We start from the raw sequence: 121003 nt of genomic DNA, 5'->3' as shown, positions 1-121003 counted from the left end.
ACCACGAAGGTTTCCCTCAACGGTCACGAGACGAGCTGCCTGTTGGACTCCGGGAGCACGGAAAGTTTCGTCCACCCCGCCACGGTAAGACGCTGCGCACTTCCCGTTTATCCGGTTAAACAAAGAATCGCTCTGGCCTCCGGTTCGCACTCGGTCCCGATCACAGGGTGCTGCATAGCGGACCTCACGGTCCAGTGGAGGATGTTTAAAAATTATAAGCTCTTCGTCCTTCCCCACCTCTGCGCGGCAGCACTCCTAGATTTAGTTAGATTTCCAGTGCAACCTCCAGAGCTTAACTTTCAAATTCGGCGGCCCTATGCCCCCCCCCCCCCCCCCCTTACTGTCTGCAGCCTTGCGTCCCTCAAGGTCGATCCCCCATCCTTGTTTGCAAACCTCACCCCGGATTGCAAACCCGTCGCCACCAGGAGCAGACGGTACAGTACCCTTGACCGGACCTTCATCAGGTCCGAAGTCCAAAAGCTTCTGAAGGAGGGGGTCATCGAGGCTAGCAACAGCCCCTGGCGAGCACAAGTGCTGGTGGTTAAGACCGGGGAAAAAAATTGTTTGGTCATAGACTACAGTCAGACCATCAACCGATTTACGCAGCTGGACGCGTATCCTCTCCCACGTATCTCCGACCTGGTTAACAATATCGCGCAGTACAAGGTTTTTTCTACGGTTGACCTTAAGTCCGCCTACCACCAGCTCCCCATCCGCGTGAGTGACCGAAAGTACACTGCGTTCGAAGCGGATGGGCGACTCTACCACTTTTTAAGGGTTCCTTTCGGTGTCACGAATGGGGTCTCGGTCTTCCAAAGGGAGATGGACTGAATGGTTGACCAACACGGTTTACGGACAACCTTCCCGTATCTCGACAATGTCACCATCTGTGGCCACGACCAGCAGGACCACGAGGCCAACCTCTGCAAATTCCTCCGTACCGCAAAACTCCTTAACCTGACCTACAATAAGGATAAGTGCGTGCTTAGCACCAACCGTCTAGCCATCCTCGGCTATGTAGTGCGTAACGGAGTGATAGGCCCCGACCCCGAACGCATGCGGCTCCTGATGGAGCTTCCCCTCCCCAACTCCCTCAAAGCCCTCAAGCGCTGTTTGGGCTTCTTTGCATATTACGCACAGTGGGTCCCCAATTACGCAGACAAAGCCCGTCCACTCATCCAGTCCACCACGTTCCCCCTGTCGATGGAGGCCCGCCAGGCCTTTAGCCGCATCAAAGCAGACATTGCAAAGGCCACGATGCGCGCTTTCGACGAGTCCCTCCCCTTTCAGGTCGAGAGCGACACGTCTGATGTTGCTCTGGCGGCCACCCTCAACCATGCGGGCAGACCCGTGGCCTTTTTCACCCGGACCCTCCACGCTTCCGAAATCCGACATTGCTCGGTCGAGAAGGAAGCACAGGCCTTAGTTGAAGCTGTGCGACATTGGAGGCACTATCTGGCCGGCAGGAGGTTTACCCTCCTCACAGACCAACGGTCAATAGCTTTCATGTTCGATAATGCACAGAGGGGCAAGATAAAGAACAATAAAATCTTGCGGTGGAGGATCGAGTTGTCCACGTACAACTACGACATCTTGTATCGTCCTGGGAAGCTAAATGAGCCTCCTGATGACCTGTCCTGCGGCACCTGTGCCAACGCACAAGTGGACCACCTCAAACCCTCCACGTGGACCTCTGCCAACCGGGGGTCGCCCGCTTTTTTCCATTTCATGAAGACCCGCAACCTGCCCTACTCCATCGAGGAGGTCAGGACAGTCACTAGGGAATGCCACATCTGCGTGGAGTGCAAGCCGCACTTCTACCATTCTGAACGAGCGCACCTGATAAAGGCTGCCACCCCTTTGAACGTCTCAGTATGGACTTCAAGGGCCCCCTCCCCTCCAACAACCTTAACATGTACTTCCTCAACGTGATTGACGAGTACTCCCGCTTCCCATTCACCATCCCCTGCCCCGACATGACCACTACTACCATTATCAAAGCCCTGCATACCATCTTCTCCCTGTTTGGTTACCCCGCATACATTCATAGCGATAGGGGTCCTCCTTTATGAGAGACGAGCTGCGTCAATTCGTGCTCAGCAGGGGCATCGCCTCCAGCAGGTCGACCAGTTTGAACCCCCGGGGTAACGGGTAGGTGTGAGGGAGAACGTTACGGTCTGGAAGACCGTCCTGCTGGCCCTACGGTCCAGAAATCTCCCTATCTCCCACTGGCAAGAGGTCCTCCCAGACGCCCTCCACTCCATCCGGTCACTTCTCTGTACCACCACTAACCAAACGTCTCACGAACGTCTTCTTGTTTTTCCCAGGAAGTCTTCCTCAGGGACCCCGCTCCCGACCTGGCTGGCTACCCCCGGGCCCATTCTGCTCCGGAAACACGTGCGGGTGCACAAGTCGGACCCGTTGGTCGAAAGAGTCCAGCTACTCCACGCAAACCCGCAATACGCGTATGTGGAGTATCCCGACGGCCGACAGGACACGGTCTCCCTCCGGGACCTGGCACCCGCCGGATCTCGGCCACACCCACCAGCACCAGCCACACCCCCCCCCCCCCCCCCCCCCCCCACGACACCCACTGCCCCCAGCAACGACGCACCCACAGCTCAGCGAACAGGGACCCCTTCCCCCGGCCTGGCCCCCGCTAACTCCAACTAGGGGTACGGACACAGAAGCAAGAGCATCGCTCCCGGAGTCACGGACGACCACCGCTCCGATGTCACCGGCACCACTACGCAGGTCAAGCAGGACATCGAGGGCACCCACTCGACTGATTGAATCAATGTGACCCACGGGTGGACTTCTGGCTGCGGATGGACTCTTGTGATTTTTTGTTTTTTAACTGTTCACCCATCCCCCCCCCCCCCCCCCCCCCCCCCAATTATTGCACACTGTACATAGTTATTGTTCTGTTCTCCTCTTGAATATTAGTTATGGGTCAGTGGGCAGCCATCGATGCAATGGCACGGCGTAAACATCTCTAGTCATACTACCTGTCTCACGTACTCACGGGACACCACCCCCCCCCCCCCCCCCCCCCCCCCCGGCTTCCTTTTCAACAAGGGGTGAATGTGGTAGTATGACTAGGGGGATTACAGTATCTTCAAAGGTGAGCTGCCATTGGTGCAGAGGACTCGCTGCCCACTGGCCCAGCCGATTGGCTGAGAGGTAGGTAGCTCCGCCTACAGGGCGGGATATAAGAACCCGTGTTCCACGGCAGTCGGGCATTTCTTCTGTACGTCTGCTGCCGGGCACACATCTTGTGAATTAAAGCCTATTGTTTGGATCGCATTTTCGCCTCGTGTCCAATTGATGGTGCATCAATGAGCAGATGCTTTTATATAACAGCTTTAATGTAGTGGTTGGGGTTGGGGGGGGGGGGGGGGGGGTCAGTTGTAATTTTAACTCTATCTTCCCAACGAAACCAGGGAGGGGAGAAATTAAAATGGCTGGGTTATTTACTTGACACAATGCTGCCCTGCTCACACCATCCACCAGTGGGGTCTGATTACTTTGTTGGGCCTCAACTGCTATTTTACTATTGACTTTGGCAAGGAACTTTAATCTTTCCGCCAGGTAAAGTTAAAAAAATGAAATGAAAATCACTTATTGTCATAAGTAGGCTTCAAATGAAGTTACTGTGAAAAGCCCCTAGTCGCCACATTCTGGCGCCTGTTCGGGAAGGCTGTTACGGGAATCGAACCGTGCTGCTGGCCTGCCTTGATCTGCTTTCAAAGCCAACGATTTAGCCACGAGAAGAAGATCGGGAATCAGTAGAGTTATGTTCAGTTAATATTTTTTAACTTTCCTTATAGGGTCCAGGAGGAGTAGGAATGTTCCTCTATGAATGCACAAGACGTTAAGGTCTTAACCTCCCTGAACTCTGGCCCTTTCCTCCTATAAGAATCTTCTGGAATGCCATCTTTCACACTGCAGGGTGGGCCACGTGATTACGTACGGGCTGGTGACCACTTCCTACCCACTTCCCTCACAGTCAGGCTACGATGGGCCTAGAGCATTTACACTGAGGCCTAGTTAATATAGCGGGAGCCTGTTTCCTATTGCAGCGGATGAGCTACTACCCACTCAACCAAAGCCTGCTTGGATGTGGGTTTTGTTTTGAATCTCGAAGCTATGATGGAAACAAAGTTAAATTTGGGCAATAACATGTCAGGCAACATAACCTGAATACATGAAATAAAATTCAAAAGGCCTTGCTTGACCGTGGTACCCATTAGATGGGAAATAGTAAATTGAAAGGAATTCCTGCAACATTTATTTTCTCCTTTGAAAGCCAGCCATCACAAGATAGCCAATCCTAATAAGATCAACTGCCTCTTAACCCCTTTTACCCCTATCTTATCAACAGAGCTGTCGACACACACAAGCATGGATACTGCCACAGAAGATGTTCTGGTAAATGAGCTTCTTTAACAAGCTAAAACAATCCTGCGCCAAATGATTCTATCGTCATAGAAGTTGCTTTCGCAGATCATTGCATCATTGTTCGGGTGTTGCTCCTGAATCCATACAGAGTCAACTCTTTCTAAAGACTTTAGACGCTTTCTAAAGACAAAGATGTAGTTTGTCTTTTGACAGTTAATACTGCGGTTGACGTTCTAATGAAAGGATACTGTAGCATCTCTTTTTACATTAATGAGATTACTTAGTAAGATATGTACAAGGTTTTGTGCTGGGTTGTCTCATATTACTCATGTAGGCTCCCAATGTGTGGCAAAGTCATCTTTAATTCAGACGCAGGTAATTTTACTTTCCCGGACGAAGATGCTGCGTGGATCCAGGAGAAAGTGTAAAAAGGCAACAAAGTTAGAAGAGAGCAGGCTGATGGAGAACGGAGTCACCGATGAAAACCAAATGAGTCCCACCGTGCGAGGGCAGAGACAGGGTACTGCAGACTCCGGGGTCCCTCTTCCTCCTCCTCCTCCTCCTCCTCCTCCCCCACGCCTCAGGCCGAGACTGATATTTCACACGCAGCTGGCTCACGGCAGCTCCACCGGCAGGATTGAAGGCTTCACCAATGTTAAGGAGCTGTATGCCAAAATCGCAGAGGTCTTTGAGATCCCACCAACAGAGGTGCGTACGTACAGTCGGGAGAGCAAGCTGGCCTTTTCTGGTACTCTTTATCAGCTGTGGATTAATCTCTTTGCTTCAATACTGAAATACTGTGCCTGTCGGAACTAAATTCCTTTTTGTGCATAATGTCCAACACTGCTCCAAAAGGTTTTAATGAGGGGTGATTTCTGGGGCCTGGTCATTGTGTGCTAGTTAGATTTCAGACCAAGCAGTGGATATTATGGTAGATATTTATGAATGTTTCACATAGATTTTGAAGTCTGTTTTATTTATATTTTTTACACTTGATAATACATTGCCTAGAACTCTGCTGGCAGCACTCAATGTCTGATATTTCCTTCTCCATGGTTTCAGTGGAGGGGTTGCCACGGTTAAAAGTAAACAGAAATGCCGAATGAGCACGTTGGCCTTGGAATTCCTATTTTGGTGCCGGTGGAGGCGGCGTCCAAATTATGTTCCCTCTGCCCGAATGGCGAGGCTTCAGTCGGCCTAATATTAGGCTTTGGGCCTCATTTCCATGATGTGGGACAGCTACCCCTTACTCACAGAGCTGGCTTGAAAATTGAGCTGCGGTCAGGCCCTCGCAAGCAGAGGCATGGGAGTGTGGGCGGGGAATGGGGGGTGGTGGCAGGGGCAGGGAATGAATCATGAAGGGTGCTGGTGGGCACCTTGACAGCTGGAGCAGAGGTGGATGATGTACTTTTAATGTGGCATTGGGAGGTTCACTCCTGGTCCTCCCAGTTCCATATTCACGTGAGCATTTTGTAAAATGTACCTTGTTAGTTGAGGCCTGGTTTGCTTGAGGGCATATAACCAGCGCTAGTTGATTCAGGATAAACAATCATGCAGTGAGAACCTAAAACAGGCATTAGGCCCTTATTTTCATGTACAAACCTGTTTCAGTCATGAACATTGATCACCAATATTCTTTTTTTCAATATGCACTTCCAGTTCATAATGGAGATACACTTCCTGGCTGCCATATTGGAGACAATTAACACCCAAAAATGGCACTGCATGGCTGATGGTGATAATCCACTAATAATGGCAATAATAGTCTCTATGCTTGTGCACTATTTTGCTTCTGATAGAAACCATGGGCTGGATGCTGCTTGATGAGACTCCCAGCACTCGCTGCATCTGCCACCTCATCCCTGGTCTAATTCAGTACAGCAGGCTTGAATCTCCACCCAATCCCGGGGAAGAGGGTGTCCCTCCTCTCCTCAACAGCATCCAGCATATGTTCAATGTCAGCATCCAGGTACCTTGGTGCCGGTCTTCGTGCAGCCATCTTCTTGGCTGGAGTGACAGTCTGTGCTGAGTGGAACATTTAAAAGCTGCTCCAGCTGGTCAGGCTCTGAAGGCGAATCCCAACCCCAGCGAATCAGATGCTTGGGAGGCGGGACTCGGGCGGGCTGTATGTGGGCTGCACGTTGGCCCATTTGCATGACATGAATTGCTTGCAGTTACTGTGATTCACCACTGGCAGCAGCACTTGTGGGCGGTACGGTAGTGGTTTCACAGCTCCAGGATCCCGGGTTCGATTCCCGACATGGATCACTGTCTGTCTGGAGTCTGCAGGTTCTCCCTGTGTCTGCGTGGGTTTCCTCCGGGCGCTCTGGTTTCCTCCCACATGTCCCAAAAGGCAGGCGGTTAGGTAATTTGGACAATCTGAATTCTCCCTCTGTGTACCCAAACAGGTGCCGGAGTGTGGCGTAACTTCATTGCAGTGTTAATGTAAGCCTACCTGTGACAATAAAGATTATTTTAAAGATTACTTTACTTAGGGCGAGATTCTCTGTCCTCGTTACACTCTCGCTCGAGCAAAACGAGGCCGGTGAATAGTGGGAGAGTCCAAAACGAGACTCGCGCCAGGCTCCAAACAGTTTGTGATGCAATCGGCCCGCTCCCGTAGGCAAAATCGTGGTGAGAAACCACTTATCACCATTTAAGCCCCATTTCCATGCAATTAAGGGGATCCACCCCTTATCCAACGGCTTCCAGTCATTCAGTGGCCTCCCCAGCAAGTGCCGATTAATACTCCTCCTTAAATATGTGAACCTGGTGGAAGGGCTTCTGCAGGGAGCCGAGGTGGTGGGTAGTCATCTTTGCTCTCAGGCAAAGAGGCCGGGGTGCTGGGCTTGCCGCCCCAGTGCTCGGCAGGGGATGGGTGACCCCCCCCCTGCTTGGAGTGGGGGTGGGGGGCCACCCTCTGCAGGGGTGGGCCAGCATGCGAAGGGGGAGAGGGGGTGGTGCTGGAGGGCAACCGCGCATGGCACCACCATGCCATCACCTGGATCGTGTGCACCCATTCGGGGGGCAAACCTTGCCCGCCCGTCTGCCCCACCGACCACCCATTACTCCCAACGACTGCCAAGGCCTCTGGCTGTGCGGCTGGAGGCGAATAGGGAATTGGCAATTGTGGTTAAGTGAGCACTTCACACAACAACGCAAGTGGATTCCTGTGGGTGGGTGGACCATGTAACATGTGGGAGTCAATGCCTAGCATCCCAATCAGACCGCGATGCCTGGGCACTGTGCCTGAACACTGCGGGAGGCAAAGCCACACATGCAGCAGGCAATATCCGAACACCCAAGGGATGGGACACAGCTCCCGGGACATGTCCATGGCCGGAGGGTGGGTGAGTGCAATGGGGAGCGGACCAGCGCCCGGTCCAGGTGACGTTATGTGCGTGTGTCTGGGATTCAGGGTCTTGGGTCCAGTGAGGGGGCCTGCTGTGGACTGGAGTGTGAGGACAGGGCGCTCTGGGTGTGGTGGAGGTGGGGAATGGTGCCGACGTCGTGCTCCAGGCTCTCCACTGCGGTCGCCACCCTAGCAGTGTTAGTCTCGGTGCCACGTATTGCCAGCGACATTTCCTGCGCCCGTAGCCTCTGGTCTCCACCAGTCAGCTACGGACCTGTTGGAGTGTCGCTGACATCTCCCTCTGAATGACCCGGCCGCACCTTAATGTTCGCATCAGCTCCCAGTAACCCACTTCCACAGTCTCAGCATCAGGCTGGGACCCAGCTGGGTCCTGGGATCCAGCAGACCTCCAACTGCTGCCTCGCCTGGGGGTTCCTGCCCCTAACTGGTCTACATCAGCAGCAGTGTGGTGCTCACTAGGTTGTGCCCAGAAGTCTGTCCACTAACCTTTCCCACCGACGTGTGTGTCTCTGCGCTGGTGGAGGGTGGGGATGACAGCTGTGACGCGTTGATCGTGGCATCCTCAGAGCTCTCCTCCAAGGTGGTCTGATGGTAGGCAGGGATGGAGCCCACCGCGGATGGGCTGGTGCTGTTGGCTGGAGGATCTGTGGGAGAATGGACATGCGGTCAGTGGGAGGGATGGGTTAGTCAGTAAGGCAATAACAACTCATGTGTGATCGGTTCTCTGGGTGGGTCCCAGTGGATCCTCACCGCTGCAGCGTGCGCTGACTTCTGCATTGATGACCGCATTTTCCTGGCCACCCCGGTCACCTCTAGGGTACATTCCTTGAAGGTGGTGAGGATTCTTATGTCGGGCACCCCTCCGCCAGTCTGGGTCCTCTCCTGGCGATTGTGGGAGATCTTCTTCTGCGGAGACACAGAGGGGGCATCATTAGCCACACGCGTGGATCAGAGTGGTGCGGGGAGTGTGAAGGAAGGGTTGAGGGTGGGGAGTCGAAGGGAGAGGGAGAGTGAAGGAAGAGTTGGGGGCCATTTGGAAGTTTTGTGGGTGGATGCTTGCATGGGAGCAGAGAGGTCTCGGCAGTGGAGTGGGGGGCTTTGGTGTCAGCTCACCCGTGGTGTAGATCGTTGACTATCCTCCAACACTGGAGGCCAGTCCTCCTGGTCACACTCCCCGAGCTCACGACCGCCGCCGCCTTGTCCCAGGCGGTACTGGCTGCCCTTTGGTTCACCTTCCGGTACACTCGGGGGAACAGGACATCTCTCCTGGTCTTGACCGCATTGAGGAGCCTCCCCAGGTCTCCCAAATCACGGGGCCGGACCACTCGGTGCCAAGGCGAGCCTGGCTGTGCCAGTGCTGTTTAAGTGCTACTCGACCTTGTTAGTGGGGGGAGGGGGGCTGGCGAGCATGGTCCTGGTGAATTGGCTGGTGAGCCTTTATTTACAGTGAGAAGCCCGTGGGGCCTCGTTAAGTAGACTAATTAATGTGATTAGCATTCTCGACCTCGCTGTGCCGAGCGCCGGCAAGCTCATGGCAGTTCCCCCTCGCAACCACACTTAGAAACCTTTCCAGAGAATCGCGCCCTTAGTCTCCAGAATAGAGAATCCAGGTCAATGAGTTCCAACAGTAAGCTTGAAAAATATCTTCTTCACATACAATGGAAGGTTGTTAAATTCACCTTGACGAATATGTCAACATTCAAGATTGGATAGCGGGTGAAGGAAAAAGGGGTTGAAGGGATTTGGGAATAGTGTGGGATAGATGGGATTGGAACAGAATTGGCCTTGGTCAGGAGGCTCTCCGTGTTCAAATAACCTGTTCAAAATCACTGCATCATTTCAGACATAAGGGGTAATCATGTGCATGAGATGTCAGAAGACCGTCAGCATTCAGGGGTCTAATGTCCACCTGGGGCATGTGTAAAGAACTTCTCTTCCCTAACATGGGGAGTAGGGAGTTCTTCCATATGGAAATATGCACCCACTTCCTGCCTGCCATACCGGGGCCTTCGCAGTGAGGAGTGTCAAGTGCATCAATTTCTTGGTCAGCTCCTGTAAGGTATTTGAGACATGGGACTTTCTCTTCACCTCTCCTTTGCTGCCTCACTCGTTCGATTATTCCTGTTTCCATTAAAAAAGAGATCTTACAGAATGGGCAACAGTTTTTAGATCCTCCCCCTGAGAGATAGCCAAAGGGGAGAAGAGCAAGATAACAGTTGAGATTATCAAATTGTGAATGACACAACGGGAATCCAGACGATCAATATTGGTATCCTCATTGGAATTCCTTTACATTTGATTAACAGGCCTCTGCGCCTGATAATCCCTCTCCCCTTACAGATTGCATTCACGTTGGAAACAGGTCTCCCATGGCGTGCATCTGGTTAAAAGAAGCTGTCAGAGGGGTTCAGGTGAGTGCATCGCTCAGGGGGGAGAGATCATACCCAGGCATTGCCACCTGGCACTTTCCCTGACACTGCCCCTGGCACTGCCCCATGGCAGTGCCGTAGGGGAGTGCCGGGTTGGGTTAGATGGTGCAGTGTTGGAGGGGGTGGTGTTCGGGGTGGAGATGAGGGTGGGGGTGGTGTTCAGGGGAGCCCTTTTTTAAAAGGTCCCCCGCTATTTAAAACCCAAGTGTTCAATTAGAGCCTTACTACCAGCGTTACGTCGTGTGACCCGCCCCTTCACTTCTTTTCAGCTTATGGGCAGAACGATCTGGCGGAGAAAACCACTGTCGGGGCCGGCAGCTTTAACACCGCTTTCCCTACCCGCTGTGTACCACTCTGCCAAAAATTGAGAAAATTCTGCCCAAAGACGTCGTTAAAAATCAGGCACAGGATATCAGTTTAAATAAAGTAAACGTTTTGACATTCTTACGTATTCCATTATTGGTGTGTGTTATTAGAGTTTGTCTTGTTTGAATAATAAATGTGTTGGATGACATTATACAGATACAGCAAAATTAGGCCTTTAAACAATGTCAAAAAGAAACAATTTCTCAATGCCATTGCATCATCTCTGGATAATAGCAAAAATAATGACCTCTTCAAACTATTGCGTGTGCTAACCGCAATTATATGTTGAAAAGGTCAAAATTAAGCTGTAGTAATCCCTACACATTTTCATTTTGTTTAACCTTGGTATGGGCCCGTTTGTATAATAATATTTACTATTGTCACAAGTAGGCTTACATTGACACTGCAATGAAGTTACTGTGAAAATCCCCGAGTTGCCACATTCCGGCGCATGTTCGGGTACACAGAGGGAGAATTCAGAATGCCCAATTCACCTAATAAGCACGTCTTTCGGGACTTGTGGGAGGAAACCGGAGCACCTGGAGGAAACCCATGCAGACACGGGGAGAACGTGCAGTCTCCGCACAGTGACCCAAGCCGGGAATCGAACCTGGGACCCTGGAGCAGTGAAGCAACACTGCTAACCACTGTGCTACCGTGCCGCCCATAATATAAAAAAGCATTGTTTTTTGTTAATACATAAGGAACAGCTGAACCCTGTTATTTACTTACAGAGAGGCTCAATACTGCCTGAAGTGAGATTAAATGGTTGAAATGACTCGGTATTCCCAGTTTATAGGCTCAATCACAACATGTCAACATGACATTCCTATGCTCATTATTTCAATAGACCCATCAACCTGTTTAGTTAACACCCAGAGGCACAGGCAACACAAAATAGGAAAAGGTACAGAAATCATTGTAAAGAGATAAGGGCGTCAGAATAAAAATGTGTAAGCAATCCTGCAGTAACAAATACAAAGGGCGCAATTCTCCGCTTTTGTTACGTTTTCGCTCAAGGGAAACTAGGCCGGTGAATAGCGGGAGAGGCCATAAACGGGATGCAACCGGCCCGCTCCCATAGGCTAAATCGGGATCTTGCTGTCGCGTGGCGGGAAACCAATTATCACCACTTAAGCCCCATATCCTGGTTTATATCATGGGCTGGTTTAGCTCACTCAGCTAAATCACTGGCTTGCCAAGCAGGCCAGCAGCACGGTTCGATTCCTGTACCAGCCTCCCCGGACAGGCGCCGGAATGTGGCGACTAGGGGCTTTTCACAGTAACTTCATTGAAGCCTACTCGTGACAATAAGCGATTTTCATTTCATTTAATATCCATATAATTAACAAGAGCCACCCCATCATCCAATGACCTCCCCAGCAAGCGGTCATGCTGGTGCCGATTAGTACTCCTTTTTAAAAATATGAATCTGGCGGAAGGGCTTCTGTGGCGAGCTTAGGAGGTCAGTGGCCATCTTTGCTCACAGGCAAAGAGACCAAGGGCGTGGGCTTCCTGCCCTTGTGCACGGCAGGGGATGGTGGACCCTCGGCTGGGGGTCGAGGGACCCTCCGCGGGGGTGGGCTGCCATGGCCGGGTGGGGGAGACGCTGGGGGGGCGGGGGGGGGGGCAACCAGGGGGCAACCCCTCATTGCATCATAATGCCAACCCATGGATCGTGTGTACCCATTCTGTATCCTGCCCGTATGCCCCACCGACCACCCATTACTCCCACCGACTGCTAAAGTTTCCGGCTTCGTGGCTGAAGGCTATCGCTAACAGGGAATTAGCAATCATGGTTAAGTGAGTACTTCACACAACCCAAGTGTACTCCCATGGTGGGTGGACCATGTAGCATGTGGGAGTTATTGCCGAGCATCCCAATCACAACTTGATGCCTGGACAGTGCACCAGAACACTGCGGGAGGAGACACCATGGACGCAGCAGCCAACTCCGAACACCCAGGGGATGGGACACAGCTCCGGGGGCGGGGGGGGGGGGGGGGGGGGGGGGGGGGGGGACATGTCCACAGGCGGAGGGTGGGTGAGTGCAATGGGGAGGGGACTAGCACCCGGTCCAGATGACATTAAGTGCGGGTGTCTGGGGTGCAATGTCTGGGGTCCGGTGAGGGTGGCCCGCTGTGGCTTAGAGTGAGTAGCCAGGGCGTTCCAGGTGTGGCGGAGGGGGGATACATGGGGTAAAGTCCTGGATCTTCGATGCCCCTGGCGGCTGTCCTCTGGGTGCTCTGGGCCCGGAGGGCTGCTCCCTCATGTCTCCATCAGCCCCAGACAACCCTGTTCCAGAGGTTCAGCATCAGGCTGGGACCCAGCAGGGTCCAGGGATCCATCAGACCTCGAACTGCTGTCTCACCTGGGGGTTCCTGCCTCCACCTGATGTGCATCAGCATTAGTGTGGTGCTCACCAGATTGTGCCCCAGAAGCCTGACCATTAACATGTCCCACCGAGGTATGTATATCTCCGTTGGTAGAGGGTGGGGATGCCAGCTGTGCCGCCACTATAACAGTTGCATCCTCGGAACTCTCTTCCGAGGTGTTCTCCTTGGAGTCAGGAGAGGGGGCCGCCTGGGATGGGCCGGCGCTGATGGCTGGAGGACCTGCGGGAGAATGGACATGTGGTCAGTGGGAGGGATGGGTCAGTCAATAAGGAGATCAGTACTCACGTTTGACAGGTCCTCCGGGTGGACCCTGGTGCTTCGTCACCTCTGCGGCGTCCGCCAATCTCTGCGTGGGTGACCGTCCTGTCCTTGGCCATCCTGGTCACCTCCAGGGACCACTCTTCAAAGTTGCTGTGGATTCTCAGGTCAGGCATGCCACTGTCTGTCTGAGCCCTTTCCGGCTGATTATGGGAAGGCTTTTCTGAGACGGCTCAGAGGGCGTTGTCGTTTTTTTATAAATTTAGAATACCCAATGATTTTTTTTTTCCAATTAAGGGGCAATTTAGCTTGGCCAATCCACCTAACCTGCACTTCTTTGGGTTGTGGGGGTGAAACCCACACAGACACGGGAAGAATGTTCAAACTCCTCACGGACAGTGACCCAGGGCCGGGATCCGGACCCGGGTCCTCAGCGCCACAGTCCCAGTGCTAACCACTGCACCACATGCCGCCCTCTCAGGGGGTATTATTAGCCACATGCTTGGTTCACAGTTGTGAGGGGAGGGATGTGTGTGAAGGGGCGGGGTTGGGGTGAGGGAGGGTTGAAGCGGTGAGTGGAGGAAGAGCTGAAGGGGAAGGGGATGGAGGGAGGGTTGGGGGTCACCTGGGGGGGGGATGCTCCCTTGGGGGTGGGTGGGACATTGATGTCTACTACTCCCGTGCTGCCCAGTGTAGGTCATTGACCTTCTTCCGGCACTGGACGCCAGACCTTCCTGGTCACACTGCCCGAGCTGACAACTGCCGCCACCTCATCCCAGGCAGCACTGGCTGCCTTGTGCCTCACCCTCTCGGGCCCCCGGGGAACAGGACATCCCTTCTGCCCTCCACCGTGTCCAGGATCCTCCCCAGGTCCGCATCCCCGAATCTTGGGGCCAGTCTCCTCAGTGCCATTGTTGACAGCTGGCTGGGGTTGGCTGAGCAAACGCAGCCTAAATGCTGCTCGACCTTGTTAGCGAGGGGCTGGCGAGCACGGTCCAGGTGAATCAGCTGGCGAGCTGGCATTTGGGGCGAGAAGCCGAGAGGCCTCCTAAGTGGCCCAATTACCGTTGAATAAAGTTGCCGGCCTCACTGGGTCGAGTGCCGGGATACTCATGGCAATTCCTGCTCGCTACAGAAATTTTTCCGGAGAATCGCGCCCAAAGTGATTTCTGACTTACCTGAATTTTAGCACAGTCACGGGATTCAAATTCACATATAGGGGAAAGCTACTCTTAAATATTAATTGTCACTTTTTGGGGGACTGTAACATAGAACAGTTTATGATATTAAAGGTGATGGATTCAGGAGAAACCATTAATAAAATGGAAATGATAATACTATAAATAGCCTCACAATAAACCTACATAACATATTAAGAATTTATGTTATGGCTGAGGCAATATTAACATCTGGCTGTTCAATTGTGTCTGATAAACAATAGTGTTCATTGAGGTATTATTTAGGTGGTAATGGAATATTAATGTCCTGATTACATATTGTACCATCAAAATACTCTCACCTTTATTTTCAAGTGCTGTTGTTTATTCCTTCACAGGATGTGGGCAACTCTGCCCAGGTCGGCATTTCGTTGCCCATCCCTAATTGCCCTTGGTAGTGGTCAGCCGTCTTCTTGAGCTGCTGCAGTTCATGTGGTGTAGGTCCACCCATTGTGCTGTTGGGAACGGCAAGTTAGGAAGTACTCAGAATCATTGTTTCGGCACAGAAGGAGGCCACCATATCCGCACCGGCTCTCCAAATAGGCATCATGACTTAGTGCCATTCCTCTGCCTTTTCCCTGTACCCCTGAGCATTGTTTCTGTTCAAGTAATCACCCAATGCCCTCTTGAATGCCTCAATTGAACTTGCCTCCACCACACTCCCAGGCCGTGATTCCCAGGCCCAAACCACTCGTGTGAAAAAGTTTTCCTCACATCACAATTTCTTCTTTTGCAAATCACTTTAAATCTGTGGCCTTTCATTGATCCTTTTACGAGCGGGAACAGTTTCTCCCTATCTATCCTGTCCAGCCCCCTCATGATTTCAAACATCTCTGTCAAATCCGAGGAGAACAGTCCCAATCTTTCCAATCTATCCTCATAACTGAAGTTTCTCATACCTGGAACCAATCTTGTAAACCTCTTAGAACATAGAACATAGAACATACAGTGCAGAAGGAGGCCATTCGGCCTATCGAGTCTGCATTGACCCACTTAAGCCCTCACTTCCACCCTATCCCCGTAACCCCATAACCCCACCTAACCTTTTTTGGTCACTAAGGGCAATTTATCATGGCCAATCTACCTAACCTGCATGTCTTTGGACTGTGGGAGGAAACTGGAGCACCCGGAGGAAACCCACGCAGACATGGGGAGAACGTACAGACTCTTCTGTACTCTCTCCAATGAGTTCACGTCCTTCCTATAGTCTGGCTCCCAGAACTGTACACAAGATTCTAGCTGAGGTCTAACTAGGGTCTTGTATAAGATCAGGATAACCTCCTTCCTATACTCTATGCCTGTATTAATAAATTATTATTAAAACATATTATGTGCTTTCTTAACCGCTCTCTCCACCTGTCCTGTCCCAGTCCTGCAGAAAAGAATTATAAAAATAATATTTATCCAGTCTGGCTGGATAAATATTCACCTGCCCAACATTATGGTATAAAGATTACAGCTAAAACACAAACCATTATCTTTCTAAAGAACACCACATTACCATAGTGTTTGTGACGTATTTTAAGTACTTACTTTTTTTGTCTCTTCAGATTCTCTTCTGCACATTAAATACTCACAAAGTTGACATGCAGAAATTATTGGGAGGCCAGATTGGACTGGAGGACTTTATCTTTGCCCACGTAAAAGGACAAATGAAGGAAGTGGAGGTGACAAAGTCAGAGGATGCTCTTGGTCTGACCATCACTGACAATGGAACAGGCTATGCCTTCATTAAGGTACCAGAAGTACAGATTGTGGACAGTGTCCTTCAAGTATGAGCTCAATAAATTACGTGCTGGGGGTGAGGGCGGATGTTTGGAAGGATACTGTACAGAATGAAGTCGGTAAACAGGATTACAGTCGTAGGACAGGATTTTCCGGCCCTTCCCGCCGTCCAGGGGGTTTTCCGGTTTCTCGCTGAAGGTGAGCCCCAGTGGCAGGGCAGGGCAAAATGCCATTGTCTTTAGTGGGACCAGAGGATCCCACTGTAGCCGCTGACTCCACTGGCTCCATTGCTGGAAATCAAACCACAGAGTGGGGTGGTGGGGTGGGTGGGGGAGGGAGGGGGGGAGGGGGGGGGGGGAGAGGTTGCGTTAAATTCCACCTAGTAGTTATAAACGTCTTCCCTCATGTTCAGCAGAAACTAAACAAAATGGGTAAGACACTTAAAATAACTCAATCTGGAATTGTGTCTGCGATGCAAGGGAGGTTTTTCATTGGAGGTTGGTACAAGGTGGCCCTGTGCGCAATATCATTGTCCTTGGTAGTGTAGTGGTCCGTATCCCTGTCACGCAGGAGACCGGGGTTCAATTACCTGCCAGGGAGGAAGTAAAACATTAGTGGGTGGCACGGTAGCACAGTGGTTAGCACCGTTGCTTCACATCTCCAGGGTCCCAGATTTGGTCCCTGGCTTGGGTCACTGCCTGTGAGGAGTCTGCACGTTCTCCTCGTGTCTGCGCGGATTTCCTTCCACAAGTCCCGAAAGAAGTGCTTGTTAGGTGAATTGGGCATTCTGAATTCTCCCTCCATGCACCAGAACAGGCGCCGGAATGTGACGACTCAGGGCTTTTCACAGTAACTTCATTGTAGTGTTAATGTAAGCCTACCTGTGACAATAAAGATTATTAAAAAAAAGGGTGTTCAATTAAAGGTGGGTGTCAGCATACGGCAACAAATTATTGTTGCAGCGTTGTAAAACTTAAAACAGCCTGGGTTCAGGAATAAAGACCCATGTGAAATAAAAGGAAAACCCAATGAAGAATCACAAAAACCTGATTCTGTGAGGAAAGGTAGCTGTTTCAAAGTCAGTTCTGTTGTAACCTGCTCGGATCCTATTGGCTGGGGGCAGTGGGTTACCCCATGAATCTTGGAGAATATGAGCTCCCCCCGATAGGGAGGCCGGGGCAATCGTTAACCTTTCAGCTGTGTAGACAGAGCTGGCCAGTGTGGTACCGGCTAGAGGGGGAACCACTAGTGAAGGGCTGTGTAAATATTGTTGAAAATAAAGTTACTTTCTGTTTCACTCAACAAACACGTGCTGGACTTTTCACGGCCCTCACAAAAAATTCAAAGCGCGTGCAGTTGCATAGTGTGAAAATGTGTTGACGATTGCCCAGTTTGACACTTCTTTCCCAGAGAGCATCAGAGCGTCATTCATGGCAACAAGTGGCAAAGATTGACCACTAGGTGGGGGCTGACCTGGGAGTGCTCATTTTTGTGCTGAATTGGTGAAACCAAAATATCCTCAGCAGGGGCAGCTTTTGCAGGACTTCTATCATCGCCGGCACTCACCACAGGCTGTAATTTTAGGGGATCTGTGAATTTGTGTGAGGTGGCATCAGAGTGGACCACGTCAACACACTGACTCCGCATTTGACCAGTGGCGGCTGGAACCCATGTGGGAAAGGCGCATTGTTTTAAAAATCACAACAGGCAATTTGTAGCTCATAAACAATGTTGAGGAAACAATTGAATGTGATTTTGCAGACCCCTCCAAATTCTACGAGGAGTGCATGGGGGACACGAGAGGGCAGGAGCTTAGAGTGACAATGGGGTTGCGATTGAGCTTCTTGTTGCAATTAGCAGCTGGAGGGTTGTGGTGAATGTGATTCACACCGGATTGTAATCTATACATACATGTCTGCATTGTAAGTGCAGTTACACTACCTGTCCTCCAGGGGGAGTAGCTCTGGGAATGCTCGAGGACTCCTCCCCCGCAAGCTGCTGTATAAATGTCACTGCCACATGGTCAGCCGGCCAGTTCACTGTAAGTTCAATGGCTAACCGGCTGCGTCTGTTGTGAGTATATTAAAACCGCTATTCTAATCCTACAAGCACGTGTCCGTAGAATTATTGGTTCCAACAAGGGTCAGGCATTGCATCTTCACAGGAAGGCTGGTGCAGCGCAGTCACAACATTTCGCAATGGAGGATGGGAAGCTGAGAAGCTAGAGATCTGAGGTCGAGCCCCATTTATTGCAGTCAGCTTCTGGCACAGGGATCCATCAAAAGTAGCCTAGCAGAGAGATAGATTTGGCAATTTTGGGCAGCCAATTGGCAGGGTAGCCCATCAGATCGGCAGTGTCCACATGTCATGGGATAGAGGCTGGAGTTTTCCGGCGCCACTCACTGGCGGGATCTATCGCTCACGTCAAGGTCAAAAGACTTTTGTCCGGCTTGACACATCCACCACGGGGTATCAGCCATGGCGGGGCAGGTAAATCTCATCCAACAGGGGGTACGGATCTAGACAGTAGTAATCTCATAGCCACCTACAGGGGCAATCTAATAATGGAAAAAACACAAGAAGGACTGCGAGCAGGCCAGCAGCACAGAAGAAAATACCCTGTAGGTTATACAGGGTGTAGAGTGTCACCCAACTCTGTGCTTCTCTGAGGCCATGACAGTTCTCTGTGCTATTCTGGTGGAGGGGGTGAGCTCCAGTAACATTGTCACCCAGTGCAAATGTCACTGTGGTCCCAAATGTCTGTGTCCAAGTCACACCAGGGGCCCACCAGAGACCTGGGGCGGGATTCTCCGATCGCCAAAATTGCGTTGGGCGATCGGCGGGAGAATCCACGTTTACGCTGGAATCGGGGGCGATGCCATTTTTGTGATGCTCTGCCCCCACACGAACAGCGTACTCGGGCTGCTAACCCGTCACCAGACGCAGGATCGTGCAGCTCTTGCGTAATTTATTCTGCCGTAATCCGCCACTGTTTCCACGCCAGCATTAGCACTTAGTCTTCAAATCGGAGAACATCTTGCAAATTTTGAGGCGGATATTTCCCAAAGAATTTCAAAGTTAATTTGGAAGGGATTCTTCAGCCGTGTCCGCCTGCCGACCGGAAAATGGAGCTCTCCATTGTACACGACTCATCCGTGGCGGGAGCGCCATTTGGTCACGCCCATTTGGGGCGGAGTTCCGACTCTAACATCTCTCGAGACTTTGGAGGATTCTGCGATGCATGGAGGCTCACTGGAAGCCTCTCCTGGCTTTCTCCGGCCGCGTTGGGCTCAAGCGAGAGCCCTTATCCACTTATCCCGAGACGATGGCCCCTTGTTCTAGACTCCAACCAGAGGAAACAATATCCCTGCTTCCAGTCATGTCCAGCCCTGTCAGATTTTATACATTTCAATGAGACCCCCTCTCATTCTTCTAAATTCCAGTGAATACAGGCTTAGTCTACCCAATCTCTCCTCATACAACAATTCTGTCACAAGAACATAAGAACATAAGAACTAGGAGCAGGAGTAGGCCACCGTCGCTGCCCCATGGGATGGATCCAGGTTGGCACTCAGCATCCCCTCCTCCCGATCGGTGCCCATAGGACCCTGGGGTTCTCCTTGGGACATATGGGCAGCTGGTTCGAACCCTGACTGCCCCTGCGTCATCTGGCTCTGCCAGTCCTGGCGGTTCCCTATAGTCTGCACCATTGTGTCGACATCCTTGGCGGAACCACATCAAGGTAAGCCTGGTACTGGGTCACATCCCCCAGTGAGGCAGACATTCTGTCGAGACCCTCAGCTATGGTCATCACTGACAGCGCGATGCCTTGGACACCTTCACTAATGTTGACGTCATGCACCAGGCTCTCCATTGTGATCGCCGTATTGGCCTCGGTACCACGCATTGCCGGGGACATCGCCAGCGCCCGTAGACTCAGCGACTCCTCCAGTCAGCTATGGACCTGCTGGAGTGTTGCTGACATCTCCCTTTGAATGTCCTGGGCGGACCCTAACTTCTCCATCAACTCCAGGTAACCCTGTTCCACAGGCTCAGCATCTGACTGGGACCCAGCTAGGTCCTGGGATCCAGCAGCATTCTGACTGCCGTCTCACATGGGGGTTCCTGCCTCTACCTGATGTGCATCAGCAGCAGTGTGGTGCGCACAAGATTGTGCCCCAGAAGCCTGGCCGCTAACATATCTTACCGAGGTGAATATATCTGTGCTGGTGGGGGTTGGGGTCGATAGCTGTGCCGCAAATATTATGGTGGCATCTTCAGAGATCTCCTCTGTGTTGGTCTCCTGGGAGGCTGGAGAGGGGGCCATCCAGGATGGGCCGGCACTGTCGGCTGCAGGACCTGCAGGAGAATGGACATGTGGTCAGTGGGGGGGGGGGGGGGGGGGGGGGGGATGGGTCAGTCAGTAAGGCAATAACAACTCACATTTGACAGGCCCTCCGGGTGGAGCCGGTGGTTCCTCACACCTGCGCCATCCGCCAACCTCCGCATTGGTGACCGCTCTATCCTCGGCCACACCGATCACCGCCAGAGGACGCTCCTTGAAGGTGGTGCGGATTCTTATGTCCGGCACACCACCTCCAATCTGGACCCTCTCCCGGCGATTGTGAGAGAGCTTTTCCTGAGGAGACACAGAGAGGGCATCATTAGCCACATGCGTGGTGGGAGGAGGGTTGGGAAGGAGGGGTTGGGGAGTTTAAAGGTGGAGGGGTTGAGGAAGGGTTGGGGGGTTGAAAGAGGAGGGGCATAGACGTCCCATGGGGGCGGGTAGGTCTCAGGGTGGGGGGGGGGGTAGTGGGGGTGGCGTTGGTACCTATTACTGCTGCTCAGTGTAGATCATTGACCTTCCTGCACTGAAGACCAGTCCTCCTAGTCACACTCCCAGCGCTCACAGCCGCTGCCACCACGTCCCAGGCAGCACTGGCTGCCCTATGGCTATCCCTCCTGGACCCTCAGGGGAACAGGACATCCCTTCTGGCCTCCACTGTGTCTAGCAGCCTCCCCAGGTGGGTGTTCTCGAATCTTGGGGCTGGTCTCCTCGGAATCATTGTTGTGAGAGGGGAGGTTGCTGCCGAGCTCAGTGCCGGCGAATCAGCTGGCAAGCCTTCATTTGCGGCGAGAAGCCCATGAGGCTCGTTAAGTGGACCAATTAATGTTGAATAGCGTTGCTGGTCTTGCTGGGCCGAGCGCCGGGCAGCTCGCGGCAATTCCTGCTTGCCACAACACATAGAAATCTTCCTGGAGAATCATGCCCTGCGTTAGTATGTATTGTGTTGAACAGGAAAAAGAAAACCAACAAATCCTTAAATGGTTTTAATGAGCACTGGATGCTAAATTAATGCCAGAACACTTGTGTTAATAATAGCTTTTGGCCAGAAAACAGAGAAAAGGTGGTATAGTGTGTTTCTGGTCTCTTAGCTTTCTGCTCATTTTAATGCAATGTGTTTGTTGTTGGTTCCTGCAGTTGTGCACACGTTCTCATAAATTTTTACGTACTCTTCCGATCTTTGCTTATTTTTTCCCCCCATATCCTGTTGACACTGTTTTGCACAGCTTGGCTCTACATTATCGGAGTAAAGGTTATTTAATTTTGGGGACTAAATTGCTCTGATTACGTGCTGTAATATGGATTTCTGAGTAAAACCTTACAGTAGAAAATCAATCAGAAAGTTGAGTCATCAAATTTCCTGGGACTGAAATGAACAAGAATTTATATTGCAGAAGGAGGCCATTCGGCCCATCGAGTCTGCACTGGCCCTTGGCGAACATTAAGTAATCGTTAAGAAAAGCCATCATCTCATCCCTGGGTGAGGTTTCATTTTGCTTTCACACATCAAAGCATAGTCCTCAAGCTTAATTGCCAGCTCAAATCAGATTAATAGTTCCCTTCTGTTGTTATTTAACTGAAAAAACTGTGTAAGTAGTGCCACTCTATTGAACTTTGTTGATCATTATGAAAATAAATAATTTCTTTCAGATGGTTAATTTACATTGTTTTCTTTTTACTAAACAATAGCTTTTAATTTCTCAGAGGATAAAAGAAGGCAGCACTATTGACAGAATCAAGACCGTCTGCGTCGGAGACCACATAGAAGGAATAAACAGTCAAACTATAGTAGGTTGCCGACACTACGAAGTTGCCAAGATGTTGAAAGATTTGCCCAAAGGTCAACCGTTCATACTTGGATTAGTGGAACCAAGGAAGGCTTTTGGTGAGTCAGTCAGCAAAGCAGCCCACATTCAAATCAAACATCATTAACATTTTCCATATCAGGCAATATTTATTTTCAGACTACATTCTTGATATATTCTCAAGAATCACTCCAGCTTGCATTGTGCGGCCATCTATTAATGGATGACTTGGAAAAGCCACTGTAATTGTAACATTTATTAACTTTCCTTCATCACTCTCGGAATGATCCGTCATTTCCAGGTTGGGTTGAAACTGCCCTGACATTTCAACACAGTCCATTATTATATTATTCACAAAGGGTCAGATCTTCCACATTGGCCAATAGATGAATATATTATTTTCATGGCAGCGAATCTGATGCTGATAGCTGTGTTGGGCGAATGTGGATAAGATATCAGATGCCTGGGCTAGTTGTTTTTGTGAGAGACAATGCACTCATAACGAACACAGTGGAATGCAAAATGGTTCATTCCTAACTTCTTTTTTAATTCATCAGGCTGCCCATAAGTCAGTGCAGTGTACTGTGGGGGTGGGATTGGGGGAAAGAGGGGTTACTTGCAAAAACTTCCTATGCTAGCTGAGTCCATGCCATCTATCACTGGACAAGTGCCCCCAGCTTGGCAATGCTAGTGTCTATCTCCTTCTGCGGCTTACAAAGAAAGTTTTCCATTCTGCCTTGGAACAATGGAAGATTGAGGCTGGAATTCTCTGGAAGTTGTAGTTCTCTTTTCCCACCGGCAGCTCCCCGGCCCCAACCGTGGGTTTCCCGGTGGCATGGGGTGGAATGGGGTGGCATGGGGTGGTAAATCCCATTGACAGACGGCGGGAGTAGAGAATCCTACCACCAGCGAACATTGCATCGCCAAGAAACACGCGGCTGGGGAAATCGGAGAATCCTGTCCCGCATGTCAAAAATTAGCAGCTACGCACAATGCTTGCAGTGATATCTCCAAGAAGATGTGGCAGTTTCCAACTTAGCATTTGTATCTTACTTGGTTAGTCCACCAAGAAATGAGCAACACTGAGAAACCTCTGCCTTCCTCCTGATTCCAGCAAATTCCTCATTTCGGCTCGGCACAAGACCGATACACAAGCAAGAGCCTCATGTTTAGCACAGGGCTAATTCGCTGGCTTTGAAAGCAGACCCAGCAGGCCAGCTGCACGGTTCATGCTGAGATTCATGGTTGAAGGGAACCTGACTTGGGGACATAGTGATGAATGACATAACTGAATAAAGAGAATGAACTTGAAGGTTTTCAGATGCTGAACTGAAGGCCTTGGTGACGAAGATGGAAAGGTGCAGAGATGCCCTGCATTTCCAGGGAACTAGGATAACCTTTAGATACACATCAAAAAGCAGGAGGAGCAGATGGCTGTGGATGACAGTGCCAGGAGTCAAGCTTCGAGGGACTGGATGCAATCCCATTCAAAGTTCAAGAAGTTCAATGACCTCACACAGTGGTGAAAATCGGTGAATGCATCTTCCAATGCCATATCCTACTAACTGCACCAATAATCCTAATTTAAATCACTACACTTCCATCACCAACAACCTCTAACAGATTTCCCTGATGTCCATATGCTTCACCTTCCCCACACACATTAACACTGTTGTGCAGCCCTACCCCATATCTCACAGCGGGCACACACTGCAACTATCCAAACATGACAACGTCTATCATCTGAACTGATTGGGCCACACACACTGACCCACCTCTGATGCACCATCAATTGGACTCGAGTCGTGAAGAAGTTCCAAATATCAGGCTTTAATTAACTAGTTGTGTCCCCGGCAGTTGACTTACAGAGAAAGGCCGACTGCCGGCTGCTATGGGTTCTTATACCCCGCCTCGTAGGAGGGGCTACTGGCCTCTCGGCCAATCGGTGAGCAGTCACATGACTGACCTCAGCCAATTGGCAGAGAGACACATGACCTGCCTGAGCCAATGGGCAGCGAGTCCTCTGCACCAATGGCAGCACTACTCTGAGGTTCCGTAAACCTCCTAGTCATACCACCACAACCTCCCTCCCTCTTACTGGACATGGTGGTGCACAAGTGGAGGGAATAGGAGCTAACCACAAGAGACAGACATACCCACATGTCCCAAGCCTCATGGAGGAGGTGCTACTGGCTACCATTAGGACGGCCAATGTCAAGGCCCTGATCCAAGGGTGGGGCTAATGCCATTGAATATGATGGTATCCCCATACCCAATCCTCCTTGTCACATCACTTCCCCTCGTTCCAGAGACATTCCTGACTTATGAGCTGAAGATAGTGTAAAGCATGTACCTCTTACTTTCCCTACTCCCCGCGTCACAATCTTACCTTTTCCTTTCAGATACCCAACTCACACAGCTTGACCAGACAGTGGGGAAACACAAAGAAGAAAGTCATGATGAAGACAGCACTATCATTTGATTTCACACTCAGAGTGACCAACTCAGATACTAACACTGCTCTGTATCTTAGGGGATAGATTAGGTGCAGAATCTGCACATGGTAAGACATTGGGCATGAGTGGGCTGCAGCCAAGACAGGGGGCGAGGGTAGTGCAAGTGCCAATTTACCAGAGGTGGAGGTCACAAAAAGGTTCCACTGCAGGGGGCTCCGATGAGGACTTTGATGAGGCATCTTATGGAAGATGGGTATGCATAACCAATCCCAAGTTAAATAAGAAAATGCTAGAAAAGCTCAACAGGTCTGGCAGCATCTGTGGAGAGGGAAACCGAGTTAATGTTTTGGGTCCAATATGACTCCTCTTGTGGGATCAAGGAGAAATCCTTGTGGAACTCCAGAGGTAATACAGCAAGGGTAGAAAGTGAAAGCACTGCTGGAGTCACATTGCCCGACTGTGTTGGGGCAGGTCGAATCTCTTCACCTTTCCATTTTCCTTTCCTTTCAAACACTCCTTGAGACTTACCTCTTTGTTCATCTGCCATAATATCTCCGTAGTGTCCAATTTTGTTTGAAGTTAGGTTCTGTGGAGCACCTTGGGCCTTTTACCGGGCCCATGTAAACACAGGTTGTTGTTGTTTTACTGTTGATTGATGTTATGTAATTCTCATCTTTACCCTCTCGTCACTGAAGTTCATTTCTAGCCCAGTATCAGTTGTTCTTATTTAATAGTTTTTAATGATTTAGAGAGTACTAATCCTCCTGAATAAAATATCTTGTCATTCAATAGTAACGGTTCAGCAGTTGAATTGCGACTCCATCGGGTCTATTTAAACTACCAGCATTTGCATAAATTTGAAATCCTAACCTGATATCTTGAAAGACGATTGCTTAGGCAGCTGAATTTTTAATTTGGGTTGGTTAAAAATAGGGGTTTTAGCTCCTGGTTGCTAACGGTTTAATTACAGGGTAATATGTAGGGTTGCTTCAAGATGGCACCTGAAGTCACCCAGCTTCATTGTTGATTTTCTGATAGTTCTTATTGTCAGTTTTAAAATCTTCAGATCCTAAATGCAGCTTTAATTGGGAACAGAAGGGCACAAACATGTTTCATTATTCATTACTGCCAACTTTTAATTTATTTATGGAGAATTGCAATTCACGTGAAAGCTTTTTTGTGCATAGATCTTTGAAACTGTTCTTTGTCTAAGACGTGCAGTGCCATCCCATACTCTTTGTGCCCATCGGCTTTCCGCGCATGTTTATCTCTTGCATATTGTAGATTTAAGTAAGATTGATATTTTTGACAATTTGCATCTTTAAGCTGACTGAACAACTGGTATATATCAGTCCTCAAAGTGGAGTAGTAGCCCGGAGGGATTGGGATATTTAAATGTTTCTAATAGACCTGACTCCGTGTCAGAATGAAGAGCAGATTTATCGAGTTTGTGATGAACGATAAATCTGCTCTTTGTTGTGCAGGAAGAAAGTTTTTTTTTTAAATTTAGAGTACCCAATTAATTTTTTCCAATTAAGGGGCAATTTAGCGTGTTCAATCCACCTACCTTGCACATCTTTGGGTTGTGGGGGCGAAACCCACGCAAACACGGGGAGAATGTGCAAACTCCACACGGACAGTGACCCAGAGCCGGGATCGAACCTGGGACCTCAGCGCCATGAGACTGCAGTGCTAACCCACTGAGCCACCATGCTGCCCGTGCAGGAAGAAAGTTGGCCATCTAAGGCTGTATGCCTTCGTTTTAACAATCATTCTATCTTGAACTCATTTTTCCTAGGCCTCAGAAAATTCAGCAGGTATACGTAGGTGAGAAGGGCTGAATCCATGCGTTAAGTGTCAATGCTTGTGTGCCATGAAGCTACCCAGTAAACTGCCACCCGTTACCTGTCACCCCCCTTTGTCCCATCACTAGGTCCCGACCCCTCACCCGGACCACCACCTGTAACCCCCCCCCCCCTAGATCCTTCCTGACCACGATTGGAATTCCTGCCCATACAATTGGATACCTCGAGTGATCGGGCCACCCCCCCCTCAGGTTTGGATTGTAATTGAACTTCTCTTGCAAGGATTCCCTGCAATTGGGACACTTAGCGTTTAGTATCCCACATTCCCTCCTCACTCCCCTTCCACACCTCACCCAACCAACCTGTTCTCTTTGTCTGTGGACTTGAACTGTAGGCTTCCTGTTCAACAAAACATTGACGGCATCCTTCAGTAAAATGGTGCAGGATATTCAGGAAATCAGGTTCCTCTGGGCTTGCCACTATCAAAATACACCTAGTTACTCCCTCCACCACCCCACCCAAAACAGAATTCACAACTGAGCTAAGACCCAGTCCAAAGCTTCTGGTCATTTATCTCATTACTATTTGTGGAACCTCACTCTGCACAGATTGGCTGCCACATTTCTCCACGATACACAGTGACAAGAGGACCAGGAGAAGACTAACCAGTCATTAAGCTTGGCTGCCATTCAATGAGATCGCCATCGATTGGTATTCTAACTCCATCTGCCTGCCTGGACTCCATATCCCTTGGGCTTGCAAAAATCTGTCAAACTCAGGTTTAAGATTATCAATTGAGTTATCATTTGCTTGAGGTTTTTGCTGCACAGTTGACAGCATCCCTGCCTCTGGGCGAGAAGTTCTGGGTTTGGGTGCCACTCCAGGACTTGATGGTGCCTGAAGGGGCATTCATAATGTGGTCAAATAGTCTGATTGTCAGCGTGCAAACCTTTCCAGCAGGCCTATGGCAGGCAATAAGAGGGGGAGAGACCACTGGACAGCCATGTTTGAAGTAGAGTAATGCCCGTCAAGCTATAGCTTCAGGATAGAGACCTGTTCCAGGAAAAACAAGCCCTGGAAATTCTGCCTGAAATGTCATGTCCTGTTGTGGAGAGAGTTCCACGTTTATATAATATAATCTTTATAGTGTCACAAGTAGGCTGACCTTAACAAATCACTGCAATGAAGTTACTGTGAAAATCCCCTAGTTGCCACACTACGGCAGCTGTTCGGGTACACTGGGGGAGAATCCAGAATGTCTAATTCACCTAATAAGCACGTCTTTCAGGACTTCTATGAGGAAATTAGAGGACCTGGAGGAAACCCATGTAGACACTAGAAGAACCTGCACACTCTGCGCAGACAGTGACCCAAGCCGGGAATTGAACTCGGGTCCCTGACGCTATGACGCAATAGTGCTAACCACTGTGTTACCGTGCCACCCTGTGCATGAAGTAACACTTCCTGACTTTTCTTCAGAATGGCTTGGCCCTGATTTTAAGTTTATGACCCTTATCCTAGGCCCTTTTCAACTGATGTAAACAATTTCCTATCTACCCTATCAATTCCTTTCAAAATCCTAAAATCTTCCATCAAATCACCCCTTAACTTTGTATATTTCAGAAAATACAAGTCTAGTTTATGTAAACTCTCCATCTAATCTACCCTTGGAGACCTGATAATATCCTGGTGAAGCTGCGCTGTATTTGTTCTATGGTCTGGTGCCCAGAGATCTACACAGTTCTCCAGATGTAGTGTGACCAGGGTTTTCCCATCAACAGCAACTCACCAAGGCTCCTCAGGTATGACCGTGAGATGAACAAGGGCAGTAGGTGTATGGCAACACCACCAAAGCACACACCATCCTGATTTGGAACTATATCATCATTATTTCACTGTCACTGGGTCAAAATCCTGGAACTCCCTCCCTAACTACACTGTGAGTGCGCCTACACCATATGCACTTCAGCAGCGCAAGAAGGTGGCTCACCACCATCTTCTCAAGGGAAATGAGGGATACACAATGAGATTGCTGGTCTAGTCAGCGACACCCTTATTCCATGAAATAATAAAACAAAGGTAATCTACTAATACCTTTGTCATTTTATGCTTCTGGTCTATACTGTTTACTATGCCACAAATATTTGTGATATGGCCAAACTTGGATATATATCTCTTCTTTCTGTTATTCAAATCATGAATAAATATAGGATGGATTTTCTGCTGGTCACCGCCAGAAGCGGAGTTCCTGATGCAGCAGAGAATCCCATATTGTGCTGATCCTGTTTAGATGTTCTGGTCCCTCGCCAGCAGTAGCAGTGGTAGCGAGCTACATGCACTAAGCTGGGGGAAGGGTGCAAATGGGTCATTTCAATCCATTTGCATCCGATTAATGAGCTGAACACCTGATTTTCAATGCCTCCATGATGCTCTGGCACTCTTGGCCGTGATTCACCGCCTCTTTTTCTCAGCAGAAATCACTTAACTGCTTTCAATGTGATGTTAACCTGTCATAGCTGGATGTTTATAATATTGTGGTGAGGGTACATGAGATGCATTCAAGTGTGAAGGGAAAGAAAATAAACAATCCAGACAACTGGCTGTCTGAAATATATTACCCTCTCAATTACAGCCTACTAAAAGCTATTTCTCTTTGAAAGTGAATTGAAGCCCCGCAGATCAAATAATCTGAGGGGGGGGGGTGGTTAAGCCTTATGATGTGCTTTGGCTTTCCATGAAGTAACAGCTACTGCTTTCTACAGTTATATCTGAGGCAGGAGGTATAAGGGGCAGGTAAGTGAAAAAGCAGTGATTTTTCACTGTTTCTGCCTGTACTGCTCTTTAGCTTCCAGGCAGGGGTGGCCAATTGGGAGGGGTCTCTGATATGGGGAGTGTCTCTGATGGGGTGGGGGGGGGGGGGGGGGTCACAGATGTGAGAAGGTCTCTGCATAAGATAAAGATGCATGGCATTAAGGGTAAAGTAGTAGCATGGATAGAGGATTGGTTAATTAATAGAAAGCAAAGAGTTGGGATAAATGGGTGTTTCTCTGGTTGGCAATCAGTAGCTAGTGGTGTCCCTCAGGGATCCGTGTTGGGCCCACAATTGTTCACAATTTACATTGATGATTTGGAGTTGGGGACCAAGGGCAATGTGTCCAAATTTGCAGATGACACTAAGATGAGTGGTAAAGCGAAAAGTGCAGAGGATACTGGAAGTCTGCAGAGGGATTTGGATATGTTAAGTGAATGGGCTCGGGTCTGGCAGATGGAATACAATGTTGACAAATGTGAGGTTATCCATTTTGGTAGGAATAACAGCAAACGGGATTATTATTTAAACGATAAAATATTAAAGCATGCCGCTGTTCAGAGAGACTTGGGTGTGCTAGTGCATGAGTCACAGAAGGTTGGTTTACAAGTGCAACAGGTGATTAAGAAGGCAAATGGAATTTTGTCCTTCATTGCTAGAGGGATGGAGTTTAAGACTCGGGAGGTTATGTTGCAATTATATAAGGTGTTAGTGCGGCCACACCTGGAGTATTGTGTTCAGTTTTGGTCTCCTTACTTGAGAAAGGACGTACTGGCGCTGGAGGGTGTGCAGAGGAGATTCACTAGGTTAATCCCAGAGCTGAAGGGGTTGGATTATGAGGAGAGGTTGAGTAGACTGGGACTGTACTCGTTGGAATTTAGAAGGATGAGGGGGGATCTTATAGAAACATTTAAAATTATGAAGGGAATAGATAGGATAGATGCGGGCAGGTTGTTTCCACTGGCGGGTGACAGCAGAACTAGGGGGCATAGCCTCAAAATAAGGGGAAGTAGATTTAGGACTGAGTTTAGGAGGAACTTCTTCACCCAAAGGGTTGTGAATCTATGGAATTCCTTGCCCAGTGAAGCAGTTGAGGCTCCTTCATTACATGTTTTTAAGGTAAAGATAGATAGTTTTTTGAAGAATAAAGGGATTAAGGGTTATGGTGTTCGGGCCGGAAAGTGGAGCTGAGTCCACAAAAGATCAGCCATGATCTAATTGAATGGCGGAGCAGGCTCGAGGGGCCAGATGGCCTACTCCTGCTCCTAGTTCTTATGTTCTTATGTTCTTATATAGGGGTCTCTGATATTGGTGTTTCTGATGGGGCAGTCTCAAATATGGGGTAGTTTATGAGATGGGGTCTTTGATATAGAGGGGTCTCTGATACAGGGGGGTCTCTGATATGGGGAATCACTGATATGGGAGTCTCTGACATGGGGGTCTGACAAATGGGTCTGATATGAGGGTCTGATGAGGGGTCTCTCTGGGGGTCTGGTGGGGGGAATCTCATGGGGGTATCTGATGGAGGGGGTCAAATGCGAGGGTCTCTGATGGGGTCTGGCGGGGGTGTCTTGTGGGGGGGTCTGATTGGGGGGCCTGATATGGGGGTTTGATGGGGGTCTGGTGGGAGGTTGGTGTGGCGATATTGGGTCACCCTTTTGCATGTGTGCTGTGGGGGTGGGGGAGGGTGCAACAATTCCATGATGGTGGTGGGGGGGAGGATGCCTCTATTTGTCAGCAGGCTGGGGGACAGGATTTGCGTTGTGGGGAGGGAATCCAACGGATCCCGGTATCTGATAGTAGGATTCAGAATGGAATTCCAGGAGATCCCTGCCATGATAAATTAGCAGGTCAAAGGGAGAGTGAATCGGTCCTGGGCGCCGTTCCTAGTGCCAGAGCAGACCGGGAGCAATTCTCCTCCGGCCGAATAGTCTTACAAACGGTGAATCCAGCCCATAGTAAATAGTACAGAATATTTGGGACCCTGGCTTTTGCTGTCTAAATAATCTGATTACCAGGTCAATAATTTGTCTTCAATATCATCAGCTTCAAATTCAGCTGACAGGCTCTTGTGAGGAACTTTATCGAATACCATCTGGAATCCCATACCAACCACATCCATAAGCATTTCTCTGTCTACTATTTTAGTTAATCCCTCCAAAGATTCAATTAGATTCATGACCGACCCCTTACAAATCTATGTTCTCGCTCGCTAATCAGCTGAAGTTCAGTCACTTTGGTCCGGATTTCCTCAGAGTCAGAAAGACTCTGCACATCCTTAAAAATGGTGGGGTGATCCCGCATGTGGATGTCCCATCCCATTTCTGACAGATCCAGTTTTTGCCGGCAGGAGGAAAGAGGTAGGGTGTGAGTCACACAGGCCGGAAATCCAAACAGCAGGGCCATTTGAACCCGGTGCTGAGTTCAATCATACCCCATTTTGACTGGTCCAAGGACCTTAGCCTGTCGTATAGGAGGCATGAATTGACGGAGTACATGTAAATGCCCTTGAAGGGTGCATAATTCAGCTTAACTATCATGATCTGAAGTTTTTTAATGGTCTATTCTTTCAACCTTACAAAAAAAACATGCTGCAGCTGCCTCGGAGAGTTAAATAAAATCTTACTGCCTGACTGATTTCAATGACAGGTGTAGGTTTGAAAAAAAAGTAGCACCTGGTCAGACAGTTTCAATGGAGATCATTATCAACAAGAGCTATCATTATGCTATTATGAACGCTTGGCTGAGTTTCAAAAGCTACAGTTTACTTAACAGGTAGTTCTGAACCAACTTGATTGACAGCTTAAGGAGGCTATTAAAGGTTTTTCTGCCTTTGATGTGCCTTGTTGTAAAGAAAAGGTACAATTCCTAAAGCCTTTTTTCTGACTGGATTTTAATCCCAGTAAGGTAACGGAAAGATTGCCAGCCAGCTGAATGTAAAACTTACATTCCACCCTAAGTGGGATGAAAGGGAGCAGAATCTCAACTACTCAGTATGGTGGCATAGCAGTTAGCATTGCTGCCTCACAACGCCATGGACCGTGGTTCGATTCCGGCTCGGGTGGAGTTTGCACATTCTTCCCATGTCTGTGTGGGTCTCCTCTGGGTGCTCCGGTTTCCTCCCACGGTCCAAAGATGTGTAGGTTAGGTGGATTGGCCATCATAAATTGCCCCTTAGGGGCAGCACGGTGGCAGAGTGGTTAGCATTGCTGCCTACGGCGCTGAGGACCCGGGTTCGAATCCCGGCCCTGGGTCACTGTTCGTGTGGAGTTTGCACATTCTCCCCGTGTCTGCGTGGGTTTCGCCCCCACAACCCAAAGATGTGAAGGTTAGGTGAATTGGCCACGCTAAATTGCCCCTTAATTGGAAAAAATAATTGGGTACTCTAAATTTATTAAAAAAATAAAAAATAAATAAATTGCCCCTTAGAGTCCAAAGATGTGCAGGCTAGGTGGGGTTATGGTGTTACAGGGATAGGGTGGGGAAGTGGGCTTAAGTAGGGTGCTCCTTTGGAGAGTTGGTGCAGACTCAATGGGCCAGATGGCCTCTTTCTGCACTGCCAGGATTCTATAGTTCTCGGGAGTTAAACTGCCCCCACCCCACTCATGGGAGCATGAAATACCCCATCTCTCGTTGACTTTTACACTATCACTCTTCCAAGGTTTCTGAGATGAGCCATTAACAACGTACAACACAATGACTAAGCAGCTGTGGTAATCAAATTCCTCTGGACAAGCAACAAGAACTGTTTTACCAAGTCAGAGCTGAGATCAAAAAGACATGCTGAAAGGCTGCAAGAGCCATCTCTCTCTCAGACGTATTGTGCATGGATATTGCAGAGTAACCATCCTAGGAAGGGAAATCTATGGCAAACCAAAATCTTTTGGGGACAAAACATGGAAATCTGTTCCATACAGCCGAGGAAAACAACTGAACAAAATGGCCTCAACATGAAATTACTGCGTCAAGAATTTCTGAAGGACTTAACTGGATCTTTCTTCGCTTGTTTATTTTTCTTCACGAACTGTAAAAATCTTCAAGTCCATCCTTGTATTCTACAACCTGTACTCGTGTGTGTGTGTGTGTGTGTGTGAGCCCCAGGGAATGTGGGTTACGATTTCCATACTTTTTAAAAATTGGGAAGTAGGGTCAATAAATTTATCTCATTCTTTGATTGAACTCGGAGAACCTGTCTGATCAATTCTTTATAATCTGAACGTTTGCATAGTGAGATAACTTAAACACTTCATAAAATCAGTTCACAAAAACAATTTGTTTAAACAAACAGCAAATCAGGTGTGGAGTACATCCTCGCTAAATTCACAACCAAACCCTGTTCAAGCCAGAGCTGGAATGGTAACTTAGGGGAGTCAATTATTACCACTCCCCCCCCAGCCTCCCCCCCCTCCCCCCCCCTCACATTCTTATAGTCATCTGGAAACTTACTGATCAAGGAAGTTCCATTTTTACATGTTTCAGGAATTCCTCCCCATCTTTAGTTTGCTATTTCTCCAGTCCATTATGGGACAATTGAAGTCCACCATTATTACTTTACCAAGGGCGCGATACTCCGCTGCCCAGGCCAGGTGGGAGAATCACAGGAGGGCCGCTCTGGCACCCCTGCGATTCTCCCACCCCCCCCCCCCCCAAAATGGCTGAGCGGCCTGCCGTTCCCAACTTGTTCACGCCGGCGGCAACCACACCTGGTTGGCGTGAACATAGCGCAAAAGGTGAGTTTGGGGCCTGTGGGGGGGGGCGGAGAGGGGATCGAGCACCACGGCCGTGCTTGGGAGGGGACTAGCCCGCGATCGGTGCCCACCGATCGTCTGGCCGGCATCTCCAAGAGACGCACTCTTTCCCCTCCGCCGCCCTGCAAGATCAAGCCGCCACGTCTTGCGGGGCAGCGGCGGGGAAGTCGGCAACCGCGCATGCGCGGCTGACGTCATTAGGCGCTGCCGGCCGCGTCATTCTCGGCGCGCCGCCTTGACGCCAGTGTCAAGGCCCAGCGGCCGAGATTTACGAAACACCGCTCCTAGCCCCACGGGGGGGGGGGGGGGGGAAGGGGGGGGGGGGGTTGGAATAGGGGGCGAGGAGCGGCCTCCGATGCCGTCGTGAATCACTCCGGGTTTCACGACGGTGTCAGCCGTTGCGGAGAATTCCGCCCCAAGTTCTTGTTGTTTCATCTTTCTGCAACTTGCCTCAAGATTTACCCCTCTTTCCTTTTCCCACTATTTGCTGGTCTGTAGCCTAATAACGCCTTTATTGTTCTTTAATAGATTTTGCCTTCAACCCTCAAATCCATCATTCCTTTCTGTTACTGTAAAAGTAAACATAATAAAACTCCCAGTTAAAACAAAAGAACTTCCTGCAACAACAACAACTGTATTTATATAGCACTTCACCATATTAAAATAGCTCCTTCACGGGGAGTTACCAACACTTTCCAGGGGGACAACTGATCTGAAGCAAACTTATATTACAGTAAACGATTACACTGGGTAATACAACTGAGGTGTACAAATGAACGGGCATTGAACTTGAAAACATCACTTACTTTTTCTGATTCTACCCAAACTGATTGAAAGATTCTAAAATAGCTGAAGTAAATGGCAAACTAACCTGAAGCCTTTATGTAAATTGTACTCATTGAGTCCCTCTGTTTTCCTTTGTGACAGTTTGAGCTCTGGTATTGGATTCAAATTGAAACAGAGCCCCAGTTTAAGATTTCATTGGAAGGGCAGCACTTCCACCAACCGTCAAATAATGAGATATTAGGACTGATGACCAAAAGCTTGATCCGAGAGAAACATGTGAGATTTGGTTGCTTGTGTTAACTACAGAATGGCAGTGAACAGTGATAGATGATAGCATCCAATATTTACAGTTCTCTCATCCGAACATACAACGTAGGAGCAGAAGTAGGCCATTCGGCCCCTCGAACCTGCTCCGCCATTTAATAAGGTCATGGCTGATCTGTGTGTTGAGTTCCACATTTCCCATCAACCCCCGATAATCTTTGATTCCCTTGGTAACAAGCAGCTATCTATCTCCGCATTTAAAATATTCAGTGGCCCCGCCTCCACCACCTTCCAAAGCAGAGAGTTCCAAAGTCGCACAACCCTTGAGAGAGAAGAAAAGTCTCCTCATCTCTGTGCTTAAAGGGCGACCCTTCATTTTTGCCTGTTTGTGTTGAAAGACGAACAAATTGTCCTTCCACTTGCACAGACTGACATTTCCCATTTTCGCTCCTGTAGTGGTTTCCTGTTTCTCAGTTGCAGATCACTGTTCGCTTAATTCTCATTCCAGGGTTTTTCTTTCTTTTTCATGGAAAAACAAACGTTCCAGGGGGACAACTGACGTGAAGCAAACTTAGATTACACTGGGAAATATAACTCAGGGGTACAAATGAACTGGCATTGAACTTGCAAACCTCACTTACTTTTTCTGATTCTACCCAAACTGATTGAATGATTCTAAAATAGCGGAAGTAAATTGCAAACTAACCTGAAGCCTTTATGTAAATTCGACTCATTGAGTCCCTCTGTTTTTCTTTGTACCAGTTTAAGCTCCGGTATTGTATTCAAATTGAAACAGCCCCAGTTTAAGATTTAATTGGAAGGGCAGCACTCCCACCAATGTAGCTTTCCCTCAGTATACATGATCCGCCAAATGACATTCAAACTGACATTATGTACTTATGGGTGGAATCTAATACCACCCATGGGCAAGTTCGGAGGCAGGGAGCTATATGACGGGGCAGGAGGGTGTCATTTATTTTAAACACGTTCTTTACATTAAAATATAACCACCATGAAGTGAACATAAACATGATCCCCAGTCCGCAAAAAACAGCGCGTAGAATCCCTCCGTTCAAGACACTTCATGCAGTGATCGAGTCCTAGAATATAACAGTACAGATAGAGGCCCTTCAGCCCATCATGTCTGCACCGGCTATCAAGCACCTATCCATTCTAATTCAGTTTTCCAGCACTTGGTGCATAGCCTTATAAGCTTTGGCATTTCAAATGCTTATCTAAATGTTTCTTAAGTGTTCTAATTGCTACATCAGCCTCCCAATCCTGCAAGCCTCTCCGTTTTACACTTCTGCATGCTCCGTGTTTCATTAAATGGTGTATGGGAGCCAATGAATCCAGTGGCTGTACTTAAGATACAGAAAAAAAATACACAGATATAGGTTTCCACTGGCACTGGAATGAGTTGTTAATAAGTTTGTATTTGGAATCATAGACAATTGTGAGGGAATCATAAGTTGCTGTTGGCTGGAAATTTGAAGTATAATAGTGAGTTAGGATGGGCTACCACCCGGAAACCATTATTATTGGCAAAAGGGAAACTAATTGGGTAAGAAAACACTCACAAATTCAATAAGAACACTACAGGAGTCCTACATTTTCCATTCAATTCCATATAAGTTGAGTTGGATGAATATCTTGAATATTCAGTGGTGGTAGTTTTTTAAATTTGGATTTGGTATTTATAATAATTGATGGGTAAATGGAGCAGGAATTGCAGTATGGCCTTAGCAACTCAACAGCACTGCAATAGGTTTTCCATTGCTTTGTGTTTCTTGAGCTCTGATTCCAATGCGGTTGTGCTATTTCATGCACAAACTGTCGGTCTCCATCTCCATAGTATTCCTATCATTCTGTTCCAAAAGTCTTGTGCTCTGGCGCCAAATGGTGAGCAGTGAAATTTGTTATCTGTGACATTTTGTTGATAGTGTCTTGCCAACATGATCAGTTTGCCTTGCAAACTGAATCTTAGAAACTCAGACGGCTGCATCTAGAACAACATGGGCAGCCATATATTCACTCACTGAATTAAATCATGACTTCAGGCTTTGTTACACAGCGGAATGCTGTTTAATCCATTCAGTCGTATGAGTCCATATTTGGATTGAACTACGACCAGCTCTGTGATGTTGTTATCTCTGAAGTTGAATCGTTGGCTGTAAGTTTACACTGGGCTAAATCGCTGGCTTTGAAAGCAGACCAAGGCAGGCCAGCAGCACGGTTCAATTCCCGTACCAGCCTCCCTGAACAGGCGCCGGAATGTGGCGACTAGGGGCTTTTCACATAACTTCATTTGAAGCCTACTTGTGACAGTAAGCGATTTTCATTTCATTTCATGTGCTGAAGCTTCCTCTGCTATCCCTGCCTCTGCCAGATTATTCCAGCCCTGCCCACCATGTATTTCTCTCCCATCCAACACTGTTCCCATTTATTTCTCGGGGATTATTAGGTGTATCATGGTGGTAAGACTAGGATAGTGTCAGAAATGACCCCACAGAAAGACGGAGGGTATACTGAAGTTAATTTATCACCTTATCCAAGGTCCTTAAGAGCTCAGGCTCAGTAATTGCCATTGTGGATGACTTCTTGGACTCTTTAGAACCAAGTGGTCCTTTCGAATTGTCTTTGGGCTTCTTTTTGGATCTGTCAGAGACACATTGCAGAGCCTCCTGATGTTATTTTGTAGACTTATTGCCAGAACCCTGCTGGAAGTCCACCATCATTAGATCAATGCTTCACAGCTCCAGGGTCCCAGGTTCGGTTCCCGGCTGGGTCACTGTCTGTGCGGAGTCTGCACGTCCTCCCCGTGTGTGCGTGGGTTTCCTCCGGGTGCTCCGGTTTCCTCCCACAGTCCAAAGATGTGCGGGATTAGGTGGATTGGCCATGCTAAATTGCCCGTAGTGTCCTAAAAAGTAAGGTTAAGGGGGAGTTGTTGAGTTACGGGTATAGGGTAGATACGTGAGTTTGAGTAGGGTGATCATTGCTCGGCACAACATCGAGGGCTGAAGGGCCTGTTCTGTGCTGTACTGTTCTAAATTAGACAATAATCCCTCTGTAGGAATCAGAGGGGTCAATATTGTGACGGGGTTGGAAACAGATCAATAAAATCTATCCTCCAAGTTCAGTTTTGGCAATCATTCTGGACATAGTTAAATGGCTTGGCATGATCCATCAGGAAAGTTCAGTTCATTCATTGATGTGTACTCAAACAAATTGTCGGAGTTGAAACTATTTATTTGACAATTTGCCACGATGACACTGATTAGGAAGGGGAACGTGCCAACTAGGATCTCCATTCCCAATAGCTGTTTAGTGAGTCACATTCTGGAGTATGAGTAGACATCACTATGCCTGTCCAATTAAGCTTCTGACCAAAGGGGACTCCCAATATTGTTAAAAGCAAATTACTGCAGATGCTGGAATCTGAAACGAAAGGGAAAATGCTGGAAAATCTCAGCAAGTCTGGCAGCATCTGTAGGGAGAGAAAAGAGCTAACGTTTTGAGTCCGATGACTCTTTGTCAAACCTAACAGACAGAGAGAGTATGAAATATTTATACTGTGGAGTGAGAATGAAAGATGAGTCATAGCCACAGAAACCCAGGGAAACCGGGTGCTAATGGCCACAGAAACCAAGGGGAAAGAGTGCTAATCCCCAGAGAGAACAAATGGGTCGAGGTGGGGCTGATCATCTGAAGTTGTTGAATTTGATGTCAGCATTCCGCAGAGACCGTTCCCTCCGAGACAATCCAGTCCACTCCTCCACCATACCCAGTACCTCTCCCATCACCCATGGCACATTCCCATGCAATCGCAGAAGGTGTAGCACCTGCCCCTTTACCTCTTCCATTCTTAACATTCCAGGCCCAAAACACTCATTCCAGGTTAAGCAGCGTTTTACTTGCACCTCTTTCAATCTGGTCTATTGCATTCGCTGCTCCCAATGTGGTCTCCTCTATATCGGAGAGACCAAACGCAGACTGGGTGATCGCTTTGCTGAGCATCTTCGGTCTGTGCGCATTCAGAATCCTGACCTTCCTGTTGCTTGCCATTTTAACAAAAGACCCTGCTCCCATGCACACATATCTGTTCTTAGCCTGCTGCAATGTTCCAGTGAAGCGCAATGCAAACTGGAGGAACAACATCTCACCTTCCGGTTAAGCACACAACAGCCTTCCGGCCTGAACATCGAATTCAACAACTTCAGATGATCAGCCCCACCTCGACCCATTTGTTTTCATTTCATTTTAACTGTCTTTTACCATTTCCTTCTTTCTTAATATACATTTAATTCCCCCCCCCCCCCATCTTATCCACCTTTCCTGCACCTTTCTCCTCTTTGCTTCCCCCTTCTCCTCCCCCCACACCTACAGTTCATCCTCTGATGTTAGTTTCCCTGCTGTTTGACATCTCTGGGGACTGCCATTAACACTCTTTCCCCTTGGTATCTGTGGCCATTAGCACCCAGTTTCCCTGGGTTTTTGTGGCTATGACTCATCTTTCATTCTCACTCCACAGTATAAAGATTTCTGACTCTGTTAGCTTTGACAAAGAGTCATCGGACTCAAAACGTTAGCTCTTTTCTCTCCCGACAGATGCTGCCTAACCTGCTGAGATTTTCCAGCATTTTCCCTTTCACTCCCAATATTGTTGATGGTGGGGACTCAGTAATGTTGTGACGTTGATGGGTCTGGGAGATCCAAGTTTCATTAAAAACAATTTTGGGAATATAATTAAGTCAAATAAATGCTGCCCTAGCAAGTGATGCTCATATTCCTGTGAACCTAGAACTTGTGCATATTTGAAGACATTTAACTATGCATGTGGCGACACTCAGGTAAGAATCCCTCAAACTTGGATTGGATTAGATTTGTTCATTGTCACGTGTACAGAGTTACAATGAAAAGTATTTTTCGACATGCAGCTCAAACAGATCATTTAGTGCATTTAAAGAAAATACGTAATAGAACAGTACAGCACAGAACAGGCCCTTCGGCCCTCGATGTTGTGCCGAGCAATGATCACCCTACTCAAACTCTCGCATCCACCCTATACCCGTAACCCAACAACTCCCCCCCTTAACCTTACTATTAGGACACTACGGGCAATTTATCATGGCCAATCCACCTAACCCGCACATCTTTGGACTGTGGGAGGAAACCGGAGCACCCGGAGGAAACCCACGCACACACGGGGAGGACGTGCAGACTCCACACAGACAGTGACCCAGCCGGGAATCGAACCTGGGACCCTGGAGCTGTGAAGCATTTATGCTAACCACCATGCTACCGTGCTGTCTGTGTGGAGTAATAGGGAAACCCAAGGTACACAATGTAAATACATAGACACCAGCATTGGGTAAAGCGTACAGGAGTGTAGATCAGTCCACAAGAGGGTCATTTAGGAGACTGGTAATTGCGGGGAAGAAGCTGTTTTTGAATCTGTTTGTGCGTTTTCTCAGACTTTTGTATCTCTTGCCCAATGGAAGAAGCTGGAAGAATGAATAAGCCAGGTGAGAGGGGTCTTCGATTATGCTGCCTGCTTTCCCAAGGCACCGGGGGGTGTAGACAGAGTCAATGGATGGGAGGCAGGTTCATGTGATGCACTGGGCTGTGTCCACGACCCTCTGTAGTTTCTTCTTTTATTGGGCCGAGCAGTTTCCATACCAGGCTGTGATGCAGCCAGAGAGGCTGTTTTTTATGGTATGCCTGTAAAAGTTGGTAAGAGTCAATGTGGACATGGTGAATTTCCTAAGTTTCCTGAGGAAATACAGGCGCTGTTGTGCTTTCTTGGTGGTAGCATCAATGTGGGTAGACCAGGACATTTTTGGTGATGTGCACACTGATTTGTTGGGTATGCTGGGTCTGCGAGGACTGCGTTTACCAGAGCAGTGAGAGAGACAGGCTACCAACACTTGTAGAAGTACAACTCTATTTTATTTAACTATGAGCTGTTAAACATACTTGCACTGTGGGTCGACACTCTGTTAGGCTGACTGAAGACCTATAGCTAACCTGACCAGCCTATACTGCTAGCACATGGTAGATGTTTGTGCTACTGACTGTGGGCTCTGTCTGTCTCAGAGGCTGCATCCCGAATGAGCGGGAAAACTAGTGCCTTCTGGCTTTATAGTGACCGTGCCCTATCTGGTGATTGGCTGCTGTGTTCTGTGTGTTGATTGGTCTTTCAGTGTGTCAGTCAGTGTATGTCTATGCACCATCATATACTTGTGTGTATAATATGACACACACCTAGGAATCTGAAGCTGTCAACCAACTTATGGAGACAATGGACATTTTTACGTTTAATAAGCAGGTGATTTGTTTCATGTTCTGCTGCTATTAATCCAAGTGCATGCTTCACCTCTAGAACTCATTTTTTCTTGTTTGTGTTAGTCCATGTGATTGAGTGAGTGAGTTTTTTTGTTGTGTTTACATATTGGGTGTCGTGTAAATAAATGCTTATTTTGTCTTTGGATTTAAACTTACCAGAAAGTCTTTTTCGGTCTGGTCTTTAAAGTCACAGCACTGAAAAGATTTAAAACACTCCCTTTCAATCATACATCTCGTTGTGAATGATCAAGGGGCGAGGGAAAAGCTGTCTCATCATCCTTGACCCATTGACGACTGCTTTTAGCAGATTCCAACACATCCACAACATTGCAAAAAACCTGGGGCGGGATTCTCCGGTATCCGGTGGGCGGGCCGTACCGGCGGCAAAGAGCGGCGTGAACCACTCCGGCGCCGGGCTGCCCGGAAGGTGCAGCTTCGGGGACTAGGCTGGTGCTGGATTGGTTGGCGCCGCGCCAATCGGCGGCGAAGGGCCTCTGCCAGCTGGCGCGAGTTGACGCATGTGCAGGAGCACCAGCGTGTTCCCAGAACCGCTGCCGTGATTCCTGCGCATGCGCAGTGGGTTTCTTCTCCGCGCCCGCCATGGTGGTGCTTCACAGAGGCCGGCACGGAGGGAAAGAGTGCTCCCACTGCACAGGCCCACCCGCAGAATGGTGGGCCCCGATCGCGGGCTAGGCCACCGTGAGGCCTCCCCCCCCCTCCCCCCCTCCAGGGCCTGATCCCCCTGAGGACTCAGCAGGCCACCCTCAGAGCCAGGTCCCGCTGGTACAGACCTTGTGTAATTCACGCCGGCGGACTGGCTGAAAACGGGCGGCTGCTCAGCCCCATCGGGGACTGGAGAATCGCCGGGGGGGGGGGGGGGGGGCACTGCCAACGGCCCCTGACCGGCGTGGCGTGATCCCCGCCCCCGCCAATAAACCGACGGCGGAGAATTCGGCAGCCGGCGTCGGAGCGGCAGGGCGGGATTCACGCCGCCCCCCCCCCCTCGGCAATTCTCCGACCCGGTGGGGGGGTCGGAGAATCCCGCCCCTGAGCTACCATATTGATTTCTAAATGCAACAAATTACAATTAGAGAAATACTCAAAAGCATTCAATACTCACTGACACTTTGGTTAAAGTTGTATTTTATTGCAGTTAGGTGCAAGCTCTTCCTTTCAAAAATAACATTGACGTTTTATTCCACTCATATTATCTCGGTAAATCTATCTCCAACTTTTACATGCACTATCAAAATCAAATCTGTTTTTCATTTAACGTGATGATAAAACATGACTGCAATCCTGTAAGGATCAACACATGCCTGGTTCTTAAATTCACAATTGTAAAACGACCTGTAAAATTGTAAAACTGACATTTGGACAGTGTCTTTTAATGAGTTTTCCTTCTATGCCTAAGATTTCTCAGAGTGTTACATTTTATTCTCTTTACTCAACAGCAGGTTTTTATATATTTTACACAACATTAAACTGGTTTCACTCCCCCAATATATTTTTTTCTTCATTTTCTGGCTTCCCAAAGACCGTTGATAAACAGTGCCAGGTGATTTTGGGGAAAGAATCTTCTTGGCTATGGTTACCATAAGTCTAGATTTATGGATGTATGGACATGATGAGGTTTGGATGTCACAATGGGAGGAACATAGAACATACAGTACAGAAGGAGGCCATTTGGCCCATTGAGTCTGCACCGACCCATTTAAGCCCTTACTTCCACCCTATCCCCCAAACCCCAATAACCCCTCCTAACATTTTTTTGGACACTAAGGACAATTTTAGCATGGCCAAGCCACCTAACCTGCACATCTTTGGACTGTGGGAGGAAACCGGAGCACCCGGAGGAAACCCACGCAGACACGGGGAGAACGTGCAGACTCCGCACAGACAGTGACCCAGCAGGGAATCGAACCTGGGACCCTGGGGCTATGAAGCCACAGTGCTAACCACTATGCTACCGTGCTGCCTAAAGGAAGGAGACATTGCTAAGGCGCATTGATATTTGAATGTAAGAAAATATTTCGTGGCTTCTGAATACAATAATTTTCTCTGTGGGGATTTGCAGATACAGCCAGCTAAAATTGTTCACCCATGGCTGTATTACCCACTTTTCCCTATATTTGGTCCATAAGCTTATACTTCGACAACAAATTCAACTCAATACTTGGGGCTGGGGGGCAGTGCCAGGGAGACGGGGGTGCACAAGGTACAAAACACCGGGCAGCAGGCTTATTGGCCGAGTAGCCACTGATATACTGTGATATATCCACAAAAATCCCCACCCTTGATCACATCAGTGCACAAGATAAAGCTGAAGCATTCGTTACAGTCTTGTGACAGAAGTGACGAGTGGTTGATTCATCTCGGCCTACTCCTGAGGTCCTTTGCATCACAGATGCCAGCCTTCAGCCAATTCGATTCACTCCACGTGATATCAAGAAATGGTTGAAGACACTGGATACTGAAAAAGCTACGGGCCCTGAGAGTATTCCTGCAATAGTACTGAAGGCTTACGCTCCAGTACCCGCTACATCTCTAGCCTGGCTGTTACGGCACAACTGTAACACTGGCATCTACCCGACAATGTGGAGAATTGCCCAGGTATTTCCTGCACACAAAAAGCACGACAATTCCAACCCGGCCAGTAACTGCCCTATCAGTCTACTCTCGATCATCAGTAAATTGATGGAAGGGGTCATCAACAGTGGTACAAAGTGGCACTTGCTTAGCAATAACCTGCTCATGGATGCTCAGTTTGGGTTCTGCCAGTGCCATTCAGCTCCTGACCTCATTACAGCCTTGGTGCAAACATGGACAAACATGGACAAAGGAGCTGAACTCCAGAGGTGAGGTGCAAGTGACTTCCCTTGACATCAAGGCAGCATTTGACTGATTGTGGCCTCAATAGTCCCAGCAAAACTGGAGTCAGTGGGGATCAGGGGGAACGCTCTCTGCTGGTTGGACTCATACCTGCCACAAAGGAAGATGGTTGTGGTGGTTGGAGTTAATCATCTCAAATCCAGGACATCACCGCCGGGGTTCCACAGGGTAGTGTCCTAGGCCCAACCATCTTCAGCTGCTTCATCAGTGATCGCCCTTCTGATGTGTTGGGTAAGCTGGGTCTATGTGGACTGAGTTTGATGCAGTGTAGAGAGAGACAGGTTGACATAATGCTGACTTGACTGGAGACCTGAGGCTAACCTGACCAGACTACCTGACTACCACATGGTGCTTGTTGTAGCTGCTGCTCATGAGCTCTGTCTGTCTCAGAGGCTGTATCCTGAGAGAGTGGGAAAACTGGTGCCCTCTGGCTTTATAGTGGCCATGTCCTGTATGGTGATTGGTTGCTGTGTTCTGTGTGCTCACTGGTCATCCTGTGTGTCAATCACTGCCTGTCTGCACTCCATCATATACCTGGATGTATATTATGACACCTTCCATCATAAGGTGAGAAGTGGGGATGTTTGCGGATGACTGCACAATGTTCAGCACCAATAGCGACTCCTCAGACAATGAAGTAGTCCATGCCCAAATGCAGCAAAACCTGGACAATATCCAGGCTTGGCTGACAAATGGCGACTTGGAAATGACCAGCAGTTCAAAGAAGATTTACAAGTGTATATCAGGAACGGGCAGGTTTTCTTATAAGGAAAGATTGGAAAGGTTAGGTTAGGTTTGTATCCACTCAGGTTTAGAAGATTAATAGGCGACTTGACAGGGTGGATGTGGAGAGGATATTTCCTCTTGTTGGAGAATCTAAAATTGGTTGTCACTGTTTAAGAATAAGGGCCGGGATTCACCCCTACCCGGCGGGGCGGGGGGTCCCGTCGTAACGGAGTGGCGCCAACCACTCCGGCGTCGGGCCTCCCCAAAGGTGTGGAATTCTCCGCACCTTTAGGGGCTAGGCCCACGCCGGAGTGGTTTCCACTTCGCTGGCCGGCGCCATAACCGGCGCCAACGGCCTTTGCCGCCCGCCGCCCGGCGTCGGGGCTGGCCGAAAGGCCTTCGCCGGTCCGCGCATGTGCCGGTGCGTCACCGGCCGCTGACGTCACCTCTGGCGCATGCGCAGTAGGGGGGTTCTCTTCCGCCTCCGCCATGGTGGAGGTCGTGGCGGCGGCGGAAGAAAAAGAATGCCCCCACGGCACTGGCCCGCCGGCCAATTGGTGGGCCCTGATCGCGGGCCAGGCCACCGTGGGGGCACCCCCCCGGGTCCGATCGCCCCGCACCCCCCCAGGTCCCCGGGGGCCCACTCGCGCCGCCAATCCTGCCAGCACCAGAGCTGCTCCAATTCCCGCCGGCGGGAGAGGCCTGTCAGCGGCGGAACTTCGGCCCATTGCGGGCTGGAGAATCGCCACGGGGGGTACGCCGATCGGCGGGGCGTGATTCCCGCTCCCGCCGATTCCTGAGTGGCGGAGAATTCCGGACACGGCGGGGGCGGGAATTACGCCGGCCCCGGGCGATTCCCCGACGCTGCGGTGGGTCGGAGAATTTCGCCCAAGGGATCGCTCATTTAAGACCGAGATGAGGAGCAATTTATTTTCTCAGAGGGTTGTGAGTCTCTGGAACTTTCTTCCTCAAAAGGCAGTGGAAGTAGAATCTTTGAATATTTTTAAGGCAGAGCGAGATAGATTCTTGATTAACAAGGAGTGAAAGGTTATGGAGAGTAGGCAGAAATGTGGGATTGAGGTGACAATCAGATCCACCGTAATCTTACTGAATGGCAGAGCAGGCTCGAGAGGAAGGTGGCCTATTCCTGCTCCTAATTCATACGTTTGTAGGTTTCCACACCTCACTTAATGTGTGGACACACATCCTCCCCCGAACCCTCCTCTGCCTCCTCCTTCCCTAAAACCCTATCCACCCTGAGCCCGAACAAAAGGAAAATTCATGCTGAAAAGCAAGCTGCTTTCAAACCTCACTTTCATAAGAGTTCCCCGGAGGCCAGTGCAGATTGTACGCCATCAGAGGCAAATGCAAGTTCGGCGCTAGTTAACCTTAGCTTGGCCCCGGGCCCCTCCCACTTCTCTAGTGACCCGGACTTGGCACCTTTAATGGTGCTACTTGGCACACCTAATGGTCATTTTTAATTAATTACTCCTTTTTAAAAAAAACTATCAATTTATTATTTTGACATTGGTTTATTTTTCCACAGCGAGTTGTTTATGTTTTCTTCATACTTATACTTCTTTTTTGAAATTCATGTTTAATGTTGCAGCACAGCAGAAAGTGTACTGCTGCTGGATTCCGTGCTGATGGGGGATGAGAGGTTAATTCTGATTGACCTTTGAAGGGTTGGCAAAAGGGATAACTTTTGCTCCAGTAGAAATGGGATTTGTTGGAAATACTCAGCAGCTGGGCAGCATCTGGGCAGAGAGAAACAGAGGTCAGTGCCCCTTCATCAGGACTTGTGCAAACTGTGGACCTGAAGCATTGAATCTGTTTCTTTCTCCACAGATGCTTCCTGAGTATTTTGAAGATTTTCTGTTTTCAGTTTTCCAGCACCGGTTAGTGGTATGGTTTGTTTCAATTTAAAATGAGGAAATATTTATCACGCAGTGCAATATGTAATTTTTCTGTTCACAAAGGCCACTTGTGTGGATAGAAACAGCACATCATTTCAGGTAAATTGGTTGGTGCGAATTTACTGGAAAGGTTTGCCATTTTTAAACTTGGAAGAGAAACTAGGAATCATGCGCCAATTGAATATGTCATCGTTCGTTCAAGATATTCACATTTGTACATCGGACTGTTGTTTGCAGTATTGGTGAGGTTCAATTCTTTTAGATGTTGCTGCTGGATATTGTATTGGGCCACGTTCAAAGACGCAGAGCTGATTGTGCCAAATGAATGATCCAAGTTTGGTATTCAATTATCTGACAAAGCCATGGTTGTAAAGTGTATCATAGTGAAATATTTTGATGGGCTTTATAACTAGAGGCATATGGGGTCCAAAAGTTAAGAAGTTTTGCTTAACATACATAAAACAGTTCAACCTCACCGTGACTATCGTTCCCAATTCTGGACATTTGAAGGATCTGAGGGAGGGGTTTAAATGGGGTTAACAAAAACAAGAAATGCACCAGGGTCCATGATTTTTCTCCCTGGCCCTATGAGGGATTGGTGGGTTTGGATGTAGAAATTTCTGATACATTAACCACTCTGTTTAAACTAATGTTGTACTAAGCCCTTTGCTTTGGAGCCGACTGTAAGAACATTTTTTCAGTTTCAACAATACGTTTTAACTTGACTCATTTGTTTATGTGTAAAGAATGTGAAGATTCTAGACAGCTTTTTCAGTACACCAGTTCGATCCAGTTCGGTAACTGGTCTATTGCATTTGCTGCTCCCAATGCGGTCTACTCTACGTTGGAGAGACTAAATGCAGACTGGGTGACCGCTTTGCCGAACACCTCCGGTCCGACCGCAAGCAGGACCCAGGCCTTCCTGTTGCTGCCATTTCAACTCCTCGTCCTGCTCTCATGCCCACATGTCCGTCCTTGGCCTGCTGCAATGCTTCAGTGAAGCCTGGCGCAAGCCGGAGGAACCGCTTCTCATCTTCTGATGAGCACGTTACAGCCTTCCGGACATAACATTGAGTTCAACAACTTCAGACTGTGAACTCTCTCCTCCACCTTCACCCCATTTTGATTTTTATCAATTGATTTTCATTTCTTCCATTGATCTGTTTTTCTCTCACCATTGTCCCCCGTCTCCCCCCACCCTACTTGAGCCATCTGTTCCTAGCTGCCCTTTAACTCATTGCTCACCTTTGCTCTGCCACTCATACATTCTAACCTCTTTATTTGCCACAATCAGCACCCATTTTAGCCTTAATCACATCCATTTGAATTCCTTTTGGCTTTCTGTCCATGACATCTCTGTCAATCTCTATGGCTGACCCTCTATCCAGCCCCACTGCTCTATGCATGTTCTCCCCGTGCCAGCACGTTCTCCCATGTCTGCGTGAGTTTCCTCCGGGTGCTCCCGTTTCCTCCCACAGACCAAAGATTTGCAGGTTAGGTGGATTGGCCATGCTAAATTGCTCATAGTGTTCAAGAAGGTTAGGTGGGATGGTGGGGGCTTAGGTGGGTTGGTCTTTCTGCTGCGGAATCGATGGGCCAAATGGCCTCCTTCTGCACTGTAAATTCTATGTCTATGTTTATGCCCCCCCCCCCACTACAGTATGAATCTGACCCCATTTCCAGTTCTCTCTAGCTTTGAAAAAGTGTCATCCAGACTCGAAACGTTAGCTCCCTCTGTTTCCACAGATGCTGTCAGATCTGCTGAGATTGTCCAGTATTTTCTGTTTTAGTTTCAGTAATTACTCTTCTGCAATAGTACTGAAGGCTTACGCTCCAGTACCCGCTACACCTCTAGCCTGGCTGTTCCGGCACAACTGTAACACTGGCATCTACCTGACAATGTGGAGAATTGCCCAGGTATTTCCTGCACACAAAAAGCACGACAATTCCAACCCGGTCAGTAACTGCCCTATCAGTCTACTCTCGATCATCAGTAAATTGATGGACGGGGTCATCAACAGTGGTACAAAGTGGCACTTGCTTAGCAATAACCTGCTCATGGATGCTCAGTTTGGGTTCTGCCAGTGTCATTCAGCTCCTGACCTCATTACAGCCTTGGTGCAAACATGGACAAACATGGACAAAGGAGCTGAACTCCAGAGGTGAGGTGCAAGTGACTTCCCTTGACATCAAGGCAGCATTTGACTGATTGTGGCATCAAGAGTCCCAGCAAAACTGGAGTCAGTGGGGATCAGGGGGAACGCTCTCTGCTGGTTGGACTCATACCTGCCACAAAGGAAGATGGTTGTGGTGGTTGGAGTTAATCATCTCAAATCCAGGACATCACCGCCGGGGTTCCACAGGGTAGTGTCCTAGGCCCAACCATCTTCAGCTGCTTCATCAGTGATCGCCCTTCTGATGTGTTGGGTAAGCTGGGTCTATGTGGACTGCGTTTGATGCAGTGTAGAGAGAGGCAGGCTTCCAACACTTGAAAAGATGCAACACGATTTTATTGATCAACTAACTATAATACATGCTTAACTGTGGGTTGACATAATGCTGACTTGACTGGAGACCTGAGGCTAACCTGACCAGACTACCTGACTACCACATGGTGCTTGTTGTAGCTGCTGCTCACGAGCTCTGTCTGTCTCAGAGGCTGTATCCTGAGAGAGCGGGAAAACTGGTGCCCTCTGGCTTTATAGTGGTCGTGTCCTGTCTGGTGATTGGTTGCTGTGTTCTGTGTGCTCACTGGTCATCCTGTGTGTCAATCACTGCCTCTCTGCACTCCATCATATACCTGGATGTATATTATGACACCTTCCATCATAAGGTGAGAAGTGGGGATGTTTGCGGATGACTGCGCAATGTTCAGCACCAATAGCGACTCCTCAGATAATGAAGTAGTCCATGCCCAAATGCAGCAAAACCTGGACAATATCCAGGCTTGGCTGACAAATGCGACTTGGAAATGACCAGCAGTTCAAAGAAGATTTACAAGTGTATATCAGGAACGGGCAGGTTTTCTTATAAGGAAAGATTGGAGAGGTTAGGTTTGTATCCACTCAGGTTTAGAAGATTAATAGGCGACTTGACAGGGTGGATGTGGAGAGGATATTTCCTCTTGTTGGAGAATCTAAAATTGGTTGTCACTGTTTAAGATTCACCCCTACCCGGCGGGGCGGGGGGTCCCGTCGTAACGGAGTGGCGCCAACCACTCCGGCGTCGGGCCTCCCCAAAGGTGTGGAATTCTCCGCACCTTTAGGGGCTAGGCCCACGCCGGAGTGGTTTCCACTTCGCTGGCCGGCGCCATAACCGGCGCCAACGACCTTTGCCGCCCGCCGCCCGGCGTCGGGGCTGGCCGAAAGGCCTTCGCCGGTCCGCACATGCGCCGGTGCATCACTGGCCGCTGACGTCACCTCCGGCGCATGCGCGTTAGGGGGGGTTTCTTCCGCCTCTGCCATGGTGGAGGCCGTGGCGGCGGCGGAAGAAAAAGAATGCCCCCACGGCACTGGCCCGCCGGACAATTGGTGGGCCCCGATCGCGGGCCAGGCCACCGTGGGGGAACCCCCCCCGGGTCCGATCGCCCCGCACCCCCCCTTACTGAATGGCAGAGCAGGCTCGAGAGGAAGGTGGCCTATTCCTGCTCCTAATTCATACGTTTGTAGGTTTCCACACCTCACTTAATGTGTGGACACACACCCTCCCCCGAACCCTCTTCTGCCTCCTCCTTCCCTAAAACCCTATCCACCCTGAACCAGAACAAAAGGAAAAAGAAAGCAAGCTGCTTTCAAACCTCACTTTCATAAGAATTCCCCCGAGGACAGTGCAGATTGTACGCCATCGGAGGCAAATGCAAGTTTGGCGCTAATTAACCTTAGCTTGGCCCTGGGCCCCTCCCCCTTCTATAGTGACCCAGACTTGGCACATTTAATGGTCATTTTTAATGACTTACTCCTTTTTTAAAAAAACTATTAATTTATTATTTTGACCTTGATTTATTTTTCCACAGCGAGTTGTTTATGTTTTCTTCATACTTTTACTTCTTTTTTGAAATTCATGTTTAATGTTGCAGCACAGCAGAAAGTGTACTGCTGCTGGATTCCGTGCTGATGGGGGATGAGAGGTTAATTCTGATTGACCTTTGAAGGGTTGGCAAAAGGGATAACTTTTGCTCCAGTAGAAATGGGATTTGTTGGAAATACTCAGAACATCTGGCAGCATCTGGGCAGAGAGAAACAGAGGTCAGTGCCCCTTCATCAGAACTTGTGCAGACTGTGGACCTGAAGCATTGAATCTGTTTCTTTCTCCACAGATGCTTCCTGAGTATTTTGAAGATTTTCTGTTTTCAGTTTTCCAGCTAGTGGTATGGTTTGATTCAATTTAAAATGAGGAAATGTTTATCACTCAGTGCAATATGTAATTTTTCTGTTCACAAAGGCCACTTGTGTGGATAGAAACAACACATCATTTCAGGTAAATTGGTTGGTGCGAATTTACTGGAAAGGTTTGCCATTTTTAAACTTGGAAGAGAAACTAGGAGTCAAGCGCCAATTGAATATGTCATCGTTCGTTCAAGATATTCAAATTTGTACATCGGACTGTTGTTTGCAGTGTTGGTGAGGTTCAATTCTTTTAGATGTTGCTGCTGGATATTGTACTGGGCCACGTTCAAAGACGCAGAGCTGATTGTGCCAAATGAATGATCCAAGTTTGGTATTCAATTATCTGACAAAGCCATGGTTGTAAAGTGTATCATAGTGAAATATTTTGATGGGCTTTATAACTAGAGGCATATGGAGTCCAAAAGTTAAGAAGTTTTGCTTAACATACATAAAACAGTTCAACCTCACCATGACTATCGTTCCCAATTCTGGACGTTTGAAGGATCTGAGGGAGGGGTTTAAATGGGGTTAACAAAAACAAGAAATGCACCAGGGTCCATGATTTTTCTCCCTGGCCCTATGAGGGATTGGTGGGTTTGGATGTAGAAATTTCTGATACGTTAACCACTCTGTTTAAACTAATGTTGTACTAAGCCCTTTGCTTTGGAGCCGACTGTAAGAACATTTTTTCAGTTTCAACAATACGTTTTAACTTGACTCATTTGTTTATGTGTAAAGAATGTGAAGATTCTAGACAGCTTTTTCAGTACACCAGTTCGATCCAGTTCGGTAACTGGTCTATTGCATTTGCTGCTCCCAATGCGGTCTACTCTACGTTGGAGAGACTAAATGCAGACTGGGTGACCGCTTTGCCGAACACCTCCGGTCCGACCGCAAGCAGGACCCAGGCCTTCCTGTTGCTGCCATTTCAACTCCCCGTCCTGCTCTCATGCCCACATGTCCGTCCTTGGCCTGCTGCAATGCTCCAGTGAAGCCTGGCGCAAGCCGGAGGAACCGCTTCTCATCTTCTGATGAGCACGTTACAGCCTTCCGGACATAACATTGAGTTCAACAACTTCAGACTGTGAACTCTCTCCTCCACCTTCACCCCATTTTGATTTCATTTCTTCCATTGATCTGTTTTTCTCTCACCATTGTCCCCCGTCTCCCCCCACCCTACTTGAGCCATCTGTTCCTAGCTGCCCTTTAACTCATTGCTCACCTTTGCTCTGCCATTCATACATTCTAATCTCTTTATATGCCACAATCAGCACCCATTTTAGCCTTAATCACATCCATTTACATTCCTTTTGTCTTTCTGTCCATGACATCTCTGTCAATCTCTATGGCTGACCCTCTATCCAGCCCCACTGCTCTGTGCACGTTCTCCCCGTGCCCGCACATTCTCCCGTGTCTGCATGGCTTTCCTCCGGGTGCTCCGGTTTCCTCCCAAAGATGTGCAGGTTAGGTAGATTGGCCATGCTAAATTGCCCATAGTGTTCAAGAAGGTTAGTGGGATGGTGTGGGCTTAGGTGGGTTGGTCTTCCCGCTGCGGAATCGATGGGCCAGATGGCCTCCTTCTGCACTGTAAATTCTATGTCAATGTCTATGCCCCCCCCCCCACTACAGTACGAATCTGACCCCATTTCCAGTTCTCTCTAGCTTTGAAAAAGTGTCATCCAGACTCGAAACGTTAGCTCCCTCTGTTTCCACAGATGCTGTCAGATCTGCTGAGATTGTCCAGTATTTTCTTATTTAGTTTCAGTAATTACTCTTCTGCTTTCTCTTTTCATTGTATTTCTCCTCAGTTAATGTGCTCAGTGTCTAGCTTAACAATACACTGCAGGAAGTACTCCAGTCAAAGCTAGAGCGTTTCAAAATATGTTTGACAAAATACAAAAAGAAACAATCCATTAATAATTTTGTGCTTTTATGGCTTTTAAACCCACTGTACTTCTGAGAAGCTGTCCATCAATCAGTCACACAAACCAAGCAAGACCAGAAGAATTCAGAAAACACTGGTCAATCTCAGCAGGTCTGACAGCATCTGTGGGGAGAGAATGGATGTTGATGTTTTCGAGCCTGGATAACTCTTTGTCAAAGCTGGGGTCATTGGGTGGCACGGTAGCACAGTGGTTAGCACAATTGCTTCACAGCTCCCGGGTCCCAGGTTCGATTCCCAGCCTGGGTCGCTGTCTGTGTGGTGTCCGCACGTTCTCCCTGTGTCTGCGTGGGTTTCCTCCGAGTGCTCCGGTTTCCTCCCACAAGTCCCGAAAGACTGTTAGGTAATTTGGACGTTCAGAATTCTCTCTCACTGTACCCAAGCTTTTACCAGAATAATTCAATTAGTGCACTGTGTGTATTGTGGTTAACACTGAGTTGCTGAATGGTTAGTAGTTTCTGAACATTTTAATGATGATAAAGAGAAAGACCTGCATTTGTATAGCTCTTTTCCATCAGCACCAGATGTGTCAAAGTGTTTTGCCGCCAATGAAATAATTTCATGAAATGTAGCCACTGTTGTAAATCAGGAATGTGGCACTCAATCTATGCACAGCAAGATCCCATTCATGACAACGTGATAGTGATGGGGCAGGCCTTTTTAATGTTGTTGATTGAGGGGTAAGTATTGGCCAGGATAACTCCCCTGTTCTTCTATGGAATTGTGCCGTGGGGTCTTTTACATCCACCCAAGCTGACAGATAGGGCCTCGGTTTAACTAATACCTCAGCCAAAGACCAGCACTACTGTCAGTCCAATGCTTCCCAAATAATGGATTGGAGTATCAGCCTTGACGTTTGTGCTCAAACCCTGGAGCCGGACATGAACTTGAAGGCTCAGAGATGAGAGTGCCACCAATTGAGCCACCACTGACAAGATCCATTATTGACAGACAGCACAGTGGCACAGTGGCTAGCACTGCTGCCTCATGGCGCCGGGGTCCCAGGTTCGATCCCGGCTCTGGATCACTGTCCATGTGGAGTTTGCACATTCTCCCCATGTCTGCGTGGGTTTCACCCCCACAACACAAAGATATGCAGGTTCAGGGGATTGGCCACGCTAAATTGCCCCTTAATTGGAAAAAATGAATTGTGTACTCTAAAATTTAAAGAAAAAAAAGATCCATTATTGACCTCGTTTGTTTGAATCCATTGTTTTTCTCTCTCCATCAATCTTCTTCATCATCTACATGCACGGTAGCACAGTGGTTAGCACTGTTGCTTCACAGCTCCCGGGTCCCAGACTTGAATCCCGGCTTGGGTCACTGACTGTGTGGAGTTCGTGCGTTCTCCCCTTGTCTGCGTTCGTCCAGGTGCTCTGGTTTCCACCCACAAGTCCCGAAAGAATGCTGTTAGGTAATTTGGACATTCTGAATTCTCCCTTTGTGCTTTCCTCACGCAGTCCAAAGATGTGCAGGTTAGGTGGATTGGCCATGATAAATTGCCCTTGTGTCCATCAGATGGGGTTATTGGGGAAGGGGGATAGAGTGGAAGTGAGGCCTTAAGTGGGTCGGTGCAGACTCGATGGGCCAAATGGCCTCCTTCTGCACTGTATGTTCTACCCGAACAGGCGCTGGAATGTGGCGACTAGGGGCTTTTCACAGTAACTTAATTGCAGTTTTAATGTAAGCTTACTTGTGACAATAAAGATTATTATTATTATCTTCATATCATATATAATAGAAATAGACTATATAATAGTCATTGAGGTGATTCTGAAATCAGTGTGGTGCTAGGCCTCCACTCATAAAACTGAATGAAAATATAACCACTTATTATATCACTTTCGGAGCTTCTCAATAGCATTAGCCAAAATCTTCCAGTCTTTAATTGACCCAAGGCACGCATTGGGCCCCTGAGGAATTCCCAGTGCACTGACCTCCATGGGAATTTCTTAGGAAGTTTGAATTTCCGATGGCTAATTCCCCTGCTCCGTGGGACTTTCACGAACGTCTCCAACTCTGAGCTCAAGTTGGAAACTTTGGACAATCCCGTGCGACCTATCTGAATAGTTATCCAGGAAATGTTGGGTTGAACGATAGTGGTCTAACTCCTGGATAGCTAAAGAACTGACTCTCCCCAATCAGTCACACCGTCCCCCTGACTCACCCGTCAACTCCCCATGACAACCAACTTGCCCCTCCCCCGACCTAGTTCAACTACCCTCAGACCGGACAACCCCCACCACCTGTTTACACCCCCAACTCAACCTAACTAGTTCCCCAACTTGACTGCCCTTTTTGGCCAAACTCTACTATTGCTAGGTCCACTACCACCTTTCTCACTTGCCCCCCCCCCCCACCTGCTTACCTCACTCATTCGGCTAATTACCTCCCCCACCTACCTACCCTACCCATTCACTCATTCATCCATTCCCAAAAATTCATCCATTCACCCATTCACTAACATTCACACAAAGCTTTTAAACTAACCATAGAATATCTAGTCCAGAAAAAGGACAAGTGTCTCGTCCCCCTTCCCCAGCTGCCCGCCATTGACTCCCTCCACCCCTGACGCTTGTCCACTGTAATGGATATCTCCGATGGGCACTCCACTCAATTTCTGGGGAAGCCGGGTTCAGATGACTTGCCACGAAATGCGGAGGAGTGTCCAGGTATGGAAACGTTTGAGCAGATCAGCAATCCAATGGTGACTGCCGCTCCATGGAAGCTCGGGCTGTTATGACAGAGATTGAAAATACTAATGGCAACATGCAGGGTCAAACTCTCCAGGAGACTGGAGGATGGTGTTGTGGATCATGTCGACGCCTGCAGCCAAGCAGGATGCAAAAAAGATGGTGTAACGTAAATACAGTGGGACAGGACACAACTTGTGAAACAAGCACAAAGGAAGCATATAAGGGAAAACATTCTTAACTTCACACTTGCAGTGAGGACATTTGCTTAGTAGGAGTGTATGTTCAATATTCAAGGGTAAAGAGTGCATCATTTTTCAACAGGTAGCCTTTGGGCTAAGGATGCGGTGAACCCTGCCTTAGGCAAGATCGCTCGGAAGTGGGAGACGTGCAGGTTAGGTGGACTGGCCATTCTAAATTGTCTCAAAAGGTTAGGTGAGGTAATGGGGTTACAGAGATAGGGCGGGGGGGGGGGGGGGGGGGTGGCCTAATTGGGATGCTCTTTCAGAGGGTCAGTCCATAAGACCACAAGACATAGGAGCAGAATTATTCCACTTGGCCCATCGAGTCTGCTCCGCCATTCAATCATGGCTGATATTTTTCTCATCCCCATTCGCCTGCCTTCTTCCCATAACCCCATAATCACCTTATTAATCAAGAACCTATGTATCTCTGACTTAAAGACACTCAGTGATTTGGCCTCAACAGCCTTCTGCGGCAAAGAGTTCCACAGAGTCACCACTTTCTGGTTGAAAACATTCCTCCTCATCTCTGTTTTAAAGGATCGTCCCTTTCGTCTGAGATTGTGTCCTCCGGTTCTAGTTTTTCCTACAAGTGGAAACACGTCCACTCTATCCAGGTCCACGTCCACGCTATCCAGGCCTCGCAGTATCTTGTAAGTTTCAATAAGACCCCCCCCTCATCCTTCTAAACTCCAATGAGTACAATCCTGTCCCCCTCCACATCAACTTCCATGGGTCAAGAAACATTATGTTCTTGTGCCTTTGTCAGGTGAAACCAGTTTTTGTTTTATTCGTCCAAGGGATGTGGGCGTTGACATGTATTTCCCATCCCTGAGGGCATTTAAGAGTCACATTGTTATGGGTCATGAGTCACATGTAGGCCAGACTAGGTAAGGACGACAGATTTCCTTCCCTAAAGGACATTAGTTAACTAGGTGGGTTTTTACAATAATCAGCAATGAATTAGCTAAATAAATTCCAGTTATTTTATTGACCTCAAATTTCACCATTTGCCATGGCAGGATTCAAACACAGGTCCCCAGAGCACGACCCTGTGTCCATGGAATACTAGTCCGGTGACAATACCTCTATGCCATGGCCTCCTGTGAGTTATAAATGAACCATAGTTGTCAGATTGAACTCGAGCCTTCCCGATAGTTCCTACATTATAATTTTCCACTCATATTTTCCATTACCAGAAACGTTTTCTTTCCTTGGCGTCCCATCAGTGTCTTGGAGTTCAGAATCTTTACTCGTCTCCCAGTCAAATATGATTGATTTTGTTGTCTCCATGCTCTGCCTTGTTTGGACCTGGAATTAAATAGCAACCAGGGCTGATGTTGCAGATGCTTTGATGATTAGAAACAGCTCCAGACATTGAGGTTTTCTTCCTTGCATTAAAACGAAGAGATTTTTGGGTTTGCAGCATTTACTCATAATTGAAAACAGGACACGTTGGAGCTCAAACATACTAGTTTAATATAACTTGCAAATGTTTCAACTTATTTTGTTACTTTATATTTAGAAATTCTGATGGGCAGTTTTTAATCAATTACATACAACTTAGATTAGCCATATTTGCAAGTTTATATCTAAATATGTCAATGCTAGGGAAGATTATGGTGAGGTAATTCTGTGGTACAAATATTAAATTCTATTCAGTGATGTCCGAAAGCATTCAAAGGAAATGTGAACTTAATTTCTATTGATATCTTAACGCAGAAAGGAATATTACGGCTGGAATTGTCCGTTTGGGAAACAAAGTATTCCCACCAGGACTGAATAGAGTGCGATTCGCTCTTCCGTTGGGGATGCTATTCCGTAAGCAAGTCAGGACAATGCAAATGGGCTAGCACTCTGCCGGTGCGAATTGAGACCAATACCTGGCCCAGCGGACGTTGTAACCAGTGAGGTCATAATTAGCACCAAGGAACCTGACAGCTGGAGCTGTTTTTAGGCGCTCCACTTACCACAAACTCACTGCAAGCACAAAGATGGCTCACAGAAGACCCGCTCCCCCGAGATCAGGTGTCTGAGGTGGACCCACAACTACATGCCAGTGAGGAGAGGAGGGACACCCTCTTCCCCAGGGTGGGCTGCAGACACAAGTCTTCCCACCTGAAAAGTTCCTGGGAGGAGGTGGCAGAGGCAGTCAACGCTGCCAGCCTCACTAGGAGGGGACAGCTCGTGATCCTGGGGAATGGGGGTCACTGGTGAGCCCTCTGTCCTGAGAGGAGCAGGGAGCCAGAGAGGGCTCCAAAAGCCACCGTGCAGGTGTCTTTGGTTGAGATGCGCTCTGCTGATCTCCTGCCTCCTCTGCAGTGGGGCAGCGCTTCTGAGGAGTGTGAACAGCTGGTGGGTCCTTGATTGAGCTTGGTCATGCCCATCCCCTTGAAGAAACAGCTGGGGTACGAAGGTGTCCAGGGGGATGGCCTGGGTGCGATCCCAGAAGACCAGAGGCTCCCTGAGCATTCAAAGCACCCAGGCAGCACTCAGCAGTGTGAGCAGCCAGGATCCTGTAAGTAGCACTAAAGTGGTGTGGTTAAATCACACACTGCAGCAACGGCGGTCTGAGTCGGGCCATCCCGATCCTGAGGGGGACACCCTAAGCCACACAGATTTGGCACCAAGTTGCTCCCCATATTATCCCCGGCCCGGGCAGCCAACCCCCGCAAGCCCGACAATTTTTAAGACTTTTTGAGAGTTTTTCTAAACCCCCTCTCTCCCTCAGTAGCCATGGCGCCCAGGCCCACCCAGAACTTGTAAATACCTGCACTAATTCGCACCGGCGAGACTTCCATTTGCGCAGGGCAGAGCATCGCGGAAGGCTGGAGCATGAAGTATTCAAGCCTTTAATGAAATTTAAATCCATGCATATGACGGTTTTGGATGGACCTGCCGATGTGGGGTGTAAACTTCAAAATCACCGGCAGCAAGGGACCGGAGCATGATGACGAAGTTGGCACCGGGCGGAAAACGGATATTTTCCATTAAGCACAACTCTCTGCCCAATCACGATTCTCGCTTCCGGCTTTGCTGGGCCGAGCGCCGGGAAGATCACGGCAATTTCCAGAGAATCCGCCCACTGTATCCAGGTAACTCTCCCCCTCCCTGATGTGTCACAATGTCTGAAGCTCAGACTCCAGCTCACTAACTCTGAGCCGAAGTTCCACAAGCAAACAACATTTGTTGTATGCAAGACTGCTAAGATCCACAATGGTGTCCACCAGCTCTCACATGTTGCAGCTACAGCACATTGTCTGGCCCTGCTTCCCTATTTTATTTAATCTGAATTTATTTAATTGAGAATTTCAGTTTGTTTTGAATTACCCCACTAATCTTTACTTCTCACAATTTCTGTTTCCCTTCCTAGCCTTCATTTCCAAAGTCAGAATGGCCCAAGAGAGAAAGACTTACCTGTGATACTAAACACTCGTGTTCACTCTATGCTTTCTGAATCTGGCGTCACCTCAGGAGCTTCGCCTCTGGATTCAGTAAAGGTTCGCAACGCTGCTCTTTTTAAAGTTTTCCCACCATTCCGATCAGCTCCACCCCACCAGGCTCGCTGTCTCTCCGGCCTCCAGCGCTCTGTGCCTCTGGCCCTCGCTCCACTGCGCAGCTACAACCTGCAAACCTAATGTAAATCGATAGCCTTTTAGGGCATATTTAATGAAGAATTCCTCAAATTCCCGTGAGGTTAGCTCCCAAAAGACGTTCCAAGCAAATACAACAGATTTTGTTGATTAAGCAATCACTTCATATTTTAGGCACTTGCAATTATTTCAAACTATTCACTGTTTATTTTGGTTCCACTCAATGTTCTGGTCTTTATTCCTTTCCAGTATTTACATATGGGCCCATATTTGTTTGAATCAAGGTATTTCTGTTTTGTTTAAATGCTAATCCCACAAGATTAATGGAGGCTGTAACTAAATGGCCTTACTCTTCTTTGAAAAGTAAATAGACTTTCCTGCTCTCGCACCTTTTAAATCTCAGTTTCTCCTTTCATATTAGATCTTTATCATGAATGTTCCTGTCTCTTCTGAATTATAATTTGTCTTCTTACACATTTGCTGTGCACGTGCTTAAGCTTACAGAGATGATCATAAGTATTTTTGTGAACTAAAGTATTTTTTTGTGAGAAATCAGTCAGCATTAATGTATATGTGATATACAGCTACTTTATAGAATTCATTATTTCCACTTTCAAAGTTATTAAAGTGAGGCTCTTATAATTTTACAAGAAACAGAATTTTGAATGGGCTCATTGGTAAGTTTTCACTTATGACTGAGACATTTGAACTTGACAGGGTGATTTTCAATTGGAACCTGGATTGGGCATATGGTGGGCAGATCATACACCCTGCCCAACCAATGGAGTTGATGGGATGCAAAATCAATGTCCACAGTTAGACTTCTTCAGCATTTTACTCTTCTGGACTCTCCAACCAGGACTCCTTGCCTACTCTTTCCTCTGTTTTGGTTACAGCAGGGACAATGAGGACTTGATCCTGGCTTTTTCCCTTTCCAACATCTTTCCAAACAAGTTGGAGGTGTCCCTCATCCCAGCAGGCACCAAGCAGGCAGAAAAAAAACTTGCAGGACTCTCGATCCCATGGGCGACGGGTGTTATCGATGCTCCAAGCGGACCCTGACCTATTCAAACTTAAATATTTTTTTTAATGTACTTTGGTCTTTAACTCAAGTCTGTAACCTTAAAGGCAACAAAAACATTGCCTCAATGTTTAAAGTTAGGTCAAGGACCTGGAATTAGCTCGTTTTTAAAACTGGATTATTACATTTGAATTAAAAGATGACTACCAAGGGAAAACTAGTCAAAATAGTTAATTTTTGCCACATTCCCCAAGGATATTAACTCTCCCATCAGAACATCAAATTGTACTTTGAAGAAACCCTATATGTTTTTGCCTATTTTAACCTGTTTGGCAGACTGTTTCATATCGCCCTTAAAGAAATGTGACCTGAACTTGTACATTTTTTCAATCTACTTGTAGTTAATTTCTCTAATTTAATGCCCTCTCATTCTTCTTTCTTATGCACCACATTAACAATCAAGGTCCGGGCAGCACGGTGGCTCAGTGGGTTAGCCCTGTAGCCTCACAGCGCCGAGGACCCAGGTTCGATCCTGGCTCTGGGTCACTGTCTGTGTGGAGTTTGCACATTCTCCCCGTGTTTGCGTGGGTTTCGCCCCCACAACCCAAAGATGTGCAGGCTAGGTGGATTGGCCACGCTAAATTGCCCCTTAATTGGAAAAAATGAATTGGGTACTCTAAATTTATTAAAAAAAAAAAAAAAAACAATCAAGGTCCACATATCTACAGTAATTAATGTTTTAGATTCTTCAATGAGGCATTCCCTTTAATCCTTTCTTTCTAGACTGTAAAGCAGCCTCTTTAATCTTTCCTCGTAACTGATCCTCTCTGACTTGGTCTATCACTGGGTAAACACATCCTTTGTCAGGCAGTTGGGATGGGCACAGGGGGCTTGCTTAAGAATTCAAACTCTTCTGTCAGCGATTCCCTTGTTTGCTCCAGCAATGATTGTTAAATGTGAGAGTATGGTAAATAATCAAATATAAGTATAGTCTTAAAAAAGGCAACAGCGTGACAGTGGGCAGAGCATGTGAGTCAGGTGGTGGTGGGGGATGGTGGCGAGGAGGGGCTGCTTTTGCTTTGCCTCCACAGGCTCTTTCAGTCCCACAGTCTGCACCGCCAGACTCCATCAATAATAAGCTGCTCAAATCCTAAAATCTCTCCCATCTCCCAATCCCTGTGGCTGGGGAAATTGGAGGCCAAGGTTGGGTACAAAGGCGATCTCCGCTCATCCGAAGATCAGGCAAGATGGGTGTTTCCCATTTTAAGCACAGGTAAGTCGCTATGGAGTGACACTCTGCCGCTGATTGCCACTCCGAGGAAGTTATGGGTCACATAGCACAGTGGTTAGCACTGGTGCCTCACAGTGCCAGGCACCCGGGTTCAATTCTGGCCTTGGGTAACTGTCTGTGTGGAATTTGCACATTCTCCTGGTGTCTGCTTGAGTTTCCTCCAGACCCTACAGTTTCTTCCCACAGTCCAAAGATGTGCAGGTTAGATGGCAGGTTAGTGGCCATCATTAATTGCCCCTTAGTTGCCAAAAATGTGCAGATTAGGTGGAGTTCCGGGGAGGGGGAGAGGTCCTGGGTGGGGTGCTCTTTCAGAGGGTCATTGCAGACTGGATGGGCTGAATGATCTCATTCTGTACTGTATGAGTACTGTGGTTCCATTTTTGTCTCATCAATGGAAACTACGTTTCTCTATTTATTTTCTCAAGGTCTTCCATGATTTTGATAACTGCTGAGTAGAACCACCAGTTTGTCACAGTCAAAATAGGCTCAATGTGTGAGACTTTCTTGATAATTATAATCCATTGGTGGTATGATTTAGTGAATCTTCACCAAAAGCTTCCTATGACTAACATCTTTCCTCGAATGTGCACCGGAATTCTTTGGCCGTTGAGATTCACTGTTCCCGGCTGCAGCCATCCCCACTCATGGGTTTTCCGGTGATGTGGAGTGGCTTCAATGGGAAATCCCATTGACAAGCAGCAGGAGTAGTGAATCTCGGAACCAGGGAACAGCGCGCTGCCGAGAAACACGGGGCAAGGGGGATTGGAGAATCAAACTGGTGACATCGGAAAGGCACACAATAATACAACTGTGGTGTAGCTGGTAATGTACAAATTCAACATCATCTCCTTTTACAGTCAATGCATCTAAGAACCCAGGATCCTCTATGCCTTTCTATGATGTCTTCAATCTGCACTTCTATACTTTAAGAGTCTTAGTAGTAATTTTGATTTTGTGCGAGTTTAAAATGGGTGATGGCGCATCATATTTGACCTCTCCTGTTTTTAAATTCCATTGACTCTGCAGAGGCAGAACAGGATGTAGAGCCACCACCCCTGCGTTTTCTCAGCTACATTTCTCAGACTGAAAACTATTGGGACTTCATGCTGAAATAGGGCCACTGGATACACTTCTTTCAGTTTATGAATAACTCTTTGAATCTGAATTTTTACAGACATGATTGCTCGGAGGACCAAGTGTGGCAAATCTACAGGCGAGGGAAAGGTTGGAAGTGGAAGGGAAACACTGCGCTTAAGGTCAAAAGGTGCTGCAACTGTGGAAGAGGCCGTAAGTGACACTCGAGATTTTATTCACTATCCGGCTAGGGATTTCCTTCACAAAAGATGAATACAAATGTCCATTTCTTCATTCATAGAATCCCTACCATGCAGAAGGAGGCCATTCAGCCCATCGAGTCTGTGACGATCCTCTGAAAGAGCACCCCGCCCAAGCCTACTTCCCCATTCTATCCCAGTAACCCCTTAACCTAACCGCCACGTCTTCCTTTTTTGGACACGAAGAGGCAATTTAGCATTGCCAATCCACCTAATCTGCACATTTTTGTGGGAGGAAACCCACGCAGACATGGGGAGAACGTGCAAACTCCATGCAGACAGTGACCCAAGGTTGGAATTGAACCCGAGTCCCTGGCGCTGTGAGGCAGTTCCAACGAAACTCTGCAATTCCAATGAAAACTAGAACTTAAGTTCAAATTTAAATTATGTCTCATGCTTTTACCATTTTCTTAGTGATGTTATTTTTATTTTCAACGCCTGCATTTATATAGTGCCTTTAACATAGCAAAACATCCCATGGTGCTTCACAGGACAGATTATCAAATGAAATTTGACACCAAATCACGTAAAATGATGTTGGAACTGGTGACCAAAGCTTGGTCAAAAAAGTAGGTTTAAGAACCGTCTTAATGAAAGAAAGAGAGGTGGAAAGGTTCAGAGAAGGATCCCAGAGCTTCGGGCCCTGGCAGCGAAGGCATGGTCACCAATAATGGAGGGATGAAAATGGAGGATGCACAACAAGTGGGGGGGGGGGGGGGATTCTGGAGATCTAGCAGGTTGTAGGGTGGAGGAGGCATCTTGGGAAAGGGGTGTGTCCCTGGACAGATTTAATAATTATTATTATTATTGAAAACAAGGATGAGGATCTTAAAATCCTCGTGACGGCCTGCCTGTGAGCAATTATATGTCAGCAAGCACAGGGTGATGGATGAGTTAGGATGCAGACAGCAGAGATTTGGCTGAGCGGGAGTTTACAGAAGATGCAAGGTAGGAGGCAGACCAATTAAGGATTGGAATATTCAAGTCAAGAGGTACTAATTAGATGAAGGTTTCAGCAGTGAGTGAGCTAAATCAGGGATACAGTCGGCTAATGTCAGAGAAGTGAAAGATGGTCTTGGTAATGAAATGGATGTGGGGGTCAAATTCTCACTTTTGGATCATTTGGATGGTAATGTTGTGAACAGTCTGGTTCAGCCTCATCGTGTGGCCAGCTGGAAGGGCAGAATCAGTGGTTAGGGAATGGAGTTCATGATGGTTGGAAGAAATGTCAACTCATTCAATACTAAACGTTGACCAAACAATGCAACACATGGCAAATGAAAGTCACCAGAGTCCCATAGGCTGCTCCCCACTTTTTGAGAGAGCAGACTGGTGATGATTTAACCTGAGGGTCATCATACATCAGGCAAGGGGCAAGGTTTGGGAAGGTGGGGCCTTCATGAATAACCTCAGCTGGTACAGGAATTGAACCTGTGCTGTTGGTGTTGCTCCGCATCACAAACCAGCCACCCAGCCAACAGAGTTAATCAACCCCCTCCCCCTGCAATGGAGTGGTGGAGAGAGGTGGTGGTAAGAGTGTCATCAGTGTATTTGTGGAACATGGCATATTTTGGGGGATGTTACCAAGTGGCAGCTTGTAGATGAAAAATAGAAGGAATCTAAGGATAAGTCCTTAGGTGACTCCCAAGCAATGGTGGGGTGTAGAAGGAGAAACCATTGCAATTAGTTAGGACTGGATAGATAGGAGTCGGATCAGGTGAGTAGCAGTTAAAATCCATGTACGGGTGAGTTAAGAACTGTTTTGAAAATACATTGCAAAAATGTTTAACTGTGTGTTGGATTTTAGGGGTTCCGGCAGAATAAGGGAGGCGGAACTGGAAGTGCGCGGAACGCTTGCTCCCAGTCTGAAATTTCAGCATTTCAGTTCAAATGGGAATGTCGGCCAATTAACAGCCGGCTGCTGGAAATTTTGGCTAACAAGCATGCAGGACAGCGCCGTGCCCAATTGGACATCGAGGGCGGGACATTTGGTGGAAGGGGCGTCAGACAGTGCACCGGAAGTCAGTTCGGTCCACCCATTTAAATGCTCCCTTCCCCCTCTCTCACCTAAGTAATAATGTCAATCCATAAAATCTGAAAAAATAAAATCTCCAAAGAACCAAATGCTGCCAAACCCGGCTGCTCCGCGAAGGCAGCCATGGTCCTGCTTGCAGGCCTTTACATTGCCCCTTTGTGCAGCCTCCTCAGACCTGGCCTAACTCACTCCCAATATTTTTCCTGTGTGACTAGCAAAAACTGGAGTGGGCATAAAGAAATGCAGCCGATTGTTTTTTTAAAACAAGCTCAATAGTTTGTTTATTTTTTTTGAAGGCGAGTCAGGTTTCCGATTTCCATATTATTGGAGACAGGCGGGTCGATGTCTGATTGCTGACCCAACGTCATTAGGCCATATTTTACATAAGCTCAGGGCAGGCCTGCCCAGTTTGAAGCTGTAAAGCCAGCTCTATGGGCGAAATTCTCCGACCCCCACGACGGGTGGGAGAATAGCGGGAGGGCCTTCCCGACATTTTTGCCGCCCTCCCGCTATTCTCCCCCCCCCCCCCCCCCCCCGCCGAAGTCCCGACCCGAATCGCTGCCGCCGTTTTTTTACGGCCGGCAGCGATTCTCAGCTGTTAGATGGGCCGAAGTCCCAGCCCTTTCCGCCGTTTTTACGAACGGCAAACACACCTGGTCTTGCCGTTCGTAAACACGGCGTCACAAACTCGCTTTTTATAACCATGGCACCGATTGGCACGGCAGTACCACGGCCGTGCCAAGGGTGCCATGGGCCCGCGATCGGTGCCCGATGCCCGCGCACTACTTGTCCTTCCGCCGCCCCGCAGTATCCATTCGCGGGGCGGCTGAGGGGCAACCCGGCCCGCGCATGCGCGGGTTTCGCGCAAAAACGCGATGACGTCACCCGCGCATGCGCGGGTTGGAGTCTTCCAAACTGCGCATGCGCGGCTGACGTCATATGACGCGTCAGCCGGCGCTAACTCCGGCAAGCGGGCTTAACGATTTTCGTTAAGCCTGTCTTGCCGGAGCCTACGGCGTCGGGCTGCTAGCCCTGACCGGGGACCAGAATCGGTCCCCGGTCGGGAAGGGGCGAGCTGCCGTAAAACCCGCCCGGGTTTTACGGCAGCTTTACGATTTCTCCCGTTTTGGGAGAATCTCGCCCAAAATCTTTCATTTTAGATTTTGAGATGAATAAATTGGGAACTGCTGCATTTGTAAATGTTAAATAAAGCAAATTCCCACTTAATAATCTTTATTAATGTCACAAGTAGGCTTACATTAACGGTGCAATGACGTTACTGTGAAAAGCCCCTAGTCGCCACATTCCGGCACTTGTTCGGGTGCATTGAGGAAGAACTCAGAATGTCCAATTCACCTAACAAACACATCTTTGGGGATTTGTGGGAGGAAACCGGAGCACCCGGAGGAAACCCACGCAGACACGATGAGAATGTGCAGACTGCACAGACAGTGACCCAAGCGGGAATTGAGCCAGGAACCATGGCACTGTGAAGCAACAGTGCTAACCACTGTGCTACCGTGCTGCCCACCTCCACAGGTCATGGCATTTTAGAACAAGCTTCATGCAATTTCTTTTCAACAATACGGTCATGTGAATGTATGAGCCCAGTTCTGGCTGTGAGGTGGTGAAACAGTAATACTGAGAACTTTCACTTGCGTAAATCAGCAACAACCAATACGGTTAGAGCTCACAAGATAGGCTTAATAAACAAAACAAGTCGTTAGCCTGGATTGAACCTGCAAGTGGAAAGCTGCCAATGAAAGGATGTATAATAACCTCTGTCATCATCCCTTAACGAGCTGCAGGTTAGAATTAGTGTCATGGCATGTAAAGTGAAATGGATGCTTGTAAGTATCCTTTTGTGTTATCCTGTAAGGCTGTAAGGATAAGGAATAAAAGTGGGTAACTAAGAAAATGTAGAGCCAGGAAATGAAAGCCTGAATTTTCACCACGATCGAGATGGTCTCCAGCTTATAGAAAATGGCACAGGAGGGCAAAATCCGGAATTCCCAAACCTAGTGTCCACAATTTGCATTGTGGGTGAACTGGGGGAGGGTTGAATTTTTTACATGGTAAAGTTCAGCTGCCTGCAGTCAAGTCCAATTTTTGCGAGTCCAAAATTCAACTTGTGACTTTAGACCTTTCAAGAGAAGGCCCACAGCTATTTGAAAAGGTACACTACCCACTTGAAGAAGTAGAATAACCTTTTGGGGGAGCAGGGACACATTTGGGAGAAGTAAGACGCTCTTTGGGGCAGGTCAAATGCCCTCTGGGATTGTTAGAAGATTGCGCATTAAAAATTGATAAACTCATTGGAACAGTCAAGCTGTCACGGCAACTGTCGAACTGTCCGACTCGCAGTGCAGAAAAGCACGTGGCTATTTAACGCTACTACTGTTGAATAAGGGGCTTAAACAGGAAATGCTCGTCCGAGGCCGCATATAGCCCCATTGTTTACAACGGGGAGCTTTGCTCGCCGGACTATTTTAAAATGGTGTCCCGATCTCCAAGGCCACAAAAATGCGACGTTCCCCCCCAGCCAGAACGCAACATGGGAGGGTCTCCTGGTTTTCACCGACCATGTTGCACCACAGCGAGATGCTTTTCTGGCGCAGTGTGGCTGGATGATCGCATCCTTCATTTCATTTCATTCCAGCATGGGTCCTCAGGTCTGCCATGATGGATAGTGGTTGAGTTGGCATGGAGCATGTAAATGCAATGGGAGATTGGTTGGGGGGCATTGGTTGGCATGGGTTAGCACTAAGTTGGCATCAGGGCTATAAAGGGCCTTTGGGGTGAATGCAGATGCATAGGGTGGCATGGAGGTTATGAGGGGCTATTGGGGTGGGTAGAGGGGTATTGATTGGCATGGATGGCATGAGGGCTCATGAGAGTGGGTGGAGAGCATAGGTTGGCATGGGGCTATGTGGGGCCATGGAGGCATGAGGCTAAAGTGGTTGGTATGGACAGGGCATGGGGCATGTGTGTGGGCATGAAGAGTGTGAGGGATGAGGGCAGGAGGGATGTTTAAAGCTAGGACAGAGCCCTAGGACAAAGCCCTTCACACCTGGCAGCCCTTGTGGCTGCTTCTGCATTGTTTCCAGGGGCAGCAGAACTCCAGTTAATAGCCCGGAGGCGAGTCCTGCTTAGTGAGAGTCTCCTACTCTTCCCAATGCCTCGGCCTTGTTGGGTGACCTCATGGAATGTTTACATTTGGTGATAGTCAGGTACACCCTTAGTGAGTCAGTAGATGGGTTCGACCTGAGATAGCAGCCATTCATTTTCTTTTTAAAGGAGTTAGTCACCATCAGTTGTTAAGGGTTTTTTTAGTTTATTGTTGGGGTGTCAGGTTTGGATATGTGCTTAACTGTTGACTATGTTCTTTTTATATTGTAACCTGAAGCATCTGTTTTAGATTGTATTGTGATACTCATTTGTGGAAATGAAAAGGTTTTCATTCAAAACATTTTGAAAAAACACTTGCACATCCGCCTCCACCTCTACTGCCACTCACCCCAGATATACCCCCAAAACGAAAATCTCACTGTCGGGGACACTTTCTCCTGAGTTTATGTAGTCTGGAATTTCCCTGACTCCACACTCGTGATTCAGGAGTGATAATTGAACCCAAAGTCTTTGTGGATCTGATCAGTAGCATAAGTGGATAGCACTATGGCTTCACAGCGCCAGGGTCCCAGGTTCGATTCCCCACTGGGTCACTGTGCGGGTTTCCTCTGGGTGCTCCAGTTTCCTCCCACAGTTCAAAGCCATGCAGATTAGGTGGATTGGCCATGATAAATTACCCTTAGTGACCAAAAAAGGTTAGGAGGGGTTATTGGGATAGGGTGGAAGTGAGGGCTTAAGTGGGTTGGTGCAGACTTGATGGGCTGAATGGCCTCCTTCTGCACTGTATGTTCTATGATGGAGTGCACAACATATGAACTACAACTGTATTCTTTTCATAGTCTTATACTCACTAATTAAATGGTGCCACTTACAGTTTAAAGGAAACAATGATGGGGGCCAATAATGTGGAGGGTTAAATATGAGCTATGGCTCAGAACATCACTGGAGCCTTAATAATTTTAGCCTCAATAACCTTTAGCTGAAGGGTGGGAAATTAAGAATTAGCATCAATAATGAACTATTCAGTGCAGACAGGAGTCTGTAGGCAAGCTGACCAACACACCACCTGTCCCCCCCCCCTCCCACCCCCCCACCCCCCACCCCCTTGTCAGCTGTCAAACCTTTTCTGTATGAGCTACTTGCAAGGTGGGATGCCCTTTGTACCTGTCCATAGCATAATCCCATTGAACAGCACTATGGCATGCCTACAATAACGTGTCGCCAAGTATCATGCCGCAACCATTACAACCCCTCTCTATATACAAGTTGTGTAGTAGTTGCAAGCACCCCGACAGCAGAGGGCGCAATTTAATATCTGCCTCCATATCAGCACAGACAACTGGGAGATAGGTTCCTGTGGTCATTCCCAGTTAAGTTTTTTTTTAACGGAAATGGTTGATGGCATTTTGGCTGGTGCAGTCAAATGGGCAATGTCAGCTTCTGACATGCTTCCCTTCCTCCAGTGGGGGCCAGTTTAGCTCAGTTGGCTGGACAGCTGGTTTGTGATGTAGAGTAAGGCCAACAGTGCAGGTTCAATTCCTGAGGTTGCTTGAGAAGGCCCTGCCTTCTCCAGCTTGCCATCACTTGAGGTGTGGTTCAGTTAAATCACTGCTCCTCCCTCCAAAGGGGGAAATGCCTATGATCATCTAGAACTATGGGGACTTTACTATTTTACCGAAGCATTATCTGATTCTGAATGCTTTTGTGAACCTTCTAGCAGTACAGCTAGTCATGCATTCACATCTCAGAATGATAGGTCCACTGGCAAAACTTTCCTTGGGACTGGGCGGGACTCTCCAAGCCCGCGCCAGGTCGGAGAATCACCGGGGGCCGCGCGAATCCCACCACGCCGCTCCGGCACCAGGATGCGATTCTCTGGAGAGCGGAGAATTGGCGCCATTGGCGCCAGCGCAGTCGGCACGGCGCCGGTTGGGGCACGCGCTAGGTGCCCCCCCCCCCCCCCGGTGATTCTAAGCCTGGGATGGGCTGGTGGCCATACAGAAAAACCCCGAATCCCGCCGGCGAAGTTCTGACGTGGTCTTACCCAGTGGACCTTGGTGTGAATGGATCCGGGGGTGGCCTAGTGGCGGGGGGTGGCGGGGGGGGGGGGGGGGGGGGGACACACGCTATTCCTGCCACCCCACCTTAAGGGGCAATTTAGCATGGCCAATCCACCTAATTTATACATCTTTACTGTGGGAGGGAACTGGAGCACCCGGAGGAAGCTCACGCAGACAAGGGGACAATGTACAAACTGCACAAACACAATCACTCGAGGTGAAATTCAACCCATCTCCCTGGCGCCGTGAGACAGCGGTGCTAACCACTGCGCCCCCATGCTGCCTCTGGAACATATTGAAAGGCAAGTGTAAAATATTCAGACACCTTAATATGTCACTAATAGTACTGTTTTTAAATTTAGATGTGTTTATAATGCTGTGTCATAGGGATCCGTCCTGTTGACTCTTAGACTGACCACCAGGGGCTGGTTTAGCACAAGGCTAAATCGCTGGCTTTGAAAGCAGACCAAGGCAGGCCAGCGGCACGGTTCAATTCCCATACCAGCCTCCCTGAACAGGCGCTGGAATTTGGCGACTAGGGGCTTTTCACAGTAACTTCATTTTGAAGCCAACTTGTGATAATAAGCAATTTTCATTTCATTGTCTAAGTGTTGTCATACATTGCAGTACATTTCAATTGAAGTAAGTGCCATAATGCATTAAAATGTTTTAACAATGTCCTGCTGGAATCAATGCATCATGTTTTCGGCTGTGAATTAAATTGATTGCCAGCTCTGGTTGTTTTTTTTTAAAACATGCTTTTGAAAGTTGAAAAAAATCTGCTTCTGTTCATCTTCATTGACTGACAGGCATTTTGGTTTGAAATGTAGCTGGGACACCATTCTGTCCTTTCAGTCTCAGGAACTGTAGCTGAAAGCTTTTGTTATGACAGCTGTAGCCATTATGACACTTGGCCGATTTAAAAAAACTAATTGGCACTCGTAAGAAGCATTTGATAAGAATTATTTATTTATAAACCTTTTTTTTCAAATAAATTTAGAATACCCAATTCATTTTTCTAATTAAGGGGCAATTTAGCATGGCCAATTCACCTACCCTGCACATCTTTGGGTTGTGGGGGCAAAACCCACGAAAACACAGGGAGAATGTGCAAACTCCACGTGAACAGTGACCCAGAGCTGGGATCGAACCTGGGACCTTGGCTCCGTGAGGGAGCAGTGCGAACCACTGTGCCACTGTGCTGCCCCTTTTATTTACAAACCTAATAGTCACTTAAAGTATTACATTTCATTTACATTGGAATAGTTTTTCTTTATCTTTCCAGTATCAAAGATTATGGATTTGAATTCACGATCTTACATTGTTACATGATTAATTTTTTCCAATGCTTTTCAAATCATTTCAGTTTCCATTGCATGGCTCCTGAGCAGTCTACTTGGTGGGTACTAGGTGAATGACTAAGAAGGGGACATGGAGTTGGCATTAGCAATCTCAGGATGCATGGGATGGATGAATGGGAGGTCAAGTCAGGGATAAAGTTTGTGGGGGTGGATGCCTTCAAACAATTTTGAGAGCTGAATGATGTACTGGTTAACCAAAGGGGACCTTCTAACTGGCTTGTCTCCATAGCCACACTTCTCATCCTCCATCGTAACTTGCAAAATGCATTACAAATCTTCCCCTTGTGTGAAAAGAAAAACTTCTGGGCAAAATCACACAGTAGTTAGGTGTGCATTTTGAAAGGTGCAAAAGTGGGCAGGTTGGGTTTCTCTGAGCCCTCAGGAAAATCTGGCGCCAATATGCTCTGTGGTTTCTAAGGAAATCAATAATTTTTTTGAAGTTTGAAAATAATCAAGGTTTCCATTTCTTTAGCCAACAGAGTATGAAGAACGAGCAACTAAAAAAGTGGATGATTTACTGGAAAGTTACATGGGCATCAGAGACACAGAGTTAGGTGAGTATCGTGCTAAACACAGTTGACCGAGTGCATGTACCTGTTTATTTTTTTGGTAGGTTCCTGCATGGAAAAGGTTTGTTTGAAGATTTGGAGAAAGTAGTGTTTGCTAATGATGACCTGCATTACACTGTTTGTTCTGGGTTAAAGGCCAGCCTCCAGCACTTTGTCAAAGTTATGATAAAATGAATAAAACAAAAACAGCCCTCATCAATGGCAAGTTATTGACAGGGTAAAGATTTCATTACTGTTAGATAACAAGCAGGCAATTTGAGAATTCTTTCTCAAATCCAATCATTGCAGTTATCAATCAGGGGCGGCACGATGGTGCAGCGGTTAGCACTGATGCCTCACGGGAGCCGAGGACCCGGGTTCGATCCCCGGCCGTGGGTCACTGCCCATGTAGAGTTTGCACATTCTCCCTGTGTCTGCATAGGTTTAACCCTGCAAACCAAAGATGTGCAGAGTAGGTGGATTGGCCACGCTAAATTGCCCCCTTAATTGGAAAAAAGAATTGGGCACTCTAAATTTATTTAAAAAAAACCAATTATCAATCAAACTGCAATTGAATATTGTTCTCTACAAATCAGAATTATGGCCGAGATTATCAGGCTGTTCACGGCTGCAGGATCTTCCATTACCGCGATGCTGCACCCCTGCTGTGGATTTCACAGCAGCACGGGGTGAATTCAATGGGACATTCTATTTACAGTGGCGTAGCAGAAGATCCCGCCAGCGGTCAATGGCAGGCAGCCTTCCGCCGCGAAGAAACACGCCACGGGGAGGCCAGAGAATCTCGCCCTACACCTATTTGCCAAGCACAACCATCTCAAAGTGCATTCCACTATAGAAGTATAACTCTATAAATGTTATGATCCCCATGAAGACCAATAATAGTTAAAAAGAAATGTAAACTTCCAATGACGAACTGAAAGGATCACATGACAAGATTTCAAGTTACGACTTTTATTGTAACAAACTAAAAGCAACATGACGAAACATTGTTTTAGTCGGCAACTTACACTTTAAACTACAGAAAAGAATCCTCACTGAATATTTCAAATGACAGGAAATCTCCTTCCATGGTTATACTTTGTTCCTTCAGTCTACAGTCTAATCTCCCAGCACCAGTCTAAAGTGATTCTCAGCTCTTCTTTCCTTACCCAATGGAATAACTTCTGATCCTCAAACTGACATTGACATTATGGGTTATCCTAGAGATTCCTCCCTCTGGATAAAGTTAGGCAAATCTTCCAGTTTTGTTTAAAACATCACAACCTTGATACCTTCAACCTGAGCACAACTCTGACTCATGTTTTGTGTGGTGAACAATAGAAACTTGCTGCTTCTCTCTCTCTCTTGAATTCTTGCATATTGACTTTGCCTGTGAAGTTCAGTGGTTAGAATGGCCTATCACCTGATCCTACAGAGACTTCCTATGGACTCTTCCCCTCTCAAAGCCCATCTCCATGGCACTGTGAATCACATGGGCGTTGTATCCAGGTAGAAATAATGATTATCTATCCAGTTGTCCCCCAAACTCTTGGAAGTAAATAAACAGTTTAACGTATAACTTTTTTGAACACTTAAAATTCATGACACCTCCGCTGAATTTCGAGACTAAAGGTTAAGTTTTTGCTCCTGGGTTATTGTCAGCTCCACAAACCTGACCCAGAAAAAAGGTCCCCAGAAGTTTGGATTTTCAGTTCAGGGGAATGGCGGAAAATGTTGTGGCAGGACAACCCCAAAAAGAGATTGAAGGATGCTGGGTGAGGAGGCGGGTTGGGCAAAAGGCCAGCCTCCAGGCTCCAACACCTTGTTGAAGCTATGAAAAAGAAGAATGAGACCAAAAATAGACATTCAGCCCTCACCACTCACACCACTCACCACCCAAACTGCTCCATGCTTCATGCAGGTCGACACATGCCAAATCATGCCCTCCACCATTTCCTTTTTAGCTCTTTTACCAACTTATGACCCTCTACCCACCCCGTGGCCCTTTATAGTTTTATGCCAACTTAGTGCCATCTCATGTCAACCATGCCCCCCACCCACCACACTTTGCCCTTACACCTACCATGCCAATTCAGCCTGTATCCACCACGGGCATAACTCAAGAGGCATGCGGAAATTAAATGAAGTTCTATTTATGAGCTCACTATTACAAAACGTTCTTATTGATAAAACAAACACCATTCACTGCTTGTGATGCTGTTTACTCATTTATAAAAACAAACATTTCTATTCGCAGCCCCAGTTCAAAGAGATTTTAAATACTTGGAGCTGTCAATCAAACTCTAACTGACAGGCACCCCACTGTGATAAGACAAGGTTGTGAAATCTCTCATGCAGCACCAATCCTCTAATGGTAGACCTCAGATTTACATCAACAGGCAGAGTGAAATAGAAACCACAGATTCTTTCTTAAAAATTGCATAGTTTTTTTTCAAATATTTAAAGGACAGGAGATTTAAGTATCTTAACAGATCTCTCGACTGACCTCTTGCCAGTTCCATTGGTTTTTGCACAATCATGTCTACTTTCAACAATCCCAAATGATATCTGACCGCTCCCAGAGATCACCTGACTTCTCCCAAAAATGTCAAAGGATTACACCCAAAAGTGTACCTCTCCAAAGAACTCTGGAAACTTCAGAACTTCTCTTACCATTTCTAAAGTGTAAATGTCATGTCATGGGAATCCCACTGATGAACAGATCTGACTGAAGCAGACTCACTTTACCATGTGCTGTTGCCTCCATGAACCACAGATGTGCAACTTAGAACCTTCTGCCATTCCTCCCGTGTGAAAATTGAGGAAGGTGTGTGTTTTTTTTTGGGGGGGGCAAGCAGGTGGGAGGGGGTACCTCCAGACTTGTGTCTCTGTTGCCATGTTTGCTAATGTTTGAAAATTCAGACCCAACATTCTGTCTACTGTCCTGGCCATTGTTTTCAAGTGTGAATATCTTGCATTATCTTTCCTGTGTTACAATCCCAGTTGCTGTTACTACTGAATGGGGAGATTCCAGAATGGAACCCTGGCTCAGAAGATTGTAACTTTTACTTTTGTCTAGAAAACGTGGAGGTACAGAGTCAAAAGACCTCCAACTAGTTTCCACAAGAACAAAAAGATTAAACATGAAAAGTTGATTATGATACAATACTCCTTTCTCCCTCAGTTTCACAATTGTATACCGTTTTCAGAACTAACACCCCACTCTAAATCAAATGGTCAGTGACACTCAATCTATCATCTATGGCTTTCTCTCATAATTCGCCCCAAATGATTGTCACATGAGACTTTCCAAACTCCACTCCAAAAAGACACTTCACAATCTTCTTTCAAACGATGCTTTCCATCAACCGTTTGCCTTAAGAATCCACTCCAGGTTGTCCAACTATCCTGTCAAACAAAGATTCCAATCCACTTTTAACAGGGAACCCAGCTTAGTGCTTTCTATCTTTCCTTTCTAGTTTCCTTTATCTTAAATGCTTTCACAAAAACTCCGACATCCAGCCACCGATATCCACAATTATTTCAACTCACATTCCACAGACCATAAAATCACTTCAGAATTCTTTCGGGCTTCACACTAGCCAACTTCTTCTCAGCTCAGTCAGTCTTTTCTGAACAGCACTTTGTTCTAGTAGTTGTTTCCACTATTCCTTTAACCTCCGACTTCTTGGAAACTTCTCCTCATTTCTCTAGCTGCCTTAACCAGCCATCCTTTAAATCTTCTGCACTTGTTTTCTTAATTAATGCTCCATGGCATAACTTTTCTTCTCACAAAGCTGAGAAATATGTTCCCTATTTAGCCTTCTATAATCAACTGCTATATTCAGCTACAACCAAGCTCAAAAGCCTTCCTATCCTAAAGGTGCCCCTGGTTACTCAGCAAAAACTTTATACTTCTCCCAGCTTGTTTACTTTTCATGACAGAATAGAAACACATTTTGAGCTGACCAAACCCTCACATAAACAGAGCCATGAATCTAACTATAGGTTTACTCTTCCTTGCACCGCAACACTAAATTAAACGGACTTAAATCTATACCTTATTTCTAATATTCAACAATAAAAATATAAATCCTTTAAAACTAGGTTTGTTTTTCTGACACCTGTTAAAACAACCTGGGTGTTCCTTTAACACCTAACAACCAAACCACTTATTGTCAGCAGAATTCAGGTCACATTTCTCCATTTTACCCCAAATTAAAGAGACAATACCTAACCACAATATAATGAAAACTAGCAATCTTATAAGCTGCGTATTTGTAATAATCTAAAACACATGTCACAGAGTCAGCAAGACGATTACTGGAAGGGATTGAAAATTTCTGGCTCTTTATGTATGATAGAAAGAACTATAGATTGTATTTTTCATTATTATTTTAAGCATGGCCAATAAACCGTCCAGATCACGCACATTTTCTCATTTTCCAAGCCTCAGTTTCATTCAGGTGCTTTTCTTTCATCCAGAGCCTGAAGTAAAAAAATGCTGCTCTGCAAAGTCGTCTTCCTTTATAAAACAGATGTTCTACATATGTTAGCTTTTAATGGCAGCATAGCAATTTAGATCACTGTCCGTTCGCTACTGAACTTGGGATCAACTGTTCAATTAAGACAAATGGCAAAGAGTTACTCATCATGACAGCTGCTGATAAGTGTTCTGAGGGGAGTTACTTTGGGAAATTCAGCTTATTTGCCTGATTCCAGCTGAATTTCTACAGACACTGTCAAATCGTGAAAGAAAGGCAACATTAATTGTCATTCATTTAAAGCAGACATAGCATAATTCCCATCACATTTCTGCCTCGCTTCAGCTCTGAAGAAGAATCACATGGGCTCAAAACGTTAGCTCCTTATTTCTCCTCACAGATGCTGCCAGAGCTACAGAGTCTTTCCAGCATTTTCTGTCTTCATGACAGTGTGATTCCTTATGGCTGAGCTCCTTCAACTTCTACAGCATTCTTAACTTTACCCAACAATCTGAAGATTAGTTATTCTCTATCAGGGGTATAGTTATAAAAAAGTACATTTATACACCCATCACTCTTAATAGTGTCTATCTTTCATTCACCCACTAACAGTTCAGTTGTTTCCTTACTGTGTATCGTGTTTGTTAGTACCTTCTTAAGTGGACGGACCAATATATTCAATCTTCAGGTCAGAATGTATCCTTTTCAATGACCAGAGCCGGGATTCTCCCCTACCTGGCGGGGCGGGGGGTCCCGGCGGGACGGCGTGGCATGAACCACTCCGGCGTCGGGCCTCCCCAAAGGTGCGGAATTCTCCGTACCTTCAGGGGCTAGGCCCGCGCCAGAGTGGTTCCCGCTTCGCCGGCCGGCGCGAACGGCCTTTGGCACCCCGCCAGCCGGGGTCGAAAGGAAGTCCGCGCATGCGCCGGAGCGTCAGTGGCTGCTGACGTCATACCGGCGCATGCGCAGGGGAGGGAAAAAGAGTGCCCCACGGCACAGGCCTGCCCGGCGATCGGTGGGCCCGATCGCGGGCCAGGCCACCGTGGGGGCACCCCCCGGGGTCAGATCGCCCTGCCCCCTCCCAGGACCCTGGAGCCCGCCCGCGTCGCCAATCCCGCCGGTACCAGAGGTGGTTTAAACTACGCCGGCGGGAAAGGCCTGTCAGTGGTGGGACTTGGGCCCATCGCGGGCCGGAGAATCGCCGCGGGGGCCCGCCGACCGGCAGGCGCGAATCCCGCCCCCGCCGGATCTCGGAGGCGGAGAATTCGGGACAGCGGGGGCGGGATTGACGCCGGCCCCGGGCGATTCTCCGCCCAATGTTATATTGGGTTCTACTCTTGAACTGAGTGAGAGCAGCATTTGGTTACCCTGCTTGTTAGTATTTTGAATTGGGTGTGTTCGCACAATATTACCTCAAGTCACCAAATTGATGTGGGGCAGTGAGCAGGCGCTTTTAAAATTTATTTGTTCTCGGGATGTGAGCGATTCAGTCGAGATTACATTAATTGCTTCTTGCCCCAAGAAGCTGATGAAAGGGTGATGGGGCTTCTCCTTGAAGTGCTGCCGGCCTGGTGGTGAAGATGCTTCGATAATGATGATTGAGAGGGAATTCCAGGCTTTTGTAAATTTATTCAAGGGATGTGGGCTTCGTTGGCTAGGCCAGCATTCATTGCCCATCCCTAATTGCCCTTGATGGTGAGTTGCCTTCTTGAGCTGCTGCAGTCCATGTGGTGTATGTACATCCACAGTGCTGCTAAGGAGGGAGTTCCAGGAATTTGATTCAACATTGATGAAGAAATGGTAAGATACATCCCAATTCAGAGATTAGAGAGTTTTGTGACAAGAGCCAAATTGTTTCAATGGAAGACTTTAATTTTGATACACATTGATCAGAATGAAAATCATAGAATCCCGACGGTGCAGAAGGAGGCCATTCGAGTCAGCACCGACCCTCTGAAAGCGCACCCGACCTTGGCCCACTCCCCCGCCCTATCCCCGTAGCCCATCAGACTACAAAAAGAACAGTGACGTTCAACTGAAAATCGCACCACAGTTAGCGTTATTCTGTCCACTTTGTCCCAATTTATTTTTAACTATGCTTAACCACGATCCAAAATAAGTGAACCAATGGTTTTTCTTTAAGAATGCAGTGGAACAACTTGGCCAATGAATGCCTTTGTGGACAACTGCATTTCCTGCATTGCCTGTCCACAATCAGCCTGAAAATCGGCTTTCTGTGGAAGTAATGGAATAAAAATGGTTAGCTTGCAGCTTTTTCTCATGTTAGAGGTCTATGCCACTGAGACATGAACTGAAGGAATTTGAAGATTGATGAGTACTAATATGGTAAAATATGGATCAGGAGTCAAGAGGACATTATTGGCTGTCGGGAAACTGTCTGACGTTTTCTCTGTGCATAAGCCAGCAATGAAAAAGACAGAAGATGTCTGTAAGCTTCCTTGGGCTTTCTTTAATTTATTATTTGAACAGTATAGAATTATAGGGGCTGTCTTGTGGTGCAGTGGGTAGAGACCCTGCCTCTCAGCCACAAGCTTTGGGTTCGAGTCACACCCCAGGACTGGATGGTCCAAGGAAGGTGCGTTCATAACCCGGTGAAACAGGTTGAGTGTGTCAACCTGTAAATCCTTCCAAACACGCCAATGGCTGGCGGTAAGAGGGGAGAGACTCCTGGTCAGCTGTGCTTGATGCGACCTCCCCTCATGTTATAAGCCCCTGGTGATGTGATGATAGGTAGACTATCATCTGTATATAATATGAGTAGTTCATCATCACCACTGTAAATTCAATGATCTATGATCTGCATGTGTATTATAAGTTATATACAATTTGTCAATATTCTCTGTTGATTATTCTTTTGTCTACTATGTACGTACTATGTACGTTCCCTTGGCCGCAGAAAAATACTTTGCACTGTACTTCGGTACATGTGACAATAAATCAAATCAAAATCAAAATTTTTAGAAAGTAGGCGACATTTTTAGATAGAGGATCTGGATCGGCGCAGGCTTGGAGGGCCGAAGGGCCTGATCCTGTGCTGTAATTGATCTTCTTCAGAAAATATGTTTTACTGTTGTAGTTCTAGCATTTGACCAGCAGGTGGTGTGAGCACGGAGTCTCGGGACCCGGATGCACCATGTGTTCCTTCAGAAGGTGTTTGTAAGGAGTTGATAGCTGTCGCATATGAGAGCAGCTCTGTTGTATCTTAGTGTAATTTAGTGTCAGGCATTTGATTCTAACTGTTTCATCTTCGACATTTTAGTTATTCGTTAGTGTTGTTAGATAATAAATAACTTGGTCTAATGATCTTTGCTCACTCGGCAATATCGAGATTCCATATCAGCCCAATCAAAGAACATTACAGGTGACAGACTAGCGACCTGTTCCGGGGATTACTAGTTGTGGAACCAGATGAAAGCCTGCCTTAGTTCACCACTAGGTGTGGGAGGAGAATTGGAATAGAATCATAGGATGGGATTTTCTGACAGTTCCCGCCGCTGGGATTTTCTGGTCCTGCTGACAGCGGGAATCCGTGGGGGGTGAAAACAATGGGAAATCCCGTTGACAGCGACAGGACTGAAAGATTGCCAGCCAATAGCAGTACGCCTCCGCCGCCACAGAACATGGAGAAGAGGGGTTAGAAAATCCCGACCATAAAGGGTGCTGCAACATAAAAGGAAGATAAATAAATAATCTTTATTAGTGTCACAAGTAGGCTTACATTGACACTGCAATGAAGTTACAGTGAAGAGCTCCTAGTCACCACACTCTGGCGCCTGTTCAGGCACACAGAGTGTGAACTCAGAATGTCCAATTCATCTAACAAGCACGTCTTTCGGAGGAAACCGGAGCACCTGGAAGAAACCCACGCAGACACAGGATAATGTGCAAACTCCGCACAGACAGTGACTCAAGCCGGGTATCGAACCTGGAACCCTGGCCCTGTGAAGCAACAGTGCCAAACACTGTGCTATCGTGCCGCCTACTCAGCTCATTGTGCCCGCACTGTATCTTTGGTCGAGCTATCCAATTTATGTGACTTATTATCCTGCCAGTTTTTTCCCTTCAAGTATTTATCCATTTATCTTTTAATTTTACTATTGAATCTGCTTCTGCCCCTCACTGAGGTGGGAGTGCAGCCTCCCAATCTGATTGAGCAGAACCTTCTGGATTGCTGAGCCACCATGCGGGTATGCACAACTTACAGGGACCATTTCTCACAAGTTTATTTTTCTGTTCCCTTTTTTGCAGCTCCAACCATCCTATATGTTTTCCTCTGCTGTTCCTCATACATCTCCCAGTTCCCGGCATTTACACCATTACTTGATCTTTTATATGCTCTTTACTTCTATGCTAGCTGTCACCTCTCAACTGTGGCTGCCTTATTTGTTGATAGATCTCTTTCCCCTCAAAGGTCATGCATTAAGCTAACTTATTCTTTGAATATTTTCCCACTGTTTTTCAGGAGTTTAACCTGATAAAAATTTTGACCAGTCTACGTTCTCATCACACTAAAGTTCGCCAAAGTCTAGAATCTCATTAGTAGCGCTAACTTTCCTCTATTCAAAACTAACATTGATGTTGCTCACATTGGCCGGAATTCTTTGGCCGTTAGGATTCTCTTTTCTAGCTGGCAAAACACCCCTGCTTTTGGGTTTCCCGGTAACCTCAATGGGAAATCCCATTGAAAAGCGTCGGCAAGAGAGAATCCCGCTGCCAGTGAATAGCGGGCGGCTGAAAAACACGCAGCTGGGGGACTGGAGAACCCAGACCATTATTGTCAGACAAATGAAACTTCACTGCTATATTCTAACTATTTCTTCACATACTGCCATGTTCTTTTTAACATACTTCTGAGAGAGGGGAGACTGGCGTTCAGTTTATCATCTCATCCACAGGATACCACCTCCAATTTATGGGCTCTTAAGAGCCACTTCCCATCTGGCACAATATTTAGGTTGGTGGAAGTGGAGCGCTCCCTCAGCACTACACTGAACTGTCAGCCTAGATCTCGGGTTTACGTGTTTGGAGTGAGACACATGCTCAATCACTGACTCAGAAGCAAGAGTACTACTGTCTCATAGCCGAGGGCAACAATATGAGCAGCTAACAAACAATTTTGCTTGATGCATGCACTCACCTACAGTTAATTCAGCGCTGCCATTTCTAAGTAATAGGAGAGTTCATAATTTTTTATCTTTATACTTCAAAAGAATTTTGATAATATTAGGAAAGCTAGAATCATACTCCATTCAGTTCCATAGAGTCCTGTCTGTCATGACTGGAAGATTTTAGGAATATTGGATTCTAAGTATTGGACAATTTAACGTTTAAACGCCTGGGATTAGGGTGTGGTTGACTGCAGTGGTCATGGTTTTTAAAGAAGAAATCTGTTTTGCAGGGCCTGGTTGCATTTAGCAGCCGGAAGGTCAAATTGACAAAGGAATGTGTTTTTCAGTCTGTGCTAATGGACTGTGGTTTGACTGGGAAAGTCCCTGGGGAGTTAATGTGCTTTGCAGCCTGCAGAGATCATTTGTTTTTTTAGATTGGGGGGGATTAAGGCATTGCTGGTGGTGCAAAGGAATGCAGAGAGACCTTCTGAAGGGTTTTAGAGTTAAGTTTTGGAGACAGTTTTGGAGAGAGGAGTTGAATTCTGATCTGCCTGATGCTAAGTCCGTAGCTCTCCCACAGTAAGATAGATTGGGAGCTGTATGTTTATTTTCTTGTTGTTTAATGGGAAATTGAGTAGTAATGTTTAAGGGGTAATTGTGAGCTGTTCTTTTTGGGCGTGAAGTTAAAAAGTTTAATATTGAAGTCATAATAAAGTTTTGTTTTAAAAATAAGCACGCCCTATTTCTTCACGTAATCATTCCTGGAGCAAATCATTCTTTCCACACAGTCTTACAAATAAACTAATAATATTGGGGTTTTGGTCCAGTATCCTAGCCACTGTTGGGGTCTGGTCTGAGATCATAATATGTCGTAGCGATAGATTTCATGGGCAGGATATTCTGGATGATGGGGTTTCCAATTCTGCCACTGAAAATGCCTGACGGCTGCCCTCTAGCTACTGAAAGCTCAGTAGAGCATTAATTAACTGGAGATGGGCCTCTTGCTCTTTCTGGGATGAACCCCTGCCTCAGAGCTGCTGTCCAATCTGATTGGCCAGCAGTTCTCCAATCCCAGTGGAGCTACCAGGAATGGTGAAGACTACTTGGACCAGACCGAGTCCCATTGAACAAAATGCTGGGAGTCCATGATGCTGGCAAGTCAGGGGCCTCTATGTGGGCCAGGAGAAGAGACCCTGGAGGTGGGGAGGGAGGGTCGGGTGCGGGGCAGGTGGTGTTGTTGGGCAGGGTCACAAAGACCAGGGGAGCAGACGCCTGGGAGCAGGAGCCCATTCGGCTAACCTGACGGGATTACCCTGATCCTACTTCCACCAACATAAATATTGTGCCAGGTGGGAAGTGGCCGTGAAAAACCCATTAATTGGCCATTTAAGGGCCTCAATTGGGTTGAGGTCAGGCAGGTCTCCCTAGGCCTCACCCACCCCAATTAAATTGCTGCCTGGTCAGGGGCAAGCAGGCAGGTGGCGGAAAGGACACAAGTAGAATTTTATGGGCTGCCCTCTCCCTGCCTGAAAACCCATTGAAGTGTTGGCTAGTGTAGACTTGAGAGATGAACAGACACTTCCAACACTGATGAAGGTTCAACTCAATTTTATTAACTACTTCTAACTAACTGACACACGGTGACTGTGGGTCTAAATGATGCTAACTTAAACTACAGACCTAAGCCTTGTCCGAACCAGTTGATTCTCTCAGCACGTGGTGTGAGTCTGTGCTGGGCTGGATGAGTTCTTGTTACACTGAGAGGCAGCACACAGAATGAGCGGGAACCGTGGTGCCCTCTGCCTTTATAGTTTGTGTATTCTAACTGGTGATTGGGTGCGGTGTTTGTACATGTTGATTGGTCCCTGTGTGTGTCCATCAGTGTGTGCCTGCACCATGATATACTGGTGTATATTATGACACCTATTGGTGGGGGAACCATAACATTTAGCCCATAGAACGCCTGGGCACTTCATGTTGCCGGCCTCACCTTGGCGACGAATTTCTATCTAATGCAGCCAGTTTGAAAGTAAATGTTCAACAGCTGCATGGGTGTACATCATATTGAGTATTAAACAATTTTTTAAAAGTTCCTTAAAAATCCATAACGATACAAAACGTTGAACCGAGTGTAAATGTTGCTATAGCTAGATTTGATACTAACCGCAAGCTAATCATATGTCAGCCTGCAGTAAGGCATGTTGTTATTTTGACAGTGGACAGATTACAATGAAACAATTATTTTGAATGGACTGTTGGCATTACACCCATGACCCATTAAGCCATTTAAAGCCTCTTATGATTTTTAATTATCTCAAGTCTAATAAAACCGTAGCTGCACTTTATGGATTCCAGCTGTTGCTAAGGAATTTGGAATCTTGCCCTCTAAAATAATCTACAAATAGTTGTAGATATAATCAAAAGGAAACTTATGTCAATTTTTCTTTGACCTATTACAGAGTATTAGGTGCCCTGTTGGTTTGTGTAAGTTCCTAAGTGTTCAGAGAAAACGTTGAATGTAAGAGCAGTTTCACTGCATCTGCAATATGTAACAAATTACTCCTTGTTTTCATTCTTTTTCCATCAGCTGCAACAATGGTGGAAACTGGAAAAGACAAGAAGAATCCAGATGAGTTTGCAGAGGCATTGGACTCAGTCCTTGGTGATTTTGCATTTCCAGATGAATTTGTTTTTGATGTGTGGGGAGCAATAGGAGATGCCAAGAATGGTCGAATCTAACAGAAGTAGTTCTTTATGCGCGAAATGCATCCAACTATGGCGATAGTCTTAACACCTTGACTTTTCAATATTTTTCAGAAGTAGCTTAAAACAAGCTAACATCTAGACCATTGTTACTATACTTAAGTAGCAATTGAAAAAGAATGAAAGTGTGCTGTTAGTAAAATACACTAACGCACGTTAGGAAAAGATTGAGTAAGAATAAACATATAGTCGTTTGGTAGAAGAGAACTTGAGTATTGCTGAAAGAATTGACATGCTATCAAAATTTTTCATCTTGCACTCATTAGGGCAGCTCATAAGATAAACCAACAGTAAAGAGATCAACTAGTAAAACTGCATTCATTAATTTACACTGGTTCATTCCCCATGGCAATGCCTTTATCAATCAATAATGACTGGCCTGGTTTGACAGATGCTTAGCAGTTAACTGTTCCCTGCTGCATTCTCCATGGTAATGCCTCTACCAATCAGAGACCACTTGTCAATCTCTTCAAATGCGTACAAATAGTTCTCTTTGCTATTGGTTTATCTTGTGAGGTGTCCGGATGAGTGCAAAACGAAAAACTTTGATAACATATCTCTTTTTTTCAGCAGTACTTAAGGATAACTAATCAAATGATAGTCTTCTTAGTCACATTGAATCATATTTTAGAAGTAAGATTAAATAAATGTAACTGTATGACTTTGGAACTTCGTGAGGATGCTTTAGAAACTAGACTCAGAACTAACCAGATGAATGTAGGGTTTCTTTGGCAGACTTTGTGGCTGGGATTCTCTGACCCGGGTGCGTCCCGCCATTGCTGCCAGCGGGAACGGAGAATTTGGCCCTCAGCCAAAACTACATTACTGCAGCAGGAGCCGAGAATCCCCCCCGACATCAAGCACAGACAATTCTGGCCTAAGTCTTCATTATTCAGTGAATTTAATAATTAAGTTGCCACTTTTCAATTAGTAAGAAGTCTTACAACGCCAGGTTAAAGTCCAACAGGTTTGATTCAAACACTAGCTTTCAGAGCGCAGCTCCTTCCTCAGGTGAATGGCGAGGTATGTTCCAGAAACATTTATATAGACAAAGTCAGATGTGTTCACCCCAGTCCAACGCCGGCATCTCCACATCATGACTTTTCAATTAGTTCATTGATTGAGGAATATTTTGTGAACGAGCAGTTCGACTGATCAAGTCATGAGTAAAAAAAGAAAGCTGCTTAAAATTATAGCCTAATTTAATTTGGCGTGGTGCTACAAAGTTACTTACATGAAAGACTCTCACATGAATTCTGTTCTTTTGCTGCCTTTAGTAAGTCCGCATTGATTTTTTTCACATACATGGATGAGAGTATGGACCACAAACCGTATTGGCAAAAATGAGATATGGTGAGCCATTTAACACAGGAGGTATTGCACTCCTGGTTACTGTATCATGCTTTCATGAAACAACAGCATTGTTACTTTTTACTCTTCAAAAATGGAACAGATATTCACATTGGTTTGCAAATTTGAACAAACACTTATCTTCCTAAGTTGTTAATAGAAACCAATGTAGAACATAGAACAGTACAGCATAGAACAGGCCCTTCGGCCCTCGATGTTGTGCCGAGCAATGATCACCCTACTCAACCCCACGTATCCACCCTATACCCGTAACCCAACAACCCCCCCCCCCCCCCCCAACCTTACTTTTAAGGACACTACGGGCAATTTAGCATGGCCAATCCACCTAACCCGCACATCTTTGGACTGTGGGAGGAAACCAGAGCACTCGGAGGAAACCCACGCACACACGGGGAGGACATGCAGACTCCGCACAGGCAGTGACCCAGCCGGGAATCGAACCTGGGACCCTGGAGCTGTGAAGCATTTATGCTAACCACCATGCTACCGTGCTGCCCTTATGTAGTTTCCATTAACATCTGTTACAGAAAAATCTGCAATAATCCATAAAACTAAATGGTCCTTCGAAAGACTAACACTAGTATAAATATAATTATAGCTAGTTTTGTTACTAACAGCAAGCTAATTGTCTATCAGCCTGCGGCAGGATCTATCCTGACAGTAGACAGATAACAACGAAGCTCGTTTTGTTAATGAATTGTTGATACGACATCAATGACGCAGTAAACCCTTTGAAGCCACAAATAAACTTTCATGATCTCAAAAAAAATGCAGTAAAATTATAACTCTGCTTTTCAGATTCCAGCTGTCGCTCAGGAATCTCCTGCATTAAATATCTGCTCCCACATTCTGTTTCACACTGGAAAGCTTTCTTTGCCCTTCTTTGAGGATCCAGTCTGATTTCATTGTTTGCATTCTCATCATACTTTTCTTCATTTGTAATTCACAATACATACAAAAGGACAAACGATGGGCGGGATTTTCCAGCCCCATCCCTCCCGTGGCGTGTTTCCGATGGCGGAGTAGCTCACCATTGGCTGGCGGCGAGATCTTCCGGTCCTGCCGATGTCTGTGGTCCGCTTGCCCCGCCGCCGGGGTACATGCCTCTGGGCGTGGCCTTCGGTGGGACTGGGAAACACCCCCTCGGGGGAAGGGCCGGAAAATGCAGCCCAACATCTTTATCATCCAAGAAGAATATTCACCAAACTCTCTGGCTTGGTCAGAAATTCCGTTCTTCAAATGGGATTCTTCCAGCCATCACCCTGATGAATCTGTAAGTAACTTTGCAACCACCATGAAATTATACAGCACTGAGAGAAGCCATTCAGCCCATCACCTCTGGGTTGGCCTTTTAAAAGTTCTATCCAATTTGTCCCACTCCCTTGTTCTTTCCCCATAGCCCTCCAAATTTTCCCTCTTCAAGTATTTATTCAACTCTCCCCTGAATCAGCTTCCACCACCATTTCAGACAATTCAGTTCAGGCCACAATAACTCATTGCTAAAAAAATGTTTGTCTCCTTTTGCTAATCATCTTAAATCTATGTCCAATGGCTGCCGCTAGAGGCAGTTTTGTATTTATTTCCTCTATTAAAACCCTTCATGATTTGGAAAGTCTATGACACAGCAGAGGAATATCCCAGGCTGAGGTTAGGGGCTGGGTGGTTAACCCTGATGGAAGCCCAGATGGGAACACCAATCAAGAATGTCTGCTCCCCCGATCACAGGGAGGGAATGGACATCGGGATGGGGGCTCAGCTCTGGTGTTGCTTTTCCCATAGTCAAATAGTCTAGTAACGCTCACTGCCGAGACTCACACATGAATGGTGGCTAGCTCCATGAACTTGTACTCGAAAAGATATCTTCAGGAAGAGAGGAAAGAAAACTAATGAGACAAAAAAGACCAGAAGAAATATAATACATTTTTGCATAGAAATTTGAAGATGACCACTGTTATTGTAATCATATTCACGTTTGTGTTTGTGGTGTTAAACTTGGTTAAAAACAAACCTTTTGGTTTTAATTTAAGAATGTTATATTTTATGACTATTTCCAAGCAAAATATACTTTTAATTCATAAGATAGTACATATGACAATAAAGAAGTCAGCCTCAACAAGCATGATGGTCTCCAGGTTGTTAGCTCAAAGGACAATTACAGCTTTGGATTGGAATGTATATAGTTTGGTTCTATCTTGAGGATGTTTTTCTAGCATTTTTTAAACTTAAACTTTGGTAGCAGTACAGACACCTTCATTTTGTGAAAATGTAATGAAGAAATAATCTTGGGTAATTCATGAATCAAGGAAAATTCTAAGTTACATTTTAGAAACTTTTGATTTTAGATATTATAATTGTGACTGAGTTAAGATAAGATATCAGTGAATTGATATACAACTACACAGCGTCATTACAATGATTGAATAATTGAACCTTAAACTGGCATCATTTTTTTTAATTGCAAGTGATGAACTCACAAACAATACAAAGGTTTGTTGATCTACTAATTATTCTTCAGTAATGCATCATTGAAGCATTGATGCATGTTCACTTTATGTCTTGCATATTGTCTGACTAGTGACCTATGCTAGATTTTGTAATATCGGTGAAATAACCATAAGCTTCATTGTAACAAGCATTTTTAAAAGGTTATTGAATTACTTTTTTTAAAAAAAACATACCCTGAGGTGGTTTGAAAGAAGCCTTCAGTTCATGTGATATTTTGCCAAAGATGCATTTTGGACTGTTAAAAAAGAGCCATTATGATAATCAAATCCAGATCCCAATGTTGCTGAAGTTATTAAGCGATGATTTAGAATCATATATAATAGCTGCCTATCTGATTTGTATTAATTCAACCAAGAACTTGATTATTATCACCGTTTACCATTGGGCCTAGAATTAGGTAGCAAGATGAGAAAGTATATTGGCAATTGCCAGGCTTGTTAGCCTTTCTATTCTTGTAAGATTGTCAAATAGCAGTAAACTGACACTCCACCACAAGCTAGCAAGGCTGGAGGAATAGCAGAGCAAGCATCTGGTTTTATTTCCAAAGGGATAGAATTGAAAAGTGAGGATATTATGCTAAATCTGTACGAACCTTGGTTAGACCATAATCAGGCTACAGTGTGCTGTTCTTGTCGGCAAATTATGAAAAGGATACAGAGAGGGTACGGGAAAGATTAACAAGGATGATAGCAGGAATGTGTGGTTATTTATATCAGGAAAGGATGAACAAGTTGGGTATATTTTGTCCTTTCATTTCCTACTCTCCTATCATCTGGTACCTCTCATATACCTAAGGGAAGATGGTAGCCATGATGTGGAGATGCCGGCGTTGGACTGGGTGAGCACAGTAAGAAGTCTTACATTCACTTGAGGAAGGAGCAGTGCTCCGAAAGCTAGTGATTCAAAAACAAACCTGTTGGACTTTAACCTGGTGTTGTAAGACTTCTTACTGTGCATACCTAAGGGAAGATTTTAAGATGATGGAAAGCCCTTTTTTTATCTCCAGTTTCATTTCCTTTTAGCAACTTGAGGTGCAAGCCATCCAGAGAAGGCGACTTGTCAACTCCAAGCATTTGTCGTCTCAATTTTCTCCCTGTCCGTTACCTCTACAGTCGCCACTACCAACGATGCATTGTCAGCATCCTTTTCCTTGGTAAACACTGATATAAATTACTCATTAAGCATGAAGGATGTGATTGCAATAGAGAGGAGAGGGTATAGAGGAGATGCACCAGGATTCTGTTTGGGATGGAGCATTTTAACTATCAAGCTTGGGTTGTTTTCTTTGGAGCAGAGAAGGCTGAGAAGGGTCCTGATTGAGGTGTATAAGGTTATGAGGGGCATGGACAGGGTGGATAGAAAGCAGCTTTCCCCCTTTCCTTCAAGGGTCAATAACAAGGGGACATAAGTTTAAGGTGAAGAGCAGGAAGGTAAGAGGGGATTTGAGGAAAATATATTTCACACAGAGGGTGATGGGAATCTGGAATGCATTGCCTGGGAGGATAACTGAGTTAGGAAACCTCACAATCTTTAAAAAGTATTTGGATGAGCATTTGAAATGTCATAATATTCAAGGCTGTGCGCCAAGTGCTGGGGAGTAGGATCAGTGTAGACTAGAGTTTTTTTTTTATTGGTGCAGATGTGATGGGCTGAAGGGTCTCTTCTGTACTGTATGATTCTATGATTTTATCATAACCTTGCTCTCTGCCTCTAAACATATATTGCCCTCTCTAACCTAATAAAACTCACTCCATCTATTACTGCCTGCTAATCAAACATGCCAGTGGAAGATTTTTGGGTTTGCTTTTAGAATCATAGTATTCCCATATTCTCCATTTGCCTGTCTTATTTTCCCCTTCCCTTCTCCTCTCAACACCTTGGGGGGTGGGGGAATTCTCTGGCCGTTCTCACCAGTGGGATCTTATGGTCTCACCAACACCGCATTCCCGCCATGGATTTCCTGGCAGTGGGGTTGTGGGTTAAATGGGAAATCCCATTGACAGCAGCAGGAGCAGAAGATCCCACCTCCGGCCAATGGCAGGTCACCGAGAAATATGCCTTGGGGGGGGGGGGGGGGGGGGGGGGTGGGGCATGGAAAATTCCCCCCCCCCCCCCCCCCTTGTATTTGGCCTGTCTTAAATTCACTTTTGCTTTGAGCAGAGCAACACATAGCACTCATACTTCGAACTTATACTTACGTCCAACTGTTCTTCTGCCCCTGATCTTCGTAAATGAACACACTATGTGTTTACCCAATCCCTTATGATCGATTGGTGTCATGCGCCTTGTACAGTAAATAAGCCCAGGGTATTATAATATGAGAAATAACATGACACCTACTGCTTTTTGTGGGCGAGAGTTGTGGATTCTAGCACACATCATGCGAAGATGCGTTTCCTAACTTGGCTACAAAATAGCTTGCCATAGATTCGAAGGTTAATCATGACACTGTATCCTTGAGTCTCCACAAGTGAGTGCAATTTCTCCATGTCTACTCTCGCAATTCCATCCAAAGTCTTAAAAGTATCAATCAAATTGCAATTTTTGTTTGCGTCCATAGCTGCAATGGAGGCATCACCATATATATTATATACAAATATTAACTTTGTTAAAATAATAATAATCTTTATTCGTGTCACAAGTAGGTTTACATTAACAATGCACTGAGGTTACTGTGAATAACCACTAGTTGCCGCACTCCTGCGCCTGTTCGGGTACACAGAGGGAGAACTCAGAATGTCCAATTCGTCTAACAAGCACGTCTTTGTAGACTTGTGGGAGGAAACTCGAGCGCTCGGAGGAAACCCACGCAGACACGGGGAGAATGTGCAGACTCCGCACAGACAATAACCCAAGCCGGGTATCGAACCTGGGACCCTGGTGCTCTGAAGCAACAGTGCTAACCACTGTGCTACCGTGATGCCCTGTGAATACAGGAAATGTCCATCCACTTTCACCAACAGTAATCGTTAGCTCATTGAGGGGACACTGAGAACACATACGGCTGGACAGAGGATATGGATCTTAAGCAAAAATCTGTTTGTAAATTATGATCCAGAAAGGCGATTCGGCAAAGAATATGTTGATGGTCCCATCTGTAACTTACACAGGCAAATCATATTAACTTTGCTCATAAATGGGAATCGAGCTTGGGGAATATTAAACTGGGGCTCGTTTCATGGTAAATCAAGTTTGAAGCTGTGTGCATTTAGTGAACCATGTGAGGAAAAAACAGCCAGTGATGGAGAGGCCACTGAACTTCTGTTTAATGGCATAGGTTAGGGTCAAGACAAATGGGGAATCAGTTATGTGAACTCAAGTTATTGGCATAAAACATCAGAGCATTACGTTGTCAGTCCCATGTTATAATAATCATTCTGAAGACTTCAAATCACATCATTGAACAAGATAAACAGACTTTAAATTTCTGGTAACTGCTCGTTAAAACGGACAAAGATTCTCAAATAGAAACGAGCACAGGCCAAAAGTAACCAGCCAAAGGCAGCATTTTCAGAGCGTTGACGGCGATAATAACCACACTGAGAACATAATAACATAAAGGTTTTAAGGCTCACTGAGAGCGTCACGGTAGCACAGTAGCACGGTAGCACAATTGCTTCACAGCTCCAGGGTCCCAGGTTCGATTCTCGGCTTGGGTCACTGTCTGTACGGAGTCTGCACCTTCGCCCCGTGTCTGCGTGGGTTTCCTCCGGGTGCTCCGGTTTCCTCCCACAGTCCAAAGATGTGCAGGTTAGGTGGATTGGCCGTGCTAAATTGCCCTTAGTGTCCAAAAAGGTTAGATGGGGTTACTGGGTTACGGGGATAGGGTGGAGGTGTGGGCTTAGATCAGGTGATCTTTCCATGGGCCTGTGCAGACTTGGTGGGCCAAATGGCCTCCTTCTGCACTGCAAATTCTATGATCTATGATGATCTTTGAGTTTTTCGCTGTCTGCGTGAAGACATGTGGAATACAAACTGGTGCGCCATTAAAAGTACTTTTCAGGATTGGAAGGAAAGGTTCTAAATATAACTCAAGGTATTATCCACTTCTTCACTGCTGCAGCTGATTCCAATTTTAAATGGAGCTGTTTTTTTGGATACATTCTCTACAAATGCTAGATTTAATTTTGGGACCTGATTTTGAACGCAGGCATTCGTTGAAATAAATAGCTCCATGATTTAGGGTCATTCTTGAATCAGGGCTTGTTATAAATGTTTAATGTATCAAGGACCGCTTTTCAGCACAGCACAAACATTAATCCTACTGTGTGTGATTTGTGTTTATGTGGTAATGTTAGTTTTATCCTTTGTATTTCCAACTTTGGCTTGCAGTTAAAGTGTACTGACTGCAATAAAACTTTGCTTATTAGTTAAAGAATTTCAGTGATCTTTTGTTTGAAAATAATGAAAACGCGGATAATGTTGGCACACATACGCGAGAACGAACTCAAGAGTGTTGTCTGTTACTAATTCAATTGATTCACATGCCTTTGACTTAAGTTATATTATACTTTTTAGTTATTGAATTTTTTGCTCATCTTGGTGAGGGAACGCAACACCTTTCCATTTCAGATACTCAGTACTGGCATCAAACAATCCCGCCATCAGATATAGCATTGCAAAGTCTCCTCTGCTCCGTTCTGGCAACCTACCTTAGCTCAAATCTCAATACATCCCCAATTCAAACAATTCCCAATTTGCATAACCTAATGCCAGAGTCAGATTGACAACTTGTGCCAAAATAGAAGCTCTTGTGCTCTTTCTGATTTTCACTCAGAACTTTCCAAGCAATTGTCACAGGAGACCACTGCAGCCCAACAAATGGAGGATCCCTTCAACAATTTACACAGACCCTAAAGGCGAATTTCCAGTACCTCATCCACTGCATTGACCAATCCTCTATCATAGGTTTAGATAAAGGATCTGGATCGGCGCAGGCTGGGAGGGCCAAAGGGCCTGTTCCTGTGCTGTAATTTTCTTTGTTCTTTGTTCTATAACCATTTAGCCATTTCCCTTTGAGAGCAAGCAAGCGCCAATGGAAAAGCCAATTTTTAAAATTACAACTTTGAGTAGAAATTTGTTACCAGCTGGCTGACACAAACTGGGGGAAAACCCTGCACTCGAACAAATATGGTTTATATTGGTGCTTAGCTCTCATTTTAATAAGTCTGATGATCTGCCGATATTGCCCCTGCATTCCCAAGGAGTTCACTCGGGACATGAAGGCCAATTTTGAATGGCTAAGGGAGAAGTAGGAGGACAACTGAGCAAGGGTCAACAGTGATCTTAAGGAACTCTGCGGAGTAAGCTTTGTTTTAAAACGAAGAAGGGTGCTTCAGGGAACACTTGCTAGGTTGCATGTAGAACTAAAATACTAAGTGAAGCAGGCCTAATACCCTGCCCCTGCTCCGTTGGGCACCAATAAATTCCTGCAAAGGTCTGTAAATGATCAATAGGCCTGTCATTAACGTATTCAAGGTGTTTACTGCCTCTTGAGGCATCCATTCAGGATACCTGCTGAACTGTGTTAACCAAAATGCGCCCGTAATGCAGGCACAAATCCAAAATGGAACGATGCACCCTGAAATTGTCCCCTTTTGCTTACAGAAAATTGCCTAAGATAGGCACAGTGAGGCTTTGCCACTTTGTGTGCTGAAAGTGCAAACAATTCTCAGTGATTATTTGCTCCTCTCCACCAAGCACATTGTACTCAGTTATCACAGGCTTTCGAGTTGGATTCCATCACCCCACCAGGTCTTTGAAGGTATTCTGCAAGTCTACATGATCACCACATTTTAATCTTCAAGCAGTCTTGAGTGTGGGTAGCACAGTGGTTACACAGTTGCTTCACAGCTCCAGCGTCTCAGGTTCAATTCCCGCTTCGGTCACTGTCTGTGCGGAGCCTCCCCATGTCTGCATGGGTTTCCTCCAGGTGCTCTGGTTTCCTCCCGTAGTCCAAAGATGTGCAGGTTCGGTGGATTGGCCATGCTAAATTGCCCTTAGTGTCCAAAAAGGTTAAGTGGGGTTACGGAGATAGGGTGGAAGCGTGGGCTTGAGTAGGGTGCTCTTTCCATGGGCTGGTGCAGACTCGATGGGCCAAATGGCCTCCTTCTGCACTGTAAATTCTATGTAACAAATAAACTGCAGATTCCAGTCAGTGATATTAGGAGAGGAATGTTTAACATATTTCTATGGCATTCTTCTGTCTGCTTTTCAAACACAGCTTATTAATTTGAAATTAATTTTAAGCAGATTGACATCTCTGTCAATATATCAAACACATCTAGGCAATGTTGAGCAATCCACCACACTGGTATTACCAAATGTGGAGAAGTATCTTTGGAAATTATAGCATTCTTTTGTTTGGATAGCTGACAATCAGATTTTCCTTTTCCCATGCTCGTAGCTATTGGATCACCCAGGCAGGTTTGTATCCATTTTTATTCAGAAATGAATTTCATTTTACGAGTGTGGATCCTCACAGCTTTTATTGCATCACATTTCAGTCTCTGAGGCAGAAGGAATTTATGTGTTAATAACCTAGGCATTGTGGATGCATTTCACAATCAGCAGGGGACAATAAGTAATCTCTCCTTGAGAGAGACAGCTATGCCAGCTGTTGTAGCTCCTGTTGCTGCCCATTGGCAGGGTGTGCACAGACACACACACTGGGTGCAGCTATATTGGTAACTGTGGCCTGAAATGTCCCAATCTCTATGTGATGTCAGTAACATTAGTCTGGTTGCAGTGCGTTGCTGCACAGGGAGATCACAAATATCCTTCCCATAAGCAGAATTAATTCACTTGGCTCGAGCAGCAGGTCACAAAGAGCTCTGGGCTTGCTCAGTTTGGCAGGCTTCACGTCAGGTTGTATGTGACACACAGCATGCAGGAACCATACAGAGTGACATTGTCCAGATTTCAGCCCAGTCGAGAGGCTGTGAAGTCTTCCACAGTCGGGCGGCTGGCCTGTTGCTTTTGCTGGTTGCGTTGGTTCTTTCTGTTCAAAGAAGCCACTCCTGTACCATGTTATGTTTCTTAAAAGAATGCTAGAAGTCGTTCAGCAGTTGAAGGATGGTTTATTGTGCTCCACAATAAATTACTCTGTTAGCTTTTATTTACAGAATGGCACTTGTAAAGATACTGCTTTTCTATGCTCTGCAACTAGGCCTGACCACTTGCATTCCTGAGCTCAACTTCCGTCCTGTCCTGCTCCCCTGCCTCTCCAGCCAAAGTGAGCGAGGGCGGGCCTTCGGCGTCACTCTTATATGTCCCCATGCTGCCCCCTGGTGGTACTTCCATTTCCCATCAGCCCCTTCTGTACACACTCAGGCGAGGATCACTGCACCCCAGTTTAGTCAACTATTCCCAGTAAATCACGACTGACCACAGCCAAAGTTGGCTGTCAAAACTGGGTGCCAGCTGATTCCCCCATCGGATTTGCCAGTTGTTCCGGTTTCTCCCAATCTGCACCAGTTATTCCAGTTGGAGACGGGTTGAATACAGTTGAGATCTTCAGCTGATTACAACTGATGTCCCCTTTGAGTTAAATACTGGACCAAATCCTCGACTATGCCCAGCGGGCGCACAAACACTGATGCTAAGTAATGCTAAACCTCCAGCAGAGTTCTGATGAGGCAAAGAACTGGCATTCTAAAATAAATTTTTCATGGTCTGAATAGGACTGGAGTAATCCTTCAGTGCCGGCCTGCGAGGGTCTCTAGACTTGTGGTTGTAAATTGCATTCTACATATTGTTAGCCTGAAAAGAGAGTCACAACTGGGAGTCAGCTGACAGGGAAGAACTGGAGGCTTTGGAGAAGGTGGGTAATCAAAAAGCTGAGGATGAAGAGACACAGTAAGCATCAGCAATCCTGCTGGAACGGTACATCAGCAAATAAGTTTAACCGAATAATCCTAACTGCGTCAACAGTTCCTCCTATCATTGTGCACCAGCCCACAGCCACCGGATCAAATTTTACACATTAGTGACTATTGAACTGACACGAGTAACATGTTGCTACCAACACCAATGCAAAGAACCAACAAAATGTTTCATAATGGTTCATTTAAGGATTGATTGCAATGAAGTTTAGAAACCAAAAAGAAAAATCATCCTATTACGAATTTCTTGTTCCAAGGTCTTCTTTATACCATGGTGGCTCAGGAGCAGTTTTAAACCTGCAATTCACCAAATGATAAACCAAGAAATATTTAACACGTGAAAATCACAGGCCGATTGCCAGGATACCTTACCAGGATCAAAACATGTTTCAGTTCAGTTCCCAACTCATATGAAGGCTGTAATAGTAGTCTTCAGAAGCAGCATAGACGCAGCAGGCCGAATGGCCTCCTTCTGTGTTGTAACCATTCTACCATTCTAAGTTAAAAGTGACCTCCTTGTGCATTGAGTAAACCAGCCGCCATTTTGTGCCAATGCGCATGGCATTGGCGTAGGGTGGAGGTGCAAAGGGCATTGGAAGATGGGCTGAGGGTGGAAGGAGTCCAAGAACTGGCTTCCATGGAGCAGAGGGATTGGGAGATACTGATTTAAAATTACCTTGGATAGAGATAGCGAGTAGTCACTAAGGAATTCTAATATGTCCTTATTAGAGTGGCAGCATTGGGGGCTTTAAACGTATCTTTCATGGTCGCACAGTTAGAGGAAAGTTCTGGGAATTAGCCGCAGTGAAGGGCAGTTAGAGTCCTAGGTTTTGGTTTGAGGGAATAAGGCAGATACTAGGGTCATAAATATAATCAGCGAGTCATATTTTTGTAGAGGATGTGGGAAGATCTACTTTGGAAACTTCCTGACCCAGCAGACGGGTTTCTTTTTGAAAGGTGCCTTCCCACCCTAATGTCGCTCCAGGTGGGGCTGGTTGGAGTTGAGCCCATCACCTCTGGAATCAGGCGGGAGGGTGGGACCAATGCAGGTAGGTTGATGCCAGTTCTGGCAGGCTAGAACACAAGCCTCTGTTCAAATTGGTCCAGTTCTAGTGATGAATATCAGAGCCTCACCCCTCACAACCCCCTTCATGGCCCCTCTATGCTCCCTATTACCCCTTCATACCCTTTTTCCTCCTGATGGCCCTATTTTCTCTAAGCTACACCAAATGGTTTGCCAATCAATGCACTCCTGGGGCAGGTGATTTTGTTTCCCTCTCAGGGAAAGCTGCCAAGCAGTTTTTATTTCAATTTTAAAGGGCTGTTAACATTTAAGCTGCTTCAAATCATAACAGACTTCCAAAACATTGTTTTCTTCAATGGGGAAGGTACTCCAATGCATCTCAATAGTTTCAAAATGTTGATCAATTTACCTTTGCAGGACAGAGATGCGTAAGCAATCATTGCAGTAAAAATGCATCTAACATATAACATAATGATTGAAACAACTTCTGACTGTCAATTCTGTCCACCACCTTCACCACATTTTTATTTAAATCAATTTAATTTAATTTTCATTACTTTCATTGATCTGTTTTTCCCTCACCATTGTTCCCCTCCCCTTCCCCTCAAACCCAGGGTCGCGACTAGCTGTCTCACTTTAATATGCAGATTTGCCAGAAAGTTATCCCACCCACAATGGGTGGGATTAACATAGAGAACATAGAACATACAGTGCAGAAGGAAGCCAGTCGGCCCATAGAGTCTGCACCGACTCACTTAAGCCCTCACTTCCACCCTATCCCCCTAACCCAATAACCCCTCCTAACCTTTTTGGTCACTAAGGGCAATTTATCATGGCCAATCCACCTAACCTGTATGTCTTTGGACTGTGGGAGGAAACCGGAGCACCCGGAGGAAACCCACGCAGACACGGGGAGAACGTGCAGACTCCACACAGACAGTGACCCAGCGGGGAATCAAACCTGGGATCCTGGCGCTGTGAAGCCACAGTGCTATCCACTTGTGCTACCGTGCTGCCCCATTGTGACGTCTTGCAAGATCGAGTTTGACATGAGGCGTGGCAAGCCGGATTGATCCCAGGAGAGGGATCTGCCGGCATCTACCGGCCACACCATGCGGCTTTTCGGGCACAACGCGGCCAACAGATCTTGCCCGATAGTTTCTGTAAACTTCATGTCCCGAAATCTCATGTCCTTGATCGTACACTCATACTCATCTCTCCCTGTGGAAGCTGACCTAACTAGCTTCTAATTAAACAATGCCTTGAGTTCAAAATTCTCATCCTTGTTTCCTGTTTTCACATCTTTCCATTGGCTTGCTCCTCCCTATGTCTCCAATCTCTGCCAGTACCACGACTCTTGGAGGTAACTGCCTCTATGATCCTCAATTATAACTGGGCCAACGTTGGTGGCTGTGATGTACCATCAATTGGACACGAGGTACGATGAAGGTCCAAACTTAGGCTTTAATCAGTTAGTTGTTAGCCCGGTGGTCGACTACAGAGAAAGGCCGACCGCCGGGTACTTATACCCCGCCTCGGAGGCGGGATCTACTGGCCTCTCGACCAATTGGTGAACAGTCACATGACTAGTCCCAGCCAATCAGACGAGAGGCACATGACCAGCCAGAGCCAATGGGAAACCAATGCTCTGCACCAATGGCAGTGCTCCCATTCATACCACCACAGGCTGTGCCTTCAATTACCTAGATATCAAACTCTGCAATGTCATTCTTAATGTCTCTTGCTCTCGATCCCACTTTCCTCTTCAAGACCTACGTCTTTTCCCAAGTTTTGGACCGATGCCCCAATATTGCTTTGTGTAACTCAGTGACACATTTACCTTCAGAAAACACTGGTGAAGCACCTTGGGATGTTTTATATTAATGTCCGAGCCACTGAGCACATGCAAGTTGTTGTTGATGAACTGAACTAAAAGTATCCAACACCCATACAACTATGTGTCCTCCGTATATCAAACTAATCTGGCAAACAAAATTGCTTGGCTTAGAACAGGATATTCCACCGTGTAACCGGAACAGCAAATCTGTCTGGGCGGGATTTTCCGTGCAACCCGTCGCATGTTTTTCGGTGGCGGCGGTGGCTCGCCAGCGGGATCTTCCGGTTCCGCCATTGTCAGCGGGATTTCCCGCCAGTGTGAAAGACAGTAATTTACGGCCTAAATTACTAAATAAACACCCACATGAGTACAGGATATGTAAAAATACAAACACTTTAAACACTGTGGGAAAAAAAGATAAATATACGGTTTGACCTCTCCACAAACTGGGACAAGTTGAACTTTAAAGTATTTGCGAATTGTAAAATGCTCCTTCAAAGCACTCTTCTCAACAGTGGGAAAAGTTGCCAGAATGTTGAATGTTTTGTGCAATGCTTGATGTGGATATTTTCCATGTTCTTTAATATTACTTATTCAATTTAAATCAGATCATGGGTGCGATCTACTGGTAATGTCGCGTCGGTGGCAAAAAGGAGTGGGCTGGTTAGATAGAGGGCGAGGCAGAAATCGGGAACCATGCCAGATGCCAATCGGCTTCCGATCTATTTTTCTTTTATAAATTTAGAGTACCCAATTATATATTTTTTCCAATTAAGGGGCAATTTAGCGTGGCCAATCCACGTACCCTGCACATAATTTTAGGTTGTGGGGGTGAGGCCCAGGCAGACACGGGGAGACTGTGCAAACTCCACAGGCAGTGACCCAGGGCCGGGATCAAATCCTGTTCCTCAGCGCCGTAGCCAGCAGTGCTAACCACTGCACCACCGGGCCGCCCTTCTCAGTTTCCGATCCAACCAGCCCGTTCCCATTGTTGAGATCAAGATCCCACTGCGGCGTTGCGAGAAACCAATAATCTCCAATTAAGACCAATCACATTAATGGGAAGGATCCCCTATCGTACGGCCTCCCGTGATCTAACCACCTCCCCCAGCGAGCAGTCACACAGGTGCCGTTCAGTGCAACTATGTAAAAGCGTGAAGCTAGCAAAATGGCTGCTGTGCGGATCCAAGGATGTAAGTAGCCATCTTCAGAATCGGGCAGTCAGCCTGGGGGCACCGGGGCAGCTGCCCCAGTGCTTGGGGGGTTGGCGGACCCCGGGGGCGGGGGGGGAGGGAGGCGGGGGTGAGGGGTGGGTGGCCTCCGGTGGTGGAGTCACCCCTGGGATGGGAGGGGGTGAGGGGGCTCAGCAACTGTCATCCGCCATGCCACCCCTAGTATCATGTATACCCATAACGGGGCAGCTCTAGTTGCTGCCTGTCTGTTCCACCAAACAGCCCCAGGACAGAGCCTGGGGTACCTCATTGGTGGTAATATGGAGAAGGTCACTTTAACCCCCGCTGGTGTGGTGGCCGCTGGTCGCACAGCTGAAGGCTCTTGCTAATGGCGAATTGGCGTTCCAAGTAGTGTGGGCACTTCATTGCTCCTAGGTGGATTTCCATGGGTAGGTGTGCGATGAAGCAAGCAGTTGTAACTGTCTGGCATCCCGTAAGTCTGTGGGACCTGGACAATTTTCCCAAACTCCGGAGGCATCAACACCAGAGGCAGTGGTTCCCATTCGAAAACCCAAGAGCTGGGCCCCAGGGGCACATCCCTTTGACCAGAAGGATGGGTACGTGAACCGGGGAGGGGACTTGCATCCGGACAAGGTGACGTCTCCAGCGTGTGTCTGAGTAAGGGCCAGGGGCCACTGCTGCGGCCAGGGATGTGTGTGCAGGGCGTGTTGGATGGCACCCTGAGGGATGGCAGGGGATGTGAGGGTTAGGGGGTTTGGGGGAATCCAAGGGTACTGGGGTGCAAGCAAAGCTGATGGTCAGTCTCACATCCTCTCCAATTTCTTAGAGATATCACATTGCGGATGATATTTTGGACCTCATGGAAGCTGCCCTCGTGATGCTGCTGGTCGGCCATGTAATGATATGTATAATCTAAGGAGAGTAAAAGGTTGACAAGATGATGTTCATGTATCTCAACACTAGATGGCATCACTGAGTCATTTTAGAAAAGGCTACGTCCCTAAGCACTCTGGGAGAATCTAATGGAGAAGATAGTGCGAGGTTGAGTTAGAATGTTGGTTGTATTAGAGAGACAATAAATTACTGTAATATAGATTCAATACTATTGTTTTGTTAGCTATTACTTAGTAGAGTGTGCAAACCATTTAAAGTAGTGTTTTAAATACATAGATTGATGTTCTTTGTAAACACTACGGGCTGGATTCACCCAAAATGGGACTATGTCCCCACGCCGGCATAAAAAGGCTGGGGTTTTACTCCAGAGATTCCTGGAAAAAAGATCAGGGGTGGGATTCTTCGACCCCTGCCGCGTCGGAGAATCCCTGGTGGGCGGTGTGAATCCCACCCCGCTGCTCCGACACTGGCTGCGTATTCTCCAGCGCCGGTTTTTGGGCGGGGGCGGGGTTTACGCCGTGCGGGTCGGGAGCCGCTGGCAGCGGCTCCCCGGCAATTCTCCGGGCTCGGATGGGCCAAGCGGCTATCATTTCCTGACCAATCCCGCTGGCGTGAAATGGACATGGTCCATCATGACGGGACCTGGCTTGTCGGCCGTCTAGCGGGATCCTGGGGGGGGGCCGCGGGGGTTCCGGGGTGGTCCCCACGGTGGCCTGGCCCTCCCACGATCGGGGTCCACCGATCTGCAGGCGGGCCTGTGTCATGGGGGCACTTTTTCCCTTCACACCGGCCTCTGTAGGGCTCCACCATGGCTGGTGCGGAGAAGAACCCCTATACGCATGCGCAGAAACACGCTGGCCGGTCTGCGCATGCGCGGAACCACGCCGGCAGTCCTGTGCATGTGCCAACCTCTTCGGCGCCGGCCAAGCCCCCGGAAGTGCAGGAGTGGTTTGTGCTGCTGATGTTGCGGGGGCGTCCTGGGGGGGGAGAGGGCGGGTCCGACCCCGGGAGGGGCCTCCACGGTGGCCTGGCGGGCTTATCCTGGTTGGGACCTATGTTCGTCCGTGCCGGGGCCCTGTAGCTCTCCGCCATGTTGCGTCGAGGCTGGTGCGGAGTAGGCAACCCACGCGCAAATTCGTGCCGACCATAGTACGCATGCGTAGAACCGCGGCGCCTGTCCTGACGACGGTTTCGGCAGCTGGAGCTGTGTGAAGCTCTCCAGTGCCGTGCTGGCCCCCTGTGCGGTACAGGATCACTGCTCCTAGGGGCCTGTTGATTCCGGCGTAAGACGCTCCGGCGTTTACGACGGCGTCAACACTTAATCCCAGGATCAGAGAATCTCACCCCAGCTAATTCAATGCCCTGCAGGGGGATAGCAGGGTCCCGGAGTAATTCACGCAGCTTTAGCTGCAGTTACGGGCTCCCGTACCTCCAGTTTGGAGTCCGCGCATGCGCATGACACTGGCCTCCAGCGGCGGCGCCGAGCTCCATGGCGGACTCTGACCGCGGAGGCAGACATAAAAATTAGACCCCCCTAATCGGCCGCAGGCCCGAGCATCTAACTGCGCGGATCTATCCCCCTATAAGGCCCCCCCCCCCCCGTGACCCATTCCCCCCGCCCCTCACCAGCATCCCGACCGGCAATTGGTGGTTAGTTCCACGCCGTTGGGAACTTGGCCGGTCGGGAGCGGAGGATTGCTGGGCTGCCCTCTGTCAATAGGCCCCCAGCCACGTGGCGTACTCCGCGATCACGCCGATTTTCGGGTCCCAGAGAATCGCCGGACAGGCGGCAGGCCCAATTTTGCTGTGAAAGTTTATTATCCGCCTCTGTGCCTTACGTTTTTCTGGCGGAGAATCCGACCCTCTGACTTTTAGCCATTTTGGAGAACAATACAAGGAACATCACATTGTACCAGGCAATTATTGAAGTAATTTAGCTAAAAATGGATTCAATACTATTATTTTGTTAGCTATTACTTAGGAGACTGTGCGAACCATTTAAAGTAGTGTAAAATAAAGTAGCTTTGTTTTAAATACATAGCTTGATGTTCTTTGTAAACACCAAGTCTTTTAGTCATCTTGGAGACCAATACAAGGAACATCACAGGCCAGGCAGCCGGACGCCAGAGAAGACAGAGGGAGGAGTATCAATAGAGACTCGAGACATCAGCCCATGTGCTGGACCCCACCCCACACCCTGAGGACCTGGGCGCCCATCACGCCAGGGAGGATCCAAAGGGGAAGGCCGGCGATGGCCCAAGGTGCACAGGCGTCACTGATCCTTCAAACAGATGATGGACAGCATTTGCTGCAGAAGACACCGCCTCAACAAGGGGACGGTGGAGACCTGTGCCATGTTCTTGCAGACTTGGCACCACATGGAGGAGGAGTATACCCACTCCCAGTGGCCATTATCACAGCCTTGAACCTCTATTTGTGCAGCATCTCACAAGCTACAGCCCACACATACATCCGTGAAGTCATGGATGCCCTGTTTGCCATCGCCAGTATGCCCCAAGTCCAGGGGGTAACAGAAAGTACGCATGTCGCCTTGCATGCACTGGGCAATCCAAGAGTGCCCTTCATCAACAGGAAGGGGTTCTACTCCCTAAACATCAAACTTATGTGCGACCATCAACTCACGCTCATGCATACGTGTGCATGCTTCCCAGGGAGTGTGCAGGAGAGCTACATCCTGGGGCAGTTGGAGATCCCCTGGATCTTCGAGGGACACCCCAGGGTGTCGCTTGGGGGATAAGTGGTTGATGTTTAAGACCTGGCTAATGACATGAGTACGGAGGCCAGTGACCGATGCGGAGACTGATGCAGCGAGGCCCATGTGACCATCCGAGCTGCCATTGTGCAGTGTTCCAGCCTGCTTAAAATGCAGTTCGATGCAGCGACCGCTCAGGTAGTGTACTGCAGTACACCCCCGGAGGGTCGCCCACTTTGTGTTTGAATGCTAAGCCCTCCACAACCTGGCACAGAAGCGGGCAATCGTGCTGGAAGTGAAGAAGAAGGAACACGTTACTACCTCTGAGGAGGAAGACAAGGAGGAGTTGGCCAGGAAGGGCTGGAGGAAGAGCCCATTGAGGAGCCATCACAATTGCCGGTGCTATCTCCTCAGCTGCACCCTATCGACTGCATCAGTTCCAGGATCGCCTGGTCCAGAGGCTTAGCATCTGACTGGGGCTCAGCGAAGTCCTGGGATCCAGCAGACCTCCGACTGCTGTCTCCCCCGGATGTTCCTGCCTCCACCTGATTAGCAACTGCAACTGTGTGATGTTCACCAGATTGTGCCCCAGAAGCCTGTCCACTGATTTTCACAGTAACTTTATTGCAGTGTTAATGTAAGACTACTTGTGACACTTATAAAGGATTATTATTATTACTAGATTACTTTAGCCCACCAAGGTGAGTGTTTCTGTGCTGGTGGAGAGTGGGGATGACAGCTGTGATGCATCAATACTGGCATCTTCGGAGCTCTCCTTCAAGCTGTTCTCTTGGGAAGCAGGGGGCGGGGGTGCACCTCGTGTAGGTCGGCGCCATTAGATGGAGATCCTGCGGGAGAAGGACATTTGGTCAGTGGGAGGGAAGGATCATCACCCTTTCATGAACAACTCACGTGTGACTGATCTGGGTGGGGGCTGGTGGATACTCACCTCTGCGGCGGTGACCAATCTCTATGTCGGTGACTGACCTGTCCTCGGTCATCCATGGGACGCTCTGGATCTGTTCCTCGTAGGAGGTGAGGACCCTGAGGTCTGGCACCCCGCTGTCTATCTGGGCCCTTTCCCATCTGTTGAGGGCCAACTTCTCCTGCAGGGTCACAGAGGGGGCATTGTGACCGAACGCTTCACCCACCGGGGGATGGGGGATGCATGGCGGGGTACAGGCGGGTGCACCATTGATAGTGTAGCCATCTCAGATGGCCACCTGCAAAGGACCATGGGAATTATGGCCAACCCAGGACTCAGACAGACTCAGAGCTCGTGTGTGTATTTGCAACCCAGATAGTTAGACGCGATCGAAGCCCCCCGCTCGTTTGCATTCTAATGGCCCATTTCCCCAGAACAATAGGACTGCACTCAAGAAACCGATACAGCCACAGACTGATCAGCGCCACTCCCTTTACTCAGGGAGCCCAAACAGCCAAGGTCAATGACCGCTAAGGACAAGGCAGTCATCAAGGCACCCGCCCCTTTATTGGCCAAAATCGAAGGCAGTGATCAAAGCCTGTCGAATTATAGGGGCCAAGTTAAGAACCGCCCCAAAGAGCGCAAAATCCCAGAGGGATAAGAAGAGGCTCAGCCATGTGCTCGGTCTCTCTTGGATCCGGCCTATGCCAACCCAATGCAGCATGACAACCAGAAAGACAAGTTCAAGACCAACGATCACTACCAGACGGATGAGCCCAGCAGAAACAGAACCATTTCTTCCACCCAGCCACGCAAGATCCGGACAAAGGCCTTGTCCACCTGCATAGAGCCAGTTGCCCTGAAGTTAAGTATAGGTTATTGTAGTTGTTAGGTGTAGTTTAACTTGTAGTGTTTTATGTTGCATGTCGAAGTAATCCTTGTGTGTAAATAAACCATCTTTGAACTTGAACTGATTAACTGGTTGTGTGATCCTTTGATCGATAGCCGGTAAAGCCTTGTGGTGGTATCATTTGATACCTGGTGACCCTAAAGAGCATCATTATTAATTGGCAACATTATAGGTGACTCTAGTGCCGATTGGCAATATTATTGGCGACGCTCGTGGGATAGTATTCCCTTAAATTGGCAACATGGGCATGGGTAAGATTGGCAGCATAAGAATAGGAAGTGCAGAAGAAGGTTGGAGAGAGGGATGTGGCCATGGGTAAGGAGCACATGAAAGAGACACATTGATGCACTATCAATTATGACGAGACGAGAGTAGAGAGTAATCGAGGCTTTATAAAGCAGAGATGTGTAGCCTCCTGCAGCTGCTGCCGAAATGGCTGCAGCTCAGTGAGCACACACATTTATACTCTGCCTACTGGGCGGGGCCAGCAGGCAGGGATCTACCCCCGTACCTGTAGTACAGGAGCCTTACCGTATTACATCTCGTATGTGATATATACAACAGTTGTGACTACCACACACATACAAGGAAAATAATTTTCAGTTTGAGAAGGAACATGTGAAGGTATCGATGACCACCCCAGGGATGGGGTACTGGAGATGTCAATGGAGCACCTTGTGTTGAATGGGTCATTGTATTACAAACAGTGGGACAGACATTTTGTGGAGGAGTTGAATTAGTCACTTATGTAAATGGTTTGTCAATCTGTGACAATTGAAATAGGAACTGCCGTGCCGAAAACCCCCCACCTTAATCTGTTTTTTTCTAATCCAAATCCCCCATTGCATTCTCCAAAGCAGCTCCCACACTGACCAATTTGCTTATCGTACCTAAAATAAGCAGCTGACCGCAAGATGGTCGCAGGAACAGCTGTGAGGAAACTGCAGAAAACAGTGTAAAGCTTAAAATTCAGATCAGAGTACCCAATAAACCAAACAAACAAAACCCATTTGCAACCAACAATAATAAGTTTCATACACTCTTAAAACATCAAGTTCCAATAGAAATCTCTTTGAATATAGTTAATCGCCAAAACCCTAACTTGACATTGAATACATTAAGTGGACTTGTCATAATAAAGTAATTATCCATGGAAAAATAATACATCGATTATCCCTTTGCTACACATGATGAATGCCTGCAAATTATTTCCTCTCTCTAGAAGTGGGAGGAGTGAAATAAAGCTAAGCAGGTTCTATTTAAATGTCCAGGGGTGTGCAGTTTAAGGTGAATTGCCATGATCGATGCAGGGGGTTATGGGAATATGGCTGCGGAGTGGGGCGAGGTACAGTGCTCTTTTGGAGGGTCAGTGCTGACTTGATGGGTCGAATGGCCTCCTTCTGCACTATAGGGATTCTATGAAATGCCTTCTATTAAACAGAACTTCAAACCCCTAAAGTGTCCCTTTTAGGCAAATGATGTTTTAATTTGAAGAATTTTGTGGTTTTACTATGGGCTTATTTCCATGTAATTAATTGATATCACATGTTATATGATACACTCAAACATTGCTGGGGATTTTTTGAAAGAGTAATAAAGATGCCAGTTGTGGAATTCTCCTCCACACAGGTTGGGTGAGCCAGCCTCCATGTTGAATTCTGTGATCCGTTTTTCCAAAGCTTGGATATGAACATTAAAGAGAAGTTCTGTCCTCCCTCTCATGAAATATCCCACTGCACTTTTTGAAGAAGGGCAAGGGAGTTCTCTCCTGGTGTCCTGGCCGTTATTTCTCTTTCAAGCAACAGGTCATTTCTCATTTCTATCAATGGAACATTGTGTAACGTGCTTCCCATTAGTCACGCAACTGCACTTTAAAAGGACGTCATTGGATGTGAAGGACCTTGGGATGTCGCTAAATACATGGAGGTTCTGTGTTCTCAGAGGCAGTCCGAGCATCCTAACTGGAGGTATCAATATGCTTGTTTTCTAGAGGGTCATAACGAAGGACAGGGGAGTACAGAGATTTAGGGAGCTTTAGGGACTTGTGTAGATGGACCACCAGCAGCATGCTTAAGGGACACCTATGAGCTGGAATCAAAGGAATGGGAAGTGCAGAAGAAGGTTGGAGAGAGAGAAGCCATGGGTAGCCTATATAAGGAGCACATTAAAGTGACACATACAAAGAAAATCAATTTCAGCGTGAGAAGGAGCGTGTGCCGGGATTAATGGCCTCAATCTCCGCTTGTTATCATATCTATGTGCTTGGGAAAGCAAGGGTATAGGTAGCTTATGAGTAAATGTTTTATGCAGAACTCCCCTAATAATTGACTTGTGCAACAGGAAATCTGCCAATCATTACCTGGCCTGGCCTACATTTGACTCATTACCTACAGCAATGCGGTTGGGTCTTAACTGCCCTCTGTATTGGCCTAGCAAGCCACTCAGTTTCAAGGGCAATTAGGGATGGGTAACAAATGCTGGCCATTTAAGTGATACCCACATCCCATTAAAGAAAGAAACTTTTAACTTTTTACAGTGGGTAAATGCAACAACCTTGGGCGGGATGCTCTCAGCCCAGGCCAGGCTGGAGAATCGGCGGGCCAGGTGTGAATCACACGACGCCACCCCGATGCCAATCCGCCGATTCTCGGGAGAGTGGAGAATCAGCGCCATTGGCGCCGGCGTGGTCGGCGTGGCACCAGTAGAGCGCCCCCCCCCCCGGCGATTATCCGTCCGGGATGGGCCAAGCGGCCATACAAACATCCGAATCCCGCCGGCGCTGTCCACTGTGGTCTTACCCGGCAGGGCCTCACCGTGCATCCATCTGGGGGTGGCCTGGTGGGTGGGGGGTGTGCAATCCCAGCGGAGGGGCCTCTGCTGTGGCTTGGCCTGGGTTCGGGGCCTACCGATCGGCGGGCCGGACTCTCAGGCTGGGAGCCTCTTTTGTTCCACGCCGGCCCCTGTAGCCTGACACCATATTGTGTCGGGGCCGGCGCGGAGAAGGGGCCCACCGCAAATGCGCGCAATCACGTCAGTCCCACTGTGCATGCGTAGACCTGCAGTGCCCATCTGACACCGGGTTCGGCAGTTGGAGCAGCGTGGGTCGCTCCAGTGCCATGCTGCTCCCCTGTAGGGGTCAGAATCGCTGCTCCCGAGGGTATGTTGACACCGTTGAGAAACACGAGGGCGTTTATGATGGCATCAACATGTTCTCAGATTCTTGTGCATGAGGTTGGCACTAATACAATTCAAGGTAGTTCGCGGAACACATTTGACGAGGTCGAGAATGAGTCGCCTGTTAATTAGTTGATGAATTGTTTTCAGGTTGAGGGAGGGATTGTTAAATGTTAGTTAGATGTGCGTAATATAGATTATGTAACACATTTTGCAAAAGCCAATAAAAATATTTATTAAAAAAACAGGCACATCCGGTGATGCGACCACCAATTCACACGACACAGAGAATAGAAGTGAACAGTGGCTTTAATCAACTAGAACAGAGCCTGCCTGCGACTGCTCTGTAATGAGAGCCGCCTACAGGGCAGCTGCTCCTTATCACTCCCCTCAAGGGGGTGGAGCCAGGGGCGGAGCCCACAAGGGCACCAACATGATACAATCAGTGTAGTACTGTACCATGGTCTATAGGTGGAGCCCACATGGGCAACAGTGTGGTACAATGTAGTACAATGGTGAATGGTTACCATAATACGTTCACCACATTCACCCCCTGTTAAAAAATTGAAGTCTGGCAGGGGTGAAGGGCTCACAGGTTCAGTCTGTCTGGCGCCCTGATCGTGCACAGCAATCTGGTTTTGCAGCGGGCACGGGTGTCGAACTCGTCGGTAAGGGCATGGGTGGTAAACTCGTCGACGAGGGCACAAGTGTGGACTCAGGACCGTTTCTTCAGGAGCTTCATTCCTGTAGGTTGACGAAGGGGAGAGGGGGTATGGGGGGGGGGGTGTGGAGGCTATGTAGGGGCAGGGGTGCTGTTCGGTGTAGGTTGGGGGAGGGGTAGGTTGGGGTGATGGTAGGGGATCCTGCGGGTGCCAGGTCCCAAAGGGAGACCGTATCCTGTCGGCCGTCAGGATGCTCTGCGTATGCGTACTGGGGGTTGGTGTGAAGGAGCTGGACCCTCCCGACCAGGGGATCGGACTTATGGCCCCTTACGTGTTTGCGGAGTAGGACGGGCCCGGGTGTCTTCAGCCAGGATGGAAGTTAGACCCTGGAGGTGGATTTCTGTGTGTGGGTGAACGAAGCTCTCTGTGCTCCAGGAGACAAACAGACAAGGCATTTCGTATCCATTGACCCGGACAGTCATCATGGAGTTCCGGAGGTGCTTTGGGTGTGACTGGTCGAGGGTGACCACGTCGAGTTGCAGGAAGCCGGCGTGCTCAGAGGTGGTAGTGTGGTCCCAAGATGGCGGCCCCCGTAGGTCACATGTGTCGGGCGGCGTTGCAGATGGCGGCCAAGATGGCTGCCCCCACCGGTCGCACATGTCGGGCGCCGAGTAAGATGGCGTCCAAGATAGCGGCCCATATGAGTCACACATGGCGGACCGCATGGGAGACAGTGGCCAAGGTGACGGCCTCATGAGTTGCACGTGTTGTGCGGAGTCGAAGATGGCTGCCCCCACTGACAACACGAGGCGGGTGACGCGTCCGGAGGGGGCGGAGCCGGCAGGCACGCAGCCACGCTGCGGGGTCTGCGGGCCTGTGAGTCTGAGAGTCAGGCCTGTGATTTGGGGGATTTGGACCTGGCCAGGCAAACTTTGGCATAGTGGCCTTTCTTGTCAGACTCGCTAGAGTACGCGTTTCGAGCCGGGCAGCGCTGCCTAGGGTGCTGGTGCTGGCCGCAGAAATAGCAGGGTAGCCCCCCCCCCCCCTCCCCGGGTTGGGCGGGCAGCCACGTGGCACAGGCCTGGGGTACTCTCTGGTCGGGAGTCCACGAGGGGGTCGCGTGATCGAAGGGAAAGCATTGAGGCTTTGAAACGCTCCTTTTAGGGAGGTGGCTAGTTTTACCATCTCTTTTAGGTTGAGGGCGCCCTTCTCGAGCAGGCGCTGTCTGACGTAGTTGGACCGGCCCCCAGCCACGTAGTCATCCCGGACGGCGAGTTCCATGTGTTGGGAGGCTGTAACGGCCTTGTTGTTACAGCTTCGCACGAGGACTTTGTGGTCGCGTAGGTACTCCTCCAGCGATTCCCTGGGCATTGGCGGCGAGTGGTGAGGAGATGCCGTGCGCACACTCCGTTCACTGGCCTCACGTATCGGCGCTTCAGAATCGCGAGGGCATCTGTGTATGTGGTCGCTTCCTCAAGTTGTACGGAGGTTCGATGGCTCACCTGGGCGTGGAGGAGGCTCAGCTTCTGTTCATTGGTGACAGAGGGCGAGGAGGAGGTGGCGAGGTAGGCCTCGAAACATCGGAGCTAGTGTGAAAAAAAAACCTTTTCCTTCCGCAGCCTGTGGGTCGAGTTCCAGTCAGTCAGGTTTGAGGGCTGCTTCCATCGCGATGTTGTAGTTGATTAAATTGATGCGACCATCAATTCACACGACACAGAGAATAGAAGTGAACAGTGGCTTTAATCAACTAGAACAGAGCCTGCCTGTGACTGCTCTGCAATGAGAGCTGCCTACAGAGCTGCTGCTCTTTATACCCCCTCAAGGGGGCGGAGCCAGGGACGGAGCCCACAAGGGCACTAACATGATACAATCAGTGTAGTACTGTACAATGGTCCATAGGTGGAGCCCACATGGGCAACAGTGTGGTACAATGTAGTACAGTGGTGAATAGTTACCATAATACGTTCACCACATTCTGAAAACAATTACAATAAAAGATAAGGAGGCAACTGAACAAAAAAAGGAAGGGAAACTGTTGTCCTGGGCATTACAGCTTGAGTAAAGTATGCCACAGTCTGTTCCTAGTTTGTATTTCTTACCCTTCTTCTCTTGATGAAAACTAAATAACTAAATTAATCTCACTAATCCTGGAACAGAACAAACTGAAGCTCCCCCATTCAAATTGCTCCTCTAGTTACTCACTTATTGGTGTAAAGTCTCCAGTTTCAGAAGTTAAAATGGTTCTTTACCACTATCGTTGCTCATGTGGCATGTCTTATAAACAATCAGCGATCACCTGTGTTTGAAAATGAGCTTGGTAAATCCCAACTAACCTTTCATTGTAGTCATAGAAAGCCAAACATCCAAGTTTCCACCTCTCACGGTCTCTCTACTTTCTCTGGTCCACTCCTCCATCATGTCCGACTCCCGAACCCCTTCCCACAGCCCTTTCCCTTGCAATCGCAGAAGCTGCAACACCTGCCTCTTTACCTCCTCGCCCTTCAAGATCCAAACACTCCTTTCAGGTGAAGCAACGTTTCACTTGCACTTCCTTCAATTTGCTTTGTTGTGTTTGCTGCTCCCAATGCGGCCTCCTCTACACCGAGGACACTAAACACAGACTGGGTTACCGCTTTGCAAAACACCTCCGCTCAGTTCACAAGCTTGACCCCAACCTTCCATTTGGGTGCCATTTTAACTCAGCACCTTGCTCTCATACCCACATGTCCGCCCTTGGCCTGCTGCGGCGCAAGCTGGAAGAGTAGCACTTCATCTTCTGGTTGGGCAGGTTGCAGCCCCCAGGGCTCAACTTTGAGCTCGGCAACTTTAGATTTTGACCTTTCTCCTCCATCTTAACCTCCCCCCCTTTCATCTATTTTCTTCTTTTTATTTAATATTCCATATATGTATTGCCTCAAAAGCAAAACACCCCCTCCCCATCACACTCACCTCTTCAAATGGTTTCACACATAGAATCATTACAGTAATTGTCGTGTTCTTTGATTTGCTTATTTCAGGATGGTTGTCTTAGTGTTCACAAAGACCACAAAGTAGCTTGAACTTAAACACAGCTATAAATGTATTCACACTACTAACTTGGATTCGACACATACTCCTAAAGAATACACAGTTGATTAATAACATTTAAACTCCACTCATCTACAGCTAATCTGACTACTGATATAAACTATGATCTGCTCTCACTCACACTATCTGTACTTCTGACTCTCTCTAGCTAACTCCTGCACACGCTCTCCGCGAAGGCTTAGAATCACTGCCTTTTATAGAGCAGAGGGCGTTGGACCTGGTTGGTGGGGTCAGAGATAGGGCAGTCGCCAAGGCGGAGGTCAGCATCAGATAACTCCGTGAGCCCACAGTGAATAGCGATGTCCATATAGCACGTGTGGCAACCCCCCGCCACCCCCACCCATGATCTAACCATGATCTAACCCAGAGCACATGTCAGGGGACGACACCGATTTCTCGGCACTGCTGTCAGCGGCACCCTCCACCATCCCAGAGACACACACCTCGGTTGGGCACTTGAATGAAGAGGCTCTTGGGGCACTACCTGTGCTCACCACACACATGCTGCGGTACATCAGGTGGAGGTAGGAACCCCGAGGGGCGGCCGGTTGGAGGGCGGCCCGACTCCAAGGACTAGTTGCTGTCCAGATGGGTACTGGCCCTCTGGAAAGGGTGGTCCATTCAATGCCGGAGATGCAGAGCTGGGGTTTAAATGAAGGGGTGTCAGCAACCATCCAGCGCCTGCAGATGCAGTTGGAGAGTCCAACCGTCAGCAGGGACAGGAGGCATTCCAACCATGCATGGTACCCATGCCACCACCGCACGGGTGGCATCCGTGATCGAGGTCTTGGTGCGACGGTATCGGCCATAGGTCAGGATGTCCAAACCTGGGACACTCTGTGCGGGTGGTGGCCGAGCCAAAGGACAGGGCGGCCATGTCACAGGCAGCGATGTACCAGGGCAACATGGACATTGCAGCAGCGCTCCAGAGCTTGGCCCATTCAAAACGGGAGATGGCGGCAGGCATTGAGAGTATTGGCCTGGTGTTGGCTAACCTGAACCACTGGGTGACATGGCACAGCCCCTGTACTCCATGGCTGTGAGCAGGGAGACCCTGGTCAAGTCAAGAGTGGGCCTTTAGGACTGCCATCACCAGATGATGGCGGAGCCCACAAAGCTCCCCACAGCTGCATCCCCAACCCAAGAAGTAGCCCGGGGCCATTGGGCACCCTGAGAAAGGAGGAGGTGCTGGGGGGATTTGAGGAAAACTTTTTTTGACCAGAGGGTGGTGATGGTCTGGAATGCACTGCCTGGTAGGGTGGGTGGTAGAAGCTGCCTGCCTCACATCCTTTAAACCGTACCTGGCTGAGCGCTTGGCATGTCTTAACATTCGAGGCTGTGGGCTAAGTGCTGTCAAATGGAATTAGGATCGGCAGATCAGGTGCCTTTCATTGAATCATAGAATTTGCAGTGCAGAAGGAGGCCATTCAGCCCATCGAGTCTGCACCGGCCCTTGAAAAGAGCACCCTACGTAAGCCCACACCTCCACCCTATCCCCTTTATCCCCATAACCCAGTAACCCCACCTAACCTTTTTGGCCATTAAGGGCAATTTAGAATGGGCAATTCACCTAACCCGCACATTTTTGGACTGTGGGAGGAAACCGGAGCACCCGGAGGAAACCCACGCACACACGGGGAGAACGTGCAGACTCTGCACAGACAGTGACCCAAGCCGGGAATCGAACCTGGGACCCTGGAGCTGTGAAGCAACTGTGCTAACCACTGTGCTACCGTGCCGCCCATCATATGGCGGTACAGTCTCGATGGGGCGAAGGGCCTTTTCTGCATTATATTTTTCTGTGATTCTGTGTAAATGGGGGCAATGCATTTGATGTAGTCTACTTAGACTTCAGCAAGGTTTGAGCTAAGGTCCCACATGGGAGGTAGGTAGCGAAGATTGCCAGATTGGATCCAGAATTGGCTGAGTGGCAGAAAGCAGTGGGTGACGGTTGAAGGGTGTTTGCAAACTGGACGCCTGTGTCCAGTGGGGTCCCGCAGCGATTAGTGTTCGGGCCCTTGCTGCTTGTGGTTTATATAAAGGATTTAGCCTTGAATGTAGGAGGGCTGATCAGTTAGTTCGCAGATAACACGGAAATTGGTGGGATGGTAAATAGGGTGGAGATAGTCTTAGATTACAGATGGGCTGGGCAGATGGGTTGATCAGTGGCAAATGAAATTCAATCCGGATAGGTGTGAGGTGATGCACGCACTTGGGCAGAACAAACAATGCAAGGGAACAGATAATAAATGGCAGGACTCTGGGAAGCACCAAGGATCAGAGGGACCTTGATGTGCATGTACGCTGGTCCCTTTAGGTAGCCTTTATTAGCCGAGGCATAGAATTATACTGGAACTGTATTTTTAAAAATTGGGTGGGCCACAGCTAATGTATTGTGTACAGTTCTGGAATCCACATTATAGGAGGGATCACTGTAAGAAGTCTTACAACACCAGGTTAAAGTCCAACAGGTTTGTTTCAAACACTAACTTTCTGAGCACTGCTCCTTCCTCAGGTGAATGAAAGGAGCAGTGCTCCGAAAGCTAGTGTTTGAAACAAACATGTTGGACTTTAACCTGGTGTTGTAAGACTTCTTACTGTGCCCACCCCAGTCCTACGCCGGCATCTCCACATTATAGGAGGGATGTAATAGCACTGGAAAGGGTGCAGAGAAGATTTACCAGGAGGAAAACCTTTTTACCCAGAGGAAGGTGGGAGTCTGGAACTCGCTGCCTGAAAGGGTGGTGGAGGTAGAGACCCTCATAACATTTAAGAAGCATTTCGATGTGCACTTGCGATGCCAGGGCAGACAAGGCTATGGGCCAAGTGCTGGAAAATGGGATTACAATAGTTAGGTGGTTGTTCTTGACCGGCACAGATGCGATGGATCGATGTGCCTTTTCTGTGCTCTGTGATTCTAAAATCATTGTTTATTATACCAGTGTAAAATAAGCAACATAGCCAAGAATGCTTCTAACCAATAAGTGCAAAAACAATTCTAATCCAATAACCCTTTCCGTTAAGATTGGGGCTCATGTTTACAAAGAAAGATCAAGTCAAATATTTAAGATGCCATTATGACATGTGATAGTGTATGTGATGGAATGGCCACGCTGTGCCCGCTGCGCAACGTGTCCAATAGAAGTCGGGCGACCCCGCTCCCGGGATCTACACGGCTCGCAACCCTCGCAAGATCTAATGCAATTTTGCGAGGCGTCGCAATGTGAATCCCGCTAATTGTGGGCGGCATCACTTTTTGGCAAATCTGCATATTAGAGCGAGACAGCTAGTCTTTAATGTGCAGCTCCCTGAGGTAACCAAGGCATTGGGATCTATCCTCTTTTCCATGGAGACCTTGGGCGAGTGCTGGTCTCCACAAAGGGAGACCAGATGGAACAGCACTTGTGGGGATCTCCCAGGGGACTGATGGCCCCAAATGCATGCCTTTGGGCAGGGTGGTACCCTGGCACTGCTGGTATCACCTGGGCACACTGGCAGTGCCAGTCAGGCACACTGGCAGTGCCACCTGTGTGCCAGCCTGGTACTGCCAAGGTGCACAAGTGGCACTGGCAGGGACACTGCCAAGGTACCATGTTGGCATTTCCAGGGTGCCAAGCAGATATATTTTGGGCTGGGCGTGCTCTGTGTGATTGTTGAGTGGTGCCGCAGGGCCTGAGGACCACCTCACAGTGAGTGGGGAACCCCTCATAGTGGTTTGGGGGGATTGGGGGTTGCATCAGGAGCTCCAGATCTCTTGCTGCACTGAGGAGTTCCAATGAGCGGAGCACCTCAGTGCAGAAAACGGGGCATTGTGCCCCCTTGACCGCGCATTCCCCGCTGAGATGCCTATATAACCCGAGTGACATTTGATAGCGTTGTCTTTCCCGACACTGCGAGCGTGGGAATCACGGGGCTAAATGCGCTCGCTGAGGGACTTTAGTTAAATTTAGCCCAATATTATGATTAATTTATTTATTTATCATTCCTAAGTTGCTATAATACTTAGTTTGGTTTTAGCTGATAACTTTGTCGCCTTAGAATTTAAGTGCACAATTCAGTTGGCACATAGTGACTTCCTGCAGGAGTGTTGCATTTTTGGAGGTGACTCCAGCTGATACTGAGGCTCCCACAAGCCTTGTTTGGTGATGTTGATGATAAGTGGACAAGTTTCCTAATCCAATGCTTCACTCAAACAAAAAGTGTTTAACTAATTATTGATTTCATTTGTTGTTTATGAAATCCACTTTTGCCAACCTTCAGGACTCACACGGCCGACCTGCTCAACACGCGCCACGTTCTCCTACCTTTAATGCGAAAGGGGAGCCTGCTTGGTCCTCACGAACTCACCTGAATCAGGTACGAAGGAGGAGAGGACAATGCGAACATCAGGTGCGGAATTCAGCCAGATCCTTTGTGCCGCCTTTACCTTTATGGAAACGGAAAATCCAACCTCGCACATGTAGGTCGTCATGAAGGGCAGTAGAAACAAAATGCGTGTTTTACTCAACACTGGAGACTCCCAGGACATGCTATTCCAGAATGCTGACATCCTCATGGGCTTTTGGCGTGTTTTTAATGTGGTATCACAGGTCACGGAAAGCAGCATAGTTTTTTAAATTTGCAGTCAGCTGTAAGTTAGTAACTGACTATGGGGTCTCAACCTCAAAAGGATTTTTTCACCCACCAGTTCTCTTTCAAATTCTGAAACTTCTCCACTCATTTGCCAGTACTTTTCTGCATATAACACACATGGGCTTTGCATCCTTATTTGCATTGGCAAAACCATATCTCAAGAAATCATCTTTATATGGATTTGTTCCTGAGTTAAGTTTCTCCTTTGTAGGCTGTTTACCAGAGACTCTGAACAGAGCTAGCACGAGCACTGTTCTGATCTGCCTTGGACTCTCCTGCGCAGCTCTCTCCAGCAGATTCTGTTGTAGATCCTGTCCAGTAGGTACACTGCCTATTTGAGTCTCTAGCTGTCGATTATGTTTAGGAAAACAATCCATCTTCAGGGTCCTCTTGCCTTGCTTGCCAGCAGCTGATTTGGCGGCAAAAGCAGTTACTTGGAAGCTGCTTGATGTCAAGTGCACGTACAGGGTGCGAGACCTGCTCACTGCTGCATTTTCTGGTTGGAATACTGCACACACCTCATTTGCTTTCATTTAAAAGCTGACAGCGGCCGCCATTCTCAATTTAAAAGCTGGTAGTGGCCGTTGGCCGCTTCTCCTGCAATCAGGCATGAACGGTGTGACTGATTGCTTTGCGACCCTCCCGACACCCACCCGATGGTCATGATCTGCACTTTGAAAAACCTTGCTCTGGCGTTTACTTCCAGGACAACAGTGACTCCAGTAATTTGTTCGATGTGAAATGTGGAGAAAATATAAAGTACGATAAGCATGCAAAGTCTTTCTATTCATTTGTTTGATTGAATATTGGAAGGAGGCATTGGCTTTTGCCAATCTTAACGTTGCGGAGATTTTTGGTGAGGCTGTGAAATGCCACCTGTAGTAGTATGACTAGAGGTATTACGGTAACTAGCAATGCCGAGACACCATTGGTGGAGAAGGCTCGCTGATCATTGGCCCAATGGTATGTAACACTAGTCACCCATTGGTTAGGGCTGTAAGGTAGCTCCGCCCTGTAAGGCGGGGTATAAGAGCCCGTGTGTTCCCCATAGCTTCCTTTCTGTACCTGAGCTGCTGGGGAAACATCTTGTCTATTAAAGCCTTTAGTTTCGGACGACAACTTCGCTTCTGTGGCCAATTGATAGTGCATCAAGATGTTTCCCCAGAAGCTCAGGTACAGAAAGGAAGCTGTGGAATCGACAGAACTTTTTAAAACAGTTTGTTCTTTCCTGATGTTTTGGGCTTCTGTAATAATTGGACTGGATATATTTCTTTAAAAAAAAATACACCAAACGATTTTATGCAAACTAAAGAAAACAAATTGATGCTCCTGGCTGGTGGGGGCTGAGTGGAGGGGCAGTAGAAGGGTGGGAGGTGGAAGTAGCTCAGATTATTCTTGTAATGCCTGGAAGTTAATTTATGCTCCTTCTAACCTCATAGAAATAATTAAAAAGATTTGTTTTTGTTCCTGGTGTATCGCAGTCATAACCCCGAGGAGGGCCACAAAATCCACTGATCATCTCATGGGACTCGTGGAGTACGAGCTCCCCAGGTACTGGCCTGAGGACTGCTACCTGTAGTTTGTTATTACCAAAGGTTAAAAGCAGGCCCAGATTAGGGCCTGGTGCAATAATCCCTCCCAGCTAGGATTACACTGGCAGTGAGATGCTGCATTATGCAGACTCTTGTAAATGCTTATAAATAAATCTATATTACGTTTACTGTCAGCCTCCTCCGCATCATTATAATCACCAAAGTGAAACTCATACTTCAGTTGCCCAATGGTAGGGGGCCATTCAAAATGGTGGGGGCTGAAGTGTCATTGGGTGGAAAGAGTAAACATCTTTGAAAAATTCTGTGAATTGGCTGAGCATCAAATTCTCCGTTCACGCTAGCAACAGTGGCAGTGCGGACTCGCAATGGGGAATCCTGGCCATTGTTAATTTTTAAAAATTCTTCGACATGTGGTATTCACTGGTATTGCCAGCATCTATTACCCCTCCCTAATTGCACTTGAACTGGGTGGCTATTTTCGAGGGATTTTAAGAGTTAACTGCATTGCAGCAGGTCTGGAGACACATGTAGGCCAGACCAGATAAGGACGGCAGATTTCCTGCCCTTAAGGATATTAGTAAATAAGATGGGTTTTTAGGACAATCAATGATAGTTGCCTTGGTCATTAATACTGAGACTAGGGGTGCAATTCAATGAAAACATTTCTGTGTCTGGTTTTGGCCGCATTTAGACCCTGCTATTTCTTTGGCCTCAGTGAGGAACATCCCATCGATGCCGCACTTTAAGTCATTTCCCTGCAGGTCGGGGTGCCATTTTTAAAGGCAACCCCGATCTTTCAACCCTCCCCAGTGCCCCCACCGTGGCCTCCAAACCCCTCCACTTCACCCACCCACCTCTTCCTGAGTCCTCCCTCACCCCACCTCTTATGGGTAGGGCACCCTGGAGCCCACCCCCTGGCATGGGCAACCTGGCACCTTGGCATTGCCAGCCTGGCACCATGGCAGTTCCCTGGGAGACTCCCCTCCCCCAGGTGCTGTTACGACTGGTCCACGTTTGTGCGGACCAGTATTAAATGGCACCATGCGAGTGCCCCAGGAGAATCCCAGTGAATCCCGGGACCCAGAAGAAACCGCGAATGCATCTCTAAATTCGATTAATGGCTTATGTAAATATGCTGATCCAGATCGCGACTTCTCGCGAGGTTCAGTTGAATCCTGCAAGGTGCCTCGAGCGTCACAAACCACGCGAGGTTCAATGGCCTCGGCGCGACACCAGGTCAGGTGTGACATGGCCTTTAAATCACGTGCTAGTTTTACATTCCAGATTTATTAATGCATCTCAAATTCTGCCAGTTGCTATGGTGGGATTTGAACCCATGTCCCCACAGCATTAGCCTGGGCCTCTGGGTTACTAGCCCAGTGACATGAGCCCTACGCCACCATTTCTCTGGAACTGTAACTCTTATATACAAATGTCCAACTGAACAGGTGAGATAAAGTTAAACTTTGGTGAGAGTACTAAAACTGAGTGGATTAGCTGCCCATTAGACTGTCCCATTTCCTTTTCAATTGAAGCCATTTTAGACCAAACAATTCACAAAATAGTAA

At 47.5% G+C, this 121003-nt stretch overlaps 1 protein-coding gene across 1 annotated transcript; it reads left to right on the top strand.

Moving 5' to 3' along the window:
* Nucleotides 1-4800: 4800 nt before the first annotated feature.
* Nucleotides 4801-86056, top strand: gipc3 (GIPC PDZ domain containing family, member 3). Its single transcript, XM_038776575.1, has 6 exons — nt 4801-5109; nt 15991-16176; nt 22215-22395; nt 63404-63516; nt 72621-72702; nt 84897-86056. Exons 1-6 carry the CDS (start codon nt 4801-4803, stop codon nt 85046-85048), a joined length of 1023 nt encoding a protein of 340 aa, XP_038632503.1. The 3' UTR covers nt 85049-86056.
* The last annotated feature ends 34947 nt before the right edge of the window (nt 86057-121003 follow it).

Source organism: Scyliorhinus canicula, chromosome 18 (assembly GCF_902713615.1).
Source record: "Scyliorhinus canicula chromosome 18, sScyCan1.1, whole genome shotgun sequence".
In the NCBI taxonomy this organism is placed as follows: Eukaryota; Metazoa; Chordata; class Chondrichthyes; order Carcharhiniformes; family Scyliorhinidae; genus Scyliorhinus; species Scyliorhinus canicula.
The sequence above is the reverse complement of the archived record's forward strand: the minus strand, read 5'-3'. Positions and strand labels throughout refer to the sequence as shown.

Excerpts from the sequence above, each read along its gene's own strand:
- gipc3 (XM_038776575.1), top strand. The coding sequence starts at position 4,801 with ATGCTGCGTGGATCCAGGAGAAAGTGTAAAAAGGCAACAAAGTTAGAA. Across the intron at positions 5,110-15,990 it reads TTGAGATCCCACCAACAGAG|ATTCTCTTCTGCACATTAAA; the intron begins GTGCGTACGTAC and ends TTGTCTCTTCAG. Across the intron at positions 16,177-22,214 it reads CAGGCTATGCCTTCATTAAG|AGGATAAAAGAAGGCAGCAC; the intron begins GTACCAGAAGTA and ends TTAATTTCTCAG.